At 33.2% G+C, this 144179-nt stretch overlaps 6 protein-coding genes and 2 long non-coding RNA genes across 18 annotated transcripts in view; 3 read left to right on the forward strand and 5 right to left on the reverse strand.

Annotated features, from left to right (window-relative positions):
- Positions 1-4581, reverse strand: part of LOC145577390 (uncharacterized) — an 8106-nt gene extending 3525 nt beyond the window's left edge. For 4 of the 8 annotated variants that reach the window (XR_014098782.1, XR_014098783.1, XR_014098778.1 and 1 more), the window contains exons 1-3: positions 4157-4581; positions 3083-3155; positions 1873-2729 (exon numbers count right to left, since the gene is read on the reverse strand). This is a non-coding gene — a long non-coding RNA (uncharacterized LOC145577390). The remainder of the gene's footprint in view (positions 1-1872; positions 2730-3082; positions 3156-4156) is intronic. The other 4 variants (XR_014098785.1, XR_014098784.1, XR_014098781.1 and 1 more) reach the window with 3 other exon arrangements.
- A 1648-nt stretch (positions 4582-6229) lies between these two features.
- On the forward strand, positions 6230-15258 carry LOC145579389 (mitochondrial arginine transporter BAC1-like). The gene is made up of 8 exons (XM_081636634.1): positions 6230-6476; positions 8156-8245; positions 12879-12980; positions 13150-13254; positions 13322-13420; positions 13501-13689; positions 13807-13905; positions 14545-15258. Exons 1-8 carry the CDS (start codon positions 6363-6365, stop codon positions 14677-14679), a joined length of 933 nt encoding a protein of 310 aa, XP_081492760.1. The 5' UTR covers positions 6230-6362; the 3' UTR covers positions 14680-15258.
- Positions 15259-26939: 11681 nt separating this feature from the next.
- LOC145579391 (uncharacterized) lies at positions 26940-28650 on the reverse strand. Its single transcript, XR_014099141.1, has 2 exons — positions 28230-28650; positions 26940-27469 (listed from the first exon to the last, which is right to left on the reverse strand). It is a non-coding gene; the product is annotated as an uncharacterized LOC145579391 (long non-coding RNA).
- A 15154-nt stretch (positions 28651-43804) lies between these two features.
- LOC145579392 (peroxisomal ATPase PEX6-like) lies at positions 43805-70249 on the reverse strand. Of its 2 annotated transcripts, XM_081636635.1 has the most exons (16): positions 69900-70249; positions 68881-69516; positions 68544-68787; positions 67022-67163; positions 66382-66565; positions 63224-63412; positions 60910-61173; positions 58833-58904; positions 49961-50047; positions 49752-49874; positions 49566-49676; positions 49428-49466; positions 49183-49304; positions 48946-49090; positions 48732-48812; positions 43805-44250 (listed from the first exon to the last, which is right to left on the reverse strand). In XM_081636635.1, the coding sequence occupies exons 1-16, from the start codon at positions 70176-70178 to the stop codon at positions 44161-44163; spliced, it is 2808 nt and encodes a 935-aa protein (XP_081492761.1). In that variant the 5' UTR covers positions 70179-70249; the 3' UTR covers positions 43805-44160. The 2 variants fall into 2 exon arrangements, with proteins under 2 accessions (XP_081492761.1, XP_081492762.1); XM_081636636.1 differs by lacking the exon at positions 58833-58904.
- A 5292-nt stretch (positions 70250-75541) lies between these two features.
- LOC145579393 (membrane-bound O-acyltransferase gup1-like) lies at positions 75542-86684 on the reverse strand. 2 transcript variants are annotated; one of them, XM_081636639.1, is made up of 19 exons: positions 86492-86684; positions 86335-86390; positions 85613-85794; positions 85486-85534; positions 84465-84568; positions 84325-84359; positions 81643-81713; positions 80457-80516; positions 80210-80323; positions 79166-79290; positions 79037-79088; positions 78063-78125; positions 77816-77925; positions 77635-77727; positions 77444-77525; positions 76808-76885; positions 76257-76332; positions 76120-76169; positions 75542-76038 (listed from the first exon to the last, which is right to left on the reverse strand). In XM_081636639.1, exons 1-19 carry the CDS (start codon positions 86592-86594, stop codon positions 75997-75999), a joined length of 1545 nt encoding a protein of 514 aa, XP_081492765.1. In that variant the 5' UTR covers positions 86595-86684; the 3' UTR covers positions 75542-75996. The 2 variants fall into 2 exon arrangements, with proteins under 2 accessions (XP_081492765.1, XP_081492764.1); XM_081636638.1 differs by having other exon boundaries at positions 84302-84366; positions 86492-86682.
- Positions 86685-103034: 16350 nt separating this feature from the next.
- On the forward strand, positions 103035-105799 carry LOC145577391 (uncharacterized). The gene is made up of 2 exons (XM_081634804.1): positions 103035-103513; positions 103752-105799. The coding sequence occupies exons 1-2, from the start codon at positions 103454-103456 to the stop codon at positions 104949-104951; spliced, it is 1260 nt and encodes a 419-aa protein (XP_081490930.1). The 5' UTR covers positions 103035-103453; the 3' UTR covers positions 104952-105799.
- A 17010-nt stretch (positions 105800-122809) lies between these two features.
- On the forward strand, positions 122810-130652 carry LOC145577392 (uncharacterized). Of its 2 annotated transcripts, none has more exons than XM_081634805.1 (10): positions 122810-122990; positions 123105-123174; positions 124801-124868; positions 125573-125634; positions 125930-126011; positions 126142-126375; positions 127030-127158; positions 127245-127306; positions 128038-128152; positions 130332-130652. In XM_081634805.1, exons 1-10 carry the CDS (start codon positions 122940-122942, stop codon positions 130353-130355), a joined length of 897 nt encoding a protein of 298 aa, XP_081490931.1. In that variant the 5' UTR covers positions 122810-122939; the 3' UTR covers positions 130356-130652. The 2 variants fall into 2 exon arrangements, with proteins under 2 accessions (XP_081490931.1, XP_081490932.1); XM_081634806.1 differs by having other exon boundaries at positions 122813-122990; positions 130326-130652.
- Positions 130653-141808: 11156 nt separating this feature from the next.
- Positions 141809-143529, reverse strand: LOC145578210 (uncharacterized). The gene is made up of 3 exons (XM_081635570.1): positions 143104-143529; positions 142217-143038; positions 141809-142129 (listed from the first exon to the last, which is right to left on the reverse strand). Exons 1-3 carry the CDS (start codon positions 143527-143529, stop codon positions 141809-141811), a joined length of 1569 nt encoding a protein of 522 aa, XP_081491696.1.
- Between the last annotated feature and the right edge of the window lie 650 nt (positions 143530-144179).

The following is a 144179-nucleotide window of genomic DNA, read 5'->3' on the forward strand; positions in this document are numbered from 1 at the left end:
TTCCTCCCACTCTTGCTCCCTAAAGTGACTGTATTTTCAAGAACCTTTTTTTTGAAGCCATATTTTCAAGAACCTAGAGTATGAAATTGATAATCGACTGAAAATTGGACAATCTTAAAAACTAAATCATATTACAAAGCCTAAACCTAATATTGACGACAACTAAATTAACAACATACTCTTAGTTGTAAACTTAAGTAATTCAATTCTCCACATTAAATTAGAAGAATCCCAAATACAGAAAAAAAAAATTATCAATAAACTGTATTATGAAATTGATATTCTGTAAGAAATTTAAAAAAAAAAACAATTTTAATTCTAAACCCTCCTTTTCACCACTAAAACCTTTATTCTTGCCATACTTTTGCCAAGCCAAACCCAATCACAGACAAAGAACACCACTAATAAATATATTGGACTAAAGATTTTCAATACATTCAAGTTAAGATTTTCAATACAAATATCGCATATCCTACTCCTTTATTGATCAATCAAATAACAAATAAAATACCTAAAACTCCAATCAAAATTATTATATTAAACAACAATGAAAACCCAAAAATAAATATAGCGATCCTATGAAATGAAGAGGATAGTATAAAGAAAATGTATCAAACTTACATTACTTTGCCACATTCATTCCATTTCACAAAATGCCACAAACTAAACAATTCAATAGTCAACCTTACCCAGAACATTGAATTAAGAATTAAACATCTAATTCTCCATACCAAATCCACTAAATAATCTGTTAAATGTTAAAAGATCTGAATCTAACAAAAAAGCACAAATCTAGAAACTTTGTCAACTTCAAAGCAACAACAACAAAAACCCCAAATCAATCTAAATCAAATCAAGCAACAAATCAATCCCAACTTAGAAATCTAGCATCAAGAAGTTTTTAATTGTACTTCAAAAAGCTAGAATCAAGAAATTTGTAATAGTACTTTAAAAAGCAAGTGTTGCATCCAAACTTTTAGCTAATGGTTGAATTATGTCAACCTAGGTACGTAGTTCATGTGTTGGTAAAGGTTTTACTTTTATATTGAGTGGTAATTATCTACCTAGCTTGCTCTTGTTAAGCACAGCTTGAATAAATCCTTTCCCCACTTAATCCCTGTCCAAAAATGGACTGTGAACAATGAGATGAATAACTTATAGTCGTTCTTTGTTATATTGACAAGACAAAAAAGAAAGACTTGCTGATTATCAGTCTATTTAGTTATCTGTTTTACTAATAGGACAAAAGGCAAGACACACAGGTGTTGTTGAATTGTTGATCATCAGTATTGTGTGAGACCATATTCGACTGCTTTTATGTGTTACAAGACTCACAACAGAAACTAATAAACTGAACAAAGAGCTAAAGTGAAATGAAACAGAAATTTCTCTAGTCCTGTTCATCAATATCAAACATAAAGAATCAAACTTTGCCATCTAACTCTCAGCAATTCAAAAAACCCAACAACCTGAACCTAAAATTTGTCCATCTCAACATCTTCAAATCATCGAATTATTTCTATCATGTTAAATAATGAGTTCTGATTAAAACAAAATTGACAGAGGAGGCTTAGATCAGCATAGCTTATTGCTGCCAAACCAAATGGCAAATTACCCAAAACAAGAAATGCCTTCAAAAACCAAACTGAAAATTGATTACTCTCAAAAGATTATTTTATCATCACAAGTAGATCTCTGATCATTCATCTATAAATTTAATCATAAAAACAATTATCAAAAATCAAAATTCGAACTCAATTACATTCCAAAATCCGGAACAAAATACCTATTTCATCATTTCACGAGCAAGTAAAATACATAAAAATTGAAGAAATTGAAAGAACAAGTGAATAAGAAGATCGTACTTCGTACCTACAAGAGAATTATCGAGAAGATTGTTCATCTTTCAAGTTTGGACTCAAAGCCGGGTTTCGAGTTCGTCAAATTTTCATCTGGGTGATCAACAATTCACGGATATTTTGAAAATTGATGTCGATTTGGAGGTTATTTATTTTAAAATTTAACGATAATTCCACAGATATTTGACTAATAGACAATTAAATTAGCGAAAACCCCAAAAGTGTAGAATTGACATTTGATGATTATTATATAATTAATAGCATACCTCATAAACAACTTCAATGGAAGAGAGAAAGCTAAGAGGCCACTTCAACAGAGAATTGAAGGAGTCGACATTGAAGGAATGGAAGGGTAAGGGTTGCTGGTGGTAGAATTAAGTGAAGAATTGAGATTGAGGAGAGAGAGAGACTGATGAAGAATTGGATACGTGGAGTGCAAGCAGCAAGTGTTTAAAAATTAAGGGTAGAACAGGAAGACCACTGTTTATTTTCAACAGTGTTTACATTACTGTTCATAAGGGCGGTACTGTTCATAAGCACAGTAGCTATTGTTGTCATATTTAATAAAACGAGTTGTAAAGATTAGAAAACCATAATCTTCATAGCATATGATTTAAATGCTCAGATTATATTATAGTTATGAAAACACGAAATTTTCTTACTGAGTAAAACTCATGCTTAGGGCTTGACAGGACAAATTTCTCATCGTACGCATTCTAGCTCTTCTCTACGACTCTATTACATTTAGAGTCTCAGACTGAGATCTTCTTCATTTGCTAGACGTCCTAAGATCATAAGTCTTTCTCTAAAGGGTGGTGTTGTCTCTGCTGAAAAGCCCTTGACTTTCTTAGTCTCGTCCTGTATCAATATCTGATTCAAGAAATAAATTGTACAGTTTATTACTACAGTTATACAAATAAACTACCTCAAAGCAAAGGATGACAACAATTGAAATCAACTACTCATAACCAATGTTTATCTACTCATTCTTATTAAATTTTTTCTAAATTTAAATTTTAAATTTTATATTAAAGATCACTTCTAAAGAAAAAATTCCAGAACTAAGCAGCAGCAAAAGGTATCATGAAAGAAAAAGAATATACTCCGGAATAACCTACAAAATTTTCTTCTACAGATCATTACGATTAATCAAAGTTCATTTAGAATCATTAGACTAAAGAACAAAATTAAAAGAACAAATGTATTGTATGAGTAAAATCAACCTTCAGTGATTAGGCATCCAGGACCATAGATACCACTCATACCAGTTGGGTGGAATTGCAAGAATTCAAGATCCTGCAAAACAGCAATTAAGCTTAAGTTTTGAACTTCAAAACCACCAAAAAAAAATATACTAATGAGCTGAAATTTCGGTTTTAAGCTTGTGATGTTTTTTGTTGTCCATAGTCATTCTCCCTCCTACCTTCCTATTTATTTTCTGGAATCCTGTATTCCTGTTTTAATTTCCATCCAAAACTCCAGATTTTCATGATTTTTTTTTTTAAAAAAAACTTTAGGCCAAAATATTATAATCTTACCCCTTATTCATAGAAACCCAAGCTCTAATTTCACCCACATCACTTATCTAATTACACTGGGTTTTAGTTCCCCTCAACTTCCTGATAAATCAAGCAATTAAATTAAAACTAAAAGAACCAAGCTAAATTAATGTGCTTAGGTTTTTTTTTTTTTTTTTTTTTTTTTTTTTTTTTTTTTTTTTTTTTTTTTTTTACCAGAAAAAAAAAACCAAGCACACTAATTCAACTTGACAGCATAAATTTCCACATAATCCCATTAGCTTGATTCACATAGCTCAATTTCCAAATAACAGCCTTCCATTAAACCGAATTCCACCAGATTTTCAATTCAAATAAAAAAAAAAACCTATTCTAGACATACAACACAACCTTTCATTCTTTCAATTCCAAAATTCAATTCTACGCAAACTCAATTCAAATACAAAATAATCTGAATATTAACCTATCTTTTCAATGGAAATATAAAAAATAAAAAAAATAAAAAAATCAGCTCATCAATTAAAGCCAAAATCAAATAACTCACGTAAAAACTAAACCTAGTACTATATAAAACTGACAACAGTGGTTAAGTCTATATCCTATTTAAATTTTCTTTCGTATGATAATTTCCCCAATTCACTAAAACCCTAATTAAAGTAGAATAACGAAAATAAAATCGAATTGAAAGCATGTTGAGGTAAAATAAAAAAAAAAAATTGATGTACGAAACCCTAGCTTGTGAAATTGAAATTTGATAATTGATTAAAACGGACAAATTACCTCAGAATTTCATAATCCTGTCTGATGGGGGAGATGAAGCTCAGAAGACGCTTTGATGAAGAATTGAGAGTATACTTGAATGGAGGTACATGAAGTAGTTAAATAACTTTTTACAGAGTTGGGAATTCCTAAATTAGAAGGCTTCTTAATTGGACAAATAATTATGTAAACATTGAATTGAAGAAGACGCAGTGTTGAAAGTGAAGCTTAATTTTGGATACAACTTAATTTCAGAGGAGAGAGAAAGTGAATCAGAAGGAGAAGAGAAATTAGATGATTGAATCTAACTCAATAAGATTTGATGGAGGAGAAAGCTCAGCTTGCGCTTCAATGGAATAAAGAGAACTGATCTCAAACAACGTCAGATATGAATTAATAAGGAAAAGGCAAAATAAGAGGATGAGAGGAAAACTAGGAAAAGCAAAACAATAATACCAAAGAACTTGATTATTTCTTCAAGGAAAAAGCAAATTAAGAGGAAGAGAAATAGAGGCTGTAAATGAGAACACAACAGCCCACCGAAAAGAAAAGGCCCACAATAACAGCCCAACTGAAAACAAAGCAAAACATAAGTCCAATGGCAAAAGAGGAATCGCACTATTCATCAGCAAATACTATTCATAAGGAACAGTACCTGGAGTTCGCATGTTTATTAAAAGGGTATTTGATATATATATATATATATATATATATATATATATATATATATATATATATATATATATATATATATATATATATATATATATATATATATATATTCAATTACATAACAGTTATAATGAAATACAATAAAATGTTCATACTCAAAAAGGTAAATGTTCAGTGTCAAAACAAAAAATGTTCAGTTACATATCACTTATCAAAAAAAATTTAAGCTCGAACAAATATATATATTGTTTCAATACAAATTATTACTTATTATTATTTGCCAACCTATCCCCTACATCAGTGTCAAAAAATGCAATTTCATGTTTATGGAACAATTACAAAAAACTCCTTGTTATGAAAATGAACATCTTATGATACACAAATGAACATTTACCAATACATAAATGAATATTTTATAAAAATTTGCAGAAAATTCGTAAATGAAAAGGAGCGAGGGCGGAACACGTGCGGAGGGTGGAGGGGTGCAGGCAGTGTTCCCTGTCGTGGGGTGTACGTAAAAATTTGTAGATTTGGGCTTATAATATATCGTTGGAAAACTATTTTCAAGCCCTATCCAAATACACAATTATTGAACCCAGATTATGGACTAAAATAAATTCGTTTGGACGATTTTTAAAAAAGGACACGAAATGAATGATTTTAAGGACACGAAATGAATTATTTTTATTTAAAACATTTAAAAGAAAGGCTAGAAAAGGGAAACTCACGAGACTCTTCAACATTTCACCTTACTCGATAATCAAATACATGAAAGGTATTCATCACCGGATTTGGTTTTTAGGGAGACACAATCAGATGTGTACCGGAACACACAATCCTTAAATTAGAGGGTCAAACATCAAATGAGCCATGGACCTATGGTTTATACGAAGATGTCTTAAAATTTGATATCTTTGTCCATAAAATCCAAGCAACATTGGGTAACTATCAAATAACAAATTTATACTACCTCTGTTTTTTTTAAGAGTCCCATTAGTAAATTTGGCACTATTCATTTGATCTAATTTGATAAATATTTATGATTTATACATAAGAAAAAAAATACATGCTTATAGGTTCATGTTAGAATCGTCTCAATCAATGAATAGATTATTAATATTCAATTGTAATGATATAATTGATCAAAGTTTTGCATCGGTATGCGTGTCATATCACTATGAGGCAACTAATAAAAAATAAAGGGAATAGGGATGTCAATGTGGCGGGTTTGATACGGAGGATGATACCTCCACAGTCACACCTATAGCCGTCTAAAGATCTTATACCCATCTCCGCCCTACCATCCATGACGGGTACAATTTCCACTGTTCATGAGTAAAACCGTTAACGGGTTTTGCCCATTTCTGCCTTAAAATATGCAAATTTTACCCTAGGCTATAATTTGTGTTGCAAAATAAGAAAACGAAAAAGCTGTGATTTCAAATCTCCTTTTCTACAGCGTCATCTCGTTTCCTGCTACTCTTCTTTGAGAACCTCAATCAAAGCTTAACTTTACTATAGGCATCAATTACTATGGCAACGTAGAGAGAGAAAGATGGTAGAAGGCTCGGCATCTTCGGCAGATGGGTCCAAGTACAAGGAGTACTTGGCGGGCTTGGTCGCCGGCGTCGCCACCGTCATCATCGGCCACCCCTTTGACACTGTCAAGGTCTAATCTTTCTTGCTTCTTCTACTTCTACTTTTGCATTCCTCAATTTTATTGAATTTTGCAAATTTCCCACCAAATTTATACAATTTTGGCACTATACCCATGTTTTTGTTTCTTTAAATTTGTTGGGGATGTCACAGATTGTTGAGCTCATTGATAATATGGTGTATTAATTGTTAACCGAGCAAATTGTAAAAAAAAGAGCTTAAATATTGCTGATAATTCTCTGAGTGCTAATGATGGGCAAAATTGATGTCTGATTTTGGAATCTTTGATGTTGGAATGAGTTCATGAGTTGGGGTTTGTTTATGGAAGATTAATTTTCTTGTGATTTGACTTAAAGTGCCGGGGTTTTGTTTCGGATGTATGTTACCATTGTTGGTTCTATACAATGTTATTAAGTTTTGAGCATAATTTGGTGGCCATGTCCGGTAGACAACTTCTTGATAATGTATGGTATAAAAGTTTGTACTCGTTTTATGCTCGTCTTAGAGTGCTTGTATTGGTTACAAGAAGAAGCTTGCTTTTCATCAGAATGCTATGTGATAGCATCTTTAAAGCATTGCAATGGATGCAGAATTGCACTTGTAGAAAATTTAGACAAGAGCAAAGAAATTGTAATTCGTATCTACAGTGTACTAGGCTGCTTGTAACTTGTTGCGTTTCAGGTTATCCCGCAATATAACATGTTTTGGAAGAGTTAGTATCTATGTCATTTTATTCTTCTTTTATGAGGAATACTTAATTATTCTTATTAACAAAAACTTCACGGCATTTACAATAAAATTACCCCTACAATATATTTTGAGTCCAATTATTTTAAACAAAACAATTGATTAGATTCATACTTGAGCTTATCAACAACAATTATAGGACATCCTACAGTACCATTATCACATATCATTTTTCATGATTGCATCTTTAATCAAGGTTAGATATTTGAGAAGCGTTGGGATTAAGATTTCTCAATGTTTCCCTTCAATTTAGGTCATTATTATTTATCAACCTGATACTTGGAAAATAATTGATGTAAAAGATCGTACAATGTATGTGTGTTAGGACAATTATTCTGAGTAGCACAAGTTAGCTTGACTCTGTGATGTCAGGATCCCAGCCTTTTTCTTCGATCATGAATAACTATCATGTTAGTTAATGGCCTAAGTTAAGCATATTTATTTTTGGGACACTATATATTAATTTATCATATTGATGCTCACTACTTCTAGTTGTGAGTGAATCAAAGAATGATAATCATTTTTGGTAAATGTGATTTTTACTGCTCAGATTCTTTCATCTGATTCAAAAAACCTATATGTGATCTTTAGATACTGAAATACACTTGGCAGTAGCATGCAGCCATGGACTTGATTATACCAATACAGATTGACTTTGTAGAATTAATAGAATTATTCTAAGTATTTTAGTAAATTTATCCTCAATCTTCTTAGTTTTGAGGTTGAGAACCTTGAGATGCAGTTTAAAAACAAATATAGATTTTCACTTGGTTGAATCTGGAATCATTGTTTAAGATCTTACCAATTACGAAATATTTTTTTTTAACATCCATGAAATGGACTATAGTGCATGAAGGAGATTTTATCCTAAAAGCTATCTTATTATGTTTAAGTAGATGCTTTCTTCGCAGGCCTGGCTCATATGTGGTATTTTCTTGCTGACAGGTGAAGTTACAAAAACACAATACTGAAGTACATGGTGTCAAGTATAGAAATGGATTGCATTGTGCTGCTAGGATATTACAGAATGAAGGGGTATGGATCTCTGTTCCCCAGCTTTAAGGTTAGGAATCCCATGTTTTAAGAAGGCTAAGCAATCATAATATTCATCATGGCTCTTGATTAATTTTTTAGAAAAATTAATCAGATTAACCCCGAATTAAAGGGTCTATTATATCAAAACCATCCCAAACTAAAAAATTAGTTATAAACCATCGCGTGCTGTATCAAAATTCACATGCCTGTTTTAATACTGAAGTTTTTATCCTCCACTTTTTCTCTAAAGCTAGGCTCCACACTTGCCCGCTCAAATTTTCTGTACTTTTTTTTTAACTCTCCTCCATTTACTAACGTCGAATTTACTCTGGGATGAGAGAAGTATTATGCAACATTTCCGCTTCTGAATCTGGGCTGCATTTTAAGAAGTTTTAGCTAAGTGTATGTGCTTACTTTGCGAATTAGCTGGAACCCGCTTTTATTTGACCATCTCATATACCGTTACATAGTGTTCAGAGGAAGTGCATATTGATATTCTTTTTGACAAAAATGTTTCAGATAAATTACATATTAATTACTATTCCAAAATGAATTTTCATTTCTAGCTACTTAATGCATTCATACATCACTTCATAACAGGCGAGACCAAGGCAAACTTTTTCTTTTGTGTACTGTGTGGTACAAGGTCATAAATCATTAGAATGGTAAAAAGTGAAAAAATATGCATGAATTATTCATTGGAAATATCTAGGACTATAATCAATCTACCAACTGTAATGGACTACAGAATAAATTGACAATAGACTACAATGTGACTGACCTATTTAGAAACAGAACCGAACCACTCCTAACCTGGACATGACCCGAACTGTTTTCACCTGAAACATATTTAATTCAAACAACCCGTTTGCCACTACTACTTTCCAGTAGAGAAATGATGCAACTTATTGGAACTATTTAGATGATTCAAATCTTGAAAAAAAAAAAAAAAAACAAGTTTTACTTGCCAAATCTATGTTGGTTTTCATTTGTGGGTGAGTAGATTGATCAGTTAGGAATAATCTTATTAAATTTTCAGTGACAGGATGCTGATGGTGATTGCTGATCTATCAGCCCTTAACTCTATTTTAAGAAACAATCTACAATAGTTAAGTTTACACTGTTACACCACATTCTCCTGTTCCAATAACTTATTTTAGTGTTGGCATACGAATTTCTTCTGCATGGCATTTCTACTCCGTCTAAGTAGTTTTGCTGCTGATTGGAACTTGGAAGAAGCAGCTACTGTGATTAGTCGCGGATTCAGAAATTTTTGCATATGGGTCCAGATCTTCGAGCATTAGACAACTAGCTAGCTAAATGATATTGATAAACATAAATAAATCAAATATTGTCTTAACTCCCAGTTACTACCATATTCTGTGGACGGAACTAGGATTTTGAAAATTGGAGTACATGTTTCTAACTAAAGGATCAATAAAGAATGTAGTAATTTATTGTGTATCAATCCATCCATGTGAATTAATAGTGTTAGTTTAGATGAACTACTACGAGGGGGGGGGGGGTGAATAGTAGTAGGTTCCAATTAGGTAAACTTTTGCGAAATTTAAAGACAGAACATAAAAGGAACTTAAAAAACACATCAAGATTTTACGAGGAAACCTTCTAGGGCCCAATTGGAAGTAAAACCTCGACCCTTCTCGGGATTTTCAAACAAAACTCCACTATAATAGGGCAACTCCTAGTCACAATCTATTAACATAGACCTTTCTCACAATTTTCACCACGGACACTTGCTACCTGATAGGACCCTATCCTACCCAATTTAAGTCCCACTTAGGTTTACTCAGCACTCGCGGAGTGCCTACACTCGGCTCACTCTCACAGCTCCCACTCGAATTTTAGAGACTTTTAAACTCCTAAGCACATACGAATTTTAGAGAATTCAAACTCCTAACTCAAATGTGAATTGTCAAGAATTCACAAACACCCCAAAACCAATTACAACACAAAGACTCACTCTAATATATAAATGGAAAGCTACACATGAAACCCGAAATCAAAATGATAAAGCTCTTTTGGCAAACTTACTTAAGCACTAAGTGGTTTTCACGCTTAAAACTCTCACTTTGCTTCGACGTATCACTTCTATATTTATAGAAGTTCCTCAGTACGGTTGAGTACGGTTTTTGGTAAACTGATAACCCAAACAAAAATTCGAACTTATCATTTTAAAACTGAACTTAAAACAAACTTAATCTCATGTTTTTAGAAAACCTTTTCCAACCAAATTCGTTTTATTAAAAGATAAAGTTTTATGAAAAAGATAAAACCAAGTAAACAAGATTTTAAAAGATAAAATCACATAAAATACTTTTTCATAAACTTAAACTTATCTTTTACGAATTACTTAGTTTGCCAAGCTCTATTCGATTTCTAATAAGTCTCATGCATATCAACCAGATATATATTTACATCAACCTAGAAAACAAACTTATCTTTAATACAACCTAAGTTATGAAGTTAATCTTTTTCGGTTGATATCTCGAGCTTTGTATTGATCCTTGATTGTTGAGTTTGTGTTCCAGCATTACACCGGACCACCGGAACCAGGTCATTACAACCCGTGGAACCAGGTCATTACAACCTACAACCCGTTGATAAGTTCCTGTTAGGTAACTTCTTGTAGTTCCATCCAGCTATGTTCACAGAACTTCTTTCTGGAACTCTTCTTCTGACTTTGACTTGTCATCCCGGATCTTCTAAAATTCCTCTGTTTCAGTTCCTACTTCAACTCCCAGAGTTTACTTCTCATGCAAACATCATAACACTAGAAAATCCTTATTAAACGTAAGTTTGCTCAATTATAGACATCATCATCAAAACCTCATAAGGGTCAACTAATAGCAACATTACTGATAGATTCAATTCCCATACCAGTATATTACCTATATAAAGGTCACACCAAAACTTTTCTAAAGATAGCTTGAGTTTAATTGATTTTTGTTTTCCTAAATGAATATCATTGTAATGCAAAAAAAAATCTACCAAATACTGCAATTTGAGAGTAGTTGTATTTCGTGCAAGTACTGAAAATATGGTGAAGAGATTATAGAAATGCCCAAAAATAATTAATAATGTTTTAAATATTCTAAATTAAAAAGGAAATTAAAAGATTTGAACCCTAAACATAGCACTAGAACCATCCGCCACTTTCACCCGCAACTCAACATTCATTTGGATTGATAGTGGTTCTAAAATAAAATTTAGGAAAATTTGTCAAGTATAAGCAAATTATTGCTCGGTCTTTCCAAAATAAGCAAACCTTTCGATTAACCCAGAGTAAGTTGACCTTTATGGGGTATATTCTCAAAATAAGTCATGACCGGTTTGTTTTAAGTGTAACAGATTGTTTGGGTTGCTTATGCCACATGTCATTGTGTGGTTGGTCATATTTTGATTAATTTTTGAAATTTTGTAAAAAAAAATAATTAAAAAAAAAACACTTTTTCAAGATTAAAAAAAAAATCCCTAATTTTTAGATACCCCCACTACTACAGTCTACAGCCAGCACCCCTCCCCGCCCTTGCCCTATTGGCCACCGTCGATACCACCTAGAGCATCGAAATACCCCACCTCCCATCCCCACCATTGATATCACCATCCCTCCTACCTCCACCCTCAAAATCCTCACCGAATCCACTATCCCTTGCCTTCCCCACCACCAAAAATCGCATCACATCCCCACAATCAAAGTCGCAAATCTGCATAAGAATAACGAGGTGGGTGTTGGGTATCGAGGTGGGTTTGGTTGGGTTTTAAGGTCGATATGGTAATATTATGGTGGTAAGGGTGGGGAATCGAGGTATGTGGTGGTTTTCGAAAGGGGTTCTGTAAAATGGAGTTTCGAGGTGGGGTGGTTCAGGTGGGTTTCGAGCTTTTTGCGTGGGTTAGGATGGGTCGCTGGCGCTCAAGGAGGGGAACAAAGGGGTCAGGGACTGGGGAGGCCAGAGGGGGAGGTGGTTTGTTTGGTGGTTGGCGGGGATGGGGGTGGAGCGCTGGTATGTGGTGGGGTTTTTTTTTTTTTTTTAAATACAATTTAATTAATTATCAATTATAAAATAAGAAAAAAAATTAATTAGAATTAGGAAAAAAGTTACCTGTTTGGTAGGTTGTAGGTCATCTTGACTTATTTAAAGAAAATACCCCCATAAAGGTCAATTTACTCTGGGTTAATCAAAAAGTTTGCTTATTTTGGGAAGACCAAGCAAAGGTTTGCTTATTTTTGACAAATTTTCCTAAAATTTATAACAAGTATTTCTATTCTTTCACAAAAACAAGAAAGAAAAAGGGTTGGCACTATTGGCAGAGTTTGATCCCGCGCACTTATAAAAGTATTAAATTCCTTCACTTTGGTTTTAGAGTTTAGACCACTGTACTGGAAACATACACATTCAATCATTGTATGTGTGATTGTTAATAAAAGTTTTTTTTTTCCTCCCGAATTACAGATTTTTCCCAAAATCCAGTATGGTTTTAGTTGAACCCACTGAGCCCATACTGGATCTGCCACTGACTTTGATTGCTTGTCTCTTTTGCCTGACCAGTATGCGATTAGTGTGTGCAATATCCCCCTTTTTTTTTAACTAGTTTGTCGTGTTCATTTCAATAGGTAAGGGGTCTTTATCGAGGTGCTACCTCCTCTTTTATAGGGATGGGTTTTGAAAGTTCACTTCTGTTTGGCATATACTCGCAAACAAAGCAATCTCTCCAGGTAAAATTCCTTTCCCTGCAGCTCATGAAAATCACATTTCTTGTCCATCAGAGATCTATTTCCAAAATTTATAGACTTGAAATGTATTGTTGCTGTATGGAATCTGCTCCATATAGACTAAATGTGAATTTTTCCCTCGATGGTGACTGTTTGTCTGTAATGGTTTAAGGGCAAGCTGCAAAGTTCTGGACCTGATTCCCTAGTCATTATTCCATCAGCTGCCTATTCTGGGGCTATAATCAGCTTTGTACTCTGTCCGACGGAGCTAGTGAAGGTAAGGAAATATGCTGTTTTGAATATATTGCTCTAGGCTCTTCCAAGTTGACTCTGAGCTTCTCCAGTGTAGGATGCAAATTCAAGGAACTGATTCTTTGATTCCCAAGGGCAGCACATATACCGGTCCTGTTGATTGTGCCCTTAAGACTATAAGAACTGACGGGGTGACGAATCTCTTTTGCTATGTATGAGGTACATGAAAAGACCGACTGGTTATTGAAGAGCTGATGTCTTAGATGTGCAGGTAACAGGCATTTTCCGTGGAGGGACGGCAACCTTTCTAAGAGAATCTTTGGGAAATGCTGTTTTCTTTAGTGTTTATGAGAATGTCCGGCATTCTATGCATTTGAAACTCAAAGATTGTTCTGGAGAATATAAAGGCTTGGCTGAGATAGGGGTTGGGATCATCAGTGGTGGCCTAGGTGGTGTTGCTGTAAGTGTTCATAGTTTACAGGATTAAACCCTTTGTTTTTTTGTTTTTTTTTTAAAAAAAATTCTCTGCCATTCATTTTACTTCATTTCCTGAACTGTTTTGGCTGAAAATTTTCAGTTTTGGTCTGCTGTTTTGCCCCTGGATATGGCAAAAACCATGATTCAGACCAACCCAGATCCAAACTACTCAAGAAATCCTTTTCAAGTGTTGAAGCTGGTATAAATTCTCTCTTTGATTTTTCTTTTGGAAAATTTGCAAATTGCAGCCATTTAAAGTTTGTATTTTGCAAATTGCAGCCATTTAAAAAAAAAATTGCAAATTGCAGCCCAAAAGTTCGTATAAATTGTAAATTGCAGCCCAATTTAACTTTTTCATCGGTTTTACATGTCGAAAAATCTTCGCTAAATATTTTAGGAGCCATTCTAGTTCTTAAGGGACCGAATTGAGCTCGGAATTAGCAAAAAATTAACCTAAGTGTCTCATTTTTACAGTTTTCCATAAATCGATTCATTTTTTTTTACGCAAAACGAGGCACTAACATTATTTTTTTGCTAATTCCGAGCTTAAATGGGGCCCCTAAGGGCTAAAATGACCCCTAAAACATTTACCGAAGATTTTTCGACATGTAAACTGATGAAAATGTTGAATCGGGCTGCAATTTACAATTTATACAAACTTTTGGGCTGCAATTTGCAATTTTCTTTTTAAATGGCTGCAATTTGCAAAATAAGAACTTTAAATGGCTGTAATTTGCAAATTTTCCTTTTCTTTTTTGCATGAAATCAAGTTCAGTTTGGACTAGCAGAAACTCTGTGTGTAACTTGGTGGTTCAGCTAACATACTGTATATCTGTAGGTTTACAAACAAGCTGGGCTAAGAGGATGCTATGCTGGCTTGGGTCCAACTGTAGCGCGGGCATTCCCAGCCAATGCGGCAGCAATTGTCACCTGGGAATTTGCCATGAAAATTTTAGGCATCAGACATGAATAGTTATCTTTCTACAGAGATTCATTTGCAGTGAATGGAAGCAGTGTGATTTGACGGGAGGTCTGGAGTAAGGCGCATTGAATTGTTTGCCATAAAATTCAAGTATCCATGGTCTTTGAACTCTTAAAGGGCTTACTTTGTGCTTGTTTGGTTCACATGAGAAATTCCCATGGGAATTTATACTTCAAGAGAAATTACTTCCCTTCTGCAATACCTAGGCAAAGACATGTTTGGTTGGACTAAAGGAATTCCCCGTTCCCGTGAATTTCTATCGACCAAGGGGGTTTAGGTAATTAATCACCCATGTTTTGTGGGAAGCCAAATTTCTATTTTTAGTACTAACCAAACAACTACCCTAAACTGTTTACATAAATTTCTACTTCCCCATTTTTTGTTTTATTTTGGTTAACCAAACAAGCACTTGGCGATTACTCATAGGCAATAGACAGTTAGGAAACCATTTTGATTACCTGATGAAGTATTGTTTGATTTGGGATAATTCTGAGTCATTCTAGAGTGTACTTTGTATTCCATCAATGATATTAGTATGTTATAAATTCTGATACTCTCTGTTTTAACTTAGTAATTAGTCTTATTTTAGCAAATATATTGCCTCAATCTAAACATTTTTTTTTTTTTTGATTAATTACTCCATATTTAATTTGTTTATTCGATTTTATTAGAAAACGCTGTCAAAGGCCAGAATATAGGAGCTTATCAGTACAGCAACCTTAGGGGAGGAGCTACCTTCAAGGAAGAAGTTCCTTATAGGCAACCTGAAATAACAGATTACAATTACCAAACTTACAAGGGAGCACGCTATAAACCAATGAAAGTGAAGCATAACTTCCTTCTGAACTTTGCGAGCCAGATATTCTGGTCTCATAACAACAGCTTTTCATACTGCTTAATTCCTCTTCCTCTGCGTGGTTCTGCAACATCCTATTAATGACAGTTGCAACTTGCAAGCAACGCACCACTGCATTCCTTTTTAAACAACACTTTTCAACTGGAAAGATATCCAACTGTCAAACCTCATCGCCTCAGACCCTCTATAGCGAGTATCAATCCAACCATTGATGTGCAAAAGACATATGGAACGTGCAGCTTGGCTTTAGCATTTATCGGAACTTCTGTAAAAACGGCAAGAAGCAGCTGAATTGGTGTTCACTATTCAGAGGAAGCCAACCTATGCCACAGACCCAAGCAGCCAAGCGCACCATATGACCTAGTAACTTGGGTCTTAAAGAAAGTAAGAAACTGGTTACCATGCTTCATTGTGTAGCCTTTGACATCAGGGCTAGAGTCAACAATGGCCTGGCTTGCTTGCCTGATAGTGTCCGACTTAAAAAAGTACAGGTTTAAACAGCCTAAAAACTTATTTCTAGACAAAATTCCGAGTCCGGTCTAAAAAAAGCCGAGTAATGGTTTGGATAGCACGGGATTTTATACTTAGGTCCGATCTGACCTGATTATTGATCAACCGGAATTTCATTAGTCTTGGACTATGCAACCGGGTGCTTATTAATTTTGGACTATTCAGGCCCATGTTGAAGGAAATATTTAACTAGCTTATATACCCAAAATAAGCCCAAACCATTTTATAAGCTTCTATACTCCTGGCCCAAATTGTTTTAAACTGTAACGAATCAATTGATCTAATCAACCCTTTTGTCACCTACTCACCTCTAGAGAGGGGCAGGACTTCTTACTTGCAAAACTTTTGGATTAGGTATGGAGAAAGTCCTAATACATCATCGTTAGACGCAAGCAAATACAGAAAAATGATAATTTTGTAAATAATGACATATTGAGAGCACTACTGAGAGGTAATATAGTACTACTAAATATTTTCAGTATTACTAATATATGCTTCCAGTAGTATAAAAGACACTCTTAGTACTACATTAAAAAACATCTCAATAGCACTATTAGGACTTTCAGTAGTGTTAAAAGTTATGCAATTTTGCTTGTGCTTAATGGTGATGTATTAGATATGTCGTCATGTATGTTGACTGTGCTATTCAAGGGCAACTTTTAAGTTGTATTATTTTTTATGGAGTACTTGGTTAAAATTTCTGGGTGGTCGATGCCGAAGCTCCGGCATTGATTTTCACGTTTTAAGGCCTGTTCTGATTAACTGAACTGAACTGAAGTGAAGTTATTGGAGCTGAACTAAACTGAACTGAATAATTACTGAACTGAACTTATTGGAGCTGAAGTGAACTGAACTGAATAATTACTGAACTGAACTTATTGGAGCTGAACTGAACTTATTGGAGCTGAACTGAATTGAATTTATATACTGAATAATTATCATGTTGATTTATTTTAATGGTTTTTTTTTTTTTTTTTTTTTTTTTTTTGGATCATAATGGACTAAACATTGTTATTGTAATATAAGTTAAACATCTAGGAGAACTTGTGAAATAAGCCTTACCAAAACAGCTCACTTCAATTAATTATACTCGTACTTCATCTTTATTATTCGTATTAACTTTTTTTTTTTTTTTTTTTTTTTTTTTTTGAGGAACTCAAGAGAAGAGAGAGTGCTGTCAAAAGAGAGCTCCCGTTGGAAAAGTAAGCAAAATTGAAAATACTTGTCAACTTTGATAAACTTTATGTCAATAATTCCCATTCTAAAACACATTTACACTTAAAAAAAATATTTTTAAAAGACTTTTGAGATTCAAATCGAGTCTTATCATTCTAAGAAAAGCGCACTATAATGAAACTTACAATTTTGGGGTTAGGTTGCTTACAATGAATTATCTGAAGGTTTTGTGTAAAACGAATTTACGTGAGTCCGGTTTATAATGCACATATTCATCCCCTACTCACTATTACTGTCTAGTTCCCTGTCAACGGCCGGCGACCCTCCCTTTCCCATCCCGGCGCCGGTGACCCTCCCCCACCTAAGTAAGGTACTTGCAACATCTTTATTCTAGAACGACTCTCATCCAGCTTATAAACACATCGCCCATCAAACATGTTGCACTTTTTTCCAACTTTTTTGGAAAAGTATTGTGTAGAACGGACTCACGTGAGTCCAAACAGAAAAAAAAAAAAAAAAAAATTGTCAGAAATTAGATAATAATGGTCAGATATTAGATTATAAATATCAGATATTAGATTAAAACTATTAGAAATTAAATAATAATGGTCAGATATTAGATCTCTTTTATTTGATAACAGGTTATATTGGTCAGGTGTTAGATTTCTTTTGTTTGATAATAAGTTATATTGGTCAAGTATTAGATTTTTTTTGTTTGATAATATGTTAGGTATTAGATTCTTTTTGTTTGATAATAGATTATATTGGTCAGGGGAAAGGGAGATCGAGGGTGGTCTTTGATGGTGGTTTCCGTTTAGGGTGGCTGCCATTATCGATTGTTATAAAAGTCCGGTGATGAGTCTATTTTATATATATTTTTTATTCCCTGTCCCACGGTCATATTTGTGCTTATTTGGGCTCTGCGAAGCTATTTTTATTTTTAATATACGTTTTCTAATGTTTTTGTGGAGTTGGTGTTATTTTGTAGGAATTTGCAGAATTATGTTGATTTCCAAGCTTATTAAACCACTACGAAAACATTGTTTGATCGTATTTTATGGCCATATATTTAAAGCCCAAAATAGAGCTATAGGAACTTGATTCGGTGATTAAAAACTCGTCCAGTAAAGTTATTATGGATCAAGTAATGGATATGCAAGTTGGGTCAAAGCTAGAAGCCCAATCTCAAGTTCAAGCCCAAGAGCAAGCTACAACCTTACTAGAGTTACTACTATACCGGGCCTGATCGGGCGAGAGTAAACTTGGGTTGTTGATTTACTTATGTCGGTTATGCGTTTTTGGGGGACTTCATATATAAATCCCATTAGTAGTAGAATTTTGGGGGGGAGGTTAGTTTTGATTATTTTTCATTAGTTTTAGTTTTGCTTTTCTTTATTAGTAACGAGTACTCCGTATTCTTTTAACTTAGTTCTCATTCTAGCAAGCTTTCATCATTAGTTTGTTAATTAATTTTACTTGTTGACTTTTTCTAATTTCTCTTGTTTTAATTTTGAGTAGTAGTAGTACTAGCTTTCTAGAATTGCACTTTTATGATTTTAAGATTCCATTAGTTTTATTTCGCTTTTCGTGTTTGTTTTCTTCGTCAATTTTGTTTCGTTCATTAATATAAGTTTATTATTATTTTCTTTAATTTCTTGTTCTTGCTTTTAATTATGCTTTATTTAATTGCTTTGATTAGTTTAGTTTTAATTATGTGCGACTAGTTTAATTCTTGGGTTCTTGGGGATCCATGATTAATATGAAGGGATGATTTATTATTGTCGATTGTTAATGTTTTGGGTTAATTTCCTATTAATTATTATAATGCTATTTAATTAGATTAGCGCTGGTTTAATTGTATGAGTTATGCAATATTGATTCGAGATTCGAGAGATGAGAATTGATATTTAGGCTTAATTTCAATAGGCAGGTTAATTTATAAATGGTTAGGTCAAGATTCGAGAGATGCGATTTAATACCGGTAAATTAATACTGTGATTATAATTTATAATCTGGTTAATTTATGCATTGATAATTGATTGTTGTCTTTCATCCCGAATATTATTTATTGGTGAACCTATGACCTTAGGCTTTTTATTATAATTTATTCCCTTAGTTTAATTATTGTCGTAGTATTATTCTCACAATCTCATTTGTTTCTTGATAATTTAGATTATAATAATTTATTAGGAATAAAAGAACATTGTTTTCCCGGTGCATTCGACCCTACTTTCCTATCTATTTTAGTTAGTGGTTTTAGGAAATACTTTTGATCAGGTGATACGACTTTAGCCTGTCATCCAGCCACCATTAAAGGCAGCCACCATTAAAGACAGCTGGAATTGGTGAAGGCGGCGGAAACGGAGGGGGAACGGAGATCGAGGGTGGTCGTTGATGGAGTTGGATGGGGATGAGGTGTTGGCAGAACAGAGGGGGAAGGGAGATCGAGAGTGGTGCAGCAGCAGCAGCAGTGGCCGCAGCAATCGCCGCTGTACCGCCACCACAAAAGGCGGCAACAGCAGTAGTCGCCGCAACTACCGTGGCAACCAATGGCAGCAGCAGCAAGCATCAGCAGCATTGCGTGGCTGCAGCAACCGCCACCACCAGAGTCAGTAGCAGGAACAGCGGGTGATGAAATGGATAGGGAGGGGAAGGGAAGGGAAGTAGGCCGGAGGTCGCAGGGGTCGTCGCGTGCCTGAGGTGGCAGGCTGCCCCTTGCTGGGGTAGGGGGTTAGGGTTTCAATTTTTTTTTTGAAAGATTTAATTTATTTTTTTTTAATTTGATTTTTTTTTTAAAGAAAAAAATTTCGGACCTATCACGTGTTGACACTGTCTGTTAACCTCCTACACCAGGTTGGATGACTGGTTGGGGGTGATAAAAATTAATAGGGTGCAAAGTTGGGAGTGATAGTGAATAAACTGAAGTTGGGATTAATATCGACGGATTCGATGGAGCAAAGTTGGGATTAATGGTGGCAATTTTTCCTAATTAATATTGAATAATAATAATAATAATTTAATAACAATAACAAATAATTAATATTTAATAATTATAATTAATATTTAATAATAATAATAATAATTGATTTTTTATATTAAAAATTATATTTAAAGAATAATTACTAATATTGAAAGATAATAATAATAATAATAATAATAATAATAATAATAACAATAATAATAATAAGTAATTAATATTCAATAAAAAATAGAATAATAATAATAATTAATATTTAATAATATTATTTAATGATTATAATAATAATAATTCAATAATAATAATGTTGATAATAATAATAGTAATAATAATAATAGACTAATAATAAATAATAGTACTAGTAATAATGCAACAGTACTAGCAGCAGTAGCAGTAGTAGTAGTAGTAGTAGTAAATGCGGTAATAATAATAATAACAATAATATAGTAATAATAATAACAATAATAATATAATAATAATAATAATAATGAAATCTTCTCTGCTCTGCTGGCTTTGCTCTGCTGACTTCTGCTCTGCTCTGTCCTGCCTAGAAGCTCAAAAGAACAGGGCCTTAGGCTCTTTCTCTTAATTAACAATGTAGATATTTAATTAATTAGTTATTTTAGCTTAGAATCTCTCAAAGTCAAGCATTGTAGAAGATAATTTCAAGCTTTATATATTCCCTCAATTTCAACATTTCTCCTTAACTTTGAAGCTTCAAGTAATAATCTATTACTTTCTTCTCTTCTTAATTTTCTATTTTTATATGGCTTTGTTAATCTAAATTTTCTCTTAATCCTTGTTAATTGTTCTTGCATGTTCAGTGTTAGAATGTTACTCTTATCCATGATTTGTGAGTAGTTATTTAGCTAGGGGTTGGGTGAAAACCCAACTAAGCCATGGGTTGATTAATTTGGATTTATTCATGTTGTTCTACTTTGGGTTGATAGTATTTTGTGCTTGAATTGATTGTTGCATGTGTATTTTGGTGGCCACTTTATGCTCATGTGTCCACTCTCTTACTCACATTGAAAGATGGGGTTTGGTAGTGAGTCCCTTCTTGTGCAATTGGATTATGCCTCTTCATGACTATGGATGCTTTTGTTTCAATGAATAGGGTGCTTTAGTGTGATAATTTAGGTGAGAAATCCCAATTATTTGTGACTTAAGCTTTCTCGAAATGATTGAAAGACAAATTCGAGTTAGAAATCCACTTCCTATCATTGAGACTTTGTTACTTATCATGTTAGTTGTTTTGTCTAGAAAATGCTTAGTGTTATGGTTTTGAAAGAAGACAACATTGAGTTCCCATTCTATCACCCATGTATGTCCATGATTTATCATTGTTATTGATTATTTGGTTTGGTTGGTGTTGGAACCCCATTTATCCCTAGCACTTTTTTTCCCTTGTCATTTCTTTAGTCTAAACCAACGTTGCACGGAACGTGGAACGTTTTGGAACGTGGTACGGGGACGGGAACGCGGAACGTGAGGTCTAAAGTTCCTGGAACGTTGGGCTATTTTTGGGGAACTATTTTAGGTAGATTATTTCAGCATGAATGTACGATGTTTGGTATTCGACTATTCAATAGTACAAGTTACAATACTAAAGCATAGACTACTCCGTAAACTCTTAAAAAAAGTAGTACCACTTGCTGTCAAAAAATAAAATAAAATAAAATAAAGTAGTACCACTACTACCATTACATAACATTAAACAATTAAAAATAACAAGAAAAGATAATAAGGTGGTTTCAAAAAAAAAGAAAAGATTATAAGGTAGGGTCCATAACTTTTTAACAGTGCATGTGACTTTTCAGCTACATCTTCTTCCTTCTACCCTTTCTTATCTTCTTCCATTAATGTAAATCTTAAAAGCTCTGATTAAACCTGAAATTTTAGACAAAATACAGTTGCTAGTCCTTGCTACTCAAGAAAATTGAAGGTTCTTGCACCCACAAATGGGTACTCCATCAACGACGTTCCAAATCGCGCACCACAACGAACCGGGACGAGTCCGTACCGCGTTTTGGGACATACGACCCAGTACGGGGAACGCGCTGCCGTCCCGCGTTCCGTGCAACGTTGGTCTAAACTAGTTAGTCCATAAACTTCCAATCCTTGATTCGGTCTAACTTATTATAATTAACAATTGTCGGTGATTCCCCTTAGTCCCTATGAAAAATGACCCTTACTTACCATTATGCTTAGGTTATTGGTTAGTTATAATTAGGTATTTTGACTCTAGGGTGTTTGCCCAACGATCAAATATCCCTTCTGTCACTATTCGTGGATGCAATCTCTGTTCATGTCTTCCTCTCATGTTTCATGTCTTCTTAACTATGTATGTATTGATATATTTGTGTTAATGTATGTGCTTCAAGCTGTCTGTGATCATGAGTTAGTCCCCTGGTTCAAAAGAATCACACTCTCATGATTGATATCTCTGTGCATGTCTTCCTGTCATGTTTTTGAGCATGGTTCTTTTTGACAGATTGAAATGAGTGGCACCTTCTTGAATGGATCCACGTTTAAGCTTTTCATCTGTTGATACGGTTAGCAGCCATATCAATATGTTGAACTTGTCCCCACTATTGAGCCTCCTATATGTTGATGATGACCTTCACCATTTTGTTGGTTGAATGATGCCTGCTGACTGTTGTTGATGTGCTGATCGTGTTGTTGGTTGCCTGTTGCTTGCTGACTTTTGTTGATTTCTTGACCCTGCGGGTGGTTGCCTGGTTGCTCTTCTTGTGTTGTATCCATTGCATCATGAGAAGGAATTTGGTTTAGATCAAAATCAAGGCTATTTAGGATATTTTGTGATTCGTATCCATCTTCATATGGATCATATGCAGAGTTGAGATCGTATTGAAAAATATAATGCATATCATCAACAACAAAATCAGCAACATCTTCATCCATTGCTTGATTTAAATCGAAAGTGAACTCTGAAGCCATAATTTTGAGAGCCAATGACGTTTTTAGGGGTTTAAATATTTTTAAGAGTTGCATGTGTTAAGGTTTGATGTAATTTCATCTGAAATGATTTTTAGTGTAATTATATTGGATACTGTAATTATTTTTATCCATATTATCAATCTGTGTAGTGTAATTCTATTGGATGCTGTAATTATTTTTTGTGATGTGATTGATTAAATAAAAATCACATGGATTACTAATATGTAGTCATTGATTTTCATTGGCTATTTAATAAAGCCAAAAAAACCCAAAGGTTTTCTTTTGAAAACCGGCTGTAATAATTGCAAAATACTTTGTCTCTCTCTTTTTCTCTTTTTTCTTTTATCTATTTATTTATTTATTTATATTTTTGAAATGATTAGGTTTAAATTTCCATTGTACTTCCTTAATTTCTCCTTAATTTTTATGATTTTTTTTTTTATTTTTTATTTTTATTTTTTTTTATATCAAAAGTGACAAACATTCGAAGACGGAGAGAGTATTTTGTATTATGTCAATTATGGTATATGTAATGTGCTGATTAGTGTTTACGAAAAGTCATATATACAAATGAAAAAGGTGGTTGAGACTTTGTTTCATACAAGTACAATGAAGTGATTACCCTTTTAGTACTAATAATATTGATGAGTATCCACGATCATAAAAGTGATAAAACATATATACTTCTTCTGTCTCTTATGATTACACTTTGTTTTTAAGTCTTCTCGCATGCCTTATACCATTAGTATATCTAATTATATTTGTAGTTTTTTTTTTTTTTCCTCAAGTTGATTTATAAATAGGGTTTTTTTTTTTTTTTTGTCAAAAACTACCTTATACAACCTAAAATTTGTGAGAAACTATTTAATAAAAAAATTGTTATAAGAAACTACCTTATACAACCTAAAATTTGTAAGAAACTACCTTATAAAAGATAAAATGTTGTAGTATACTACCTTAGACCGAAATTCCACCGTTGACTTAATTTTAGGATGTTGATCTGATCCACCTTAGAACACCCCCAAAACCAGCGTGAGGGTTGGTTTTCAAGGTGGTAAGGTTATTTTCGGGGTGGTTGGAGGATATTCCGAGTTGGTGAGGGTAGATTAGTGCTTCGGGGTGGTGGTTTTTAGAGTTGGGTGGTGGTTTTTAGGGTTAGAGGTGGTGGTTTTGGGGTTGAAAGGTGGATTAGATGTGGTGGAGACGATTTCAAGCAAGTTATGTTAGTTTTGGGAATGAAAGCGGTGGTTTTGGGAGTGTTTTGAGGTCGATCAACGGTGAAAATTCGGTATAGGTAGTATTTTACAACATTTTACCTTTTCTTAGGTAGTTTTTTACAACATTTTTTATTAGGTAGTTTATTACAACATTTTTTTTAGGAAATTTTGCAAAAAACCACCTTTTATAAGCAATTTTTTGCAATAAACCACCTTATATTTTTTTTTTTTGCAAAACCACACCTTAATCAAATTTTTTTTTGCAAAACCATACGTTTATGCCGGAAAATGGGGTCAAACCCTATTTTACGGCGTTGACTACCCCAACCCCACCCACGAAACCTCCCCCCCCCCCCCCCCCCCGAGCCCAATTCACGAAATTACCCCCTCCTTCGCTCCACCCACGAAACCGCCTCCCCTCCTCATCCCCACCAACGAAATCAAATTCCCTTCTTTCCACCACCTCGCGAAATCTGGATTTAGGGTGGTTTGAGTGTTAATTTAGGGTTGGGGAGTGCGGCTAGGGGTGCCGGCTTGTTGACAGTGGAGGGGAGAAGGGTGGCTAGGGTTATAGAGGAGGGTTTAGGGTGGTCAAAGTCGTAAAAGGGGTGTGTTTAGGGTGGCCAATGCCGTTAAAGGGGTGTGTTTAGGGTGGTCAATGCCGTGAAAATGGAGTCAAACCTCATTTTCCGGCATAAAGGTATTGATTTGCAAAAAAAAATTGATTAAGGTGTGTCATTGCAAAAAAAAAAAATTATAAGGTGGTTTTTTGCAAAAAATTGCTAATAAAAGGTGATTTTTTGCAAAATTTTCTTTTTTTTATTAGGTCATTTCTCGCCAAATATGAGTTTTATTAGGTAGTTTTAATTTTGACAAAAAGCCCTTATAAATGTATCTTGAGGTAGCTACAAAATTCTTCGAAGTATATGGTATCAATTTGATATATTCAGTATGATGTTAATTTGAATCTATTAACCTATATAATCTATACTAAAAGCAAATCCTTCCATAACACTTGTCATTACCTTGTGAAAATTTTCCCGCCTTTTTCACTTTTTTTTTTTTTTTTTTTTTTTTTTTTTTTTTTTGCAAAATCTTTAAGTAAACTATATATACTAATCATATTCTATATATACCTAAATAAAATATTGCTGAATACATTTTAAATACCTTATATTTTTGTAATATTACTGTCAAAAATATTTAACAACCGTGCATTGTACGGGATTTTAACCTAGTTTAGTTAAAGTTGAAAAACTTTACCTCAAAAAGGAGGTAGTAAAAAATAAATATTTATAAATTATGTTTAATTTCTATTTGTAAAAAAATTATCTGGTCAATGAGTAATTTAGAACTTCAAAACAACAATTTCTCTCTCTCTCTCAAAAAAAGAACTTCAAAACAATATTAATACAATTCAAATACTCCGTACACATTGAGTACCAAAATCATACCTATTATACGTTCTATATGTTATGGCATGTATAATAAATATGGTGCCCAAATTAACCTACCCAATTTCGAAGAATTCGAACCAATCTAAATTGTGAGTGGATCATGAGCCAAAATTGTGCAAATTGGTACTCCGCATGTCTGATCAATCTGTCATAGCCTGATTATCCGATTCTAAGTAAGTAATTATCTTGATGAAAAAGGGAAAAAAAAAAAAAAAAACCTTGAAAAAATAAGGATCATGCAAACAAGTGTCCTGGACGTTAGATAACTAATTAATATATTATTTAAAATAGTACTGGTATTATGTTCGGAATGCATGAAAAAATAACGCTTCGATCGGTATAATTTATGTTAATTTTATTTTTATATTTTTATATTTAGTTCTCCTATCTAACGCCTCTAGGCGCTCGTTAGGTTTTCCCTTAAAAACAACCTGGTTAAGACTTGGGATCATTCCTATATCGTTACTTCATGCATGGTTCTCCACCCATCACGCCTTGTGAATCGACCCTAACCAACTAACCAATCTAGACCAACCATCCTCTTGCTTTAAATTAAAGGTTGGACTTGGTCCCCATCTACCAACTTAAGCTAGGCCAGACTGGCCAGCTTGTGAAACGACCTAGTCCATTTACCTCTATTCAATATCCAGTTATCCACACATACAACAAAGATGAAGTAATTAGTTTTACATATTGTTATTCTAAATTGACCACTAATATTATAAACCAATAATATGATGATTACATATTAGTAAGTGACAATATAATAATTTCAAGTAATATAGTTTGCTCCAAATTAAAATCACAACCTCTAATTTTAGCATCTTTTTCTTGCCTTTATTGTGACATGATTATTAGTTTTGAAATTAGTATGATTTATAATTACATATATATATTTAATCATGTCCCTTTCTTCATATGTTATTCATAGCAAACAAACTATTTCGATAGATTCCTATATTATCTTTTGTTGTGTTCTAAGCTAATTAATTAAATATATATATATATGTAATTATAAATCATACTAATTTCCAAATTAACAAAAAAAGAAATAACTCTCCATAATACTACATTGATTAATTAGGGGGAAATAAAACTTGTACATGAAATGACCTTAATTAGGATGAAGCATATTGATTATGCATGGAAATTAGTCACGTACAAAAACATAAGAATTTCACACAATATTAATAAAAAAAAGAAAACATGAATAATCTTCTTGTCTAAAATTAAAAAAAAAATTAAAAAAAAAAAACCGTGAATAATCTTTACTGGAAATTATTTAGGGTAGGACAAAGATCACACATCAGAGGAATGGGGTTTGACAGAAGATAGAGAGCATTCAAAAGAATGATTATTAATCACTATTAGAGAAAAAACCATTGATTATGCCATTGATTGGAGGCCTAATCTATGGTTTAATCTATAATAATCACAATCATCCCCTTGATGATCCGCTGCGAGTCAGGCCGGTTTCTCGATCGATCTCTCTTGCCCTCTTTAGCCTTAGACTGCTGAGGGTTCTCCTGAAACATCGTAGGAGTTCTTCCGTCTCCTTTCGTTGTGTCCGGCTAGTCTCCTCCGGCAACTCCTTTTCGTGTCGTCGAACTCTGATAGGTCATGGAACCTAGCTAACACCAATACACTAATTAGAATATGTCAAGTTTATAATGCTAGTGAAGAATTGAAATTAATGTTATTGTACATGTAAATAATTTAACAAGCTATTGGTTAGAATGAACTTGATAATCATACATGTAGTAAATGTCATCTCTAAACCTTACTAATGCATTGAATTGAAGTAGGCAATGTTTAAGAATGTACAAAGGACTTCTATGTCATGTTTTTATACTAATATAATTTACTATCCCAATTCCCAAGTAATTTAATGAAATAGGTATCAATTGTTATTGTTGTAAATTTGAAATTTGAATTTGAAAGTTAAAATTAATCTAATACTGTGCAGAGTATAACCATTCTTGATAAAATGAAAAGACAGTTGTGTTACAGAGATGAGTGACTAAGCCTCGCTCTGGGAGTCACCTTTGAAGAGTAAATGTCAACAATTATACATTTATTGGAATTGATGTTGAGAGGAGGCCAATGGTCAAATTTTGATGAAATGTTGTAAGAAGTTTCCCAAACAAAAATGGCATTATATTATGCTATTAAGGAAATGATACTAGCTAGAAAGACTTGTATAATTCAGTTATATGTTTGTGATATGCGTGGTAAACATATTAAAAAAAACCCTGTAAGCCTGTAAGGTATACCTTGCACCTAGATGATGTAGCAACAATTAATCAAGGAGTTAAAGATCAAAATAAAAGGATCGACTCCTTGATGGTTGTTGCTAGTCGCCTAGGAGCACATATCCGTAGGTGTACCTAAAAATTTGCTCACACACACAGAGACATAGCGTAGAAGTATTTCTGGGTGTGAAGGAGGAGTGTTGTTACGCACTTGCTGCATTGTTGACAAAATCGTTGATGACTCGTGTTCACGATGACAACCGGAGCCTTGGCGTGGAACTCACATACCTTGTGACGGCGATGATAGCGCTTCGCCTCGGTCAAGTCAGCCGTGCAATTGTCTGCTTGGCAATAGACAATATTAGCTAGGGATCCACCCCTTAGATCATCATCGTTACTATATCCTTCCATATTTTTTTCCTTACAAAAATGCAAAACAAGCAAGAGTGAAGAGAGTTGTAGTGTTAGTGGTAGCTATAAATATAATGTTGAGTAGGAAAAAGATCAAGTTAAAAAGCAAGATAGCTTTGATTTAAGGCTTTTAATTATATATAAAGGCAACATACTTAGCTATCTAACTTGAGAAAAAGGAATAAAAATGAGATTATATGGTGAAACAAGGACAACAATGTCCGAGGACCACATTCTCCATTATTTTTGCACCTTTCATTATTAGTTGTTTAATGTTATAGATTAGCTGGAAATCTCTTTTATTTAATTTGGGTGCAAGTTGTTGGTATAGAAAATACTTGGTCAATAACAGCGACTCGACACTATTTAAAAATGCTTATTAACTCAATCAAGGACAACATAAAACAACACGATCCATGTATTTTTATTATTTCTAATACGTCGAGACTTTTTAACTTTATTTTTCATCATTTTGTTCGGAGAATAAGGCTTATTATTGATCCTGATGCAGTTAAATATATATATAATGTATTTATTTTATTAAAAAAAAATTTCTCTCATCTTAGTTCACTATTTATTAGCCCCACCCTCACATCGATCTATCAATTATCGACCATGATAATTATTCGCAATCTCTTAAATGAATTATATTAAAATTATTATCACAAATCAATTTAAAATAAGTACTAATAAGTAACTTTTAAGAAGCAATTCAAGTAAATAACTTTATTTATATACTATTTTGACATTGAACAAAAAATGAATTTTGTTATTGCTAACATAAATATCTAAAAATGATTCACTATCATTATTTATTAATTGTCGGTATTACCTAAGTCATTACTAATTTTTTTCTAGTCATTATTGTTAAAAATGGTAGGTAGGTAATAGTGCAACAATTTCTACTGTACAATTGTGACAGGTAATGTACCACTAAAATTTAACCAAATTTATCTCCGTATATATTAGCTTGACCCTTTTTAGTAAAAAACGTTGTTTTCTCACCTTCACTTTCGCATCTAATTGGCTTAGCCAAGATTTTTCTTATCACTCTCTCCATCACTCACTTTGGATATGTCTAAATTGAATATATTTGGCTAGTGTCACATAAAATTTCTAGCATTATAATTAATATACCAAGACTAAAATTCGCTTGATTTACTAATGATTTAACATTTGTATTGATGGATTATGATTTAGCACATTAATTATTTGAGCATGGACAATAATCTTGTCAAAACTGTCACGGGCTAGGGAAGAGACAATTTGCTCAAGGCATATCATTTTAGTCACCGTTCAATTTATTAACGAGTACTCGCACTCTGTCCCTTTAAGATTATTCAAACGAATTGTTTCACTATATTTAGATTTGATTAAGGGAATGTATTCAGTGGTTTTACGATTTATTTGTTCTTTTTCTATCCTTTATATTTTTCTCTTTTCTTCAACAAGGGTATAGAATAAATTCATTGAGAAAAATGAGACAAACCTAGGGCGATAGAGGGAGTACTAATGTACTGTGGCATTTTTAGATGAGCAAGATTGATCTTTTAGTGGTGTCACATAAGAAAAAGAAAATGTGCACAAATAATCAAATAAAGAGTAAGGCATCAAATTTGACTTAGGTTTTCAACTTTAAGAGTCTATGGACAATGCCTTATTTATTAGTCCGGATTAGCTTAATCGTACCTATACTTCCTCCGTTTTAATATACATGCATGACCTGTTTTATGTAGACTCTTACTTACTAATGCATTTCTTTAGTCATTATTGTATTATTTATTAACTCAAAAAGTAAAAATTATAAAAAGTTATAAAAAAAATAAATGTCGAGGCAAATATAATGTATTCATAAAACCAATTTTTCTCAACAAATCACTAAAGCTGATCAAAATAGATTAGTAAAAATTGTGTAAAAATTCAAATAAATCAGCAAATAGAAACCGCTAACATTGAAGTATACCAACCATGTTCCCTCGATGGTATCTTGTAATTGTAACTAATTATGACTAGTTTTACAAAACTACAAATTAATACTGATCCGATATATATTTTTTTTGACACAGGACTAAAACCGATATTAGAGTAAGGTTCTTTGCATAAAGAGGCCAAACGACTTTGTTCTTGATCGACTTCGTCCATTGGTTTATGTACTTCAAATTGTAAACGAGTTAAATCTACCTAAAAACAAAAGTTATATGCACAATTGATTCTCATGTTCATGAAAGTCACAAAACATAAAGATCATTATACATCCAACTAGACTTCTTAATTCAATTGTAGACTCTTGGGTTTTATGTAATAATACAACGTCTATGATGCTAAAGGTGTCAAAACTGTCCCAACCGATCCAATTCAATTTGATCCGAAAAACCTGTTTTAAAGTTTGACTTATATGGACACAATAATTTATAATGTGACTCAACTTTGTAATAGACCCGACGACTGGACTTCACCAAACCCGACCAGGTACCCAAATCGACACCTATAATGATGCACATGAGAATTCATCACCTTCTTGTAATCATTATTTACCCAAAAAAAAACCCAACAAATTTCTCCTTTCTATACTAGTAATTAGCAATTGCAAACAAATGATTTTCCCTTTTAAGAATCTTTCAAAGTGGTTGTATGATGAGGAAACTAGCTGCAAAAATACCCATGATAGAATTCCTAATAAATTTAAACTTGTTACTGGTCTACAACCACAATTAGAGTATGAAAAATTCACCTATTAGACATGATAACAATCAACTACTTTTGGCAAAGTGCAAAAAGATTGTTTAACATGAGTGTGAAAAAGAAATTAATTATATCCTTTCAATTAAAAAAAAAAAAAAAGAAATTAATTCATCCGATTTGTTTCTTTTGTTTGTCCCATGCATTTGCCATTTATATATAAAGCTTTCAAAGGACACATTTATGCATTATTATCAACAGCTATATAATAATAAAAAATAGTTAATACTGAAACAACACATCTATATGAATAATTGAATATAACTAGATTTCGTGTAAATATATTTTTCTTTTTTTTTCTTTTTTCTTTTTTTTGACAAGTGCAAATATATTTTTCTTATAGAATATATATCGTTGAATTCTAATAGTTAAAATTCTCCCTATTCAATTGAAATATTTTAGATAAGCTAATTAGGCCCCGTTCTCTTCACCTTATTTTTGCCGAACTGAAATTATTTTTACTGAAACAAAAATATATTTGCTGAACTTAAATTATTTTTACTGAACTTAAATTAATTTTACTGAACTGAAATTATTTTTGCTGAACTAAAATTATTTTTACTGATTTTCTATTATAATTCTTCTTTAAGATAACTGAATTTTACTAAACTGAACTTATTTTTACTGAACTGAAATTATTTTTTACTGAACTGAAATTAATTTTACTGAACTGAACTTATTTTACTTAATATTTTTTTTTAAGGTGAAGTGAACAGGGCCTAAAAGAATGATAGAAGTAATAGCAAACAATGATAAGTATATATATATATATATATATATATATACAAAAAACAAATCCAAAATGAAAGTCTCCAAAACAATTGAAGGAACACCAGGCCATGACTATTCCTATAAGTTTACCTTAATTTTTACAACATCATCAATAATATTATTGAGGAAGCTATCATGAGAACCAATTCGAACTTTAATTTCTTGTCATTATGAGAATCTTCTAGTAGGACAATTAGAGAGCATGATAATGACTTGTAGAATACAATGAATCTTCATTGTACAAAATAAATCTTTAATCAAAGGGGATTCTGGCTAATTGGTTTCATTCTAAATTCAATTGATATTACTACCTCTATTACATATTATTATGTGCAATTTTTGAATATTTTATATCTCACAAATAATACCGAAAATTTGCACATAATATATAACGGAGGTAGTAGATAAAGTACACCGCTAATTAAACTAATGTATCAGTCAATAGTCATTTCCTTCTTCTTCTTTATGTGGGACATTTTGTCCTATGTGTGGACTCTCTTATTCAGTGTATAAAATCGGTAAGAAATGAAACATTTTTGTCAAAAGAATGTTGATAAAAGCACAAGTCATTATTAGTCCATTGATGGAGCAGGTTCAATATTAGCTCGTAGTATTAGAATTTATTAGGTTAGAATAATGTATCATCCAAATTAATCAATAGTATAAGTAGTTTGTGTACCATGAATGTCACAAATTGATTATGGGTGTACGTCTTCCAATTTAACTTATTATTGACTAATAATTTGAATTGATGTTAACTCATGCATCAGAACTTATTGAACTTATTTAACTCATTTTGTTTGAATATATTTTTGTAAATTGTGTTAATTATTAGAACAAGTATGTTTTCCCTAAAAGAAACCAAAGACTTCTTTTCTAGCTTTCATAAATTAAACTATGCAACTTAATGAAAAAAACAAAATTTGTAATAGAACAAAAACATAGGAACTTCCTTCGAAACTACGTTAAAATTATATACTCAGGTCACGCATTGCACGGGCTACATAACTAGAATCAATTTACATCACTAGTTGGACTATATATGACGATCTAATGGATGTCATAGACTAGTGTACGTTATTGCTAGTGGTGCATTAGTTCTTTTGTCTCCTTTGTTCTTTGTTGGATTCGACGATTTGCAAGTTTACACCACATTTCATCCCCCCTTTAAATTATACCCAATGATTTTGATTTTTGAGAAACTTCATGACTAATACAAATACACCATTTGTGTGTCATAAGAAAGTGGATTAAAATCACGTGGACTCGTTTCCTATAAAAAATATTCACGTGGAATCGTTGTCCTATTTTGTCTAGTTTTAGGGCCACCATAATTTTCTTATCTTTGTTTTCTTTTCAACAATAGTCACTTTCGATTGCTTATTTCCTTGTCAAAAGTCATTTAGAAATATTGATAAATACAAATTGTAACAAAGAAATTGACCAAAGATACTAGAAATTTGGGACTCCACTGATCGCAATATCAGTTTGTCACATCAATGTTCTTGGTCTTTTTTGCGCCAAGTAGTTCATGTAATCTCATAAATATAGGCCCCGTTTCATAACTATTCCGTATTATACACGTAGCATTTCTATTTTTGAGAATAAAAGTTAAAATTTGTGCTTATATTATTGGTTATATATATCTAAAGGTCTATGTTATATTGGCCCTTAAATCAATTTCCTACATATATATATATATATAATGGAGTAACATTTTTTTTTTTTTTTTAATTTTTATTTTGAGATGTTATCAATTAAGTTCATCCTTTATTAGTTTCGTTAAACTAAAGACTTACAAATTGAATCAATTTGAAAACAAACCATGATCAAACACGATATAAAGGAAATCAGACTAAAATTTTAAAAACCGTGATCAACATGATGATAAATCTTTAGTTAAAGTCCAAGTGTATAATATTAAGTATAAATTCTCTGTTGATATGAATAAATTGTAGCACTTTTGGTTGTATATGTGTAACTCAATAAAAGACAATTATTATACAGTAATGAGTATTGATTCCAAATTTAGATCACCTCCTTTAAAGTTAACCGATTTATTAAACTAGATAATTGATACTCCTATGATCAATATCTAAAAGCAATTTGAAAGATTTGATTAAGACTAAAGAGAGAAATCAATTGTTAACAATATAATGACCAAATCTTTGTTATAATCTATGGTTGACTCTTATGATGATTGATATATATGCTTCAATGTCAAGATCCTTATTTTTAGGGTTTAGTTTCTGGAGGGAATTTTTTATAAAGAGAGGTAGCAAATTATTCTCTCTAAAAGTCCCTCTCCAACATGTGTAACATACAGATGCAAATCTATTTAAATTTGAGACACAAGATTTTAAAAAAGCTTAACTATAGTTTGTCAACTTGTTACACTACTGCACTGTAATTTCATATATTATGATGATACTCCCTCCGTGTTTTTTTAAGTGATACACTTTTCTTAAACGGTCGTTTTTTTTAAGTGACACACTTCCTCTTTTAGAAATTCCTTACATTTTAATAATATATCTTCACCCCACTATCTCTTACTTTATCATTTTTCACTCCTTTCATGGTCCCCACTTCCTCTCACATTCTTTTACTTTATCATTTCTCACTCCTCCAACCTACCCCACTAACATCTTATTTTATTAAAGTCAATAAAATCTCCTAAAACTACGTGTCGGTCAAAGTGTGTCACTTAAAAAAACACGGAGGAAGTATAGGACTAGGTCAAGTAGGAAAAGTTGGAAGATTAATTAGTTCATTTATTTGTAAGATTAATATAAATAAATAATTAAATATACCTGTATATAATGACACTACATATTATATATTTTTTATAAATATATTCTAGAAAATGAAGGATTCTTTTAGATATTTTGAACCAGACCAATTGTCTTCCATCTAAATGACTTTATTATTATTATTTATTAAATTTCGGATGATTTTCACAGAAATTAAAAATTAATTCCTACTCTACATCGTTTTAAAAACTTATTCCCTGAAAAGTGTCCACGTAGGATCAGTATTAGTTTAGATTTTTTTTGTTTTTTTTTTTGGGGGGGGGGGGGGGGGGGTAAGTGTAAAACCGCAATTGTTGGTAGCGGATGTATTTGAAGAACCATATTGCTGTTGGCGGATCATTCTGCGGTTTTTTGAAGATGGGGTTTTTTGGGTCCGATCGCAAATAGTTCTTGAGGTTGAATGCTAAGATATTCTCCTGAAATTAAAACAGGAAATAAAAAAAAAATACATGGGAATTATAATTTTATGATATTACCCTGAAAATAGTGAGATTATATCAAAATAAACTACACTGAATTCATAATTGTATGCAATTACCTAAAAAACAGTGAGATTATATCAAAACAACATTACCCAAAATTCATAATTGTATGAAATTACTCAGAAAATCAAAAAAAAATTACAATTAGAAACTGGTGTTTTAGAGAGAGTAAGAAGAGAGAGATGATCTAAGAAGAAAAAAAGGAGGTTGAGGAAGTAGCTATGAACGGCAATAACTCAATTGGTCTGGCAAGAAATTGTTTGCATTTTGCGACTGCACCATTGTTGATTTGTTGACTCTCAGTGAGAACCAAGGAGAGAGAAAATGGGAAGACAGGGAAGACGTGGTAACTGATAAAGTGTTAGTTGCGGTTTTAAAAAAACCAAAGCTAAAATCCGATCCTACGTGGATACTATTTAGGAAATAACTTTTTAAAATGATGCAAAGTAGGAATTAATTTTGATTTAAACAATTTGTAGGGAAATCTTTCCAAAACTTTTTACTTTCTAAGTACTCTCTTTACTTTCAACATATTTGTGCTTTGAACTTGTAAAGGCTTAGCGTATTTCTTCTTTATTAGTTTTTTGGTTGGTAAGAGTAAGAGAGGTTAGCAAATTATTTAGGATCCCCACACACCTAAATTGTTTAGAAATCAAAACCTCAACCACAAGGTTAAAATATAATGATCTTATCAATATATGATCAAACTTGATTAGCTTGGTGTAACTTTTTAGTGTTATTAGTGGTCATGTACAATACTTTCTCTATTTTTTTTTAGCTGACATCGTTAGACTTTTTTACTATTTACAAACTACACTATAGATACGATAAAATATAGTCATTTGAGATCTTGTTTGAATCGTCTATATGTATACTTTATTACTCCCTCCGTCCCAAATTACTCGCAACGTTTTGACTTTAAGCACTATTCACACATCTCAGTTTGACCATCTTTTTTAGCTATTATATAAAAGTCAATGTAGTCATGTAAGATATTGTTGGCTCTATTTTAATGTATAGTTTCTTAATATAAGCTTTTTATAGCTTTGATAAATGTATAACAAAAGATATCGACGGTCAAACATATGCATCGGCAAGCGTGTCTAGTTAAAATGTTGCAAGTAAACTGGGACAGAGGGAGTAATATCCACTTTTTATAATTTTACAATATTGATAATTGAAGTTATTAAGCGTTAAAAACATGTGTTGGCAAGCGTGATAATGGAAAGGTGTCAACTAAAAAAAAACAAAGGAAGTATATATTAGTAAATGCACAAAATGCTAAATTGCGAACATATACATGCATCTTATGAGGTTTTTTTACACTGTAAGGAAAATTCCAAAATAGACATGGTAAGTAGAAGTTTTTGTTGGATTGAAAATAGCAAGACCTTCTTCTTTTGAGTTGCTCTTATCTGCTCTGTTGAAATTTGCTCTGCTATGCTTAGCTGACTAAATTTGCCCTACTTGCTATGCTCTGCTCTATTAAAATATGTTTTGCTTGCCTAGAAGCTCAGAAAACAGGGCCTAAGTCATACTTCGTTTCTCTTAAAATATTTTTCATGAATTACAGTTCTCCGTACTAGATAATTTATAGTAATATAGTTGTATTACTCCGTTTAAAAACTTACTTCTGAATTCTGACTTAATGAGACTAAACAGTGGATAGATAACATTGGAATTTTGAGCCTTGCACGTGGAACAGTTACTAAAATTAATATTTGTACATCTATTATTATTATTATTATTATTATTATTATTATTATTACTTCGTATTATTATTATTATTATTATTATTATTATTAATATTATCAAATCAGGTAGCTTAATTAGGAAATGTCGTCAAAGTTTAATGCATGGGCCAATTGATGTTACACAAAAGTTGGCATCTCTCACAGTCTTAAAAAGCCACCTAATAATAATAAATCTTGGCCAATCGATTTGATGTTTAGTGGGGAGCCTAAGCCTAAACTATCAATCATATATCCAATAATCCGTTGCTTGGTCTATACTTTCCATATTATGCAAAGATGAACCCATTATTTTAGGAGCCAACATAGGTAATTATATGGCCCCTCTAACTTTCTTACATCTTATAAATTATCCTTCAATCTATTTAAAATCGATATTTTAACACTACGGTCTTTTCTGAATACTATATTGTGTCGGTATGGTACCTGCACATACAATTTTATCCTTAAATATAAAACCTTTAACATGATAGCAAGAGCTAGCCAATATGTTAGGAGTATGTATTACTTTAATATTTTCGTTGAATTGGTTTTCTAGCAATTTTATTAGTCGATTCTGTATTATTGTTTGTGCAAGTAGAGCAATACATGTACACTATTGTAACTTTCACTTAGGGCCTGTTCTCATTGACTGAACTGAGTTGAATTGAACTGAATTAAACTTATTAGAGCTGAACTGAACTGAACTAAGCTGCAATGAATTTTATGAGAGAAGGAAATTAGGAACTGAACTGAGAACTTATTAGAGCTGAATTAAATTGAAATAAACTGAATTGAACTGAAAATAATCTAATGAGAATAGGGCCTTAGTTTGGAGTTGAAATTTGTAGGTACTGAGATTGTAGTTTTGAATTCTATTAGGGTTGGTTAATTAATTATTATTGTGAAAGTAGGTGGCATTTGACTTATCATTAAATGATAATCTTCCTTCTCTAAAAAAAGTGTAATACTTTTACATATTAAAGCTAAGCAATCATGTTATTAATAGAAGATAATATAATAAAATGGATAATTCAATAAAATAATCATTGAGTACTATGTAAGAAAGGGAAAGTTTTCAAAATAATTGTATAGGTTAGAGGATAGAGTGGTCCTTCAAACGTAAACTAAATGCTAGTACTAGTTTTTACTAAAAATGCATGAAAAGTAACCTACTATAGATTCTCACAATTCCTAGCACCATTGCTAGTTTTTGATTTTTTTTTTCTTTAATGAAAATCATAATGCAGACGTATATATTATCTTAAATAATTTGTTTCATTTTAATTTTGGCTTGCTTGTGTTGTGTTCATTTCAATGAGTTATCGTTCGGATCATAAAGTTGAAAAAGTTGCTATGGATTGGCAATTAGCAAAATGTTAGAGATTAAAAAAAAAAACTTATGTAGTGAAGATTTGATTAATTAGCAAATATCATAAAACAACTGAAATATTTAAAACACAATCACCTGAATTAAATTTGGTTTAGTGTACAGAGAAGGATGTATCTACAACGGTCGTTCAAAATATGACTCCTAAACAATATTTCAAACGATTACTATACAATTTTTAGTACAAAGAACCATAAAGATGACTGGCTAAAAATCGATCCCAGCATCCCATAAAATCAAGAAAAAAGCTCTAATTAGCCGATATATCTTTCATTCTCAATTCAATTTGGATTATTATAAAAATGATTCCCATATCTTTAGTGAGAGAGGGGGTGATTCCCATATCTTATTGATTATAAGATTTAAGTCACATTCCATGAACCTCTTTGTATGCTACTTCTTTTATTTCTATTAATTTCATCTTGTATTTTGTAATTCGCTAAATATCAATGTGTGGTTCCTGCAGGCGGATGCACGATCCTCATGGTGCATCCCTTCCAAAAAAATAAAAAAATAAAGCGGAAAGAACATTGTATAGAAATGTAAAGAATATTTAATTAAAGTGAAAAGAACATGTTACAGAATTGTAAAGAACAAAATATGTTGTTAAATAATGTTCTTTATCTCCATATTTTTTAATTGTCAGTATAATGTACTTTTATTTGTGACATAATATTAATTGTTTATTTTGAAATGTTCTTTGAATTTTGTATTTAGATTATGGTGGTTGAATAAAAATAATGTTCATTACATTATATTATCATGTTCTTTATTAATATTACGGATGTTCTTTATTAGATATATATAAAGAACATAAAGTTGGATGTGTTTTTTTTTACAAAATAGCTATATATTCTTTACAGAACAATTATATGTTCATTACAAAATAACTATATGTGATGTTCTTTATAAAAATAGCTATATGTTTTTTACAAAACAACTAAATGTTTTTTACTCAACAACTATATGTTCATTCCGCCTTTTTTTTAAAAAAAAAATAAGTAAAAATAAAAACCGGATGCACGAAGCATCGTGCATCTGCCTCCAGGAAAAAAATTTCATATTTTAACAGAGATGCTTATGAGTTACTAAAATATACTTATCATGTGCTTATACAAATGATTAAAGTGTGTTTGGATCGGAAAAAAAGGGAGGGAAAGGAAGAGAAAGAAAATAGAAGGATTGATATATTTTTCATTTGAATAACAAATGAGAGATGAAGAGAATTGGAGGAGAGAAATGAAGGGATTAAATTGTATGAAATAGTTCTCAATGTCCAACAATTGAGAAATTTAAAAGAAAAACTCAGTATTATTCTCTCCCCTCCCTTTCCCTTCTCTCCTCTTCTCCTCCCTCCCTTTCTTTTCTTTTCCTTCACTTTTCAATACACAAACAAACTGTAATGGATACTAATTTTACATATTTCAGAAATCATGTATGTTATTAATATCGAATAATATAGTTAAATAACGGTAATTAATGAATTTTATCAATTACTATATACTTTGTAAGGAAGGTAAATTTTCTTAAAGATGTTTGTTGTTTATGATATGTACTCATGCTAATGCACGTGATCATTGAAACACCTACACTATAATTGTAAGGATTAATGGGGTTTTGGAGGTTTGCAATTTAAAGTTGGGAAATTATTATTATGATTATTATTATTATTATTATTATTAACCTACAAAGTCAATCAATTTATAAGAAATTAGTAGGTAGCCGAGATACAATGTGGGCCACACTCCTCTAGCTATAGCGAATCCAATCCTTGTGAAGATGTGAGCAACTGCACGAGAACCAATACCATGAGTCCTAGCGAACGCCTGATGCCTTTTTAGCAACATAACAACATCCTTCTCTAATTCCCCCAATGAAGAAAAGGAGAAAGGAAGAAACTCATAGCCAATAGTCCTGCAACGCGTCCCATACTTGTCCCACTGCACTTCTGCTGAGCCACAACTGACACAACACGACTAGGAACGAAGTCAGACAACCCTGATTGTGTCAAAGGAGAAGACCCCGTCAAGTCAACACATACATCAAGACCTCTGTCCTAGGAATAAAGCAACACATCTGTTGTCGAAAAGCCCCATCGTTTCCTCCAGTCAACCCAACGTTAACCTCCTTTCGAGCAATAAACCTCGACTGGAAACAAATATCAACAAGGGTATCGCGAAGAACAAATATTAACAAAAACCTACATAGTCAATCGATTTACACATCCGCTGGTCGAACAACATTATTATTATTATTATTTTGGTGTTTAGAGAGCCACAGGGACGGGATGATAATCGATCACAGGATCAATCTCCTAGAACAGAGGAGGAAAGCTCTAACCACTTGAGCTATCTCTCCCGCTATTATCACATAATAAGATTCTACTCCGTACTTAACAACCACATAATTGAACAATGCATTATATTTTATAATAATGTAATGCTTTAAATTATGCTTCATCCTGTTATGTTTATGCTAAAGATTGCTCTCCACTATCTCACCATTTCTATTAGATTTGTACCCTAAAAGAAAACAATATGTACGTTTCTCAATAATTTATAAATTTGCATAGATAAAAATGTACCCTAATCATAATTAGTCATTATCGATTACTTTTATAATTAAAAGATTGCCTCCCATTATCTCAAAACCTGTTACATCCCAACAATCTTTATAAATATATGATGCCATAAAGGTACTTAGGCTTCATTATCATATATTTTTCTTACTTAAGATAACTTCCCATTATCTTAGATACTTATAATTTAGACATCTATCTGTTATTTTATTTTATAATGTCTTCTTTTTTGTTAAAGGGATTTCTTTTGGGGAACTCATTATTATATAGTCGGTTTATCAAATCATGGTATATATTGGTTAAACAAGAAGCAAAATAAGGGTCTATTCTGATTTACTAAAGTGAAATGAATTGTTTATGAGAGAAGGAAATTAGGAGCTAAACTGAACTGAATTGAACTGAATCTGAAGAGAATAGGCCTTAAGTTACCAAAAAAAAAAATAAAAAAAAAAATAGTGCTTCCAATGATCAACTAAAGAGGTTATTCTATGTAAAACACATCTAATAAACAAAATTAGAGAACAGTAATGTGTAGTACTGTAAATTTTGATGGCAGTGTTCTAACTTTACACTAGAGTTGGCAATCATCTGATATGACATGAAAAGACAACCACGACATGAACATGGATTTACTAAAAAAAACACAAAGTCGACACAATACAGCACGAAATCAATCGGAACACCGCTCATTTTAATAAATTTGTCAAATTATATTATGCAATCATCCTACATTTTATTTTTTACATAGTTCTTGATAGGCTTTATGAAAAACACGAAATGAACACGAGATTGAATACCAAACACGACACGACTTTTGCCCGCTATACTTTACACCATGAATTGTAGATTCATTAAAAGAGTGTATTTAGGGCCTGTTTTCATTGATTGAAATGAGCTGAACTGAACTGAACTGAACTGAACTTATTAGAGCTGAAGTGAACTGAATTAAAATGAATATTTTATAAGAGAAGAAAATTAGGAGCTGAAATGAACTGAACTGAACTTATTAGAGCTGAACTGAACTGATTAGAGCTGAACTGAACTAACTGAAATGAAAATAATCGTATGAGAACAGACCCTTATTATATGGTTGTTTGGGTAAGATGCCCATTTAGGCATTTACTAGTCTAATTGACTGATCGTGTGTTTTTTTTTTGGCAGTAGTACGTGGACCGTGTTTTATTAATGTGTTAAAGTATATGTTCTTTGTTCTATATTCTCCAATATGAAATATTAGGTCACGTGTAACTTTTATGACTAAGTTTTATTGGAATTATAAATTTTAGAAATGTAGTATTGGAAGATCTATGTGATGATAATCTTATGAAATTAATTACTGATGGAAACAAATTTAGGGTTTGTTTTCTTCAGATTATTTTTAGTTCAATTCAATTTAGTTAAGTTCAGTTTTAGTAAGTTCAATTCATTTCATTTCAGCTCAGTTCTTAATTTCCTTCTCTTATAAAATATTATGTTCAATTCAGTTTAGTTTATCTCATTTCAGTAAATCAGAACAGGCCCTAGTAACGATATTTTTATATTTCTCGTGGTATTTTGAAACTAAATTGACAAGTTATACTATATAGTGAGCAAAATTAATTAATGATCACCTCTACTACATTGCTAATTAGAATATATAAAGTACAAATTTCAAACAAATAAAATGTAAGGAGACAAAATTGAGAGCCAATAGTGTCCGAAATAATTCTTCAATGTAGGGCTGTTTAGAGTACGGTCTGGACCGCACCAAATCGCAGTTTTGCGGTTTGGTGCGGTTTGCGATTACGGTGCGGTTTTCGAAAATGACTAAATCGCATTTTTGTGGTTTGGTGCGGTTTTCGAAAATGACCAAATCGCACTTTTGCGGTTTGGTGCGGTTTTCAAAACATTTTAGACCAAACCGCAAACCGTTATACCAGTTTTATACTATTTCTATTAAAAATAATACTCCTCCCGTTTTTAAATACTTGCTCAATTTCTCCATGTGCGGAGTTTTAAGAGAAATTGGAAAAAATAATAAAATATGAAGGTAGTGGGGTGGGGAAAAAATAAAAAATTGTAAAAAGTAAAAGTAGTTGAAAGAATTAGAGGAGAGAGAATATAAAATTAATAAAATATGATTTATATTAGGTCCACTAGGTGAGAGAAATAAATTAAATATTATAAAAGATTTCTAAATAAGAAAATGGAGCAAATATTTAAAAATGGCCGAAAAAGGAAAGTGGGACAAGTATTTAAAACGGAGGGAGTATAAAATAGCTTAAAAATATGATGTAATTTTTTACTATTAGTTAATTAAATATTAAATGAAGAGTTTAATATTTAAATTATATATTAACAATCACAAAATAAATTGAAAAGATTTTTTAATAAAAAAATTTGTAATTTAAAAAAAAATGTGGCTAAACCGCAAACCACACCGCACCAAACCGCAAATTATGGTGCGGTTTAGTTATAAGTGCGGTTTGAAAAAAGTGCAAACGTCAATTTTGCGGTTAAATGTAATTTGGTATCCAAACCGCACTGCAAACACCCCTACTTCAATGTGTAATGTGTAGTTCCAAACTTGGACATTACTTACACAAGCAAGTTGCAGAAGCAAGTGCAAGATCAAGAAGGTTGAGCCGCCGCCAAGGCAGCAAGGTAGTCAAGCCAAATGTCTGCTGATAAGGCTTTATCGACAAACCTTAGGTCTTGCACTTGTAAGCATTGTGTAATAGAATGTCCTTGACGCTCAAGAAAAAAGGAAAGAAAAGAAACAAAGAGAGAGTAAGAGAGAGCATATAACAAGAGAAAAGGAAGACCAAAAAACTATATTCTTCATATTTCTCCCAAACAAAACAATGTTTAAGAAAAATGCATTCGACCTGATTGTTATTCCTATACATATGCTCTAGTATATGGAATCACACTCAAATACACATTATTTGTACTTCATGTTGAAAAGAATAAAACAGCCTACAAAAGAATGAAATAGTCCTCAACATAACATTAAGAGAGCAAGAAAGGGAGAAAATCAGAAGGGGGGAAGTGCATGCTCTTAATGGCTATCCGCAAGATGTAACATCATCCTTGATCATTAACCCCCAAAGAAGGTTGAAACATCCTTGTTTTTAGGCTAAATGCCTGAGCACTTTCCCAAATTTACCAAGTTGTCAGTTTGAACCTCCTCCAAATTGATCCCGCAGCATCTCGTACTTCCGAAGCTCTGCTAGGGAGAGAGATGGAGGTAATTCTGCTAAGACCTGCCAAAGTAATGAAAGGCCATACAAACAGACAGCAGACTCAGTTTAATCAATTAGCTCAGAATGACATACAAAGATGTTCAATGAAAATCTAATTTTCACCTTCCCCTTCTCCTCAATAATATCCTTCGGGCTATATAAAAACAATAAGTGGCAAAACTTACAACTTAAAAAGGCAAGAGAGCAAAAGAGAAAACTCACAAACCTACCACATACATGCAATACTAGAATCTAATAAAATGGTCTTGATTTTCTTTTCAAAAACTAAGGCCATAATTAAGGTTAGCAGTAAGATTGACATTCAGAGAAGAGGTAGCTCAAAAATACAAGAGGAGGGGGGGGGGGGGGGGGGGGGGGGGGGTTAGATTTGAGATGAGTTTGGGATATGGTTGTAATGTATCCATCCCTAATAGTTTATTTGCTCATAAAATCTTTTAATTACTACTTTGTAAATCATTATTCTATAGCATTTCAGTGTCAACTATTGGAGAGGAAAAAGAGTAGAGATATCAAGGAACGTTCATGTTTTTCCTCGTCCAACATGATCTGGAAACATTAAGAAATCATTCTGCTCAAACTATAAGCAATGTTGACAAAGAAAGTACGTATGTAATATTTATTACATAATAAAATTCTGCAAGTCTTCAAGCAAATGGCACATGATATGAAATGTGATGAAATAGCAATTTTTATAAAATAAAATAAATATAATATGATAAGAAAACAAATTCATATAGTACGAGAATAAGAAATGAAAATTTTGGGACCAGAAATCTATGTCAAGGCAAAAGGGAAAAAGTACTTCAAAGTTCAATCTCACAATGCATCAAAAAGAGATTTCAAGAAATGCCTTCATGAGCAGAGCCCAAAAGGGAAGCTAGATACACCACTCGCTTCAACAAAGTAACCCAAAGAAGACTCCCAGCCATGGAAAATCATACTTCCCCCTGATTTTTTTAAAATTACTTCACTGTTACCTTTTTTATTTTTCACAAAACTCACTTTCACCATTAAATATATTATTGATCAAAGTTTTTTTGTTGGCAAACAATCAAGTGGAACCAAAAAAAAAAAATTGGGAGTATCATTCTTCTCCGAGCAACCACACCATGGAAACAAAAAGCAACCTGCTGTGGAATCTAATGCCTTTTTTATCTTCTGAAATTTCTTATACTGCTGTAAAAGATCCTGAAGAGTAAAATGGGATGCCCAATGCCAAAGAATCATCGGCATGTGACATACAAAGTCAAATGATTCCATGTCTCCTCAGTAGCAAGACATATAGAACACGTGAGGGGATATAGGCTAGTGTGGTTTTCAAGAATGCAAAATCACAAGGTTAAGTTAACCCAACCAAGAATTTCAGCAACTCAGACAAAAGTTTTAACCCCAGCCTTCTCTGCAGTACCATATATATATGTTCATTTAACTACTGAAAAGGATTGAGATTTGGCTATTAAGGTACATGTAGAATAAATGACAGGTAAAAGATCCTGAACATTCAGTCAGCCAAACTCTCTAAGCACTGAGTCTAACAAAGAAACGATTGCAATGATTTTTAACTAGTAGGTCCCAAACTCCCTATCATGAGGGTTCCCGCCAAATTAAAAATTACAAGAAAAATATCACCAATACTCACTCAAATAAAATAAGTGGAGTATGAAGTCAAGTGCACAACCTATAGGGAGAGGAAATGATACTAAAAGGCTGCTCCCCAACACAAGCACCCTCCAACATAAATATAATTCTCTCCATTATGTACCTTGCATACGACCAAGAGAGTAAAAAGCGATATATGTGAAACAAATTTCCAGGGACTAGTATGTAGAACCTGAAACCTGAACACATCCTAGGCATTTTATTGAAGACCATAGCACCATACCTACTCAATAATTCCAAATCACTCTATGCCCAGAAGAAAATGCCAAAACCACTTCCCCACATATAAAGATGTTTAGGAACCAATGAGATTGAACATGGATAGTAACCAACCCATCCTTTAATCAGGGAGAAATGGCAAATTAAATGGAGGTAGAATCAATGAAGATTATGGAACAGTATAATCTTCAATAACCAATAAATCAGTGTGAAATATTAAGTTAACTTAACACAATAACTGAACAGATAGTGACCAAAACCTAATTGATGAGTGGTCAAAAAGTGAACGCCTACACACGTGAACACACTTTACATAAGCCCGAGAACATTTGCATGGTTGATAGAGCATACCTCTAGTCTTCTAATTAAGGATTAAGGAAGAAGTTGGTATGTACTCCCTCCGTCCCATAATATAGTTCCTATTTTCCTATTTTGGAGATTTAAAATGTTGTTCCTGTTTCAATTTTTGGATGGTATATAAAGACCATTATACCCTCACTTTTTTAACTTTATTCATTGTACTTCTAATTTACCCTTGAATTTTGCACATATCTTGTACTTTTTTCCACTTTATCTCTCTAACTTTTGTCTATGATTGTACTTTTCACTTTTATGAATGTATTTCATACACTTTCTCCTCCTATTTCATAAATACCGTGAAAAAACACAAACATGAACTATATTATGGGACAGAGGGAGTATAAAAATTAAAGCTTTGTATTTTTATCTTTGTGGGGATTTGGTTTGTTTGAAGAAAATAACCTACAAAAATGAGCAAGGACTAAACTCCAATATCCCCCCCTACACGATTCAATAGAACAAAGGATTTGACACGCAAAGAATTCTGAGCAACGGATTTGTACGCATGTCTTACATTCATGTTAGGTGGATTTCTCCTTAAACCTTTCATGATATTAGTAAAACACATTAGCACACTAAACTTTCTCAAATCAAGATGTGTTCTCACAATTTGTAGTTTATTGCCCACCATTTTCCAGGACATGAACAATTTAGAGGTCCCAAGCATAAGGACACTCATAGGATATTAGTTGTAACATCCAGTCATCCACGTTCACATAGATAAGTTTATCAACTTTGTACTGGCTTAGACCATTTCAATAGGTTATAAATACGTCACTCTATCAATAAGAATAGTAGTAGTATGCAAAATTGAGTCTGTTATGTGATTTGGTTTGACCCTGTGAATTTAGACATTCCTAAGATGGAAATCAATTACTCCATAATAGGCTTTAGACTCATTCCATATGCTAACTATAGCACTAATTTTCTACAAAGGCTTGAATCATGTTGGGGGAATGCAGGAATTAAGTCTTCATTCTTTGATAGAATTCCTAGTTTATTTTGCTTCAAAAGAAACAATTGCCCCATATAGACAACATACAAAGCTTTTAGTCTTTTACCCACATTACATATGTCAATTTCAACTTCCTTGTAACCCTTGATTAAAATAGTAAAAAGTACGCTGCTCTCAAAAAAAAAGTAAAAAGTAGGCTCTACCAATCATGCACGCATACTCCTAATCTACCCCATGTATGTTACTTTTTTACAAAAAAAAAAAAAAAAAAAAAAAAAATCATGCACGTAAACGGCCATGGGTGGGCTCGGGCGTGTGGTTCAGTGCATTGGTGGGTGTTTACTTATGCTATTATAATATCTTAGACTAACTTGTTCGCTAATGAACTTTATATCGTGTCATGATTTTCACTGATTCTTGCCTCCATTTAATTAGCCATTACTCCCTAATTAGAAATTACAAGTTGGGTTGATTATCTACCGTATTGGATCTCATTAGTTCCTCTCTATATATGACAGCAGAAAACAGAAAATTTTATCACTCTTTCTTAGAAAATACAAAACACATTTTTTGTTTTGGTCAATGATCACAATGTTCTTCATGTATCTCTTTGTACTACGCCAACGAGGTAGAGGTTGTGTATCCTTAGAAGTTAATTGCTAAAAAGCCGAGGGGCAATTATAATTTTCAAAAGAAAAATAAACTTGGAGGTTTATCAAACATGAAGGACTTTTATTCCAACACATCCTCCTAAAACATGCTGCCATTCCCTGAGTTTGTGGTTCCATTCATCAACCTACCTCACCAAAATGTCCAAAAGTCCCATCTTCCAAACATTTTGGGTCCCAGGTTAGCTTTGGAGGTGGTATGGCAGATTTTTCTCGATAGGGTACTCTGTTTTCCAGCAGCTACCACCTTCCCCGAAATGTTATGTGGTGACAGGTGGACGAGGCAGTCCTACTCTTCAAACTTGAAGAGAATATCTAATGTTTGTAAGTGGACACTGGTTTTTAAAAGCAGCTTCTTGTTAGTTGTTACAGCCATTTGATAGCCTAGCCCTTAAGCGATTCAATATAAAACATGCAAGTGGTACTTTAGATGTCATATCCCCCATTTTAAAAAAAAATAATAAAAAAATAAAAATAAAAATAAAAAAATTCAAGATCAAATAACAAAGCCTTTGTTAAGTCAAAGCAGAGTTAGGAGCATAGTTTTTGAACTTCAATGCAGCTATCTAAAATATCTTTATTTCCATTATGAAAACTTATACTGTGGACGTATCTCCTACCTTAATGAAATCCTCATATTCCACAGCAATGGAGTCCATTTGGCTATTGTCACTGGTTGGATCTGAAGCTGAACTTAAGACCTGCAAAGAGAAGAATAAGAAATTGATAGCAATCTAAGCATCTACCCTGAACCCACTCAGAAGGCTAGAACAAGCCACATTGTAAAGTTTCCAAAAAACAGTCCACCAGAGTAAACTACAACGCATCATCTACCTGCCGTTTTGCAGCATGAAACCAAGCATCTGCACACAAGGCATACATATCTGCACCAGTAAAATTTGGCGGGCATCTTTTTGCAATTGAGTAAAGAGAGACATCTTCATGCAGTTGAAACTTCCGGGTGAGTGCTGTAAGGACTCTGCATGATGGAATAATGGAATATTCAGTGATAAACTGATAATGCAAGAAAAATAATGATAACAATACGAGTAAAAAATATGGCCCACTAACCGCTCTCTATAAGATGGATCAGAATTAACCCCAACAAAGAGAAGCTTGTCAAATCGGCCAGGCCTCAGGAGTGCTGGGTCAATAAGATCAGGACGATTGCTTGCCCCAATTACAAACAAGTCCTTGTGAAACAGAATGCAAAGGGAAATAATAACATTAGACTTGGAGCATAACAAAGAAAAGACTTTACAACTTGAGAATTGAAAAAACATAGATAGTCATGATATGTAAGATGTGAAAGGAACCTGGGTGGAATCACTGAGGCCATCAATCTCAGCTAGCATCTAGCACAAACAAACATATTTTGTAATTAATGTCGTGTCAAACTAAGAGCTAATCAGCATTAGCTACAACTTACAATCGAACTTTGTCCAATTCCTCACCTGAGAAACAACTCTGTCCATAACTCCCCCAGAATCACCGGAAGCACCTCGAGCTGGGGCAAGTGAATCAAGTTCATCGAAAAAAATGACACATGGGCGTGCTGACCTAGCCTGCCACACGATCAAGTTCACTTATTGATTCAAACAAGCAACATAAAACAGAGGTACAAGGTTACAGCACTTCACCTTTTGAAATATGTCTCGCACATTTTTCTCAGACTCCCCTATGTACATATTGATTAATTCAGGTCCTTTTACACTTAGGAAATTTAGAGAGCATTCTGTCGCTACAGCTTTTGCCAACAGAGTCTGAGTTTAGTCGTGAAAACACAATCAAAAGATATAAACTATATGCTCATGATTTCATGAAGAAAAAACAAAATTTAAGCATTTACCTTTCCAGTGCCTGGAGGACCATAAAGAAGAACCCCAGAACGTTTACGCAACCCATATGAAAACAAATCCTTGTGTAAGAGAGGTAGCTATAAACAAATAATGCAAGTTAGCAAACTTCCAACCAAGAACAACGTCAAGCAAACCAATAACAGTGAATGCTCTAAGGCTCATGACACCTAGTAAGCAATGAGACCAAAAATGCTGAAGCCAAAGCCTAAAACACCATATGAGCTTTGCATAAATTCTTAAATTTGCCACCCCTTGAATTTAAAGTTAAGACCATAATTATGCCAAATGCTGCCCAGCACCTACAAATTCAAGGTTTTCAAGCACACACAGTAGTAGCAAATTGTCCACCACAACAACTGCATCACAGAAATACTTAACACCAGGAGAAGTATCCAAATGTTTAGCACCAAATCAACAATTAGAACTAGAAAACCAATGAACACGATAAACAAAAATGTAATAAGACCATCAAGACACGACTAAGGGTGCATATTATTCACCTAATTTTCACTTATCAGAACTTAGAACATTATCACATAACGAATCTGAACTTAAGAGAACTTATCAGATCTTATTATAAATCAAGGGGCGTTTGGTATAGTAATTTTAGATGTAGGAAACGGATTCAAATAAGTGTTTCCATTCTAGCTGTTTGGTATGAGTTAAAGTAACAAATGCCGTTTCGCAGGGTAACAAAATCTCCCAATTTGTTACCCTTGGCAAACTACTGAAAACAAAATATGTTTCCTTACTCAATCACAATCTACTCAAATTATTTTCATTCCATTAGGATACCAAACATATAGTAAAGGTTACATACTTACATTTATCATTATCCTTTCCCCTATTTATTCAAATTCTTTCCATTCCACCCACGGTGTTTATACCAAACACACCCTTAGTTCTAATAGACCTTTGGTAGCCCTTATAAACCCATATCAACTTATTTTTCCTAAACATATCTTATTTGACCTTATTAACCCTTGTCTCGACATAACATAGTCTAATTTTTTTACCAGAAATAAGTGCCAATAAAGTGAACCAAACAGGGCCTATAATAAACCTCTAGAAAAATGCAAAAGCCTTCATGAAGAAGGATCACAACAAAAATTGAGAAATATCTTCCAAACCAACTCAACCCTAAAAAAAATTTTAAACTATCATCAAGCCAGAAATTTGTAGACTCTAATTCCCAATGATTATAAAAACACATACAAGCACACCATTGCAACAGTTATAACACTATAACCAATAGTCACACTCCATCCAGCCAACCCAACTAGAGCAAACAAAACAATCTAGAGTCAGCCACACATAAAATAATATTGACAACATTGACATAATTGTAGTATTTCCATTCTAATTTAGTACTCATAAATTAAAGCTAGGCACAAAATCATAACATAAGTAGCCCGCAATCGATAATTATAGAGTATAGACTCTAATATGTAATTATGTACCCTTGGATCTAATATAGGAAAAAATAAAGCAAGAGCATGGAAGCATGGCTAAAAAGCTTTTAAAATTTAGATATATAATAATAAGGAAATTTTGAATTTTAACACCACAAAAAAAAAAAACACAAAAATGGTTTTCAACACTACAAAAAAAAAAAAAAAAAAAAAATAAAATAAAATAAAATAAAATAAAAAATAAAAAAAAAAAACTTTTATTTTAACACCACTAAAAGTTCACAAAATTAGCTTTTACCACCACTTACCAGGTTTCTAGACAGAATCCGTTAGTGGGGTCTATTATGCCACATGTTGGCATATAATTGGTTAAAAAAAAAAAAAACCCCAACGGCTAACCCCAGCCACCACAACCCCACCACCGACCACCTCTGCCCCCACCTCCGACACCCCCTATCCCAGCCCCAGAGACCGGAAATTCCTCCCCCTCCCTTTCCCCCACCCTAAACCCGGCAACCTCCCCCAAATGGCCACCAAAAAAGGCCAGCCGATTTACGAACGCCCCACAAACGGCCACCAAAAACGCCACTAACGGTCTTGACCGACTTTGGGTCGAAACCGACCACCCAAGCCTTAGATCGGCCGATTTCGACCATTAGTGGTCGTTTTTGGTGGCGAATTTTAGGGAGTTCATCACCTCCGGCCGATTTCGAGGGAGTTCGTGGGAGAAAAGGGGATTTTCCGGTGGCTGGCCGGGAACGAGCGCGCATTGCCGGTGGTAGGGTTGTGGTGGTGGCGCACTGCCGGCGGTGGGGCTGGGGTGGTTCGGTTAGTTTTAGGGTTTTTGGTTTTTTTTTTTTAATTTTTAATTTTTCTTTTTTTTTATACTAATAATATAGCGACACGTGGCATAATGGACCTCACTTAACGAATATTTTGACTGGTAAGTGGTAGTAATATCCAATTTTGTGAACTTTTTGTGGTGTTAAAATAAAAGTGTTTTTTTTTTTTTTTTTTTTTTTTTTTTTTTTTTTTTTTTGTAGTGTTAAAAACCATTTTTGTGTTTTTTTGTGGTGTTAAAATTCAAAATTTCCTAATAATAAAGTAGCAATGGAAAGCTATAAAAGTACATCAATCAAGCCCCAAGGGTCAATTAGACCACAAGTGATTGTTATTCTTCTTTTTTCACTATTTTTGCTGACTTCTAAATTAATACTCACTCAACTCAACCCCAATGACTTCAACTACACATGCATACGCACCATAATAACAATAATCATACTCATTACAAACATACCCGTCTGTTACACCCATTTTTTTAATCTGGCCAGCTCATACTCTTTAATAAAAGTAGGCCTATACCATTAGCAAAATCAAACCCAACAAGTCACAGACTTCATAGTCCATTGTTCAATTCTGGGGCCAGAAAGCAACTGGAAAAAGTGAAGTTATTTTCAACTATTATAAACAATCCAAAGGCAATTTTTCGGAGGAGAAAATATGGAAATTACAAAAGAATAGTGGAAATAGTTATTCACTTATAATAAAAGCAGGGAGAATAAATAACCATCAAACTACTTTGTCTAAGTAGTATAAGTAGAAGAAGGCAACAAACAGCAAAGAATATCAATCAAAATATCAAACATAGATATAAGATATAAGTACTAGTTGCTCTTAGTCTTTAGCCTCTAGGCTAGATTACATTAGTCTTAGCTTACAATTTCCACATATTAAGATCTCTGATCTTCTTCTCCATTTGTAATGAGAATGACGAAGTTAACCTTACTTCTGTCATGAAGTCTAACAATTACCCTGAACATATTATACAATGTTTGTGTGTGCTTCTTAGAGTTGAATGTATAAAATCTCTTGTTTGGTTCAACTTTTTTATTGCTTCTTTTCCTTTAACTGCTTATTGGTAATTCCATTAAGATTACTTGTAGATAAAGACAATAACCCCATGCGATAGGGTGTCAATAGCTTTTTGGCAATTTCTTGCCCCAACGCCGTCAAAGCAAGCCAATACAAACTAAAATCAACCACATGCAAAAACGATTTAGTAATGACAATATACACTATTAGTGATTCTTTAAAAACTTTTTGAAAAATTAACAAGAATAATCCAAACTTATAGCGTTCTTCTCATTTTAATCCCAACTATCTTTTAACTTGGATTAATCCCATTTATAGGGCTGAGCAAAACTAAAATCCAAGATCCGATCCGCATCCGATCCGAAAATTATTGATATCCTATCCAACTCTTGGATTTCAGATATCCGAAAAAAAAAAAAAAACATTAATTTCATTATTTCTTACGGAGTACAGTACAAAATAGTGAAATACACCAAACCCTATATTCTTTTTCTTTAACCTACCCCACCCTACCTCTCTTTCTCAAATCTCAATTTCTCATTCTCTCTCCTGTCACTTTCTCTCTCCTCTCTAACTTCCTCTCCAACTTTCTCTCTCCTCAATAACTTTCTCTCTCCACTTATCATCTCAAAATTTCAATTTGCAATCTCATACCCTCATATCTCCTTCACCGGCACCGACCACCAACTCACCTAGCTTACTGGGCTCTCTTAGTGTATCATATCTCCTCCAACAGCTCATGCTAACCTACCTCCACCGGCCGGCTCAACCTTTACGGGTCACCAAACCCACTGTCATCGCTGAGTTTGTATCAACCATTGGAACACTTTTATACTTTCTTTCAATTATTTTCTTCATTTTGTTTTAAAAGATTCTTTATGTATGTAATTAGTCATACATTATTGTGGGTTATTTGATAATTGATTATGATTTTATGGGATTTAATTGTTCAAAAAATCAATTTTTCCATTAATGTTAAAAGGTACTCCGATCCAAAATTTCGAATATCTGAAAATTTTCGTATCAGATATGGATATCAAATAATTGATTTTTTGGATATTCGATCCGTGCTCAGCCTTACCCATTTATGCAAGGACCCTTCTCAAAACAAATAAAATGACTTGCAACTAGTTACTCTTCCTCTCCATCCCATTCTCCTTCCTCTGTCCACCTTACATGACCACCCCTACTCCACCTTAGCCACCAACCACCATACCCATCACCCAACTTCTCTCACCTCTTCTACTACCTCTCAATTAAGTCATTTCAAGCTAAAGTTCATCACCACCTCTTAACTTCTCCCTCCTAATGTGCTTATATCAGTGAGGTCAACCCCAACAATACACCACCACCATCCCAAATTCCACCACCAAAACCCATCAATTTTTTTGCTCCAGTAGTTTGGCATTCCCAAAGGGTTTTTTTTTTTTTTTTTTTTTTCTTGATCATTTTATTCGATGTATAATTTTTTTTGCATATTTTTACCATAACTATACATAATTCTTCTTTTATACATTTAAGGAAATTTTGACTTTTGTTACCACTAAAATACACCACTTTGATTTCTGCTACCCATTAAAAAATTTATTTTATTTTAGTACCATCCAAAACCAAAAAATAAAGGTTTTGCTACTGTTAACATATTATGTTACTATTTCCGTTTTGAGGGGCACACTCAATTAACTTCCTTACATTGTCTTCCTCTCTCTCCCAGAATTAGTCATAAACATGGTTTGAAAATGCGGTTTCGGTCGCGATCGCGGAAACGGTCACAGTGATTCGGTAACGGAATTGATGCATTGATCGCGGACCGCATCGCGGTTGTCACGCAAGAATTTTTTTAAAATTTAAGTTTTGATGTTTTTTTCTCGTAATTTTTAAAAATCTTACTCATGCTTATTTCGTAATTGTATCTTGTATAGTTGTATGCTCTTTAAGACTTCAAGTATTATAAAATTGAAAAAGGGGGGTTAATTAAAAAAAAAAGGTTAATTGAAAAGGTGGAAATAAGGGGTGGGGAATGGGGACTAGTGGTCACGTGAGATATGAAAAAAGAAGAGGGGAATAGAAAAGATGGTGGGGTCATGTGGTCAGGTAGAAAATTCAGTAAGTAAAAATTAAAGTGGTAACTTCCAGCTGTCATGAAGTCATACCCAACTACCCTATTAATTGCTTTTTTTACAAAAACCTTTTTATTCAAAACCGTGGATACCGAGAAACTGATCGGTTTTCATGGAGAAGCATAAACCCTCGCCGAAGAGTGGTCAACAAGCTTAAATTTTGGATTTATTTCTTCGAATTCAGCCGGTAACGCTTGATGCGGCCGAGTTCCTTTAAAAAACGGCCGTATCGGCCGTTATCGCGGGGTTTTGAAAAGCGGCGCGCTGAATCGGTAAATATCGAAACGACAACTTGGAAATCCGTTACGTCTCGCCCGATTCGCGACGTAACGGTCGAGTTTTCGAACCATGGTCATAAACCCCCACCCCTTCATACAACCCAGCAACTCCATCAAACCCCTACCTCTTCTGCAGCAACCCCCACCCATAATCATCCGCACTCCCACCAGCGAAATGCATTCGACCTTCTTATCATCATCAGCATTATCTTCTTTAACATCACCTTTAAGATAATTTTGATTAATTACAAATCCTAATACTTTATTCTTCACATATCCTCCAATCTCATTAGCTTCTTCCACTATAGAAATCCAAAAATTATTTTCTTTTTCCTCCATATTTTCCAAATACACTACCCCTGATTTTGCAAATTACAATTGTCCTAGTGCTTAGTTAAAAATCTTCAGAGTATTTTTAAAAAAGAGAAATGATTCAATAGAAAATATGGTAAAATTCGAGGTAAGAAGCATATTATGCAGCATTAAATCCTGGAGTTAAGCAAAAACTTCCCCAAATAACCAAATAGATGAAGATATCATCTCCCTTTGAATTTTGCTAACAACCCCATCATCTAATTCTTCATCAAAAACCAATCCCTTGATTTTCAAACCTGATTTTGAAACTCTTTAATTATATACAAAGTCAAACAACACAAATTATTAATGTGATTATCTTTCATATGCTCTTCGAGATCCCAAATCACTCTTTCCTTTCGCTTTATTTTCAGCATTCTTAGAAAAGGAGGAAGCTCAATGTTGCTCGCTCTTTGAGCAATGCAATCCCATCACGGCTTCTCTCACGGGCCAATTTGGTGCTTCGGGTCGAATACCCAAAATAGAAGTATAGAACATCCACCTGAGAATCCGAGTGTCAAAACGATGTCGTAGTTGAAGAGGATGACCATTGGTAGGCGGGCAAATTGAGCTTTTCTTCTGGAGAAGAGGTGGGGATTACAGGGTTTATGACTATGACTAAATTCGAGGAAAGAGAAGAAAAAAAATGTAAGGAAGTCAATTATGGGCCCCACAAAACGGAAATAGTAACGCAATATGTTACTTGATAGCAAAACCTATATTTTTTTGTTCTAAATGGTAGTAAAATAAAATAAAATAATGGGTATGAAAAGTAAAAGTGGTGTATTTTAGTGGTAGCAAAAGTCAAAATTTCCTACATTTAATGTTGTTTCAATTACACAATTCTATAGTACTAAGAATTTTGTGAGAAACTTTAGTGAGTAATTGTGTAAAATTGGTTTTCTTGACATTTGGATTTTGTGATTTTTATTAATAAAGGAATGCAATCCTTAATCCACTGCGGAACACGCCAAAATATGAAAATTCCCCATCTATGGAGTTAAGAAGATCTAATCCTTGAAATCTTGCTTCATATGCCCGCAAAATTGTTAAGAAGGCTCAAATGTGTCTCCAAAAGCTGAATTTCCTAACATCAGACCCCCAAATTCGCTATATCTCATCTTTTTTTTCTGTACTCTGCCACTAATCCACTCTTAACCATTGCCATGCTCTCTTAGCGTTGTTTCAATCACACAATTCTGTAGTGCTAAGAATTTTTGTGGGAAAGTTTAGTGGGTAATTGTGTAAAATTGGTGTTCTTGACAGTTGGATTTTGTGATTTTTTTTAATAGAGGAATGCAATCCTTAATCCACTACGGAATACGCCAAAATATGAAAATTCCCCATTTAGGGAGTTAACAGAAGATCTAATCCTTGAAATCTTGCTTCATATCCCCGCAAAATTGTTAGGAAGGCTCAAATGTGTCTCCAAAAGCTGAATTTTCTAACCTCAGACCCCAAATTCTCTATATCTCATCTTGTTTTTCTGATCTCTGCAACTAATCCACTCTTAACCATTGCTATGCTATCTTAGCACAGATCAAATGTAGATGTTATGCCGATATCATTGAGGAGACAATTTGACAATGCCGACACTTTAGAGGGTTGTTACTTTTTCATATTGTATCATGTAATGGCCTTGAATAAGAGGAGGCCAGTGAAGTAGTATGGTCGATGGGAAGTTGATGAGATGAGATGGACGGCAATTGTGACAGCAGTGGGCAGTGACGGCAGTGGTTATTGTGAACAAATGCAGTGGGGATATCAGGGAGGAAGTATAGATAAATTTTTTAAAAGGGCAATTTAAAAAAAAAAAAAAAAAAAAAAAAAAAAAAAAAAAAAAAAAAACTAGATATTCAAACTTGACTAACCAGCCTTTTTGACCTGTTTAACAGGTTAACAATATAAGAAAATTATTTTGAGAAGGGCCCTTACATAGGTTTATTTTGAATTAAAATATAGTTGGCATTAAAATGAGAATAACCCCAATAGTTGGGATTGTTCTTATTAATTTTTTCAAAAAAAATTCAGATACTTTTAAGTTAAGATTAGGCAACCAAATCATTCGCCATGACACTCAAATTCTAATAAACGTATCACACTCTACAAGTAATAAGAAAGACAATAATGAGACACAAACTGTATGGAGTATTGAAACAGTTAGATAGAGATATTGGACATCGAAATGCAATATATACCCCCCCCCCCCCAACCCCAGTTTTCAAAAACCTAAAAGCATCCTGGTTCTGTGGCATGAAATCCCAATAAGGTAGGCAAATGCATCCACTTATTCTCCTGCCAAATTGGGCACATATACCATGTACATTTCCAGATAATGCCATGTCAATATAGGTTTGAAGGGAGTAGGGATTGGGTCTAAGTATCCAAGTCATATTTATCAGCTGATGGCCTGATATTACTTGCCAAAATAATTTAAATAAAAGTGAAGTAATTATTATGTCTTTGATCAAAAAACACTTCTTATTTTGGTTATGGAACTTTTTTAAGGAAAATTTGTGAACAGCTACTTATAACTCGTCCACCATTGGAAAAACTTAACTACCTAATAAGTTTGTTTATTTTTCCAACATTTAAACTTTATGCTTTTTCTTAGAGTAAAAACTACTTATTAGATGGTTTTTAAGTTTTTTTTTTTTTTTTCCCCCAAAAGTGGATAGTTTTTAGGTAGTTATCTGAAAATTTTCCATTCCAAATTCAATATAATTTTTTTTTTAAAAAAAAACGCATTCTTCAAGAACCAAACCAATCAATACAGCAGTTTCAGAGTGATGGAAAAGTAATATTGGCATATACAAACAAACTAACCTGAACAGTATCCAGAATTGCTTTCTTCACATCTTCAAGCCCACCAACATCTTCCCATTTAATATTCGGAACCTGTGAAAGAATGATAGTCAAACAAAGTTGTTCTTTGTTGTAAAGACGGAACCAAAAGCTAATTACCATGAACAATGAGTACTTTTCTACTATAAGTAGAATACACAGAAGTTATATCAAGGATATGTGTGGAAGGTTCCACTTGCAAACTGCTAAGCATTAGAAGGCTATAAGAAGAAAACTCCCCTAATATTATTGTTACACTTTCAACTTTGATATGTGTTAATTTCTTCAATTACTTTAAAATAAAAACAATGTCCACATGGTAGCTGCTGCTATCAGCCAGGCACTACATGGATGTCAAACCTAGGTAACCACCTTGAGTAGTCAGGACTCACATAGTGGCTTGTTTTTGATAGATCCACCGTTATATTTTATTTAAATGGCAGTTAAAAGATAAAGAGTACAACTTGAAGTAATGGAAGCAATAGTTAATAATGTTACGAAAGTAATACAGTTTTGTGTGTGTGTGTGTGTGTCTTTACACACACACACACTCACAATAAGATAGGTAGAGTATAAATTGATAGAGATAAAATAAAAGAGAAGAGCACAAGATAACAAGAGTATACTGCAGGTTGCTGAAAGTTAACGTACACAACATAATTAATGCCCAAATGAGGATGGGATAGCACAACTAGACTATTGGCACATAAGGGTGCCAAGCCCCAACTGACCCTTGATCAATCCGGAGTCAAACACTTGGACCATGACAATAAGGCACCCTTGTTAGAAAATTGCTACACTAATCCTCAAAGATTGGACCATGACAACTGCTTGATCCTTTCTCTCAACTCTTGTCAAACGACTCAAATCTACCTTATACTCTAGTCTCTTAATAAGCACATTTGGGTACCTTAAGACGCCCAACTCAATTATATCTTCTCTCTCGCATCTTGTCCCAAACAAAATGCCAATCCCACCGCATATTAAGTCACTTCATTCTTAATGACATTTGTTCATGGTACCTAATATGGTGGGGAATATCCTCATCAACAGTACCAACTTGAGATTCTGACTTTTGGCTTTGGCTAGTCCTATCAGTAGGCTGCATCCATGTGAATGCCTAAGCCTTAAGGTAAATGACACCCGAATTAGGAGATGGGAAAAGGTAATTTAGAAAGGAGATCCAAGAAGAATCCAAAGGTGAAAGCAATAACTAATCGAAGAAGAAGGATTGCAATGAAAGACATAACTGCATAAGGGATTACTTCTTCCACCAACACCACCACTACATCATCACTATTTCTACTCTCTTTCAAGTTGCAAATATGACTATTACCTTTTGACTAAAATAAATTCCATTATTACTATTAGCTTCAATACCTCTAAATCTTTTTGTTTTAATTCTATAACAGATTAAAAAAAAAAAAAAAAAAAAAAGAAGACAAGACTGAATTTTTCTTTGTTTTGTGGGTCCTCTAAAAAGTCTCTCTAGAGTTCTTTATCTGCTTGGGGGTAAGGTTGCATACATTAGAACCTTCTGAGATCTTTGCCTTGGTAGGAAAAATATTAGTTGTTATTGGTTTATGGTAAAACTGTCTGTTTACTGTGCATTTTTACATGTACCATCACCCAAGTTAAAAATATAAGGCTGTGATATAAATAATACGTAGTATATGGTTTCAAACTGTACAGAAGTGAAGCTAATCCTTCCAGCAACATAAATAAATATTTCCTGAATTGCTCCACAGTACTCCATGCTCTATTTCCACCACTCATACATTAATACAATCTAACCATCTAGGATGGACAAAACCAACATAACTAAAAAAACCGAGCTTATAGAATCCCAAATTTAATGTAGCGCCAACACTAAAGTAGCATCAAGTACTTGTTGGTACTGACATGGATGCCCCTCCAACGTTGGGATATGCATGCAAGCTATACCCAAAAAAAGGTTTAACTATATGGTCATAAGCTCATAACATAAGAAATAGCTACAGTACACATTAGCAAAAAAAAAAAGTTATCGACAAATATAGTCATTAATGCAAACAGGTACCTTCGGCGCGCCTAATGCAGATGCATTCCTCTTTTTCGAGCGCTCTAACGCTTTTGACAAGTCTTCTTTCCCTGAATTCTGATTATTATTCTCTCCAACAGGTTTAGATAGCAATTTATTCTCAACTGTCTTCTCAGGATCACTTAGGAAAAGATCTTTGGGGATCACGCTGGCTCCAGCATCAGCAATTAGTGAACGTAAATCCCTGGGTGTATAACCTGATGTCTGAGCAACTAAATCCTTCACAACATGCTCTAAGCCACCCTGCAGCAGCCAATACAGTCAACATATTAATTCAACAGCTTTAACAGACAACAATTGAACACAATAGCATCATTTATAGAATGTCAAACCAGAGAGTAAGCCAAAAATAAGTTATGTTGCTAATAACATCCTATGTAATAGATAAGTGCCTAATTAACAGTCTTCATGACATCCCTCCTATATATCACAGTACTGAGTTTCAGAAGAGATTATCACGATTGATAATTTTCAGGTGCAACTGCCAACAAAAGATTTGTCCCTTAATGACTGTATTATGTGGTACAAGGATACATGAGTTTGATCCTCGCCCTTTCTTCACTGAAAAGTGGCAGCTGTTTGTTGACATAGACCTTTTTGATTTAAAATGGGAATTTTGAACTTATCAAGTTAATGTATGTCAACTTTGATCTTGGAAGAACTTCAGAATGTACTATAAGCTATGTTCTCTTAGCCTGAAATAAGGTGTTTTGGTATGATTTTTTTTTTTAGGTCTAAAATGTCTAATTAAAAACTTCTAGTCTAGTATGGTCTGATCTTATCACTATGTTTGACTAAATTCTGACCACATTTGTTAGCTAATAAATAGTGCTTTTTTTTTTAATCACACCATTTGATATAGGCATAAGATTCAAGAAAAAGAGTAAAGGTTGGGAATGTCAAATTTGACTATGTGATACAAACAAATAAGAGAGGAAAATTGGGTTAATTGTGGTAGTTAATTTGTTAGCAAATGTGAACAAGGGTAGTTAGGGTATTTTGTGTGTGAACACAAGCAAAAAGTGAATGAAGTATTTTGAAATTGTGAAATTGTGCAATTAATATGCAGCTTTCCAAAAAAATAAATGGTGCAATTAAAAAAATAAATAAATAAATAAGTAATAAAAATTGAAAGAAAAAACATTATGAACTAGGGTCTTGTTAGATCTATCTTAATGTTTATTCTATTTTCTACGTATCTAATTTTCATAATTTCTTAATAAGAAATTCCAGATATTTGACAATAACCAATTGCAGATATGATCTGTTCTGGTGTGATGAGTAGATGAGATGTGGTCTAGTTATAATAACAAGTAAAAAGTTCTTTCAAGGCGCAATAAAGCGATAAAGATCCTGCTGCCCCTTTGCCACGATTCAGTGCACCTCTTTAAGTGAGACGCATTGCACAGATGCGCCTCATGCGTGCATCGTGACTCGTGAGCCTCTGGTGTGCCTCATGTGTGCCTTGTGCGCCTCTGATGTGCCTCATGTGCCTCTTTATATGCGCCTTGCCTATTGTGAAAAAAGCTCTACCCTAATCACCTAGCGCCTCAACGACTAGGCACACCTTAAGCACACTTTTAATACACTGCTTGAGATAAGGTGAAGGAGCATTTCTATGGCTACATTTAAGTGCTTTGGTTGGAGCATAATAATCACATCTTTAGTAATAAGGCTAATGGGGTGGTGTCATAGGATTGTGTTTCTTTTAGCTTCTTTGTAGTCTATAGTGAAAGACTTAAAGGTGTTTTATCTAATACTTTGTTGTCAGCCGTCTAGTGTGATTATCGCACTTTCTCATTATTAGTCCTCCATTTGACTTTGTACTCGTAATGTTTACCTTCATCTCTATAGAAAATCTTTCTATCTAATAAATTATTTAAAAAAGCCCTCCACCAATACCACCATTTAGCCTTTGAAGATGTTGAGTTTTCCTTGATTGAGGTGTATGGAATCAGATGACCTCAGAAAGAATAAGAGATCCATAGCCTCAGAAGTTTCTCACTTTCCATTCCCCCTAACCCTTTTATCATACATTCACCTTCCACGTTTTATATCTTTTTCTTTAATGAGATCTCTGCAGGTTTACTCCTCCCAAATTTAAGTCAAATTAAAGTCAAAAGGAGGTGAGAAAGTGAACCATGCAAAGGGGTGAGAGGACAGAGAGAAATCTGACATCTGCATGTATGCGACAAAATTAACAGCTAAGAGATGAACCTTTACTAGTTATACGTTGAATCTATCTTATGAAGAGCAGAGATAATGAAAAAAAAATTATGAACATCAAACATACATCAGCAGAGATTTCAGGAATGCTTTGCAATGATTTGGTTAGCATTTTAGCTCTTTCTTCTTCAGTCAAAGGCTCCAGATTAAGCTCATGGCTAAAGCAGCGTCTTACAGTAGGTGGCAGGCCTTCCGTACTCTCAGTTACTGCAATCAACAAAACCCGGGGTCGCCTTATTCTTTCAGCACTCTGCAACTGCAGCATCAGCAAGTTACAAACAGATCACAAAACAGACATACTTCACAAAGCAGAAGAAACACTGACACATAACATGGCAAGCTTGGTTACGTATGGGACTAATCCGATTCAGGTAAAACTCAGAAGCCTATAGAACTGGCCCAGGGCAAAGACAAGAGTAGTTGAGAGCCAAAGTTGGTCCATGAAGAACAAGATCAGATCAAACCAGCCTGATGGCGAATTGGCTTAGGCTTGTAATAAATGTCCCCAATCCATTTTCATTAAATATACATTTAGTTACACCAAATACAGTGTACAACAACACGCCATGGTTTCAGATGTCATCAATTGAAGGAAAGGCATAGCAGGGACTATATAAGACTTATTTACACTTGGATAGTTGTATAACAGTGGAAATAGAAGAGAATAAAGTAAACAGCTTCAATTTTAAATTCATTGGTAATAGGAAGTACTTCTAGTTGATGGCTGTGAAGTAATTTACTATAAGCTGATGACATCAGGACAATTCAGGTTCACTATATTCAATCTGAATGCAAGGAAACATTTGCAGAAAGTAGAATTAGGAAAATCAGCAATGTTAAGGGAGGAAAGTCATATCTAAAAGCACCGGAGAAAGAATGCAGAAGACTCGCATGTCTAGTAATTAATGATGTGTGGTCTATGATTTTTTGGCTCTTAATGTGGGATAAACAGAGCAACAGCAATTGATGAGAGATTGTGGAGGATTGGCATCTAATGAAAGTCAGATGGAGTGTTAAAAGACTGAATGGAATCACTGTATCTCATATTCTGATTTCTTTACAGCAGAGAAATTTGATTGATTGCTCAACCTTGGCAGGGTTCTGAAGATAATTTTAGCACAGGCATTGTGAGGTATCTAGAAAGAGATAAACATGAGAGTGTTTCACTGTTTCAGCAAAGAAAAAGGTCTGTTGAAAGCATATTGATGTATATTGCAGAGGTTATGTTGTAGTTAAGAAAATAATCAGAAAACGACACATGTACCTTGAATGAAAACCTGGGCCTCTATAATAGATTCATGTAGTATTTTGATATATTTCTAAGGGATATCAGTGTGTTGATTTCAAAAAGTAATATTCTCGGTTTGCACATGTGATGGTATAACCTGGGCTTTGCATTTGATGTGGATAATCCTGCAGCTTTTGTATCCTAGGCATTGCATAGTTGCATACTACGGTACTAACCTAGCAACCCTTCCTAAAAGCGGTAAAAGGTGGGCAAAAGCAATCCCCTTATGCAGTAAAGGCTACAGTCTCCTATAGCAATGCAATAATTAGGTTATGCATCTTCTAGGAGGCCAATTCAAGCTAAATATGCAAGGTGCAATCAGATATATGGATTTACTTTCCATTCTTAAGCTAAGAAAAAGAAACGAAAAAAAGCCAGGGGGTGTTTGGCCAAGCTTCTAGAGCTGTTTCTCTGAGTTACCAATAGAAGCTAGGCCAAACAGGAGTAAAATGAGAGAAGCAGAATACCAAAACCATTTCTCACAGCTCTAGAAACAAAATCTCCAGATTGAAGCTTCTCAAACTGTTTCTCAGGGAGTTGTGGAATTCATAAGAAGTTTTTTACACACAGACCATATTAACCCCAATTAAAAAAAAAAAAAAAAAAAACAGAATGGCCCCAAATAATAAACAACTAGATATGTCTCTCAGTCTCTCCTCATATACAAATCTGTGCTTTCTCTCTCCTCCATGGCGAACCACCATGAGACCATCATTAATATGCTTCTGGCCACGTTCCAAAAAAAAAAATATTTGCTTCTGGCCACCTTTCATCTTCTCCAATAGACATTCTAATATCATAAAGCAGCAATCTTGGTCTTTTGGAAACTCATATTTGCAATTCACATACAGAAGAAAACTTTGATCATATTTTATTAGAATTTCCCACAAATTTATTGTTTCTGACAAAATATGACGATCAAATTTCGGTTTGATGATGAAGATTAGATTATCAATTGAATTTTTATTTTATATAGCTACTGTTTTATGCTTGGTGTTGGTTTCATCATTTAAAATAAAAGAGTCACGTTGGGTAGTTCGGTACATACGGAAACTGATAGGAAGGCTAGATACAAAGAGTGGAAGAAAGAGGATGATGAGAAAAAAAAAAGGGGGGGGGGGGGGGGGGGGGGGGGGGGGGGAAGGAAAAGACAGTCAACTCTTGGAATCTGAATTCCATGGTAAAATCAATCTTCTGCGCTACTTTTTTAATCCGATGGTCCACAATACTTCTCTCCTTCTAAATTAAATGGTCCATAATACTTCTCTCCCTCTAAATTAATTTGTAGAGTAAATAATGGCCAAACAGAGTAAAGTTGTTTCTGTTTCTATGAAGTACTTCTACAATTAGGTGGCCACACATATCTGTTTCTTAAAAGTGTTTCTAAAGAAATAGTTTCTACAAAACTACTTCTAGGAAAGAGAAGTTTTGTAGAAGCATGGCCAGACAAACCCTTAAGCATTTTGGCATCACATGTTCAATGCCTAATTAGATGGGCTGTTGGGAATCTTGGGCAGCAAGTCAGTTGCTCAACTAAAAAATTAAATTTGAAAAAAATGAGGCAAAAAAGGGGTTCTTCTCTGACAAAAGTTCTTAACACCTTATTCTTCTGCTCCAAGAAACAATTTTGTTGTGATTTAGACAAATCTTCCAGATCCAACAATACATTGCATTGATTAAAATTGGAGTGGAAATTCTATAAAGCAAGAAAGTATTATATTAATCCTTTTCTTCCTTTTGACACATAGGCTATTTGGATTAATCGCAATCAAATTTTATGGTTTCACTAAATTTTTACTGGGCCAAAAACTGAGGGCCAGTGATTCTCAATTTCTAGAGCTGAAAAGGAAATTGATCACAAACTTCCTTCTACATCAGCAACTCATATATAATACAATAAACAGAAATCTTCCCCGATCAGAGAAACTTTTACTTACTGGGCCACAGTTCAATTTCTCCTCTAAAGGTACATCCTCAACCTTGACAACCGGCTGTGTGAATTTCCTTATAACAGACGCCACCTCAGAAATAATACCAATGTGATCAGATTGCGAACCCTCATTGGATGCCCAATTGCGGAGGACATCAAAATGCTGCAGTAACAATATAGCTGGAGAGTATCTGCAAAAAGATCCAAATTTTGCAAAAATTAACTCAAGACATCAGATGTATCCCTGCTCTCCCATATAAAACAACCTCAAGCCGATAATATGGGGAAATGAAATATAAATCTTCAAGCCTTTATCACAGAAAATAGATATAAAAAAAAAAAAGAGCTTGTGTCATGAAACGCTAAGAAAAGTGAAGGATCAAAATTCAACTCATTTACTTAACTTTTTCAATTTATACATGGATATAAATTAGACGTTGCAAAAGCCATTTGGAAAGTATTTACCAACTTTTAATCAGAGAATACATAGTAAATTCTAATGAAATGAACTTACAAATTCATATCTACGCTATGGCACCTAGTTTATATTTTGGTTGCACAAACCGGCAGAAATACTAGTCAATAACAATGTAACAGAAGATAACAAAGTAGACTGATTCATGCCACAGTTTCAACCTTAGGAATACCTATGAGCTGTACTGAAGGCCTGAGTTAGTAATGAAGACGCTTTTTTCTCAGACCCTTCCATCAAAGCATTACAGCTGTACTCTACCACATGCAGACCAAGTCGGCTAGCAACATATTTGACAACAGTCTTCTTTCCAGATCCTGCAATTGCAACAGAATAAGCTCCCAGCACTATTTTGTAACATGGTCCTAGGTGGATTGAAATTCCATCACAAATCTGGTCCATCTACATCAATATACTTGATAATATCAAATATTCACTTGCATATCAAACACAGAACTACTGCTTCCTCAAACTAAAATAATATATTAATTTATTTACTGCAACAAGGGCCATACTTTTTAAAGAAAGAGAAAAAATAATTTTACTGAAAAAAAATTTGTTGAAAATAGATCACTGCCAATTGGTACAGAAAGTCATGAAATATGCATTCATTGACGTCTAACATCTCCTTGAGCAGTGATCTCACAATAGGGATTGATGAATATGCCACTGTATGACTCCATGCTATAGTCCTTTAAGAATCATGTCAAATATAAAGTATTATAGATTTTACTGTATAAATTTGCTTTGGTATTGCAAAGTGACCTATAATGGTAAAATGATTTTGTGAGATGCAAATTAATATTCCATTGGTACAGTAAAACAATTTATATATTGGACCAGGAGTAAACTAAAACAGCTTATAATTTTATTGTATATGATGTTAAAATTAACAGATTGGAAGCAAGTAGTTACAATTATTTGTACGATCAAGCATTAACTAAAGGAACGACATGATTTTGTCATAATTTCTCAACTTCATAAGATGTATAAGATATACTTCCTTTACTTTTATTTAGATTAAACATTTCGATTTTCAATTATTAATATTTTCAATCATCAATATGTAATAATTATAAGAAAATTTGATATTTGAAAAGTACAAATTGAAACGAACCTAATAAGACCTCACATTTCCTTACTAATACCCAGAAAAAAATATATCAAAATAAACAATGGTGTGTGAATAGTGTAAATTACGAATAGTTTATCTAAAAAGAAACAGAAGTAAATCCTCTTGATACATAATGAACTTGATAACAATATTGTGCATTGACTGGAATTTATTTTATTGACATAAAACCTGAATCAATTTCTCAATTGCTCAAAATCAATTATCATACACATTCCCTTCTCGAACTCAAAGACCACAGCTTTGTTTATCGCATTTCTATCTCCCCAACAATCCATTTTTTTCACCTTAGATTAGTGCCATGAAAGTCTTAATCAAAGCATTGTAGCATCGTGACCCAAAATTCTATGTTTTATGAGGTCTTTGAGCGGAGGTTACCTTAGGAATGGGTGCAAACATAAGGGTAGTTTAAAATAAATATTTTTTAAGAAAGGCCTATAACACAGGGTCATATGATAGAAGATCCCATTTTTTATTGGGTTGGGGAAGGGGGGGATAAAAATGCAACTATATTGATGATTGCATACATACAATAGAATTTTATGAGATAAAGAAGATGATAGACCTGCCAAACCATGCAGTAGGACAGAGACACTGAATTTGGATGAAAGTACAGATGGACATAGAGATGGAGTAAGGATGCAACCCAGGGCCTTTATAGTATTTTTCTGTAAAGGAGCTATTCCAGCAGGCTCAGCGATCAACATATCTGGGGGGAAAGCAGCAGCAGCACTTCCACCAAGAACAAGAGCTGTGTGTTTACGGTTAACACGAAGAATAGGTTTCTCTGGAGGATCCAAGGCAACAACCTATGACATAAAGATCCAACTCAGTGTTACTTTTGACTCTGTCGCATCTTCAATTTACTTGAACTAGAGGCCTCAATAAAGACAGGAGTTCACCTTGAAATAAATAATATCACCTCCATCATTCTTCTTTCTCAGGCTACAACTGACACACAGGATCGAATTGCAACTCCAGTCAATTTTTATACTGAACACATCATCTTTAGCAAGATATCTATCAATATTAAAATATTCTTGTAATGCCAAATCAATCATTTCTTGACGATCCACAGCTTCAATGGGAGACTTTCCTCTAAGAGATTCAATGGTACCACACTCGGGTATCTTCAAAAATGATATTCTTAAATGTGATGCATATCGTGGCACATGGGGCCAAGGCTCCAGCCTCAAATTGACAAAACAATTCTCGAGCCCTAATCCACTTTTCTCTACACACTCATCAACATCAAATATAGTTGCTAGAGACTCCTTTCCATTGCGAAGAAGAGATGTCAAGCACGACGTATGAAGGTCCACATTAAACGCCAGGAGAGGAGAGAGATAGGCAACATTCTTTCTCAAAGGCTGGAGGTAGCCTTGTTGGAAAGTCAAAGATGGTAATATAAGCATTGTCTCAGAGGCACAAGTGCCTTCTCCGGCATCAGGCAAAACTTCATCCTCGGAAAGAGGGGGATCTAGAACTACAACTTGGCCAATTCTTGAAGCATTGGTCTCAATATTCTTGATAATCACCTATTTTTAACCAAAAACACATTGGTACATAACCAACAACCAACCTTAATAATTCACAATTACAGCAAAAGCTTAATGACTAGGCTAGAACACATCCATCCATCTACACATTTCATTCCAAATTCTTTCATGTGTTAGTTTTACTAGTGAGCTTACTAGCATTTTCGACGCGCTACCAAACCAATCATTCAAGGGGTTATTCAAAAGTCCAATGCATAACTCAAAAATAAAACTTTCCCACAATTTGCAATCAACTCTTCAAATAGCAATCTAGGAATTTCTATAATTCACCAATATAATAATAATAAATTAAAACCATAACAATTTTCAATAAAATATAAAAAAAATTAACCCCAGAAATCAAAACTAAGAGGAATATATACCAGAGAGCCTGAAGTGATGGCAAGACGTTTAAGGTCAGCAAGAGAGAGACCAACAAGGGAAGAATCATCAAGAGAAGCAATTCTGGGTGGAATTCCATTTTTATCCTTGTGAAACCGAAGAATTCCAGCTTGTAGCTGAAGAGATGGAGGGGAAGCGAGGGCATTATCGTCAACCTTGGCATCTCCTGCGCTACTGGTTGCGGAGGTGGGGTTTTGAAGGACGGAGTTGAGAAGGGCTTTGGTGGAAGCAAGCACCAATGGCTTCCTTCTTTCCACCATTAGAGATGATTTGTTAGTGTGGTTGAATTTTTATTTTTCTGGTTTTGTCAACAACACTGGTTTTGTACAGAGTGAGATTGGGAAGTTGGGAATAGTTGGTTTGGTGGTGCGTGGTGCGGACTGGGGTCAAATTGTCAAATAGTATGGTTTGAGCCATGATCGCGGATTAATGACCCCATAAAGGATATTCAAGTCGTAGAGGGTGTGTTTCGCTAGGTAAGCTACAAATAATGCAACAGAACAATGTGAAATTATTCTAAACCTAACATATTAAAAACAAAAAACATGTCATGATTGATCATCCTTGAAACTGGCACAATTATTGAATTTACTAATTTTGTAATGTCCACCTATAAAATTGTAAGAACTAAACATGCATCAATCTCATCACTAGACGACAATTGTATGCACTCCTTCACCCTAATTTGTTGATCAATTTAATCTCTTGAAAGTGAATTGTATTAGATCAAGGGATATCCACTTATGCAACAAAAACAATGGGTAAGTTCTTAACCCTACACTACGCACCTATTCATCCCACATCCTTAAAAATTGTAAAATCGCATCACTAAATTAAGTGTCCTTGAAAATTGCATCATTACCACAACCCAAGGTTACATTAATTTTATAATGTCCACTTATGAAATAAAAATTGTACATGTATCAATCTCATCTACGACGACGGATATATGCACTCATTCAACCTAATTTTTTCATCTCTTGCAAGTAAATTGTATTGATTCCAAAAAAAAAAAAAAAAAAAAAAAAAAAAAAAAAAAAAAAAAGCTATCCAATTACGCTACAAAAACTAAGTGATTTTAACCCTACACTATGTACCTTTCATCCCCATCCTTCAAATTGTAAAAAAAAAGTTATAAAATTACTTAGGAAAAGACTACACATACCATGGTTGTATTTGAATCCTTAAATTTGAAATAGAAATTGTTTTTTCATTTTCAATATAGCATTGTTTTATCATTTTTTATTGTAAAAAATAATTTATTTATTTTTATTGTTTATATTTTCCGCCTGATATTTGCTAAAAAAAACAAAATAATTTTTTGTTAATCTTTTTCATCGTTGTTCAGCATTACTAACTTTTTTTTTAAGACTTTCAGTATTACTAACTGATTGGGAACAACTAAGAATTTATTGTACTACTTCATTTTTGCCATTTTCTCCAACCTTCTCATCTATTCCCTTGCCATTCGCTCCTTCATTAGCAAGCACTCGAAATTGATATTTTCGGAATTTTCAGCAATTTTGATTTGAATTTAAGTATTAAACTTTTTTTAACTACTCTTGCATTGTGATACTAGGAGTAAATTAAAGTATACTAGATTAGTGCTCGAGCGATGCATGATAGTAATAAATTTTTTTCCCATGATTAATTTGTGATATAATATAAAAATGAGGCAACTCAGGTGGAATAACAGAAATGCAATGCATACCAACAAAAAAAATGAAATAATACGGCCAAAATTATTAAAACTGCAATTGAGAAAAAAAAAATTATTTTTGATTAGTTGTGCTGGAAATATTTTAAAATAGTGTACATTATATTATATTAATGATGCATGCTTTACCCATAAAACTATACAACGTAGATGTTGTATGACTTTTTATAAATAAATTAATTTAGTCCCAAAAAAAATACTATACAATGTACTTCTAAAAAATAAGCTAAGGGCTCGTTTGGCATTGTTGTGATTTTCTTTTTTTGGTTTTTTGTTTTTAAAAACCATATGATAAATGTCCTATAATAAATCAAAAATTAGTCAAATTTATTAAAATCATGATAATTTTGAAAACTGACAATAGAAAAGAGGAAACACCTTTTTCCTGTTTTCTGTTTTTGGTTTTTTGTTTTCAAAAAAACAGAAAACTAAAAACTAAAAACGATGTCAAACAAGCCTTAAGTAGAAAAATTTGTTTAAAAAAAAAACTTAAAGCTAACACTTATTGGTGGAAATTTTTTTAATAATAGCTTGACATATGTCCAAAATGATCGATGTAAGCATGACCTGCTTTAGTAATAGTTAATAAAATTTTTGAAGGAAAAAAATGTTATATGTTAGTAAAATTATTACAGAAATATTTAACGAATGCTGCAAAAAAAAAAAAAAAATAACAGAAAAATCATTCAATTATTATTATTTTATAAGACTTCAAATCAATACCATGAATAGAATTTTTTTTTTTCCATTGAACTCCACTATTGTACAACTATACTTCATAATGGTAATTTAACAGTTAATATTGTATTTTTGGCCCTCATTATTTTAAACTCTTCAAGTCTCCATCATATTTCAACCTTCTAAATTATAGTTTATTCTCCCTTAATTACAAGGTTTCAAAATCTTGTGATTTTAAGTAAATAGAATACGAAATAAAAAGGAATATAATTATTATAAAGATAATATATAAGATTAGGATAATATATTATTATAGTTGTATGATCCAAATATTCCAAATATAAAAGATTTTTGCTAAAAAGGGAGGGGGGGTTTTGGAGGGAAAAAAGTGCACCAAAAAGTGACACATGTCATTTCCGGTGTCTATTTTAGTATTATTTTATGTTATTGACTCCCTCTGTTTCTTTTTTAAATGCATCACTTTGACTTTCGCACTATACACATACCATGTTGACTTAATTTTTTCACCTCTATAAAATAAATAAATGTTATTATATTATATATCATTAGATTAGTCATAAAGTCTAGTTTCATAATATTATTTTGTTACAATTTTTACTAATAGACAATTAAAGATATTTTTAAAAAAAAAAAAAAAAGGTATGCTTTTTGTTCATTTAATTTCCTATTTAGATTTGACGGAAAAGAAAATTAAAAAGGGTCCGATTATTTTTTCTCCGGCTAACCATTAAAGGCAACTTCACTGCGATGTCGCTGTGTCCAACTCCGCAGCCGACTTTTTTCTTTTTTTTTTTTCCAGTTTTTGAGGGGTTAGTGTTTCGTTGGGGTAGAGGCAGTTTTGCAGAGTATGGACTATAAAAATATAGGGAAGGGAGAGATGTTAGGGAATAAGGGGTTTTTTTCTTCGGGGAATACCCAGTCAATCAGCCTGATTGCCAAACATTGTAAATCAGGTGGCATTTGGGTAATTTTTTGCAACTTTAAAAAAAAAAACAAAAAAAACAGATTTTAGGATTTCAGATCTACTCTATCACGATTGCAAGTTCGTAGCAACCACCACCGCTCGAAGTCCATCACAGCCACCACAATCTGTCTTCACGTCGATCAACCACGGAGGCTTTCCTCTTCTTGTTCATTTTTTCTCAACCGTAATGACCCGGCCCAACGCCGCGAAGATAAAACGACACCCTAGTAGCAAAGAGTGTAAATTTAGGGCCATACTAACCCTTTAGGGAAAGCACCTTCTTCGCGACGACATCTTCATCTCAACGACAATGGTATTGCTCATGGGGAGGAAGGAGAGGAATACTTTAAACAACCATTGATGATGTACTGATGTGAGAAGAGAAGAAGATTTCAATTACTTATTTGTCCCCATTTTTATTACTAAAATTATCAATATACCCCCTGATTTACAAAGTTGGTAAATCAGCCTGATTGACTTGGATTTCCTCTTTTTCTTCTTTAATAATATTATTTTAAAAGCAAACCAATTTAAAGTGACATATAGTTTTTAACCAGTTCAATAGGTTATCCAAATATGGAGACTACTATGAGAAATAGCAATGTAAAATTTCAAATCGAAACCGTTTAACTGCCCGAAATCGACCGACCCAAATGAGAATCGAATAGATTAAAAACCGATTATTTGAAACCGAAAATCGACCCGTATCGTATTTTTCCTGAAATCAAATCGATCCGAATAATGTTAAACCGTATAAGAATTGAAACCTCTAACGAACCGAACCAGTTCTAAACCGAACTGAAATCAAATCAAACCGAATAAGAACCGAACCGTTTCTAACCCGAAATATTTCCAACACGAATCCGTTTAAACCGGGGTAGAAAACATTTACACCGAACCATTTACAAACCGCAACCCGTTTTATCGAACTGTGTACAAACCAAACCGTTTATAAAACGAACCGCTTACAAATCGAACCATTTATTTATAAACTAAACCGTCTCTCTTCATTAATGATGCTGACTAGGACATCATTATCTCTAGTAAGTAATTTGTATTTATTGGTAACGTAATATATTTGTTGTCACAACCGTAACGTAACATATTTTTTTGGTAACGTAGTAGTACAGCGTCAATAAAATTCCCAGCAAGAAATCCTGCCTATTTGTACCAAATGGCTCCAAACACCCGAATTCCCCCCACCCCCAAAATTTTCCCTCCCAGTCTTTTTCTTTTTTTTTTTTTTTTTTTTTTTTTTTGGTTATGGTGACTTGAATTTTTTTAAGTGGTGTTGTATACTTGGCCCACATACTACTAATGTATGTGTAGCTTCACTCAATAACTTATCCTTGAAAATTACATCATTATTAGAGCAACTCGCACTATTGTAATGTTCTAATTGAGAGCTTAACAAGTATTAATCTCATTAAAAAAAAAAAAAAAAAGTATTAATTTCATTGGCAGACACAAGTTATATGCACCCCTTTGCCCTAATCCATTCATCAATTTTGTCCCATTAAAAGTAGATCATATTAATTCTAAAGTAAATGTACATCATGTAATGCTTTATAATATATTTTTTAAACTTATATAGGAAACATAAATCCAAATAAAAGATTGGTTGCTGAGACAATATTGGTAATGAATTACTCAATACCCCCGTGGTATACTAATATATAATCTCTCTCTAATCACCTACCTTGAGTCCTTGACTAACTAATACTTCCTCTATCCCCAATTATTTGTTCCAAACCAAAAATTTACTTTATTAACGCTTGGACAAAAAATTGTACACATGGGTTGACACAAATATCAATGAGGAGAGAGATAAAGAGTGCAAGTGGAAAAACATGTCAAAAGTAAAATGGAGCAATCTTTTAAGGAAATTTAAAAAAGGCAAGTGGAGCAAACAATTAGGGACGGAGGGAGTAACAAACTAACAATTACCAAAAAAAAATTTACTTTGAAAATGTACATTGAGTTTACCCCTACATCAATTACATAATACAAATACTTTTACATATTAGTAATTAAATATGGTCAAAGTTAATATAGAGATAGTGTTGAAAAGAAATAACATTAATCAAGTAACCATGCACTTGTGAGGATCGAACTGTAGGATAGTGACCTAAAATGGTTGTGATATTGAATGGCTTGATGGTTGAAGAATATCATAGAAAAGTATGGATTTGGGACTGAGTATCAAATTTGTGCGCAAACAATAAACCTGACATTGAAAAGCATAGTTTGAACCATTGACTCTTAATTGCTTGTGTAGTTTACTTCATTTGACATAAGAAATCTTAGAGGGGTTTTAATCTGCATATATACTATACAAACCGCCAAATTTTACAGGGATTTAATAATTTGCATCGATCAGGCTGATATGAAACATGGTGTCAGCTTTACCACAAAAATTGTACACAAAATTTGCTTTCGAAGATCTTTAGGATGAATGTCTTCAACCATAAGTCATTAACACATCGATTCTTGACTTTCAATTGCTGCAATATTCTTTCCTTCTTAATTTCTTGAGATTCAAGACCATAATGTCACAGCTTTCAAGCCTCAAGCGGTCAAGTACATGATATGATATTAGAAGCTCAACTGATATGATCGCTCAAGAGAATGTATTCATGTCAGAAGTTCCCATAGAAACATTGACAGCTAAAATAGTAATGTGATTTCCAGTGTCAACTCAAGATGATTTTTGTCTAGCATCACGAATATGAAACATAAGCTGTACAAGAATAGGGGTCCAGTTAGTAAAATTTGCTGAATCTCTTACCAAAGAACTAATCAACTCATTTACTCAACATACCTTTGTTCCTAGATAGAAGGTGAAAAATATGCCAGCGAGTACAGGAAGCCCTGTGGAAAGTTGAAAAAAAAAAGTTGCATAAACATTCCTTAGGCTGAGTGACAATAACCATAACAAGGATAATCCAATTCTAATACCTTCTTTATGAAGAAAACCAGAAATCAAGAAATTGATTCCCGACGGTCCAACAACAAAGCCGACAAGATTAGCAATCTGCACGAAGAATCAAGCACAGCCATGAGTTCTTTACAATAAAAACTAAATTTTTGCCGCACCATGTTCATCTAGCTAAAAGTTATTTAATGAAATAAAGCAGGAACATAAATTGTAAATTCATTTTCCACATATGATTTTCACTTAATATTGCTCCACCAGTAGGCTCGTCCAGGCTATAGTTCAATAATATTTCTTAAAAGTTGCAAGCAATAAAGCAAGTAAATGTTACTTAGAAAGATTATAGAGAATTAATTTTCAAACTCCCACCACCAGAAAATTGCTAGACAAATTTTATTAGTCATTTAAATTAGAAAGGTCAGGCAGCAGATAGATCCTACAAAAGCCATCAAATACACTAAAAATTACAATGGACAAAACAAAAGTTACGAAATTCAAAAGTAAAAAAAAAAAAAATTATCAGCAGGATAGTAAGGGCTTGATGTTTCGATTGCATGAGTCATGAGAGATATACCATGAGACAAGTAATTGTTACGGCCCCAGAAATTGCACTCAGTTCCTCAAAGAAAAACTTCCAGAAAGTACTCTCCACCTGAAAATATGACCAGATGGAAACTCTTACTACTTAAAAGTAAATAAACATAGTAACAAATCAGATGAAAGATACTGATAACAAACTAAGCAAATAACATGTCATTATATTCCCACCGCATGCCTTATAATTATGTATCCCATTATCAAGACCTTAGAAGGTACTATGACTCCTCTCCTTTATGGAGCAGTGATGTTTAAGAAAAACTGGAGTTAGGTTCCAGTCCACACTGCAATTCCAAAAGGTAGACTGGTAGAGTTCAGAAATAATTATGTTATGGCAATTTAGTATTTAAGGTTAATCCTAGTAACAGTTCTTGATTTATACCAATGCCAATACCTAGCATGATAAAGAAACCTTCATATTGGTTGCAAATAACTACTACAACAACAAAGCCTTAGTCCCAAAATGATTTGGGATAGGCTAACACGAATCATCATAAGGAACCTTCTAATATAGAAAAAGGGACATAAGGTTGCAAAATAATTGATTTCAATAAATTAATTCAGCACCAAAATAAGACAGTGAAGAAACATATACTTGACAAGAGAACAAAACCTTAAAAGCCTTAGCTGCTGATTTCAATAATATTTCTGGAATAAAGAAGATACATGTCAACCATGCCCAAGTTAGAAGTTTCCTGCAGCCAAGTCAAAAGTTCAGGAATTATAAAGCAAAGTTACAATAAATGAGTTACTGTACTAATAAATTATAATGACTTAGGTAGGCAAACTGAACAAAGCAATTACCATTCCAAATCATGCCAGATAGCAACAAAGGTGAATATAACCCACACATTCAGCAACTTTGTCTGCGCACCACCCAGAGGGATGTAAAGGTACCTAGCTTCCACACCAATCATATATAACTATTTAGTCATTTTATATTAGTATAGAGATAAACATCAAAACAAAACTATAGAAACCATACCTCACAAGCCACTTATTGAAGGATGCATGCCAACTTTTCCAAAAGCTCTCCAAATTGTGGCAATTGTTGATGCATTTAGGCATATTTTCAGGACCTTCAATGCCATTAAGCTGTAAGACCAATTTCAAGGACTTTAACTCGGAAAAAATGCCGCCAAAAAAAACAGAAAAAACTTTTGTTGTTTTAAATGCAAGTGAATAATACAGTACCTAAAATCCAAATTAAACAATATAGTAATTTTGCATACCAATGACCAGAACCGGAAGAACCGCCAAATGAGAAGAAACTTCAACCACATGAAATTTAGAACCTGTCATTAAGGAAAAACATAACATAAAGAACTGAGACCAAACTTTTGAGCAAAGTCATTATAAATTTTAAGCAGTCTACAGGAACACAGACACATAAAATAAGCCAAGAATATGCAGTAGTTTTCTTCTTCTTCTTCCTGAATGCCTTAATCTCATAAGTGGGGTCGGCTACATGAACCAACATGAGGACTTCCCAAGAGGTCACCCATCCTAGTACTACTATCAATCATTGTGGATCATGTCAAGCGATGTGACAAAGTTTTACACTGGTTGTCACTAGCCTACTGTAACCCTCCTCCGTTATCCAGACTTGGGACTAGCAGTGGGAAACCCAATGGCAGAGTTCAAGAATTTGCAGTAGTAAAATACAAATTTTAAAATGATACAAGCACCATCAAATGATCTTTCTCTCTCCTCCTACCCCCCCAACCGTCCGATCCCTAGAATCACACATGCAATGTACATTCTTCTTAAGGCCACATATCAAGAAAGAATCTTGGGAAAACAGCAATCTAGCATCTCAATGGAAATTTTCAGATCTTTGTGAATATAGTTTCAAGTGGGGGTGAGGGGGAGCTTACCTATCAATAATAGATTCTCAACAGCACATAAATGAACAAATTCAAAGAAGAAAAGACATGAATATGAATTCATGACAGTTGCAAACTCATAGATACAGATATATAGAATATAATATTAAACATGCTACTGTAGGATAGTAGGACGGCCTTTTCTGCTACTTGGGTGCATATATCATAGTTCAAATTAGCTAATTTGACGAATCCAGTCCTATCAGAAACAAATGTCAGCCATAGAGGTAACCCTACCACTGGCCCAATATAATAAGTCCATATTAAAAACCAACTAGCTCAATTCAAAAATGAATGCCATACAACTAAGCAGCTCTTACCCCATACCCGATGATAAAGACATCCAAAGCCGATAGCTGTTTCCACAAGCCACTGATGAATGAAACAACATTTGAAATTAGATTATGTTGGGGAATACTATCATTGTTTAATATATAAGCATATCTCACCTTATTGCAAAGGCGTTGTAATAAAGGAAATGGGTTATTAGCTCAACAAGGCAAAGAGAAAAGCACCATCTTAACCCATAAAGAGCCACATCTTTGGGCAAATATGTATTTTGTGGCTGATCTATCTGCAAGGGACAAGTAAATTTTAGCATATTTTCTTTATTTTAACCTGAGAGATTAGGCTGCAAGACAGTTAAACAATCAAAGTTGGCTATTAGATTTAGAACTGAGAAAGCAGAGGCAGTCATGAGGGACAGGAATGAATTCTTCCTTTGGATGATGGGCTAGGAGTGGGGAAGGCAGACCAAAGCAATCTAATAAATTATCAAAATAGACTTTACTTAGCTAAGTTTCTATATAGCCACCGAATTCAGTAGGAATGTGAATGATAAAAATTACGCCTATTCATAGCTATCAACACTTGAATCAACCAAGAAACTGCTTGCCAGTCAGATCTTATCACAGGAGCCACTCGTAATAATTTCTAAACATCTAAAAGCGGGTGAAGGGCTAAAATTTTATTTTTGAATGTACAGGAAGATGTATCTAAAGTATGGATCATATCTATGCTAGAATTATATGATATAAAAAGGTTTCACAACTTAGAGTAAGCCTGTTGTCACTTATTCTTCGTAAATTTAGATAAATATATGAACCAGATGAATCATCAACCAGCCCAACCCAAACCACTTTTGATCGGTTTACTAAGTTGCAACGCAAGAAATTAAGGATGTTGCATACACTAAATGCTTGTTTGGTTGCACTCAATTGACATGGGCAATGAAAGTATAGGAAGTGCTTGAGTCCCTTCTTGTTAGGTTGGCATATAATTACAATAATGGAGGAATTGCAACTTCCTTGGATTTTGGAATTTCCACATAAAAATATACAGGGGAAATAATTTACCATGAAATTTCCATTTCAACCAAACAAGCACTAGGAGTTACTAAGTAGTTCTTTACAGTCAAATATCCTGATAGAAAAGGCGATGGACAGAAGAAAGTTGCAAAGTACAGAAGTTCAAAGAATGCATAAATGATATACCTGTGACGCAAATGCATTGAAACTAATAATAGGTCCAGCAATATAAAGTGGAGCATATAACAGGTAACACAGGTATATGCTGTATGAGTATTTTTCCTCCTCTAAGCTCCTCTCCTACAACAAATCAAGCAAAATATCATCTTTATTAATCATCACAAGTAGGTCAGGCAAGTATGTCAATATGTATTTTCCTGTACTTTTTCCAAAGTTTGGAGAAGGGAATTCGTATCTAAGGGAATACAGTTACCTGTAAGGATAAGTAGCATGTTCTTCCTGATTTACAAATTGAGCAACGCTGAATATGCTTCTACATACGCAAAAAAATAAATATTTGGTCATGTGAATGAAAACCTAAAAACAAAACCCGTGTAAACAAGTCGAAATTCCAAGCTTCTTCTCACAGAAGCCAGAAGCCATGATAGTTTTGACAAAAGCAACAGACATGAAAGAAGACAAAAAAGACATAGACAACATGAATGCATATCGCGGCCTCCTGGAAAGGCATTTCATCTTCTACCTTAAAAATGAGTGACACAACCTCTTATCGTCAACAGAAAATTTCCAACCCTTTCTTATCTTTAGGAATTATGCATTTATGCCAATATTAAGTCGCATAAATAAGAATCCACAGGGAGTCAAAAGGAGAAATTCATCAATTACTTAACAAAAAACAAAAGCAATATCAATAAGAGATATTCTGACAACACAAATAAGATGCCCATAGAGTCTCAAATACAAATTCCTATAATTCACTGCATCTAGATGCATGTTAAGAATCATCACATGCAATAAAGGCCATAATTGATATATTCTACCTCTGGCTTTGACTTAGCATACAGTCAGCATAATGGCAGATAATTATTAAACACTGTCACTTGATTTAATCACTTGGAGATCTGCAGCTTCCTGGTTATATACCCTCTATTATATATTGTGGTCAAAATTGTGCAACTTTGCAGCACTGGTGTTATTAGGGAGATATAAACTATACACAATTTCAGGAGTCAAACTGCAACAACCAAACAGAATAATGGGATGATAATAAGGGGAAAGCACTTTGGAGAACAGACATACACAGAAACCAGCAAAGAAAAGTTAGATTATCTCAAAAAGCCATCAATAATGAGATATCATTCTCGGTGGACTTTGTTTAAAATAAATTTTAAAATCCCTATAAGCTAGCTTCTATGTTGTGTAGTTGTACCCAACAAAACCCACTTTCCAGTTCAAATCCTTGATATTGCATATAGATCTTTAAATAATGGTATTCCATTCAACTGATAAGTGGTATTAAAAATGACTTAGTCAGCTAGCTTTAGCAAAGAAAAACTATATATCTTGGGTAAGACTGTAGGAAGACAACAAGACCGCAAACACAAGTGCAGAGAGAGACCAAGGCCACAATTTAATTAGAGCACAAAATATACAACTACCTCTTGATCAAAGCGAGAATCTTTTTGTGCCCAGTGGTAATCACATCCAAAGCTTATCATGCGCAGGGCAACTGCAAATAAACGGATTCACGATGAAAGGGTGGATCCAGAAAGATAGTAATATGTAAATATATAATTAGTGTGGCACCATAATAGCACAATATCAGTCAGACAGGCAAATTAAGGAATGAAGAGCTAAGTGCCTGTCACAATCTTCAGATACTGTTAGTGTCACAATCAGCTCAATGAAAATACCAGAGTCATGCAACACCATGGATAGCAAATCATTGACAAATTACATCTGTGTGACCTCAGCCTAAATGGTCTAAACATTGGTCCAAATAAAGCATCCCAAATTCCCCTAAGAAGTAGGCTTATCGTACTCTAATAGTCTCAGGAAGCAATCCATTTTCTGAAAACCCAACTAAATTTCATTGCAAACAAAGGCCTACAACATTAACCAAGAACAATCCACAACATCATTTTAATATAACATACTTCCTCAAATCTCAAAAGTACCAAAATAATTCCAACTTTAAACTGTTTGCAATAATTTAAGACATCTTTCATAAGCAATACACTGTAATGGACCCAAACACTTCAGACCCAGACATTGTGAAAGTTTAATTGGACCTTGATGATGAAATTGATGTATTCAAGCGAGACTTAGAATTGTATTATGACTATGGACAAGGATGTTTTGTTTAGGGCTTTAGGCGGTGTGACTACTCTACTACCCTTCCTTTTAATTCTGCAAAAAAATCAAATTGGACATTGGTCATGTAATATCGTTTTTTGCACATTACATATATAAATATAGACGTTGATACATGTTAAAAGGAAATGTAAGTAAAGAATCCATATTATTATTGGACCCTAGACCCTACCCATACGGCCATACCCTTCCCACCAGGTAAGGGTCTTATAATTTAAGATCTTAAAGTCCAAGTGCGGTTTGGGTATAGATCAAAGGCTAGGGTCTAGGTATTACTAGACCCTACCCACTTGAGTAATAATAATCATGGAGATACAAATGATAGATACTATGGTGGAATGTGCATATTTTGGAGCCTCCATAAAGGCATCTAGCTTGACATGCTAGCTTTTTAGTTAAGTCTAAGGCACTTCACCTTATTTTTGCTCAACTGAAATAATTTTTACTGAACTGATTTTTTAAGGTGAAAAGACCAGGGCCTAGAGGGCCTGGTTCTGTACACCCGGGTAATTTACTCATTAATTTTTGCTCATTCAATAAATGAGCAGAATATTTTTGCTCATTTATTAAATGAGCAAAAATTAATGAGCAAATTACCCGGGTGTACAGTACACTTGGGTGTATACAACAAATTCTATAACGCCTAATATTGTTTGTTCATATCACTGAATTACTACTAGCCTACTAACTCCATCCCACAAATAAGCTAACGTCTATTTTAGCACAGAAATCAAGGAAGGTGAAAATTGTAGAGGATATAACAAGAGGGAGACTTAATTAAAGAAAATTATAATAATACATAGAGAAAAAATTAACTAAATAAGACGTTAACTTAGTCAAGGGTCATCCCAAAATGGAAGGTATTAACTCACTTGTGGAATAGAAGAAGCAACATTAAACCACAGGAATGATAAGTTGTTCTGTGCAGAGGAGCTGAAGCAGATTGTAGAAAGCTTATGCTACTAGCAGAAAATTAGGAAAAGCTCAAACAATATGTATTTCAGCTGCAGCATATGGAAAGGCTTAGCACAAAGGATGGGTAATTTTGACAGTGAAAGTACAAAGAGGCCAACATAGGAGAACCTTGGCCAGAGCAATATGAAGCCAAGAGCAAATACAGAACATGAATGTGGAAAGGAACACCAGAAAAAGCAGTGGCCTGAACCAGAATATCTCCAAGGAAATCGCAGAATCCAAGCAGTGCTGTATATCCGGTAGTCTATGACTCTCTGTGTCAGCTTAGAAAACAGACATAAAGGTAGTTCCGAAGGCAATTGATCATGAAGATGAAAGGGACTACTATTATTCAAAGATAGTGCCTCTGTAGTTAAAGTTTTCGCAAAGGAGGTTACAAGTGTCCCTTCAAAAGTATAAGCAGCACAGGCCACAGGAGATCATTAGTTAAAATTCTGATTGGTGAGTATGGTGACTATCAAATAAATATTCAAATATTTTTTTTGAAAATTTTAAATAAACAAGTTGATCAAAATTTAAGATTTTATAGAATAATTCAGTCTGCCCATCTTTGAATATTTGTAGTGCTTTCTTTCACAATTTTAACATTCAGCAAAATAATTTCTTGGACGTTTTCATATACTTGTATAATATATATCACCAAATTGGGTAATTAGATTATCTAGGGTAGGAAATGTCATCCTCAACCTAACCCTTTTGTAGATGAGTACTGCTAGTCATTTATGTCTACCCATTTACTCCGTATAATATATGTTCAAATTGCCATCCTAAACCTGCTAACCATGTTCTGGTCAGATAGTAGTGGAGTGTCAACTTTTGCCAGCTTTACCTACTCTCCGGATCAAACAACACATCTATCGCACAAGTTCTAAGAGTATAACGGATAGTACATACACAAATAGAATTTTAAACATAAACCAGCAAAAAAAAGTATTCAATACCATGAAAAAGACAGAGCAGTGACGATACCAAAGTTAAAGCAAATGTGCCACCTGAATGTACCCCGGAAATTGTCCAGATATGCCCACTGATGCCTACACAGAAAGAGAGAAAACATAGCTAATCAACCAAATTACAGCATAATGATCCTGAGCAAGGAACGTGAAAAAGGAAGCCTGTATGATAAACTCACCCCAAGATGGAGAAAGAATATCCTTCATAAACGCGATTACAAATTAGGAAAAACACATTGAAGGTCCACAACGCATATGGAAAGTACTTTGTCCTTGCAAAAATCTGCAACAGACAAAAGAAAAGGAAGATGGGATTTTACACTAAAACATGCAGTAAATATATTTTTCCTCCGCCTTTTTATTTTTTTTTGGGCAACGTTTCTATTTTCACACTTGTTAATGCATAACATCAACCATTAATATGTTTAATAATCAATAAGTGAAAGGAAATACATATAATATAGTTTTCAATACAAAAATAAAAGCCTTTATTATGACTAGAGCTAGGTGCAATCAAGCGTATTTTTTGCTAGATTTTCAAATGAGTAAATAATAGGTGTACCAGGGTGCATGTAAAAATTTTCACACAGCAAAAGGGAATAAAGAGACAGAACTAAGAACAGGATAGTTTTCAAATGAAATCATTAAAGATTTAAAAAGATTTTGAAAATTTACAAAAATATAAGGACAAGAATGCAATCTGATACTACCAATAATTACATCCTATATGACAAAGATCTATACTGATAAGTGTTTACAGCATAGAGAATAGACCCTAGTAACCAGACATTACCTTGGTTGACACACCTACATAGATCCTTGGTTAAAAATAAATAAATTAATTAATTAAAAAAAAAAAAAAAAAAAAATCTAAGGTGCTGTGTGATCAGCTACTGGCACTACAATTGTATAACAATCTACGAAATTCTTCATATGATACATGTCCTCCAGCAAAAATTACTGAACTACTTGAGGAATGCTCAAGGGAACAAGATTCCATACTCCCTTAATATACCATAAGAATACTGAGCAATAGCACAACCAAATATTATCTAATTCGTGATCCAACCATTTCAACCAATATCAGTAGGAGAATTTCAAGTCCAAAAGAACAGTATCCTTCTGACACTAAAAATTTAAAAGGTTCCCTCCCAAAAATGTCCACCCTGCAAAATGAATTGAATAAGCTTAGGAGCATACCTTGACAAGAAGAAAATTGAGTGAAGCGATTGACAGGATGAAAAGGACACTGCAAGACAGATGAAAAGAGACAATTACAACATCATCACAGATTGGAACTTTTGGATGCAGAGGCTAAGGGGCATACCAAGCTCCGTGTAGATAAATTAAGTAAATCAAAGATATCATAAGCCAGACTAAAGACATCCCATTAGCTCTTAGTTGACAGGTTTTCCTCAAACTTGTGGCTAAAACGGTGAACGCTCCAAAAACAGCCGAAAGAATTGGAATGTTTCCACGGAAGTTTCTCCATTGGCCATCCGAAACATCCTAACAAAATGAAACGAAGGATTTATTAATATCTAAGAGTAAGGGCAAACAAAATTACTTAATTCAACAGCTTCATAGCACAAACCGCAACTGCTAATGGAAACATTTGATGTCAAATATGCATTTCACAACAGTGTACCAAATAGTGTCAATTCCTATTCTCTAAACCCAAGTTCTTCATTTGCTCTTTATCTTTGCTTTTCTCATTCTGATTAAAATTTCATAGCAATATAGCTAATGAGTTAATGACTCGATTTCGCGAGCTTTAAATTCAAAATTCCAGATAACCCATATTGTCGATGAAGTAATGAATATGATATCAACATTATAACATACCATCCTTCTATAACCACAATCAGTACTACATAAACAGTTCAAAAGCGAATTAATGTGTTCAAAATTACATCACAAAAGTTCATTTGTAACCTAATCTTTCTTGATCAATCACTCATAAGTTCAAATCATTGCCAATCACATTACACAAATAACCTAATTCAAAATTGGAATTCAAAATTTAAGGGAAATTCTTAAATTACTTACATTGAGTCGATTCGCAAGCCACCCAGGTCGAAGACCCCAAAGCTGTTGATAGTGATCTGCAAAACAAAACCCAGAAAAAATTGGTGAATTTTAGCGCCTAAAAATTAGGGTAATACAGAAATTTAAGAGCAATTTGAAAATGTGAAAGAGGGAGAACCGTGGGAAATTTGAAGAGAGCGGTTGATGATGAAGATGTAGAAACAAATTGCATAAATTATGATGAATCCAAATTCCTTCTGCTTCCATGAGTTCATCGCCATTGATTGATCTTAGTCAAAGCAAGATGAGTTCAAAGTTTCAAACTTCAGTCTACCGTTAATATACTTCGTATAGAGTAAAGGAGTTGTTTGTGGAAACTCTGTATTTTTATTTTATTTTTTTTAAAAGCAAAATTTGCAAATTACAACAATTTAAAGTTAATATTTTGCAAATTGTAGTCATTTAAAAAAAATTACAAATTGCAGCCCAAAAATTCTTATAAATTCAACTTTTTTTATCGGTTTACGTGTCGAAAAATATTCGGTTCAGGTTTTAAGGAGCCATTTTAGCCTTTAAGCGCCCGAATTGAACTCGAAATTAGCAAAAAAAATAACGTAAGTGCCTCGTTTTTACAGCAAAAAATAGTTGCCGACAAATCGATTCATTTTTGTTACGCAAAACGAGGCACTTACGTTATTTTTTTTGCTTATTGCGAGCTCAATTCGGACCCTTAAGGCCTAAATAGCCTCTAAAATCTTAACCAAATATTTTCTGACACATAAATCGATAAAAAAGTTAAATCAAGCTGCAATTTATAAGAACTTTTGGGCTGCAATTTGCAATTTTTTTTAAATGACTGTAATTTGCAAAATACAAACTTTAAATGGCTGCAATTGGCAAATTTTCCAAAAAAATTACTATAGAGGAATGAAACGTGGGATAGTCACGTCTACAACATTATAACGTACTCTGTAGTATTTAAAATACAACCTAAAGCTGGAAGGGGTTTTGAATCAACTCGGCTTTGTTGTTCTAAATTACTCTTTGATTGGCCATCAATCGGTAGCTCGATTACCTTCTAGATAAATATATATAACTTCTATTTGTCAGCTTTGATTTGCGATCGATTCCTTACAATAAGTAATATCATGTACACACTCCGAGTTAAGGTAATAATTAGGGACTAAAGTTTTATACTTTTCACCTTTTGGGACCTGAACTTTTTTCTTTCACCGTTTGGGACCTGTGGTTAAATTTCAAACCATTTAACCCATCTGAAAAATTTACTAACCAACTTGAGCAAAATAACATCCTGAACATCAGCTTTAGATTTTTTTTAAGAAAAAAAAAATTTACTTCAAAAATTAGCCTTCTATGTTCCAGTTTTTTTTCCTAAAACTAAAATAGCATACTACAATCCAAAATTCCAAAACAAAAACAACAGCATCCAGCTTCCAACATCCAAAAACAGCAGCAAGCCTTCTTCATATCATCCCCAAATACAAGCACCTAAAAGATCCACCTTACATAGCTGATAGCAGCACCTTGCATTGGCCTACAACTATGAGTAATTCCCTATTTCTCTTCTTGATAAACATAGAATGTATCTCATAGGGTTAAATTTGTCTTTTCAACTAATAAAACTAGAATAAAAATGTAATTTTCTATTTTTCATTTTCTTTTGCACAATTTACTGTACTTTCTGGTTGTACTATTGAAGCAGCTTCTCTCCTCCATTGAAGCACCTTTCTCTCTACCATTGAAGCAGCTTTTGAGGTTAAATTAAAAAACGAATAACACCTGCCATCTAGGGTTAACAATGCCCTTTATTTCTCCACTTTTTCTTAAGGGTTTCGTATAATTTAGCGGCAAAGCCGCCGAAAACTGCCAGAAATGGATGTCGGGATGGTGGATTGGGGTTGGTCTATGCCGTGGTGTTGGGTTGTTGTCTGAAATCTTGGTAAATATTTCACCATTGTCACGTTGAGAAGCCATGGGAAGCTAGAAGTAGGAGAGAAGGGAAGGAGAGAGAAGGGTGAGTCAGCACCCAAAAAATAAATAAAATATTGATAAAGTTGTTTTTATTTACATTTCTTGCCATTTGAGAAACATTAAATGTTTCTCTAAGAAGAGAAACTGGGGCTCACCCTACAACTGTCACAACAATATCTCCAACATTAGCATTCCTCTTCATTAGATGGTGAGCATTATCTATTCAGCCATTATAATCCTTCAAACACAATTCTAAAGTAAGATTTAATTTAAAGAATAACATCGAAATTTCACAATTTTTTCAGAAATTTATTTTCAGAATAACATCAAATTTTCATTATTTCTTCTTAAATTTCATTATCAGAATATAATCAAAATTCCAGAATTTTTTGTCATTTTCGAGTGGATACATTAAAATTCCAAAAGTTATGTTCTATTTCTCATTAGTTAGTATGGTTCGGTAACTAAAACCGTGCATCGATGTATGATCATTTGATTTAGTTTGGAATGGTTAAGTAGTTGATCATCCAATCATTGAACTATATAATTGAAATTAAATATGAGAATGTAGTAAACTAGCTTTTCAACCTTTCGTTGCAAAACTATATGGTTGGTAATTCTACTAGTGGTGTGGATGCTATCTTGTCAAACTATATAATTGATAATTCTACTAGTATTGTGTCATCTAGCAAGACGAGAATTGCAGAGCATAAATTGACTGGGCATACATTGACCCCAAACTGAAATTCACCATTCTAAAATACATGAACAAACAAATAAATTCAACACTATAGCAACACTAATCATTAATTTTAGCAACATAATTCATGAATACCCATAATTTTTTTTTTAATTTTTTTTTTTTTTTACAAAACATCCCTAAACCCAGCGACAATTTATGAGAATATGAGATAAAACAAAATTGAAGTAAAAAATTTGTACAAGATTCATAGACAACTTACTTGTGTTAGCATGCTTAACACACCGCTAATAATCTGTACCAAAATCAGCTTCAAAGCTTTAATTTTTCTTCAAAGTGAGGTTGATGATGAACAGGAGTACTCTAATGAATAATGAGAGTTGAAAAGGTTTTTTTTTTTTTTTTTTTGGGTAAACACGGCTTACTCTATTTTTTGGAGAAACCAGTAAAAATTCTATTTTGCAAATAAATTAAAACCTAAAACAATTAGTAGGTCCCAACGCTTAACCATAGTTAATTTATTTGTTTGAAATTCTTTTTTAGGTCCCAAACAGTGAAAAAATAAAGTTCAGGTCCCAAAAGGTAAAAAGTATAAAACTTTAGGCCCTAATTATTACCTGAACTCTACACACTCCCCCTCCATAAGAATCTGAACTTAATAAAGCTTGGACCATTACCTAGTTGTCGAGTTGCACGACTTGCACCCGCAGCTTTTATAAACACATTCGTTTTGCTATCTCAAGACCATACTGTACAGAGAAAACCTCAATTTTAACAAAGGAACATGCACCGATATTAATAGAGTAAGCGTAACTAAACTTCCTTGTAAGATTTGCTTGTAATGTCATCACCAAGTACTAGCCAAAGCCCGTCAAACCGGTCTAATAACAAAAATTGCTTAATATCCACATGCATCTCATGCGTTCGATCAAAAGCAACAACATTCCTCAACTCTAAATCCATCATACATACAACAACTGCAAAGTATGTTGGCCAAATCTCAAGAGACATACCATTATGAACATATTGTTTGATGTTCCTAATCACCCATTGTTGTAGTGTCAACTCTTGGCTTGGTAGCACTGGCTTTATAAAAACCTCATTTCAATCAAAGGTTAGCCCAATTCATAACTAATACTTAATTGCTTACATTAACTTAAAGTTATTTTTAAATAATTGTAACATAAAAGTCTATTATATATAACCTTAGTCCTTGGCAATTATGTAACAGTTAAGTATTACAAAGTACTTTGTATGTGTTTTTTTAATGTTGCTATCTTTTTGTCATATATAATTTCTTTTGTAACATGTTTTTCTCTATTAATTGATGATATTAACTTTGACTATTGATCTTATCTTAATCATGAAATTTAGTTTAGAATAAGTAAGCTTAATCATATAAGTAACAAGTCTAGGGAAAGTGAATTGATTTTCCCTAATTTTCAATTGATTTTTATTTATGAGGTATAATGTTAAGAGGTAACTTTTTTTTTAAAAAAAAAAAATTATAGTTTTAAACAATTGATTTCATGGTCAGTCTTACTCAACAAGTTGTTTCTTGAGAGATAGAATTCTTGATTTTTTTAGTTTAATAATTTGAGTTTTTGATCAAGTGAACGCCTTAAGAGTAATTGAGAACGCTCTCAGAAAGGAATTAAGGACAATCATCTCATCAAGATACATTGCACATTTTGAATTGTATTGATTTTAATAGAACTTCGTCACTAGTGTTTTGACAATTTGTAGTTTCTATTGCTCATATCCAACCACAATTTGTAGTTTCTATTGCTCATATCCAACATAATTAGTACAACGAGACAATATTAAAGATATGATATCTCCTTGTGGACTATTAGTCTTGATTTGAATGTCTTTGCTTATGATAGTGACCTAGGTAATTTAAAGAGACATCTCATTTCTTTGAAGAGTTAGTGCATTCCAAGCATGTAATCATTTTATTATAAAGGTTAGAAATATCAAGGTTATGTATTCTAGCTACGTGAAATAATTACTTATGTAAATTTGAAATATTCAAAATGGAGATATCTAAGTGAAATTTAAAGTTGTAAGTCAAAGTTTATTTGCTTTATGCTTTATAATCTTTTAAACCGTATTTTTAAGTCAACTTTGAATTAAAAGCATGTTTGCTACATCCTTTATAATCTTTCCGATTATATATTTAAGTCAAACATGGTGCTTAAACAATGAATGTCATGCGAATGAATTACCACTCCAAAAAAAATAAGTTTTTTTTTTTTAAAAAAAAAAAAAAATCACCATTATCATATCCTTCAACCAAAGGCTCTCCAAACTACTAATTAAACTAATGTATGTTAACTTAGGTTTCAAAGTCTAATACTAGTTCATACAAACATTGTAATTACAAACAATTAGCCTTTTAAAATTGGATCATTCCAGTGAGGAGAAGAGCATAGGGTTATTAGATTTTTCATTAATAATTCAAATTCCTGATTATTATTTTAAAGAATAAATTCACTATCTTTGAATCAAAGTTACAATCTTCATAGCAAACTTTGATCACCAATTTTTTTGAACTTATACTATTAATTAGGCAGGCGTTATCCCATATACATGACTTTACAAGCATTATAACTTTAAAAACAACCATTTAAACTTAGTCATGTATGTTTAATGGTTAACCACACGCGCACCTTTCGTAAATTGTTTGAATTACTTCAAAGCGAGATCAAACAATCAAGAATTTATCGTCCATCCACCGCCGGAGTCCAACCAACCATATAGTATACACAAGTAATCAAGTATATGAGCATCTAGTGCTTAGCTTGGCCACCAAACTAGTAATAGTGAAGAAGATCGAGATGGGACAAAGGACCTCTTGTCTGGTCATTTGGGCCCTTTTTTCACATTCTTTTTCTCGAACGTGGTCACTCTTTTGATGGGTATAGTAGTTGTACTCATTGGGTTTTGATTCCTTTGGTCCCCAAATTTTGACATCTCTATCTCTCGTTTTCATATCTTCTCTTTGCACTAATAATATAGTACCAGTAATCTTCACTCGTTATTAAATTACTAGGTAACAAATTGTAATTTGGTTTATGTGGGAAAACGTACACGGTGTGTAAATTGAAAGGTCCATAATAAAGTAACAAAAGTATGCTAAAAGCCTAAAACGGAAGATTTTAAATTTACTACTCAAAAACATATAAAGAAAAATTATTATACTGTAATTTTCTTGCACCATACTTGGGCTTTGTTTGAGATCAATGAGAGTATGAGACCAACGTCCTAATTGTCGTTTGTTTTACTGAGTGATAAATTGATCTGAAATGTTATTTGATTGATTGAAGCATAGGAATTTGTGGAGTATATATATATATATATATATATATAGTAAGGTCTTGTTCACTTCACCTTAATTCTGTTGAACTGAAACTATTTTTATTTATTAAACTGGTCAAAACTTAAATTGTTTTTACAGAGCTGAAATTAATTTACTGATTCTCTTTTATATATGTTATTTGAATTTACTAATTTTTACTGATTAAAACTTATTTTTAATGAACTAATTTTATTTTTACTGAACTGAAATTATTTTTTACGGAGTACTTAATATTATTATTTTATGGGGAAGAGAACAAAGTCTAATTTCAATTATGTAAGTATAATTTTCCACAAAAAGTTGAGTTTCCTATGATCAACCAGAATCATGAGATGGACACTTTCCATTAAAAAATAACTTTTTACATGTACTTAAATAAATAAATTTAAGGATTTCATAAATTATACTCCGTAACTTCTTAATTATGAATTACATACTCCATATTGTATGATGAATTTTCTTTCAATTCAATTGTTTGGTTTATCAAATAAAATTTTACGTAAACATGTACTCCCTCCGTCTTTTTATTAAAGTCTCATTTCTCTTTATTATGTGAGTAATAAATATTAGAAATGGAACTAATAAAAGGACGAAGGGAGTACTAATTTACAAGAAATATCCCCCACAATGAAAAAATAAAAGCAATAATAAGACAACATTTTTTGTAATAATAGAATTATTATGAGCGTAAAAAGTTCTACTTCTACTTACCTAATCTCCAATACCCTATATATTGTTAATAATGTGATAAATGAAACTTAAATTTCCATAATATGTTGACTAATAAATTACATTTATTTTCTGAAAAAAAGACTAGAAATTTCCACACCCACTTAAATTAAGTTAGAATCCGAATTAAGCAAAGCGAGGGACCACTAATACACACCACATTCATCAAATAGCAAGCCTTGAAATTGGTAGTATTGGGTAAGCATTCTTCCGTTGCTGTCAAGTACGGTTTGTGTTGTCCTTACTCTTTATGGTGGAGGGTGGTGGTCGGTGGTCCATTAATGATCAATCCCATGATTCTTACAATTTTTGACTCATGATTGATTGAATTTGGAAATTATTTCCTCATGTTCAAACTTAGGTCTTTACCTATTAATATAATTTATTATCAAAAATTACTAAAAAATAGTACTTGATGTTGTGATGTTGTAGTATTTTAATAGAGTAATTAGTTTATATACTACTTATCGGAACTGATCTTGCTCTTTTTTAGGGGTTGCTAAACGCAACTTAGGTTTACTTTATTTGTTTGCTCTAGTCTTGTTGTGAAAATTGCAATGACACTCATCTGTATGTTTCCATTATTCTTATGCACGCTAACATCTCTAACGTGTAACTAAACAAGAAAAACTTATGTGAATTAAAGTAGAAAAATGAATGAAAAATGGAAAAAAAAATTATGAATTGGATGGATTAATGTGATTAGGTCATTTAAAAAGAGTACTTTCATGTAGAGTAGATTATATCGAAGGTTAAAAAGAACGATGATATAGATGAAAATCATTATAGGTTAATGAGAATATTATCTTCAAAATTGACTTATTAATTAATCATCAACTAATAACTTTATAAGCTAGTTCAAAATACATCAACAGCTCTTATATAAATGTATAATCGGTGAATATAAATAGTTTTTCACGTTCTTTTGATTTGCAATTAAGATGATGTGTGTAGCATTTTCAAAGCTTTATCATCAACATTCAATGATTCGACACAAAAAGTCACACCTAAAAATCCCACTCAAAGAGAGCAACAACCCAAATGAAAGGTCAAAGAATCAAAGATTAAATTTTATGCATAAAAAAAAAAAAAAAAGTCACAATTTGATCGTAGTATGTACGATGTCCGGATACATAGTTACCTCATGTCTAAACAAATAAAACGGACGAGGTATCTTAATGGATAAAAAAAAGGACAAGGGTCTTTTTAAGGTGGACAATACATATATATAGAATGAAAATTTAATTTTTAAATAAAATGTGATATTGCTTTTTAAACTTAACATTTCATAAAATTCCCATAAAAAAATACTATTCCGTTTTAACAGCATTATTTTTGAAATATTTTTTTTTATTTGGTAAGGTTAGAATATGGATAATCAACAAAAAGTACGTACTTAGGCTTAATTCTTCTCACCTTATAAGATTATTACATTACTTATCTTTTTACTACTCGGTTAGAACCCGTGCTATGCACAATTTGTATAAAATCTATTTTTAATTTGTACATTTTAAAAATAAATTGCTATTATACATGAATATAAATAAGAATTACAAACATTTTGTAATTTAAAATATTTTATTTTCATCAAAATTATGATATAGTATCTGTTCAACATCGTCTAATTCATAGTTCAATGTTGAAGGTCATTTATTAGTGTGGTATTTAAATTGTTTTAATTTCCTACGATAAATTGATAGGTTTTAGTTCTAAGGTAGAAGGAGTAATATTTAAATTTCAAAAATGTTAAATATGATAGCTCAAAAAAAAAAAAAAAAAAAAAAAAAAAAAAAAAAAAAAGAAGATGCCATCATCATTGCATTTAGGCGAGAAATTTTTTATTAAGAGAGCAACACGTGGACAATGATGACGTCAGCATCTTCTATTTTAGTAATTTATTAACATTACTGACATCATCAACTCTCAAATTATTCTATGTGTCATTCTAATACTACCTCCGATTTTTTTTAGTTGCAACTTTGGAATATTTTATATCTCTCAAATAATACCCCAAAGTTACAACTAAAAAAAAAAGTATTAAAAATTTTCCCTCCATTTTCTATGCGTGATGCCATCGTTTATTTTATTTTTGTAACCCTACACTATACATTTTTCTAACAAAAAAATTACCCCTCTTTTTATACACAAATGATAAAGCTTTAGTTTATGCATAATAATAAAAATTAATTAAATTGTGCAATGCACGAGTCTAATCTAGCAGTTATCTGAAAACGATTATTATATATTTAGCACATTAAAATTCGAGTTATACTTAAATTACATTATATAATCTTGATTAAATTTGATAATGACTTGCCAAGTTATGCTCATGACTTGCAAAGTTATGCTCAATTGAAGCATAGAAGCAATGATAATGGGTTATCGAGCATTGACATTTTAATAAATTGTAATCAATATATAATATATAGTTGATGATGATTATGGTAATAATGTAAACTACTTGATCATAAAATTGATATAAATTGAACAAGTATAACCTTCGATTGGCCTAAAGATCAAGGCGATCCAAATGACCCATTTACATAATTTAAATGTATTGAAAAGTGATAGTCATGAGTAATATTGAAGAGGATCCCTAGTCAAAGCAATTGTAGGACTATAATGAACAACCCTAATTAACAAAATAAATTAGTATAAAATCATGATCCATATAATCAAGGTCTATTATGTTGGAAATGCCAAATGCATGATAATCGAGATTTGAATCTTTAACAGTATATGTGCAAGATCTTTGCAAATAACTAGGCAAATCATATTATTTTTATTCAAACTAATTAGTAAAACAAAAAGACCAAACAAAACCCAAAGAATAAGAAAGTTTTAGTAATTAGTGAAATCAACTGCAAAGGAATAAGAATAATGATGATATAGTTGGAAGAAGGTGAAGATCCCTTGAAATACTACAAAATCCAATTGTTCCCTAAACCCCATTTAACTTTAACTTTAATTTTAATTATTTTTTAACCCTTAGAAATAATAAAATTTACTGAGCTACCCACATGACTCTACTATACATACATACACACTTATAGAATATAGTACTCATAATATAATGTTAGTTAGCTTTAATATAACATAATCATTATTAATTATCTTAGTTAACTTTAATTTGTGTTTAATAATATAATGTTAAATTAGTCTGACAGGAATAACGGTTGTCAGTTCCAAACCATAAGGAAGAGGAGGGAGGTGGTGGAACCGTGGAAGTAGTGAAAAAGATAAGAAATGAGAATGAATTAATTGAAGAAATAATAACGGCAAAATTTTTTAAAAAAAAAACATGGATGAACGAACCCTCGAGAATAAAGGCGTGGTGTTTGTGGGGGGGTCCTTAGATTGAGATAATAGATAGATCACATAGATGTATGACTCCTCCCCACATGCTCCCTCTTGTCGCTTTCTTTTGGAGTTTTCAATGGTTCTTTCTTGGTGCATTTTATGCTTATGGCTATTGCTTTGTTTCTTTTAAATAGCAAACCTTAAAAAACTGATCCGACTTGAATTTAAATTGTTCTTGAAATTGATTATACCTTAAAATGAATTACTATTTGTAGTAGAACCTTGGCTTGTTGGCAATTTTGGCATCATTTATGACACGTATTGCATCTATACGTAAATTGTCATTAATCTTAGTCATTACACCCAAGCTACCATTAATGTTGTTATTGAAGACTGATTTTGCCTATATGATGTGTATGATTTACTTCAACAATTCATAGTATTTAATTTATGCTATCATATTATCACTTTTTTAATTACATGATATAATCTAATTCTAATATGTAGTTAGATATGGTAGACCTACACACTCACTATTAGCATGATCCACAAGGCTTGACTTGACCCGAAAATTCTACTGTTACACCTACTTGACCTTAAAATTGCAATAAGGACCTCTCCGTTTTGATCAACTCTATATGATAATAGTGACGATCGAGTTGATAATACCAATAATCAATGCACACTTTGGAGACTAGGGATATTAAATAAGTAAATTAAAATTGAAAGAGTATACACGGATATAATACCATTTTCTACAATTAAAAAGTTGGATGGTTGTTAGACATTGGTTAAAACTTTAAAATGATTTCCAATAATGATTTAATGGTTGATAGTTCATCTAGTGTACTAGTTTGTAGTATAGTCGTCATCCGCCATGAAAGCTATCTCGCAACTTCGCAAGTATGTGTCACTTTATTCATATACTCAATTACTCAAGTATATGCCTTAGCTTCTTATATTTCTTTTCTTTATTTATTATATATAAGTGAGATTATCATCTCAACTTTATACAAGCTTTAATGTGTGTAGTTTATTAAAACTTTCACATGCATGAATATTTTTTTTTGAAAGAACACATGCATGAATATTATGATAATATATACAAGTACAAGCTTCAATGTATTGTATGTGTAGCTTTTTAAATGAAATATTGCAAGATTCACATGCATGAATATTATGATAATATATAAGATTTCACTTAATAAAATATTTTATGCGTTATTAAATTATATTATCTAAGATATAAAATACAAATGTTGCGTACCGAAAATTGTTGATGGATCAACTCTATGATGACAATCAAAATTAAACTTTGAAATACAAAAATGAACTAAAGGTATATATGTAAACCTTAAACTTTAGATCTTTTGCTAATACTCCCCCATCTCAATATATGGTGTTTATTTCTATTTTCATGGTCAAATTCAAAAACTTTGACCTGGCCAACATTATTCTCATTAATTTATTAAAAAAAAAAAAGGCATGTTCGGCAAAATATAGTTGTGGTAGTATATGTTAGTTGTGCAAGTAACTTTAAGCTTTCAATGACCTGTTAGCTACGGAGATGGATAATCAAAGTATTGGTGTTCGATAAGTAATTGTTGGCTAGTTGTTATATGTAAAAAAAATATTATTTTCCCCTAAAAGTACAGATTAAAATTTCAACAACTACCATTAATTTTCAAAAGCTACCTCAACCATTACATTTTCATTTGTTAAATGCTCAAAGTTTTATTAAGTAATGATTTGACCAAGTCAAACCACTAAAAGCTACTCAAAAGCTAGTGTCAAATACACCCATAGTCAGATATTTTATATTTGTCTCATTGTGTAGTTTATAGTATCAAATTTTTACAGTATTATTTAATAATTACTAATGAAGCGTAAAGAGATCAATAGAAGTTTGTTGGCAACCCAAAAAAAAAAAAAATATTGTTATTAATTAAGATCTGGTTTATCATAGGAAGATATTGTTTAGCGTTAGGTTGCTAGTTGTTAGTTGTTGGCTGGTTTGACGGGATATTTGTTTTTTGTTTTTTTTTTTTTTTCGGTTTCACTGTTTGACTTTTTAATAATTTTTCACTTATAAGTAACTTATGTGCCTTAAACCAAAAGCTACTCCAAGCATGCAGTTTTTTCATTTTGACTTAAAAGTCGCTGAAAAGGCATTTATCAAAAAAAATTTGTGAAAGTTTAATCAAATGAATAAACCAAAAGCCAATTTAAAATCAAGTGAAAAGTCATTTAACAAACAAGGTCAAAATCTAAATTTGCATCATAAGATTCACTTGTCTAGGAAGGTTAATTAGGGTAATCAACTTTCAATTTGGTAGAATGTGGAATTTCATCATATATATGTTTTTACCAATGAAACAAACTTATTTAATATTCACTTCCTTGAAAATTCAATTTCACATGTTATCTATGTATCAACCAAACAAACACTTTATATTTATATGTAATGGACGACATTTTGCATAAAAGTTGGAGGTCAATGATTTAAGGCTATCAATAACTACTGGAGTAACTTGGTATGAGAAAACAACCACATCACCACCAAAAGACAAGTCATTTACTATATCTTACGTGAGAATTATAATGCGCCGAATTATTTGTACAACTTCGTATTTAATAACTGAAAATAGATGATAGCTTTAATACTGTATCTTATCCGATCCAACAATATATTCTTGTTCATTTGTAATTGTGAACTTATTTGGGACTCTTCAGGACAATTAGCAAAAATAGTCATCAAATATTCCATTTTACATTTTTTTTTTTAATTGTAACACCTAGAAAAGTAGAAAAGGAGATCAATGTCCATTTTATGCTTGTAATTAGCAAGTTGTAACATGCATATATGATACAATGAAACATATGTACAATTTCATTTTTTTTTGTTTATGTGAAATTCCTGTAATTCCTCTAACTGAGCAAATAAATAACTAAATAAATAAATAAATAAATTTGCGTATCATACAATTAGTTGCATAGAGGAGGTGAGATTGTGAGAGTGTATGTACCAAAAAAAAAAAAAAAAAAAGTGTAAATACAAGTCTTTTATTTATTTATTTTATATTTTACTGATAGGAGAAATAAAGCAAATTTGTTTATCTATAAGAGTCATAAACCCGATCGCATATTGAGACAAAAAGGTACAGAGTAAAAAAAAAAAAAAAGAGAAATATAATTAGACTTCGCACCAAATCAAACAAAAGAAAGAATTTCATGGAACAATTTTAACTAATAAATTAAAATTTTACGAAACAAAGGAAGTATGTAATTATTAAAAGGGTAATGTTGTACAAGCATTTAATATACTTTCTTTTTTAGTATTAAGTTGGGAATTTATCGATAATTTACGAGTAAACCGATGTAATAAATGTTAATTTAATGTCTATTCTTTTCACTTTTAGCTTTTTATATACAACCCTTAATACTGCATATAGCTTTTTTCTTACAAAAATCCCGAAGATATAATGATATGGGATTAAAGGAGGTATGTTTAATTAAAATAAAAAATTCCCCATGAATATATGATAATGCAGCAGCGCCGTGTCGAGCCCCTATTTTAAGTGGGAATGGGTGGATGATCCCCAAATATATGCAATCACGATAATAAACCACTAAATATATACATATATACCTAAGCTAGCTAACTTGGCCTAGTACTATTTTTCCTTTTAATTTACCAATAATTGATTAGTGGTCTAGTGGAGTTGCAGCTATACAAAGCTATTTATTTGCATTGGCTAAATTACGTTGTTGGACCTCTTGTCTTCTTGCTAGTACATTTTATTGGATGGTTTTGTATTGTGTAATGTGTATCAAGTTTCAAGCCCCCTCTTTAATTTATCTTCACTGCTACTCCAAGTTGCTAACTATTAACATTTAACTTATCCATTACTAAAAAAAAAAAATCTAATATTCCCCCCCCCCCCCCCCCAAAAAAAAAAAACAGATGATTTATAATCCAAAATTTCAAGAGTAATGATAAAGTAAGACTGTATATAATTGGAAGTGAAAAAAGAATATAAGAAATTAAAGATAGCTAGACTATTTGGATGGAGGGAGCTATAAAAGTAATTTTATGTTTTTTGATGGAAGAAGATTACTGAAAAGCAATTGGGGTTATGGATTAGGAGAAATAAAAACGTGATTTTAAGTTGTCGTTGATAATTAATTTTAAAATGAAGTGCGAATACAAATTAAACAAGGAAAAACCAACTTGAAAAGCAAACTAAGGGATAGAGAATTAGAGATAGTATTTTATGACACCAACACAAGTTCAACAATGAATTTATCCAACTTTTCTAACAATGTACTTTGTAAGAGTATAATTTATATAGAAATTGGTCATAAAGGCAAAATATCATATATTCATATGAGACAATCTCATATGAACTTGTTATGGGATAACCACGACTTTTTAAGCTAAGTCTTTTTATCTATTTAATTGCACTGTTATAAGTCGATATGATTAGTGGTATGGTGTGATGAGTCTCATAACCTACTCACAAGCTACTCTGAGGGTCTTTTCACATTTACTAAATTGATTGGAGCTGAAATGAATATAGTTGAAATAAATATTTTATGAGAGAAGCAAATTAGGAGCTGAAATGAACTGAACTAATTGGAACTGAACTAATTGAAACTGAACTGAACTGAACTAATTGGAGCTGAACTGAACTGAATAGAGTTGAAATGAATATTTTATGTGAGAAGGAAACTAGGAGCTGAACTGAACTGAACTAAACTGAACTAATTGGAGCTAAACTGAACTGAAAATAAGCTGAAATGAACAGGCCCAGACTCTATTAATGCAAAAATGATTCGGAACTTAAATGAATTGAGAAAGCATAAAGCTCATGATTAAGCTTAAAAATATACGGATTACATAACTAGACAATACAAGAGTCATCCATTAAAATTCTTTATACTTAACAAAATTTAGAAATTTGAATATGATAATTCATAAGACAAACTTCCTTGGCATAGCTTGTGACTTAGGCTCTACTTGATTCATCTGATTATGTTTGAAATAATTTTTTTTTTGAAAGAATGTCTGAAATAATTTTATCTGAACTTATTTTATTTTATCGATAATTACACGTGTGTTTAATTTATTTTACTTGATTTATTAGATTTTTTTTAAACTTAGCTTATTTCTTTTGAATTTTCTATAATACCGAGAGGGCATGTTCACTTCAACTTAATTTCAGTTCAGCTCAAATCGGTTCAATTCAGTTCAGTTCAGCTCAGCTTCTAATTTCCTTCTCTTATAAAAATATTCATTTCAGCTCTATTCATTTCAGTTTAGTTCAACTCCAATTATTTCAGTTCATTCCAATTCAGTAAATATGAACAGGTCCTAAAATAGAACAAAAAAACAAACTAAGTAACGAGTCAAGTCAAGCCAAGCTACTATTAAAAAAAAATAAAAAAAATAAAAAAAAAATAGTCAAGCCAAGCTATGTAGAAAAAAGAGAAATTGTTTGCATGGAGAGACAAAAGTAACTAATGTGATATAAAAAATAAAAAAAATAAAAAAATTATAACCTTCTCTTATTTTTTAGTGAGATGGTCTCATAATAACGTATTTTTAACTGAATTATGATTACTCATTTAAATTAAGTCTCCATGGAAGTTTAATGTTTGATTAAGAAGTGACTTTCACTTTTCATGAAGGTTAACGTGTGAGAGAGCCCTGTGAGGTCTCAATAACGATAAATTGATGCGATTAGTAATTTGAAAGCCTAATATAACTTGCTCTCGAACTACTTTGGCTATATTTTAGGCTTCTAGCAAAGCATGATTCACTGAAACAAACTAAGCCCCTATTCTTTTGAGTTGTTGTGCTCTGCTATGCTGAAATCTGCTCTACTCCGCTAACCCCTGCTTTAATCTGCCAGAAGATCAAAATAATAGGGCCTAAGCTTGCATAAATAAAGCACATGACTAAGCTTGAAATGTATTGCGTAAAAAATGTATGGTAGGTTAAGTAAGCATAAATGCATAATACTTTTTTTTTTATATAATTATTATTGGTAAGGAAAAGGACGTTACCGGCCGGAACCTCTCACAGTATAATACTTATTAATAATGGGGTTAAATTAGCATAATACTCATGACTCATATTTTACTTGAAATAAATAATGATCCGAGCCAAGCTTGATGTAATGCCTAACCTTGGCAAGCTTGAGCGCAAATTAGTGAAAACAACACTGAGATAGGCCTTGTTTTTTTGAGCTACTCTGCTATGCTGAAATCTACTCTACTAAATTTGTCTTGCTGTGTTGAATTCTGCCCTGCTCTATTCTACAACGTGTAGAAGGCTTATCCTGCTCTGCTCTGCCTAGAAGCTCAAAAAAATAGGTTCATAGTAAAGTAAAATTGTATGATAAATCATGCTCAAGAGCGAAGGTCAATATGAGCTCATTAACACCCCTAAACACGAGCACGAGACGCAGACACCTGTCGTACCCAAGACAAGTACAGTACAAACAAATTGAAATTGAAATTGTTCCATAGATTATTAACAAACGGTGAGAGGGAAAGAGAGAGAAAAATAGGATTAAGAAAAGTGAAAGTGGGATTTGCTGTCTAGTAATATGCATCGTGGATTGGGCCTCTAGGGATTCCCTCAATCTATTCCCCCTCCTTATTCTATTACCTAAAGGAATGTTACGTAGTGATGCCTCTCTTCTTTCTCGAACCTTGTCAGATTCATCTCTTTTTTATTTCTTGCTTTTTCTTCTCTGTCTTCTTCTTCCATTTTTCACTACTAATTTAAATCATCCAACCCTTAACCCTGAACCATCACGTGAATATATTTCATTTCATCTTATTTATTTTCTTATATATTAAAATCAACGTACTACATAAAAATAAAATCAAATCCTAGTGCGTGTCGACACTAATTAAGTAATTACGGGCGGTATTTAGCAATTTACTTAAATAATTAATTAAATCTTTTGCTACTAAGAGTAGTATTTAAATCAATCTCCCACATTCCATACTACCTGTTCTTTGTCCGTTTACTTGAGTGAAAGAAAATGCTGGGAAACTGTGAGAAAATGGTGCTCATCTCTTCAACTACTAATGAATGGACACAGGTTTTTTTTCTTTCTCTTTCTATCATTTTCTTTCTCTCTCTTAGGTTCGTCGAATAATACACATGCATTACATACCCACTATTATTTTTGATTGGGACCCCATTTGTTTTTTGTTTTCTAGCTTTTGGAAGAGTATCTTATAAAACTTCTTATGTGGGTATTATTAATTTCAGCCCTAACAAAAAAAATTTATTAATCTCCCTTTTTTTGGTTTTTGTTTTGTGCATTTATCTTACAGATAGATGATCCGAAAGGTAGCAGCTTCAACAACAACATGGCATCAGTAGCAGCAGCCGCCGCGACAATAGGTACTGATAGAATGGATCAGAAAGTCGCAGTGATTGCACAAGATCAGCACCTCCAGCAACAGCAGCAGCAGCAGCAGCAGCAAAAACAGCAACAGCAAAATCAGGAGGCATTAAGATGCCCGCGTTGTGACTCGACAAATACAAAGTTCTGCTACTACAACAACTACAGCTTAACACAACCCCGGCATTTCTGCAAGGCGTGTAAGCGGTACTGGACTAGAGGAGGTACTCTAAGGAATGTTCCAGTTGGTGGTGGTTGCAGAAAGAACAAAAGAGTTAAACGACCGCCTAACAACAATAATACTTGTTCTTCAAATACTTCTATTACTAATAACAATACTTGTCTTGAAGCTTCTGTTAATTCAGCTTCATCTGCTGGTGGTTGTGGTGGTGGTGGCGGTGCAGGTACTGGTTTAAGCTCCCTCTCATCTGGGGGTCCTCAGATTCATGATCTGATATCTTCGGGTTCGAATCATCATCACCAATCTTTGTTGTATGGGTTAACCAACAGTTCTGACATTAATTTCCCTTTTTCAAGGTATGATCTTCAAAACCCACCTCAAATGAATGGTGTTGGTGTTGGTGTTGGATTAGGGTTTTCATCTGGGTTGGTTCATAATATGAATAGTATGAACATTCATAATAATACCCATCAAACTCAAAATACCAAGCAAATTTTCCAAGATTTGATCTCATCAAACCCATTATTTTCCAACTATAATAACACATCAACTTCCACTACTTCCACCACAACACCATCCACTATATCTTCCCTTTTAGCTTCTAGCCTTCATCAAATGAAGGGAGCTAATAATAACAATAATAATTTTCAGACATTATTGCCCTCCTATGAAGATGATCTCAACATGAAGGGAAATGGGCAAAATGGTCATAATGGTAGTGGAATGTTTACTAAAGAGGTTAAGATGGAGTTTGATAGGCAACAACAAAATAGGTCATCAATTGATCATCATAATCAATGGAGTCATGCTCATAACATGATTGATCATCACTCACAACCTTCGATGGCGTCGCCGTCGTCGGATCAATCTAATATTATGTGGGGTAATGCAGGAGCTTGGCTTAATCCTTCAGACAATCATGGTTCTTCTGTTCCATCTTTGATCTAAGCTAAGAACTCTTTTTTCATCATCATCTCCCTCTTTGTTCAAAAAAAAAAAAAAAAAAAAAAGTTGGTAAGGTCTTTTATTTTTTATTTTTTTTTTTATAGAAAGTTAAGGTGTTTTTTATGGGATTGGTCTAGTACTTGGTGAATTTTTATACCACACACAAGGGGAAACTTAATGGTATACGGGAGTATGTAATTCGGTTTGGATTGGATTGGATTGGATCGGCGTGTTCATGTCAGCAGCAGGAGTAAGTGTTACAACCTCTATAGGGGCTTTGCATTGGTTGAGCACTAATACTCGTACGTTTGCGCTGAGAGGAACCTCGGATCCGATATCACCTTCCGAAGACGGTGATGACATGGATGCAATGCAATGCTTGTCATCAACAACAGCAACTGCACATTGGGGAATAGAGAGCTAGAGATCCACTACAACTGGTACTATGGGAGAGGGTATACTTGGATGGATGCAATCAATCAACTTTCATAAGGTTAATTCCCAAATTAATTTAAATGTGATGAGTTTGGGTTTTCTTCTTTTGGTATTATTATGTATATATAAATGCATCATGACATTGTTCTACTACATTTCCATTGTACTTTGTTTAACTTAAAAATGAGTTAATTTAGTTTTGTTGTTAATTAGAGGGGTTGGGGTATATGTTAGAGGTCCTCAATTAGACCTTTAGAATGAGGAACTGATACATTTTTCTTTTATTTTTTATTGCAACTTTTATTTTATTTTTTTTACTTATTTTGGTGTTTATTTTTTTTCTTGTGGGGAAAGGTTTGGTATAATGGTATAGTAAAAGAGGGAAATTGATTATTCAATGTGGTTGTTTTGAATTATTGAACTTAATTATGTCCTTGTGATTCCTTTTTATTTTTGTTTATTATTATTGTTTTTTTTATTATCCTGGTAATTAATTTAGAATGACTAATTTTCTCAAGATAATGGCATAATTAAGCACCTAAACTTGAAACAATGTATATATGATCCTAATTTAATTCCTAATAACTCTACTAAATAAGTGTATTAAATTATATTTCCTCTGTTGGTTCCATTATTGAATTGATCAACTTGTGAATAGCCTAATCTGTAAAAAGAACTCTTATATATGGTGTCTGATGCATTTTAGCTAGCCTCCTAGGATCTTTGCTTAATCTGTAAAGCAGGTAGTTGAATAAGAGGGGAAAAAAAGCCAATTCATGAGAGGATTCTTGCATTTTTTTAGCTACAATCTAATATCTAAATTTACCTTGACATGCAATTTGTACTTGTGTATGATTGACAATTAGTACATTGGATGAAATATCAATATAACAACATGTATCAGGATTCGTTTGGCATTACTGTGGTTTTTTGTTTTTTGGTTTTTTGTTTTTCAAAACCATATGATACATGTCATATAACGAGTAAAAAATTATTCAAATTTATTAAACTCATGGTAATTTTGAAAACTAACAAATAGAAAAGTGGAAACACCTTTTTCTTGTTTCCTGGTCTTAGTTTTTTATTTTCAAAAAAATAGAAAACTGAAAACATAAAACGATGCCAAACAATTGGGCTAGCGCAGCCAAGATTATCCAAAGGAAAATTAGCTAAAATTTTTGTCTAGCTATATTGTGTCATTTTTATTGGCAAACAACAAAATTTTCCTGCCAAAATTGTTTTTTCTTTTTTTGTTTTCCAAAAATAATAGTGAGTCAATAAAATTGCCAAAAATGAAATCTATCAAGTACACTTTTGATGTTTGATTGATTTTTTATTTTAATAAATGATGGTATTAGAGATGAATTTGTATCAACTAAAATCTCATGCAAAGTCCTTCGTAATTTGTTAATGGAACTTAATATTCCAATTTATATATGAGTATATTCTTTATAATTATTTTAGTGCTCAATGACAAATATATATGACAAATTGACAATGAGTGTTAAGAATGATAATGGAAATAATATTAACATACATACTTGGCCAATAGAAATTTATAATATTAACATACATACGTCCTTAGAAATAATATTAACATACATACGTCCAATAGTAATGATAGTGACATGTTCATCAATAGGTTTTTTTTTTTTTTTTTTTTTTTTTTTTTTTTTTTTTTTTTTTTTTTTTTTTTTTTAGTGAACAAATGAAATTGTAGGAAATGAAATTGTTAGGAAATGAAAAAAAAAAAAAAAGAACAAATGAAATTGTAGGAAATGAAATTGTTAGGAAATGAAAAAAAAAATAGTAGGAAATGAAATTGTTAATCGTTATCATCACTCCAATTAGCAATCACGCACTATGACCATTCAATGAGAAAAAGAGGATGTAATCTTCTACTTGAGACAAAATCATTGAACAAATTAAAGTTTCATAAGTCAATTTTAACTTTTAATTGAATTACGATGTATTCACATATATAGTATCATTCCAATACAAAAACCCTATTCACCAGTGAAATATCCAACAATTTAAGCACAAAGTACAAAAGGAGGATGTACTAGCTTATGCATCATGCATCCACCTTCAAAACTAATGGGGATGCATTAACTTCGCACCATCCTTTCATTTTAGCATGCAAAATTACTCCCATCCAATCAATATAGTGTAGATAACATAAATTAGGCTTAATTATCTTCAATCTTTTTTTTTTCTTACCAAAGTTAATTAATTTACTCCATTAAATTTACTTAGAATAATATAACATTTTTGTGTAAGTTTAACATAATACTCCGTACAAACTTATTACTACTCCCGTTAAATATTAGTTGTAACTTTAAGGTATTATTTTAGAGACATAAAATATTCCAAAATTGCAACTAATATTCAGCGGAGATAGTAGTAAATTAATAGAAGTACAAACCCCTATATAGAGATAGATAGGAAGAGAGTGATACATTAACAAATGATATCCACATAAAATAGGCGATACACACATCTACAAAATAGTGTTTCCTCATTACTGATGTTGAGTGTTTTCCAATAGCTTAGATCTCCAAATTGAAGTACGGGCCTGTTCTAATTGACTGAGTTGAGTTGAGCTGAACTGAACTGAACTGAACTGAACTGAACTGAACTTATTGGAGTTGAACTGAACTGAACTGAACTAAATATTTTATGAGAGAAGGAAATTAAAAACCGAACTGAATAGAATTGAACTGAATTAAACTTATTGAAACTGAACTAAACTGAAAATAATCTGAAACGAACAGACCCTACGTACTCTGATTTTATTGGTTATGATTAGGGGTCGTGGTTGTAAATTACTCTTACACTAGAGTAAACATGTATGTGTCTATGCACGGAGTGTATCCAATTTACAAACAAACGGAATCTTATATTAAAAAAAGAAGAGTTCGTTATAAGTAGTTATAATTTTTGGAAAAAGATGCTAATAATGGAAAGAAAAGAGAATAAATAAACATTTATTATACCGATTTACTCGATAAATTCCCAACTTAATACTATAAAAGGAAGTATGTTAAATGTTATATGCAGTTCTAAGGGTTGCATATAGCATTACCCATAATTTTTTAATTCATTCAAGCTGATTAATTAAAATTTGGAGTGCTATTGGTGAAAGTTGAGAAAATGACTCCTAAACTGATATACAGTAGATTTGTGACACACACCAGCGTTACTTCATAGCTACAGACATCTGGCATAATCAGACACGAGTATACGATTAGAGTGTCTACTCCGTATTATACAAAATGTGTTACTTTAATAGAATCATATTAGCCGGGCTCATCTAGAATAACTTCGTATTTACTTGGTTGGACTAAGAGGGTACTCGTATTAAATAATATATATTGTCTTAAAATTAGAGATGTTAAAATATTTTACTGATAGTAAGATATTTATCAGTGAGGGGATGAATGTAGGAAGCAAGTAGTAGAATGGTAGGAAAACTCTTTCTTTTGTTTTCCAACCTCAGTTCACAATACGTGAACTTTCATTTATATAGCCAAAATAATTGAATAAAATAATATACATTATTGTACTTTATACAAATTATTGTACTTAGTAAAGTCTTCATTGACTTTAATTACCACATGTGAACTTCAATTCAATCATGTTTGCATGTTTCTCAACACTCCCCCTTTGAACGTTCACATGGAATGGGGTACAAGTTGCCTCGTTAAAAACCTAGTTAGGTAAAACCCTGTGGGATAAAAACCATAGCTAGGGAAAAAGAGTACAACTATATTGTATTATATGTTTTGGTGTACTGCCTCGTTAAAAACCTTGTCAGGAAAAACCCAGTGGGATAAAAACCTGATCGAAGGGAAAAAGAGTGCAATACATATAATACTCCTCCTGATCTCAGCATAGTTCACGAAGATGTCGCATTCCAATTTTGTGAACTAACTGCTCAAATTTCTTCGAAGGAAGTGATTTGGTGAACAGGTCAGCAAGATTTTCACAAGACTGAATTTGCTGGATATTTATTTCCTCGTCCTTTTGCAGATCATGTGTGAAGAACAGTTTTGGGGCAATATGTTTCGTTTTATCTCCCTTAATATATCCTTCAGTTACTTGAGCGATACATGCTGTATTGTCTTGAAAGATGATGGTTGGGTCTTCTGTTATTGCGTTCATTCCACACTCCTTTTGGATATTACTGATCATCGACCTTAGCCATACACATTCCCGTCCTGCTTCGTAGAGGGCTATCAACTCTGCATGATTTGATGATGTCGCAGTCAATGTCTACTTTGTTGATTTCCAAGATATTGCAGTGCCTCCATAAGTAAACACATATCCATTTTGTGACTTGGCATTTTGAGGATCTGATAAGTATCCAGCGTCTGCATACCCAATTAGAGCAGATTCTTGTTTTGGTTGGTAATATAAACCAAGGTCTTGTGTCCCTCGTAGGAACCGGAGTAAGTGTCGAACTCCCTTCCAATGCCTATATGTTGGTGCATTGCTGTGCCTGGCTAACAAATTCACGGAGAAAGCTATGTCGGGTCTAGTATTGTTAGCTAAGTACATTAAGGCTCCAATTTCACTTAAGTATGGTAATTTTGGACCCAGAATCTCTTCATTTTCTTCTCGGGGTCTGAATGGATCATTTTTCATATTCAAAGAACGAACAACCATTGGGAAGTTGGTTGGAGTTGCTTTGTCCATGAAGAATCGTTTCAAAACTCTTTCTGTATAATTTGATTGATGGACAAAAATACCATGACTCAAGTGCTCAATTTGCAGTCCAAGGCAAAATTTAGTTTTCCCAAGGTCTTTCATCTCAAATTCTTTTATCAAGTATTTTGCAGTTTTCTCGAGTTCATTTGGGGTTCCGATGATATTTAAATCATCAACATAAACTGCATTGATAGCGAATCCCGATTGTGATCGCTTTATGAAAACACAGGGACTAACTTGGTTGTTTTTGAATCCTTCTCTCATAAGGTATTCACTCAGACGGTTGTACCACATCCTTCCAGATTGTTTCAATCCATAAAGTGACCTTTTTAGTTTTATGGAAAGCAGTTGTCTAGGCTTGTGGTTTTCTGGTAGTTTTAGTCCATCGGGGACTTTCATGTAAATGTCCGTATCAAGTGACCCATACAAATACGCAGTCACTACATCCATTAATCGCATTTGCAGTCCTTTTGTGACTGTCAAACTTACCAGAAATCTTAATGTAGTTGCATCAACCACTGGAGAATATGTTTCTTCATAATCAATCCCTGGAATTTGAGAAAATCCTTGGGCTACAAGTCTTGCCTTGTATCTAACTATTTCATTTTTCTCATTACGTTTTCTCACAAATACCCATTTGTATCCAACAGGTTTTACACCAGCCGGTGTAAGGGTTATTTTTCCAAAAATTTCTCGTTTTTCAAGTGACTTTAACTCAACCAGCATTGCCTCCTTCCACTTTGGCCAATCACTCCTACGTCGACATTCTTCTACAGTTCTTGGTTCAACATCATTTTCATCAGACACAATGTCAATTGCGATGGAATTTGCAAATATTTCATTAACGATAACATCTTTCCTATTCCACTGAGTCTTTGTAGAGACGTAATTCATTGAAATTTCATTGTTATCGATGTTTTGAACATCTTGTTCATTCCCCGTAGGGTTGTCTTCTTGTTCGTCCCCTTTTGGATTATCATCATTTTCTTTACTTTCATCCACATTTGATCTTTCTTGACCTTCTGACGTTGGAACATCATTAGTCTCATTTTCTATTCCATCCAATCTTTTCAATTTTCTTGGCTTAGATCTTTTGAACCAAGTGGTCTTCCATGCTTTCTGCGTGCCTGAGATTCATTTTCTATGGTCTTATTACCAGTTGGGATTTCAATACGTGCAGGGGCATTTTCTGCTGGTATATGTGATTTTGTCACCTTCTTTGTGTCTACAAATGTATCAGGCAATTGATTTGCAACACTTTGTAAATGAACAATTTTCTTGACTTCTTGTTCACACATATTTGTTCGTGGGTCTAACATCAACAGTTGTGTTGCATTCCAAATAAGTTCAATTTCTTTCTTACGTGGGTCCACTTTCTCTCCCCCTAAGGCTGGGAATACTGTTTCATTAAAGTGGCAATCCGCAAATCTAGCCGTAAATAAGTCACCAGTCAATGGTTCAAGATATTTAATTATAGAGGGGGATTCAAACCCGACATAAATTCCCAGCCTTCTTTGTGGACCCATTTTTGTTCGTTGGGGTGGAGCAATGGGATCATATACAGCACAACCAAAGATTTTTAGATGTGAGATACTTGGTTCTCGACCACAAACAAGTTGTAGTGGTGAGAATTTATGATAAGTTGTAGGTCTCAATCTAATTAGCGCTGCTGCATGTATTATAGCATGTCCCCAAGCAGATGATGGCAATCTTGACCTCATTAATAATGGTCTTGCAATCAATTGTAATCTCTTAATTAGTGATTCAGCTAGACCATTTTGTGTATGAACATGAGCTACTGGGTGTTCGACATCAATTCCAATTGACATACAATAATCATTAAATGTTTGGGATGTAAATTCCCCAGCATTGTCAAGTCTTATTCTCTTTATTGTATGATATGGGAATTGTGCTCTTAATTTGATGATTTGGGCAAGTAATTTTGCAAAGGCAACATTTCTACTTGAAAGTAGACTAACATGTGACCATCGTGTAGAAGCATCAATTAAAACCATGAAATATCGAAATGGTCCACATGCTGGATTAATTGGCCCACATATATCTCCTTGAATTCTTTCCAAGAATTTTGGAGATTCAGTAGCAATTTTGTTCATGGATGGCCTTATTATTAATTTGCCAAGTGAACATGCAGAGCATGTTAATTCATCTGATCGGGGAATTTTGACATTTCTTATTGAATGTCCAACTGAATGTGCTATTATTCTTTGCATCATCCCAGTTGCTGGATGTCCCAAACGATCATGCCATAAAATAATCAAATGTTTGTCATCTAACTTCTGGTTAGATACCATATTGATTTCTACGGGTCGTATGTTTATACGATATAACCCCGAAACGTATGCTGGCAATTTCTCATATATATGTTTCTTGCCATGTTTTTCTGCCGTGAGGCATATATACTCTTTTTGATCTGTCGTCATTGTTTCTAGATGATAGCCATTTTGGCGTACATCTTTAAAGCTTATGAGATTTCTTCGAGATTTACTCGAATATAAAGCATTATTGATTATTAATTTTGTTCCATTTGGAAGCATTATACAAGCCTTTCCAGATCCTTCAATTAATTTAGCTGACCCGGAAATAGTGTTCACATTTGCTTGAAACAACTTTAGTTGTGAAAAATAATTTCTATCCTTTAAGATAGTGTGCGTTGTTCCACTGTCCAAAAGGCATTGATATTCGGAACTAACTTCAGGTAGATCCATATCTTCATAAAATAAATTTGAGATTAGTTTAGAATAATATTATACAATCTTTCTTTGATTATAGAGATTAAAAGTACATGACTAGAAATTTAAAATACAGAGAACTAAGAAAATACATTAAAACATAGCATATGCTACATTAGTAGATGAGAAACCTAAGCATTGTTGTTTTCTCCAAGAATGAAATCATTTCCAATTTCAGCATTATCCATGAAATAATCGGATACATCAAGGCTGGGACAAGGAGCATTTTCCTCATTAACATAATTTGCTTCTGCATTTTTCTCTTTGCCCTTTACAGAAGCCTGGTAAAGATCTACCAAATGTTTGGCCGTACGACAAGTACGTCCCCAATGTCCTGTCATGCCACATCTGTAACATGTGTCTTTTCCTTTCGAAGGAGTTTGTTTGTGGCTTCCAGATGACTGCCCCTTCTGTTTTTCAAAATTTTTGAAATTATTGTTTCTTTGAAAATTGTTTCTACCACGACCACGGCCGCGTCCGCGATAATTTCCACGGCCTCTTCCACGGCCATTGTAATTTCCACGTCCACCTCTTCTTGTAGCATTTGACTCGGGTGGATAGGAATTTGTTGCATTTGCCTCATGATGAGTGGCCAAAGACCCAGTTGGTCTCAGGTTATGATTTTTCAACAAAAGTTCACTATTTTGTTCTGCAACAAGCAATACACTCATTAATTCATTGAACTTTTTAAAACCTCTTTCACGATACTGTTCTTGCAACAGTATGTTGCTTGCATGAAAGGTAGTGAGTGTTTTTTCAATCATCTGTTCATCCGAAACTGGATGATCACAGTATCTCAATATAGACACTATCTCATGTATGGTTGAATTATAATCAATTACAGATTTGAAATCCTGGAACCGTAAATTTGTCCAATCAAATAATGCCTTAGGAAAGAGCACCCTTTTGTGGTGTCCAAATCTTTCATTAAGGCAATCCCATAATTCTTTGGGATCTTCAACCATCATGTACTCAGTTTTAAGGCCTTCATGTAAATGATGCCTTAACAACACTAAGGCTTTTGCCTTATCTTGTTCAGTAATAGGTTTTGCAACAGTCATTGCAGAAGTGGTAGTATTAGTTGTTTGACCAGAGGGACTTTTATTTTCTTTAACAGTGTGCTCCAAGCCTTGAGCTTTCAAATTCATCATTGCATCCACTTTCCATTCCAGAAATTTCTTTCCAGATAAATCTAAGATGCTGAACTGTCTTTTCATAAGGTCTCCCATTTTAGCTACAACAAATTACGTGATAATTAGTTTATAATAACAAATTATATGTACAACTCACATGTTTAGTTCTTCCATATTTATAATTAAGTTAATAAGACACGTGATAATTAAATTTAATATAATAATAAACCATAAATAATATAGTCTTTTCTCCCCCTTGGTTTATTATTGTGAGTAATTATATGATTAGACAAAAATTAATCATGTTAGTTGCAAAAAAAAAACAAAACGACAACAATAACAGTAGTAACAATAATTATAATGATAACGGTAATATTATACAATGATGATTAATAACAACAAACAAACATAATAAAACAAAAACAAGCTTTTAATATACTAAAACGACAAAATAAGTGAGCTTTACTTATACATAATGACAAAAACTAATATTGCTACTAATAGAACTACAAGCGCCGTAATTAGAAGGAAATATTGTTTTATCTTCCTTAAATCTTCTTCAAAGGTGAAGTTGTGGGTGTTTTGGGTGTTCTGGTTGCCGTCGTCGGGGAACATATCGGAGAAGAAGGGGGTGATAAAATTTTTTAGGTGATTTTTGGATAAAAAGTGGGAAGGGATAAGGGATTTGTGGTGAAATTGGGGGAAAAATCCGCCTTTTATAGAGGTAGGTTTATCCGTTACTGTTCTGTACAACTGTAAATATATCATATAATAGTCTAATGTACTGACATAAAATTATGATCCATATGTATATATACTTATAATTGTAAAAGGTTATCACACTGGGAATGCAAGCCATAGTGGTCCGAGAGCCCTAATATCTATAAAAGATCATGGGTTCGAAAACGGAAAGAAACACAAAAAGTATGTAAAAGTAAGAAAAATAATAAGTATAAAAGGTTGCATCTTTTTGTTAATCTTAATAATATGCATGCAAAGTTACTACTTAGCAATTATAATAACTAAGATCAAAATTTACGTAAAATGAGTATGTAATATCAACATGGATCAAACAAAGAAACATCAACATGAATAAAACAAAAGATGATAGTAATGAATTCACAAGTAAGAGAACTTTCACCGTTGTTTTTGAGGTATATATAATACAGTAAATGTTTGAGTTTCTGGTATAGAGGATCCCGAATGTGGGCAACTATAGAGCATACTCCTCGAAACATTTAGAAGTAGATAGTATTATTTGTTATAAATTTTTAGAAGTAGGTATAAATATACCTGACTGGAAACTGGTGCTGATAACGTGTTAAAATATTTTACTGATAGTAAGATATTTATCAGTGAGGGGATGAAGGTAGGAAGCAAGTAGTAGAATGGTAGGAAAACTCTTTCTTTTGTTTTCCACCTCAGTTCACAATACGTGAACTTTCATTTATATAGCCAAAATAATTGAATAAAATAATATACATTATTGTACTTTATACAAATTATTGTACTTAGTAAAGTCTTCATTGACTTTAATTACCACATGTGAAATTCAATTCAATCATGTTTGCATGTTTCTCAACAAGAGACTCGGCAGACATATTTTTATTTCCATATTTCTTTTTTTGGACTTTAACACCCTATTTTAGGAAATGAGGAGGACAAGAGCGTTAAACGAAAGAATATAAGGTCTTGTTTAGTTCATCTTATTTTTACTTATTTTAGAAAAAATAAGTTTAGTTTAGATCAGAAAAAAAAAGTTAAGATCATATCAGAAAAAATAAGTTCAGATCATATTATCGTTTTATGTGCAGTTTTTTATCGCTAAATATCTTTAATTTCGTAATGAAAAAAAATCTGAAAATCACATATTAATAAAATACATATTATTACGAATCTAACAAAATCCCACTTGATATATTTTTTCCGTATAGATTATTGTATATTTAAGGTCAAAGTTTGGTCAAATCTGACATTCAGATCAGATCATATCATATCATATCAGACCAGACCAGATCAAATAAGTTCAGATAAGTAAATATAAGGCGAACTAAACAGGGCCTAAGTGTGTGAAAAATGCATGGTGGTTGGTGCGGTGCTGTGGCTAGCATGCTGTTGTCTAAACATAGAAGTGAATTGCTTTGTCTTTTTATACTACACTTACTTTGTTTTTGTGTATATTGGTATGTATATTATACACCAGTACACCACGTACATACCACTATACCAGTATATGCTACTCGTATATCTTTGAAATGAAATAGGTAGAAATTAAAATATGGACCCTATTTTCTTGTAAAAGCTGGTGAATTAAAAGCTCCATTATTTATTCCAACTTATTGCTTTGTACTTGGAGCACATTTGCATGCCTGACAAAACTGCTGACATTAATTTTATTTGTGCTTTCATTTTAACTTATTACTGTGTTTATTTCAAGTTCTCCTCATGCTCACTACTGCTTTGGAATCATCAACTCTGTGATTAGTTGCTTATTTATATTCCTTCATTTTTATTTTTTTTGAAGAAAATATTTATAAGAAGAAAATAATTAAGTTTTCAATAATCAGTAAATAGCAATAATAACACTTGATGTGGTACAAGACTCAATTTTTATAGGTCAAAAGTCACCTAAAAGATGGGAAGCATCACAATAAATGATGTTCCTTGATTTTTTATTCTGTAAATATGACAACTAAAATGAGATGAAGGAAACGTGACTCAATACTCAAATTTAATACTTGTATGAATTTTTCTTTTTTTAAAATATGTGCATCTTCAATGTTCCTTACATATGATGTATCCATTATATGAGACAATGTAAACTATATTAAAATTAAGATAATACTGCAATTCCTAGACTCAAGCTAACTAATTAACCGAATTTGAATCATAGACTCTTAATAATATCACTGACACTCAGGCCCGTTTCTGAGATTTCGGAGGCCTAGGGGCGGATGAAAAATTGGGGCCCTAGTTAGCTAACTATTGAATTTAATAAGAGAAAAATTGGGTATGCAAAAAAATAAAATAAAATACGCGATATTTTATTTGAAGTTAAGAAATTTTATTGGTACAATAACGCTTATACAAAATGTTTCCTTCTAGCATTTCTAGATGCAAAGTCATTAATAATAGTTTCTACATCAATATGCTCTAACATAGTTCTCTCGATACATAAAGTAGCTAAACCATTCAACCTTTCTTGAGACATTGATGATCTCAAATAGGTTTTCAATAATTTCAACTTTGAAAACACAATAAAACACAATAAATAACACAATAAAAGTTAAAGAATGATATCACCGAATCTCGCAAGATGCTAGTAGTATAGCCGAAAAGTCCAAAAGACCAAAAGTCGTCAAATAACAATGAGCAACACCTACAATAACAAAAAAATCCATAATTAAAATCTATCAATCAACAATTTGACAAAATTTGATACTGATAAGTGATAATTCATAAATCATAAATTTATAGTTAAAAATTTATCAATTGACAATTTGATAATTCATAATCAATAATCAAATATCATATTCATGATTCAAGAAAACTGATACATTGAGAATTAACTGGAAAAATTAATTCGTATAGCATCTTATTTAATATTTCAGAAATACTAATGTAAAATTGAATAATTCATAAATTAAAATAAATTAATTGCTGGAAAAAAGTTAAATTTAAGAACTTACCAATACTCGTATGATTTCTGATTTCATCTTCGATCATCGACGCCAAACTCCATAATTATGGTGAAAATATAATAAATACAAATAGAAAAAAGTGATTAAGAAAATTGATATGTGCAGAACAATTGAAAGAGTATAATGTATAGGAAAAATCTTAGATTTTAATCCCGTTGAAAATTGATTGCAAAGATGAACGTTTATGGGGGAAATCTGTTTAGAATTAATTTGGGAAGGAAGATGAAAAATCAGAAAAATATAGGTAATGATACAAATAATTGATTTCATGAATGAAAATTGAAGATTATACGGTTGTATTTGGTTAGATTATAGGAATTAATTTGGCAAATTCAACTTCCCAAAGATGAAGGGGCTATTTTCTAGGAGGAATTAATTTGAGGGGATTAATAAGGGAATAATTTGCTTGATTAACTGACTCTTACTTCGTTATTCTCAGTATAATTTATTTTTTCTTTTTTTTTTTTTTTAAAAAAAATATACGAATATGGATTTAAAATTTTGGGGCCCTGGGCGGGTGCCCCGGCTGCCCCGGCCCAGATACGGCCCTGCTGACACTAGCTAGTACTCCAGTAATTTAAGTTGGATTTTGGACTCTTCTTTTAACAAAAATACTCGAAAATTTCGAGAAGTATGCCAAGTTGTGACACGTGAAAATAGTTTAGTGAAATGTACGAGTATGACGAATCCAAGTAACAGTAGTACTGTACATGAATATTCTTGTAATTCCGACCAAACAATAAATTATAAAACAAATCCAGAGATTTTTTGATTTTCGACAGCAGTAGACACTCACTAGTCAACTGAATAGCAGAGCTAAGGTCGTCAAAAGCTGACACGACACGATAATTCGACACGAAATAAGCGGGTTTGGGTCAAGAATTCTCAACCCGTTTACATAATTGGGTCGACACGGACACGACACGAAAGTAAACGGGTTAGGTTTGGGTTGAAATTTTCAACCCGAAACCGACACGCATAACCCGATTATATAAATGGGTTGAACGACAACCTGTCAACCCGAAGCCGACACGCTTAATCTATTAATTGAGTAGTAAAAAAAACTGAAAATTTTTATTCAAAACTTGTAATTTTGTAAATTACCTTGACACCATTTATACATTTTGGTAATTTTTTAGCGGTTAATTTGGCGAAAAAATTATAATTTTCATCTTTTGTAAATTAAATCTAATTTTGCGGTTAATTTGAAACAATTCTTATGTATGGTTATATAGTTAAAACTACTAACTTTAAACCCTTGTGGTATATATTGTTAAAATTACTAACTTAAAATTGTTGTAGTATCTTTAATAAACTAATGATGTCATTTTTTTTTAATTGAATATTAATTAGTTTATTACATGCTATTTGGGTAAAAGGTTACACGGGTAACCCGTTTAATAAGCGGGTTAGTTTTGGGTCAAGGGTTTTCAACCCGTTTAATAAACGGGTTAGGTTTGGGTCAAGGGATTTTCAACCCGTTTAATATCGACACGAACACGAACCCGACACGACACGACCCATTTGACAGCCCTAAGTAGAGCTAGCTTACAGCGACTCAGCAAGTAGTTACATAATCGATTCTGTATGATATCAAAATGTCTTACTTCGTATGTGTGTTCTTTTATTTTACTTCTTGGTGTTAGGCCGTATAATATATGTAATAGGCTATTGGTGAAAATTTTACAGTAGTCTTTTGAAAAATGACTACCATAAGTTTAACTATGTGGCGGAAGGCAATTGGATGTAGTTATCTACATCAGCTTTGACTTTTCTATGCTTAATTTAATTAAAATCATTTTCTGATTTCTAAAATTCATTTTTTTTTTCAAAAATTAATATTCTAATTCCTGAAATTCAATTTTTAATTTCATAATTAATTTCAGAAAATCAAGATAAAATGAAAAATCAAAATCAAAAAAAATTAAGTTATAAAACTGCTCATGGATGTTCTTCATAGTTTTGAGTTTTCTTCCAATTTCCGCCGGAAATAATCATCTCTTTGAGTTCCATCCGATTTCCGAAGAAACCATATTTTGAATGACATGGATAACGATTATAAGGTCGTTTGTGTTACACTGTTATCGACTTTTGTTGTCATTGTTTGGGAATAAATATTGTTTATAGCTCTAATCGGAATAGTTGGGGTTTACCTTGTGTTGTTGAGCGCAAAATAACAATGTTGTTCATTGGATATTTTGCGCTCCTGCTGGCTTCAATTTTAGTGATGTGCATTGTCTTCGTGGGTTTTGATCTTGCCTTTGAGAAATTAAATGGATTAACCTGCCTTTACCCAATTTGTCGAGCGTTCAATTGGAGACATCTATGACAGCGTTTTATATCTTCTAGATCAAAAATGGGATTGTTCATGAGATTTTTGAAGACAAATACCTTATAATCGAAAATTGGAAAAAATGAAATGATACAACACGAATTGATGAACGACATGGATAGATCCAACCTAACATTGAATCGTTGAACAAATTGCTGAATAAAAGTAATAAATTTTCGAAAAGTTTTGATTTTAGATGAAGAACAACGAAGAACATTCATGAACGGTTTTTAAGTTTTTTTAATTTTTATTTTCTGAAATTAATTATGTGATTAAAAATGAATTTCAAAAATTAGAATAATTCATTTTCGAAAAAAAAATGAATTTCAGAAATTAGAAAAATGAATTTTGATTAAATTAGGCATTGAAAAGTCAAAAGATGACATATATACCTACATCCAATCACATATTGCCACATACTTAAACTTGTGGTAGTCGTTTTTCAAATGACTACTGTAAAATCATCTGGCTATTGGGGTGTAAATGAGCCGATACGTTCATGAATTACTCACGAACAATTTTGGTAAAAACTAGATCAAAACTCGTTTGTTAAACTAACAACCAAGCTTAAACAAAATTTTTAATCTCGTCAAATAGATGAACAAAGCCCGAACAATATCATGTTCGACTTGATAATGTTCATGATTCATGAACAGCTTGATAATGTTAAAACTGGGCTCATTTATTAAATCAAGCCCGATTTAAACCTATTTAAGCTCGAATTTATACTCGAAATGCAAACGAGTGTGTTCTTGAACAGTACAAAACTCCAACAAGCTAAATTCTTAATGAGCCAAGCTTGAACGTGATTTTTAAAAGCTCGTTCAAGCTCGAGATAGTTAAAACACAAATAATTCTTATCAAGCTTAACTCGAACGGAGTGAAACTTGGTTCGATTCGGATCGTTTGCAGTCCTAGTAGGTTAATTGTGTAATGTATAGTTTTGGGCTATGTGTTGATAAGCCCGATTTAGTTTGTATGTATATATTCTTCTCTACAGTAATACAAATCTAACCAAGGAAAATTAATTCCTGAAATGGTATCAGAGCCATAAATCGGTTGAAAATGAACATAAAATTATTCAAAGTGATCCTATACAAAGTAAAATACTAAACAAATATAATATACACTATATATATATAGGAGCCAATAATCTGATGATGAGGACAACACATTTTTATAATGAACAAGCATGGATTAAAAATACCACCACCTTTAATGAAAAAATGTTAAGCTGTAAACTATTTTAAATTAAATGATCTTATACAGAATTAACTAGCAAAGTTTTTTTGAGGCAATAATTAGCTAATAAAATAAAAGAGGTTTATTTCACAAATTTTTAAATGAACACTAAAGGGCTTTTTTTTTTTAAAAAAAAATAAATAAAATTGAACATAATTAAATATATTTGTGAACAACGAACATACCTAGTTTGGTTTATGAACTTAAATTTAAATGATCGAAAATCCAAATCTAAAAGAATGATCTATTGTTTGTTGTCTTTTGAAAAATGACAACCATAAATAATGAACAATTAAGATTTAATGATTTTAAAATTATAGTAATAATTTAAAATTATTTAAACTTATAATATTATTTTAATATTAGTATTTTAAAATTATGATATTAATTTAATTATTTCCTGATAAAAGTTAATTTAATTTAATTGTTAGAATTTTTTTTTATAACTAATAACTGAATTTCATAAATTAACGTGAAAGAAATTTAAATTTAGAATATTTAGTTTTCAAAGATTTAAAATGAATCTTAATTAACTTTAACATTTAGAAAAAGTTCAAAAATATTAAATCACAACCGTCCAATTTTAAAAATTATGGACTACTGTTGAATTTTCTTAAATAAAAAAAATTACATAATGAACATTTGAATTGTGAATATTAGAATTTTTTTTGAATATTTACCTCACTTAGAACCTGTTCTCTTCAGCTTAATTTCATTTCAGTGTTCAGTTCAGCTCAGCTTAGTTCAGTAAATCAGAACAGACCCTTAATTTCTTTTGTTGTATCCGTACAAAAATAAAAAAAGGTAAATCTAAAATAGATAGAAAAGACCATCGTACTATTTTTTTTTGGGGGAAGCTATTGTCTTTGTTCTTTTTTGTTTGTTACGTTTTGAGTTTTTGTGGTCAACTTTTAAAACCTTTGACTATCAAAACTAACATAAGCATCAAACTATATAATGTAAGGTCTTGTTAGATCTGATTTAAAATGTATTTTAAACTATTAACTTTCATACAAGTAATATTTACTACTCATATATCCTCTATGTGTTTTAATAAGTGTTACACTTACCAAATGTGATCGTGTTTTAAATTTTTAATAAGTGTTATACTTTTTTTTTTTTTTTTTTTTTTGGCAAATACGGAGTACATTTTAATATTATACAATACTTTTTATTTTTTTCTTTAATGATCGTCACCCAAACTCGCTACTTATTTTTTAATTTTTTTTTCCACTCATATTCATTGCTTAAACACATGAAGGAAGCAGTATAATTGTATGTTTACGTGATAAAAAAAAGGAAAAATACACTTATTAACCCAAATTTGTCCAATTTACTTTGAATAATCCCAACTAACGATTATTTTGCAATAATCCCAACTTTCACTTCCGTTTTCTTCTAACAATCCCGAAAACGGAGAATAAAATTGGACAATGTTGAGATTTACAAAGTGTAAATAATACTGATGTGTAACATGAGGTGTAAACAAATGCTTTGTTGTACACTTGTACCTAAGTAAAGAAAAGAATAATGGTAAACAAAATGTGGTGTTCAAATATAGTCCACATAAAACATACGTACTACTCCATAGAATAGTCATCTTCTTCAATTTTCCATAATATCCATTAACAAATTAACATTAATACCAGCAAATTAAACCCTGCAATTTCTTACATTTTCACTCAGATATGGCTAAAGTTCTTGACTCCCATTTCTTAGCTATCACTGCCATTATCACTGTAATCCTCTTACATTAATTTGTTCACTTTTATTTTGCTCTGATTTTTCTTTAGAATTTAACCCCTTTTATTATTATTTTTTTTTTCTGGGTATTTCTTGTATTGTTTCTGCAGGTGTGTTATCAATTCGTATTCTTTGTTGTTACAGCGCTTCTCAAGTTTGATAAAGTCACCGACTTTGCTGGTACTCTTTTTTACGCCCATAATTCTGTAATTCTTGATTTTTAATGAATTAATTTCAAATGTCAATTATTGGTTGAGTTGTATTTGTGGAACCTGACAATTAGGGAAAAAGAAGAACAAGAGAGTTTTTGTTATTGCTACATTGTGAAAATGTTTATTAGTACAATTTACAACATGATATGTTTGGATTGTTTTCAACTATTTTCAACAATTTACTCTATTTACAATAGTACTCTTACGGTTAGAGCTGTCAAAAACTGACCCGACCCGAAAACTCGACCTCAACCAGGAATGATCTGAACCCAACTTGTACCCGAACAATGGGGTGAAACTAGTGACTTGTATCCGACCAACCTGACCCGATGTTAACCGACAACCAATTTGATCCAATACTTTATGACCTTGAACTTGGACCTGCGCCCGACCTCATAGTAACCGTCAACCGATTTAATCCGACCCGAACCCGAACTAGTACCCGACTCAATTTATGCCTGTACCCGAGTCATGGAAGGTTAAATAAGATTTTATATACCTTTAGTTCAGCTTATATACTGGTACAATTCTGTAAACCCTCAATCCGGTTCACCTTATATACATTTTGTTCTCTGATCAATTACTCCTCTATAGGTTTAATAAAATTTTGATAATGCTTGATCAAATTATGGAAGACGTAATTATATAGGTTCAACTTGACCACATCGATATTTATTAGAATTGAACTTGAACCAAAACCCGACTCTACACTAACCGGAACCCAAATGTACCACTTATTAACCCACCCAAACCCGACTCAACACAACCCGAACCTGAAATTGAACTCGACCTGAATTTGACTCAAATCGAAACCGACCTATACCCGAAAAGGTGAATGACCCGGAATAACCTGAACTGAAATTGACCCAACCCAAACCTGAACTTGATGTGAAGATAGATTGACCTGACATAACCTGCTCCTGATTTGACCCAACCTGAACCCGACTTGAATACCCGAATTGACAGCTCTACTTACAGTCTATAGATTAATAATTAACCATCCTGAATTTAAGAAGAAACAATAGCAAACTAACAAATGAGCAAATTTTATTATACAACAACCGGTTGCACTTAGCAATGAACAATCGATTATCATAAATGCTCTTTTGCACAACATTTGAACAAATGAGCAAATGTTTTTAGCTCATTAAAGTTAATTTTGTCTTACTTGCACAAAATGAGCAAATTTGTCATGTGATGGGGTTTTGAGAGCAGAACTTGCTCATTAGTGCAAGTGAGCATAACCAATTTGAAACTGATTTGCTCATTTGTACGAATGAGAAATCTAGGCAATCGGTGTGTGTTGATGGTAAATGTTGCTTCCATCTTCAATGTGATTAACCATTTCAACAAAACTTTGGAACAAGCCATTAGAACATTCTTTTGATGTCATTTAAAATTGCTCTAACATTATGGTTTTGAAAAAGAAGTTGTAGCAGAACAACCCATAAATATTAATATCATCCCTTTTTTAAATTGTGAGGATTTCTTAATTTTTTTTTTCTTTTCTAGAAAACTTACTTAGAAGTTAGAAGGCGCTATGTCAATTATTCTTCGTTGCCTTCCATGTAACTGATTTTATTGCTTGTCTCAGGGAGCACAAATTTTATCATACTTGCTGTATTGACTATAGTCATCAAAGCTTCATGGAATTTTAGACAGGTACTTGTTACTATTCCATAATTCAAATGTTGCTCTGACTATGCAGCTCATATGAATGTCTATTTAATCTTTCTCATATGGTGCTTTCTTTATCGTTCTTTCTGTTTCTTACAATTCTGGTCTTTTGACTTTGATTCTCATAGAAAGGTAAAAAGCTGTCTTTTTAACCATGTGCCAGTGGTATTAGTATTTGGGTTATTGGTGTTTATGCTGTTTGTTGTTCTTATTGCACAAATATATAATTTTTTGCTCAAATCTATTGCTAATCAGAATCCAATCAAGCTCTTGTATGATCTACTGCCAACAGTTTTATATATGTACAATGAATTTACTAGGTTACGGATGCCTTATCTGAGATGCCGTAACATGCATCACAATCTCACATCCAACATGGGGGTGGAACAAAGCACCTTAATTTGCAAAAGGCTAATCTAAATAATAAAGAACCCAAAGAGCTCCAGGAGATACTTATTCAAAAGTGTACTGTCTCATTAGGTCTATGATGACTGTAAGCTTTTGTTTAATCCTGTATCCCAAGAAGAGAATGACAAGGTCCATGATTCCATAAATTGGCAATTGAAGCTGGGAACCATTTCCCCTCATAGGGTGTTTAGCGTTTTATTAAACCTTGTCAGAGTGTCAAAAATAATGTACTACGTATTAGTTTTTGATATTTCTGATATGCAGATTCATCTGTTATCCAGGTAATTCTGACTTTGCTCGTGGTCATATGGGGTCTACGTCTGGGGTTATTTCTTTTGATGAGGTATGAACTGATCTTTGATCTTAGTTTGTATTCGGTATAGTATGCATTTGGTTATATGCGTGAACTTGTGCCCCTTGGTTCAGGCCTGGTTTTCTGTGCCTATTTGTGCATTTTGTAGCTTTTGTTTTCAGTGTCTTTCCTATGTTAGTACAACCTGATCCAAGCAAGTTTCACTTGCATTTGACAATTGCACTGTATCTATGTCCAGTGCTCCCTCCTAAATGAAATCAAGTTCAGTTGGTTATAGAACAATGGATATGGTTCTTACATTTGACTTACTGGAGCTTCTTATCAGGATATTGCAGTGGGGGGAGGACCATCGATTTGATGAAATGCGTGCAAATTTGGGAAAACTGGCAGTATTTTGGATCTTTCAGGTTGTTGCAATGATTTAATTTATTTCTGATTTTTACCATTGGGATTCCTTATTTCCTTAGTTTATCTTCATTTTCTTTATCATTTGAGAATGTTCAATCACATAATAAATCTATTATCAAATGATGACAGGCTGTGTGGGTATGGACTGTGACCTTACCTGTGACAATTGTCAATGCAAGTGACAAGGATCCATCAATTGGAGCAGCGGATATAATTGGGTGGATTATGTGGTCCATAGGTTTTTCTATTGAAGCTACCGCTGATCAGCAGAAACTTTCATTCAAAAACTCACCAAGTAATAGAGGGAAATGGTGCAATGTTGGAGTTTGGAAGTATTCTCGTCATCCAAACTACTTTGGAGAGGTTAGTATTGCTTATAATCATGTACAGAGGACTAATCAAATTATATGCAATATTGATCCTTCTAAAACACTGGAAGCATTATGAGAACACCCCCCTCCCCCTCCTCTGTTTTTGACCTGTTTGAATTACTTATAAGAGTTGCTTGTGGCTGCGAATCCTGTTATGATTATTTGAACATAATAAGCTTGACGGTGCACTACTTTTAAATCAACATTAATCACCACAAAGAGTTGCTAGTGAGTATAAGCTAATCTGTGTCTAGGATACTGCATGTCCTGTGAGCTCCATCAGTTGCATAATCAAACAGATCATTCCTTTACCCCTTAGAAATTTCTGTGATCAATTCATTCAGCTGCACCATCTTAAATGTAATATATAGAAATTTTTTTAAGGAACATCACCTGTTATCAAATTCAAAGGTACCAACAGCTGTTAAACCTCATAATATGTACTAAGTACTCGTATATTTGGAATATTTTTGTGTTTATTTAGAGGACATATTTGTTAGCTGTACGTTTTGCTAGATTAACCAATTTCATTTATCTTCTCCTTACTTTTTTCCCTAAATAAATATTTTTCAAGCTATTTCTTTGAGCTGAGTATGTTGCTCTGCTTATGTCTTTCTTTTTCAACAAATCTACTTCAATCTGGCAGATATTTCTCTGGTGGGGAATTTTTATCAGCTCGATACCAGTTCTAGTAGGTGCTGAGTGGCTTGTTATCATTGGGCCAGTGTTCCTCACGCTGCTGCTACTTTTTGTCAGTGGATTACCATTGCTTGAGGTAAGGTTTAAGCATTGTTGTCACTTGTTAGTCATAATATTGTTTTAGTAAAACCATTTGGTAAATGTTCTACCTGTGTCCAACAGGCTTCAGCAGATAAGAAATTTGGCAGTGTGGATGAATACAGACAATACAAGAAAGTTACTAGGTCAGTAATTTCATCTTCAGTATCTTCTCCAGGCACTGATAAATAGGCTTGGACAATCTAGCTACATTGCATTTTTGTCAATGTTACCACTGAGATCGCTTCCAAAATTTTGACTTCTTCGAATGAATTTTTTTTATTTATTTAAGCAGACCAATTTAGTCAAATTTTTTCCCAGGCAGATTTTAGTTCATGTCCTAGAGCATCATTACCTTAACAAGTTGTTTGGAGTAAGGTTATAAATTAAGGAAATAGTGATGAAGTTTTGTGTCCCTGTCCTTTGAATATTAGGAGATGCAGATATGAATTAAAATTAATGCAATTGAAGCCTTGAAGGAAAAGGAATTTGAAGTGTTTTATATAAAACTGCATTGTACATACATTTACTTGAGATGACCCATTCAAAGTTTACATATAGATTTTGATGCCTTTTTCTTTTTAATTAACTACTTTATACATTAAAAAAAAAATAAAATTGTTTGGACTCTAAACTAGTGGCTTTGTGGAGATTGGAATTCCTTCTTCACTTGTCAAAAGAAATTACTAGAAGATTTACTTTACTATAATTTTGTAGCTAAGCACTGGAAATCTTGAAAAATAAATACTAGTAAAGCAAAGTTGACTTAAGCTGAAAATCGCATTATAGCAAGCGACCTTTGTTGGATTTGTTACTGAATACAAGTTGAAACATAAGAAACAGTGATTACTGACTAGTTGGGATCCTGTTTTTTCAGCCCACTTGTCCCTTTGCCACCAGCAGTATATGGAAATCTGCCTTTGTGGTTCAAGAAGATTTTCCTCTTTGAATTTCCCATATACAGCAAGAGTTTTCCTCAAGAAGGATATATGGTAAGGTCTTACTTGATATGAAATGTACATGACTTTGCTGTATATTGTATTTACTACACGCCTTTTCCCTTTTATCTTGATGTCGAGTTGGGTCATGTGTTAGCCTTGGTAGTTAAATTGGATCCCTTGGTCATGTTCTTTTTGTATTGGTCCAATAAACTGATTGCGTTATTCATTTCACTAAGCAACTACCAAGTCGAAGTGTGAATAATATTAGTTAATTCTTGTTTACATCTTTCATAAAAATTCTCTTCATATTTGCCCTTTTTGTGCTTTACCTAGGTTGTCTCTACTCTTCCTAAAAAAAAAAAAAAAAAAAAAAAGTTGTCTCTACTATTTAAAAAATAACGTTTTCTTGTTAATTACCAGAAAAATGTTTTCTCTATCCAAAATAAGCCTTTTGAAGGATGTGGTGATGTTCAGAAAATTCTTTGTAGAATGCATGATATTGAGAAAGTTATATAAAATAGTAGATTTTTTTGACAAGCATATAATGATTGAATAATTACTATTTTTGCTTGCTGTGTTTCATCCATGCCAAACACAAATTCACACTACACCCTTGATGAACACTCGTAACCAAATAGAGTGCTAGAATAAACCTCTCAGTACTTCTGTGGAGGATAGTCATAATAGAAGAGGTGAAACTGCATAAAATACTACTTCCGTTAACGGTTATTTGCAACAAAGGGGGGTAGCACGGACTCCAAGGCAAAAGTTTTTAAACATGATTATTGAAATATAAGGGTAGTACTTAAGTATTAATCCAATTAAAAAAAAAAAATACACAAAACAAAACCACTAAACCAGAACCCAAAATCACCATTACTACCGAAAACCACCACCACCAAACCCGCAGAAACCACCACCACCGAAACCCACGAATCGATCGAAAACCACCTCCATAACCCACTGAAAACCACCAAAACCCACAGAAAACCACCACCAAAACCCACCGAAAACCACCACCAAAACCTACCGAAAACAACCACCAAAACCATGAAAGCCCCAATCAAATCACCACCACCACCACCACGAGTTGAATTAATACCAATTAAACCACCGCCTAGAACACCAACACTCACCCACAAACCACCAACAGCCACCCATGAACCACCAACAGCCACCCACGAACCAGAAAAACCACCCACAACCTACAAAACCACTAGATTTACTGAAGCCACCCACAAACCACCAACAACCACCCACGAACCAAATGAGAAATGAAGGAGATGAGAGATGAAGAAGGAAGAAGATGATGAAGTGAGGGATGAAGATGGAGGAGAGAGATGGTGGATTGGTGGGGGAGATGAAGATGAATCAGATTTTTTGTGGGGGAAAAGCTAAGATAATTAAGTTAGATTAGGATTATAATAAGTTGTAATTATGTATAGTGTATGTGTTAATAATTTTTAAATGAGGGTATTTTGGACATTTTATCAGAAAAAAGTTACTATATTAGGAAAAAAATAATTTTGTTGCAAATAATAGTTAACACCCTTTTTTGGTAAATGTTGCAAATAACTGTTAACGGAGGTAGTAAATGAAATCCTGAATAAGGAAATAGTTTTTGAAACAGATATAGCTAGTTTACATCAAGTTATTTATTCTATTCCAGAGTAGCGTATAGTAGCTTCTGGCAATCGTGGCATCCAATAATGAACGTTTTTACTGATAAGCAAAAGTCCTGAGCATTTACAGATTTTTTTTTTAAAAATTCTTACTGCAGAGAGTACATGATGGTTACAATATCAAATCTAATTTCTGTTTCAGTGACAACAAAGCAAATAGATTGTGGTTTCATAAGACAAAACATCTATGTTCAGATTTGTATACCGTTCGAGAGTCGAGACCTTTTCCTTAGTGTTTTAAGATTATTTAAAACAGATCCACTAAAGGTTTTCTAAGGCTAGAGGTGATGTCAGATACATGCAGGTACCTGGGTGTGTCAAACATGAGTACCCAAGACCCGGTAACATAGGTTAATCAAGACATGCTACAAATATATGGTTAAAATATTATTGTTTTAACTGTCTCTTGATAGTTCATCTTGATTCAATCATAGTTAGTTCTGTTGTCGTAAATAGATTAATGACTGCATTTTCTGCTGCTCTTTTGCAACTGTCATACAGTGTTACTCATCCCTCTGTAAACATTCTGATGTCTGTGCAAGGTGTAGGTCAAACCCATGAAAAAAGAATGAAGAGAAGATGGAGGCAAGCCGGAGTATACTGTTGATATTTGAAGAATCCCGCAATGGTTGAAAATATTTTCTTCATCCTTAACACTGTATCTCTCTGTCTTATCTGTTTTACTTCTAGCTATCTTGTACAGAACCATTGTTCACATTAATTTCACGTAGATGGTTAGAATACCGAGAAATCCTGATTTCGTCGATGATGTTTGCTTGCGCAAAAACCTGTGTGTGTAAGATTGGTTTTACTGCAACATATCGTTGCAATCAGCTGGTTATGGGATTCAGTATATTGTTGACGGGTCACTTATATCTGTTGAGGGGTGAGGTCTCAACCGATACCAGCTGCTTAAATCAATGGTTTTACTCGATCTCAGATGTAGCGTTTTACCCACCCCTCATATCTTGAAAATGGAAACATTGCATAAGATAGTGAGCAAAGGAGCATATAATTGACAGGACTAATACGCAGAAACTTCGATTTTATTGTCATTATTTCCTGCTACATAGCCTGATAGAGTGATAGCCATTTGTTCCAGGTTAAGCCACAGTTTCTTTGCAAAAAACTCAATGACGACTAAATTTTGGGAGTTACTAACCAAGATTGAGTAAAAGTCTCACCCAAAAATTGAGCAGTCATTGAATGATGTATATTGATCTTTGTTAGTTTAGATGAACTACTACGAGAGGGGGGTGAATAGTAGTAAGTTTCAATTAGGTGAACTTTTGCGGAATTTAAAGACATAAAATAAAAGGAACTTAAAGAATACAGCAAGATTTTACGAGGAAACCTTCCAGGGCCTAACTGGAAGTAAAACCTCGACCCTTCTCGGGATTTGCAAAACAAACTCTATTATAATAGGCAACTCTCCTAGTACAACCTATTATTACAAATCTTTCTCACAAGTTTCACCACGGACACTTGCTACCTGATAGGACCTTATCTTACCCAACCTAAGTCCCACTTAGGTTCACTCAGCACTCCCGGAGTGCCTACACTCGACTTCCCACCCGAAGCCCACTCACTGTGCTCTCACAGCTACCACTCGAATTTTAGAGACTTCCAAACTCCTAAACACATACGAATTTTAGAGAATTCAAACTCCTAACTCAAATGTGAATTGTCTAGAATTCACAAACACCCCAAAACCAATTACAACACAAAGACTCACTCTAATATATAAATGGAAAGATACACATGAAATCCGAAATCAAAATGATAAAGCTTAAACCTTTTGGCAAACTTACTCTTAAGCACTAAGTGGTTTTCACGCTTAAAACTCTCACCTTGCTTCATTGTATCACTTCTATATTTATAGAAGTTCCTCAGCTAACAAAGTAAGGTTTCCAGAAAATGATAAGTTAAACAGAAATTCATTTTTATCATTTAAAATCGAAACTAAACAGATTTAATCTCGTTTTTAAGAAAACCTTTTTCTGTAAAATTCGTTTTGTTAAAAGATAAAGTTAATGAAAAAGATAAAACCAATTAAACCAGATTTTAAAAGATAAAATCAAATGAAATACTTTTTCATAAATCTAAACTTATCTTTTACAAATTACTTAGCTTGCCAAGCTTTATCCGATTTCTAATAAGTTTCATGTATAACAACCACATATATATTTACATCAACCTAGAAAACAAACTTATCTTTAATACAACCTAAGTTATGAAGTCCGTCTTTTTCGGTTGATATCTCGAGCTCTGCATTGGTCCTTGATTGTTGAGGTTGTGCTCTAGTATTACACCGGAACCATGTCGTGACAACCCGTTGATAAGTTCCTGTTAGGGGACTCCTTGTAGTTCCATCCAGGTGAATTCAGAGAACTACTTTCTGGAACTTTTCTTCTGACTTTACTTGTTATCCTGGATCTCCTAAAGTTCCTCTGTTTCAGTTCCTACTTCAACTCCCAGAGTTTACTTAACCTGCAAACATCACAACACTAGAAAATCCTTATTAGATGAAAGTTTGCTCAATTATAGACATCAGCATCAAAACCTCATAAGGGTCAACAATTTCCCCCTTTTTGATGATGACAAACTTCTGGGATAACAGAGTAAAGCAGAAGGTTAGTTTTTTCATTTTCCATATATTTTTTTATAGACTAAAGAAAATATTAAACAAACTCATATTGAAAGAAGACAAAAACAGAAATAAACAGAAGGAAAACAAACAAAAAGAAATGGAGATAACAACCTTGTTACTTACTCAACTGGAACTTGAACAACTTTTTCTTCCGAGTTTGCTCCTGCTTTTCCTCCTTCTAGCATTATTAAAAACCTGACTTTTCAAAGGTGTATTCATCTAATCACAGCCCCACAAGCAATTCATCGAGTGTGGGAAACTGGAAGCAGCGCTGGCTAGTTCTCCTAAGCCAACACTTTCACACAAATCATCCTGCATTTTCTTAACAAGCAATGCATTCACACATAGACAAAGTTCCAGGATATATAAACATAACAAAAACCAACCATCCAGAACAGTTTTAAAATATTACAGACCAAGTTCCAAAATATTCAAAACCAAACTAAGTTCAAAAACATCCAAAGAAAACATAACATTGTTCCATAAACCAGAAGAGCAAAATAGGCAAGGAATTTGGCTAGGGATGCAGGTTATGAGGGCTGATCAGAATCTTCTCAAGATTGACTCTGTTGTCTTCTTCCATCTTCTTTAGCCTGACCTCCATGGTTGAGATAGTCTTCTGAAGTTCCTTCCCTTGATTCATAATGCTTCTCTCCATGGTCCTTATCTTTCCTGTCGTCTCTAGGAGCTATCCTTCACCTGCAAGAGTCTGTTAGACAGATCATTGATTAACTCATCGGCTCTATCTTCCCTGTCACTAAGTTCCAGAGGCTCATTGACACTTGTCTTGATCTGAGTTCCAACTGAGATTCTTCTACTCTTCCTGACAGGCCCTCTCTGTTGGGAACTCTCCCCCTTTGCCTTAGCCTTCTTCCCTTCATATTTTGCACATTTTCCTCTCACAACCTCAAGGCTTAGTCCCCTTAGAGTATCCTCATTAATCACATTTTCTCCTTTCTCCCTTATCCTCCCATAAAAATCAACAAGTTTCACACCTAAATCTTCAAATACAAAAAGGCAGAATAGCAGCATATCCTACTTTGATTTCTCTTTCAATGTAATTTTCCAGGTGTTGCATCATCAGGGCAGGGAAATTGATTTTAATTTTCTTAGACATGTAGAAGATCAAGGCCATGTCTAAGTAGCAGAGTTCATTTTTCTTTTGTGTTCTGGGAATTAAGGATTTTTTAACAAGGTTAAACAACAGTTTGTGTAATGGAGACAATTCATTGTGATTCATGATACTTACTCCCCTTTTCCCTCCTAGATAGGTAATTACTTCAGTTTTAGTATGACCTTCCACTACTAAAAATTAAGGTTTTTGCGACCGCCGCTTACGGTCGCAGAAAATAGCAAAAACGGTCATAAAGGGGTGGTCGTTATTTACTTGGTCGCAAAAAAAAAATATTACGACTGTTTGACGGTCGCAGATTTATTGAGACCGTTTTTATTAATTTCAACGACCGCAACGGAAACGGTCGTAAATATAAACAATTGCGTCCGGTAAAAGAAGCGGTCGCAATTTTAGAAATTAGCGACCGCTTTTGGCCGTCGCTAAAAGTTAAAAAAAAAAAAATTCGCCCCATCCCTGCTCTTCACAACCACGCCCCCCACCGCTTCTCACACCCAAGCCAACTCCACCCACTGCCCCTTCCCAGCCAACCACCTTTACCCACCACACTGCACACCTCGAAAACACCACCCAATCACCTCGAAAATCCCAACCAGCCACCACGAAAACCCCAACCAGCCACCACAAAAACCCCAGCCACCACATATATAAAGTAACGAAAAATTCAAACATAAAAATCAAACTAAATTAACCAAATTGAAATTAACGAAAATGAAACCCAAAAATAACAAAAACCAAACAAACCAGCAAAAATCAACCCAAAACACAGATAAAATCAAACCCAAAAAAAAAAACCAAAAAATCCAAACAAAAAAAAATAAAAAACAGACAAAATTCGAATGAATAAAACATGGTAATTCGAATTAATAAAAGTAATAAACCACAAAATTGAAAATAAAACAATTATCAAACCAAAATCAACAAAAAAATCAAACCGAAATAAAATTAACAATAATCAACCCAAAATTCGAAACGAAAATCAAACATACTTAGTAATATTAACAAAAATCAAACAAAAAAAATCGCCCAAAAATTCAACCCAATAATTATACCCAAAAAAAATAAACCCACAACAATTAAACCAACAAATTCGAACAAAAAATCCAACAAAACGAAATAAAACCATCATAAATCGAAAAAAACATAAATTAAACCCACCTTTATCAATATTTTTTCCTCTAATGGTTCATATAGTCGAATTCGACCACCAAAACTCCAGATCTGGAATTTTTATTGTCGAATTTGACCATTAACACCATAATTCGCTTGTTGCTCGTTGAATAAGGATTCTTTATTGCCTAGATGGAGGGAGGAGCAGAAGAGAATAAAGGAAAGAGATCGGGGAGAAGAGGAAAGAGAAGGGGAAATAGGTCGGGGAAAGAAGAAGAGGAAAGAGAGAGAGGGAAAGAGGAGAGAGGCGTGAGAAGAGAGAGAAATGAAAATGAGAGGAGCGGCTGTTACTTGTTAGGGTTAGGGTGTCTTCGATTTTATACTACCTTTTTTTTAAAAAAAAAAAAAAATCCTTTTGCGACCGGTATTGGCGGTTGTAATTTTGCGACCGAATCTCAAACGGTCGCAATTCTAGCCTTTTGCGACCGCTACTAACGGTCGCAACAACATTTATTTTATTTTGAATTATTTTTGACATGTATTTTATTTTTGATAATTATTTAAATACCTTTGCGACCGTTTTATAACCCAAAAACGGTCGCAGAACGGTCGCAAATCTGCGACCGCTTTAAAAACGGTCGTAAATCTGCGAGCGCTTGAAAAACGGTCGCAAATTTCATATTTTACGACCGTTTTCATGCTGGTCGTAGAAAAACAGTCACAAATTGGCCGAATTTTAGTAGTGTTCCATTTTTACAGTCACAGCCCCTTTCATGTAAGTCTCAAAACCCTCACATGGAACTTGTAGCAGAGTTCCAAGTCTGTTCGCATCAAATTCTACATCAACACCATTAATTTTGCTATAACATACTCCCTCTTCAAGCACACATTCTTTGCAAAATTCATCCATAGCAAGAGGATAGAGATAATTTTTTGCTTTAATTGAAAACATAAATCCCTACCCTTGAAACTTAATTAGATCTAGAAATTCAGAAAAATTCACTTTCCTACACCATGCATCATCAATTCTATATCCTACCACATACTTTTCAGCTTGTTTTCCCAAAATTTTCTAATCTTCTTCCCCCCTAGAGTCGTCCTTGTCTTTGAGATCTTCCCCCTTAGACATAGCGTCGATTTCCTCCATTTGTTCCTCGAGAGTCTTTTCGCCTTTCTCTGCTTTTCTTCTCTTCCACGCCGTAAGTCGATCAAGAATAGTGGGTAGACTCGTAGTTGAAGAGGTTTCGGTTTCTTCAAGCGGTTTTGGCTTTGTGTTTTTAACCTCTGAGGTGAGTGAGGGTGGAATTTCGTGAATTTCCATTGCAATAGGTTGTAAGGTGGTTGGATCTAGAGTTTTGGTGGGTGAATCTTCGGCTTGGTTCTTAGGGTTTTGATTTTCGACTTCCATGGTTAGGGTAATGGTTTAGCTGTAGAATTTTTGTGGTTGAGAGAGGTTGAGAGTTTAAATTGATTTGACTGTGAGTTAGTGGAGTCGTGGTTGGGTGAGTATTTATAGGAGAGGTAATTTATGTGAAGCGATGTATTGAAGGTGAAAGGTTAGTTTTAGGAACAATGTATTTATCTAATTTTGAAATAGTTATCTGGACGGATTTCAAATTCAAAGTATACCTTCTCATGTTTCATTTAAGATAATATTTTTATTTTTCAAAGATAATTTTTGAAAAAGAATTTTTAAAACAAATTTACCTGGAACATGTTACATACATGTCTACATTAACTTGAAAATTATATACAGTCTAATAAGTGTTAATTGCACTGACCTCCAAGAAGTTACCAACGGTGACATTCCCGCTATGTTTATCACACCAAATTTGTGATAGACGATTTATTTCTTCTTATTGGTCTTGTAATTGACAATGCCATATCTAGGAACTTCAGTTGTAATCAATTCAGCTTGATCATCCCAAGTTCCAGTCTCATTTTGTCAAAGCGTTCTCTACTCAATGGCTTAGTTAGAATATCAGCAATTTGATTCTCAGTTGAACAAAATTCTAACTTAATATTTCCTTTTTCCACATTGTCTTTTAGAAAATGATGTCTAATGTGGATATGCTTAATTTTAGAGTGTTGTATTGGATCTTTTGATACATAGATAGCAATTGTATTATCACAATAAATTGGAACACATTCAAATTCTAAACCAAAATCACGTATTTGTTGTTTTATCCACAACATTTGTGAGCAACATGCAGCAACAGCTACATATTCAGCTTCTGCTGTGGACAGAGCAACTGTATTTTGCTTCTTGGAACCCCAAGAAACTAAGCATGGTCTAAGGAATTGAGTCATACCTGACGTGCTCTATCTGTTAACTAAATCACTTGCATAGTCCGCATCAGTGTATCCTACCAAATCAATTGACTCATTTAAGTCATTAGTTCCTTTTAGATACCTTAGTATCCTCTTGACTGCTTTAAGATGAGATTCCTTTGGATTTGCTTGGAATCTTGCAGATAGTCCTACACTGAACGATATGTCAGGTCTACTAGCAGTTAAATATAGTAAGGAACCTATCATACCTCGATACATCTTCTGATCTATGCAAGTTTCAACCGAGTCTTCATCCAGCCTGATGTTAGTTCCCATGGTGTTCTAATCACCTTGGAACTTTCCATCTGGTACTTCTTCACGAGTTCCTTCACATATTTTTGCTGGTGAATCATTATCCCTCTCTCGGTTTGCTTAATTTGCAGATCAAGAAAGAAATTCAGCTCACCCATCATACTCATTTCGAACTCTCCACTCATAAGGTCAGCAAAATACTTACACAAAGTTTCGTTAGTTGCACCAAAAATAATATCATCAACATAAATTTGCACAACTAGAATGTCAGTTCCTTTAGATTTCAAAAACAGTGTTTTGTTAATTTTTCTACGTTTAAAATCATTATCCAACATGAACTTGGACAACCTCTCGTACCATGCTCTTGGTGCTTGTTTAAGCCCATAAAGAGCTTTATCAAGTTTATAAACATGATTCGAGAATTCTGGATTTTCAAATCCAGGGGGTTGTTCGACATAGACGTCCTCTTGTAAGAGATCATTCAAGAATGCACATTTGACATCCATCTGGAACAATTTAAAACCCATGAAAGCTGCAAAAGCAATAAGAATACGTATAGCTTCTAACCTAGCAACCGGTGCAAACGTCTCATCAAAGTCTATGCCTTCTTGTTGATTGTACCCCTTGACAACCAACCTAGCCTTGTTTCTTACAATGATTCCATATTCATAAAGCTTATTCCTATACACCTATTTTAGACCTATGACTTTTTGATCTGGTCTAGGAACTAAGTGCCAGACTTTGTTTCTCTCGAATTCACTCATTTCGGCTTGCATTGCCATTATCTAGTCTGCATCTTGCAAGGCTTCATCATAGTTCTTTGGTTCCATTGTAGAGAGGAATGAGAAGAATGCACAGAAGTTTCTCAGCTGGGAACGAGTCTAAGTTCCTTTTATTATATCACATATGATCATGTCCACTGGGTGAGATTTTTGATGTTTCCAACGTTTAGGGGTAAAGTCTTTTATTGGATACAGCTTCTCAAGTTCAGTGCTGTTGTTTTCTCCCTCCTGATTCAGTGGTTCTGGATCCTCAGGCTCTGGATGTTCCTCATGAGGAACTTCTGTTTCAGCTACTGTTTGGTTTTCAGCTACAAGATTTTTGTTTTGCCGCTTCATGGATGTTGATGATTCTTCATCTGGGTCATATCTTCTTTCTAACCCTATTTCAAAATCATCATCGTCCTGCACATCAATCACATAATCAGTTTCATCAAAAATTATATGTACAGATTCTTCAACACACATTGTCCTTTTATTATAAACTCTGTAAGCTTTACTATTTGAGGCATATCCTAAGAAAATTGTCTCCTTACTTCTTTCATCAAATTTTCCCAAGTTCCTCTTTCCATTGTTGTGTACAAAGCACCTGCAACCAAATGATCTAAAGTATGAAATATTTGGTTTTCTTCCTTTTATCATCTCATAAGGTGTCTTATTGGTTATTGCTTGAATAGAGACTCTATTTAATATATAACATGCCGTGTTTACTGCTTCAGCCCAGAAGTTCCTAGGCAGTCCACTGGAAATCAGCATAGTTCTTGCCATATCTTTTAGGCTCCTATTTTTTCGTTCAACCACTCCATTTTGTTGTGGAGTCCTGGGGGCAGAGAAATTATGATCCATTCCATATTCCTTGCTGAACTCATCAAACTTGGAGTTCTCAAACTCAGTTCCATGATCTGATCTCAGATGAACTAGTTGGAAACTTGTTCTTCTCTGTTCTTCCTTGAAAAAATCAACAAACTCATCAATCGTTTCATCTTTGCTTACAAGAAAGAAAACCCAGGTGAATCTAGAAAAATCATCTACAATAACCATTACATACCTTTTGCCACTTCTGCTTTGTATTCTCATAGGACCACATAAATCCATGTGTACAAGTTCCAATGGTTTTGTGGTACTTATCATATTCTTAGATTTAAAAGATATTCGAGTCTGCTTACCTTTAACACATGCACTACAGACTTTATCTTTTAAGAACTTGATGGATGGAAGTCCTTCCACAAGTCCTTTTGATCTAAGTTTATCAAGTAAAGAGAAACTAGCATGGCCAAAGAGTTTGTGTCATAATAGGGGATCATCCTCAATGACACTAAGACAGGTCAAGCTACTGCTTGGAATTTCATTTAGATCCACAACATATGTGTTCCCTTTTCGAGTTCCTTCAAGAATAATTCTGTTAGTGTCATTGTTGGTGATTCTACATAGATTAGAAGTAAAGCTAACCAAGTTACCTTTATCACATAATTGAGAAATACTTAACAAATTGTGTTTAAGACCCTCGACTAAAAAACATTTTCTATAGCATGGGAACTTGAACTTCCTATTTTTCCAATAACAATAATTTCACCTTTCTTGTTATCTCCAAAGGTCACAGTTCCTCCGTAGTAGGCATCCAGTGAGAGAAATTTAGATTTGTCTCCAGTCATATGCTTAGAACAACCTGTTATTTCGGATGATATACTACAAGAGGGGGGGGGGAGGGGTGAATTGTAGTATGTTCCCAGTGCCTACTTTTCGCGGAATATAAAACTGATTGCTGTTAGGAACTTAGACAATGCAAAGCGGATTTTATGAGGAAACCTTTCAGGGCCCAACTGGAAGTAAAACCTCGACCCTCCAAGGGATTTCAACACAACTAATTCACTATAATAGGGCGAAACACCTAGTTACATCCTATTATACACGGACCTTTCTCACAAGTTCCACCAAGGACACTTGCTACTCGATAGGACCCTATCCTACCCAACCTAAGCCCCACACTTAGATTCACTCAACACTCTCGAAGTGCCTACACTCGGGCTTCACACTAGAAGCTCAATCGGCTTCACCCTAGAAGCTCACACATTGCACTCTTACAATTATAATAACGAGAATCCTCACGAACTCTCACACCCCAATACATAAAACACTCAAAACCCTTTTTCCCAATTACAAGATCTCATTGAATAACTCTAAATACATATCAATGAATAAAGAGATAAAACTAATATGCTGGAGACTTAAGATATGTCTAGAACTTACTGGACGAACTGAAACCAAACCTGACTGCAACTTTGACCTGGAGGTTTGACTTAGCTTCGTGGTGAATGATGAAACCATTAAGCGCGACCACTAAGCTTCGTCAGCCTCCACTCTGAATGAATATATATGAGCATATTTATAGTACACCCAAATTATTCTTTTCGTAAAAGATAAGTTTTAACAAAAGATATGAATAAAAGATATTTTCCATAATTAAGTTTTCCAAAATATATCTTCTGTTAAGAATATATTCTGACATTAATAATAAGATATATTTACCATAAAATCAGATTTTATTTAAATCTTATATTTTCCAAACATACTAGCTTATCTTTTTCCAAAAGATATACTTACCATAAAATCAGATTTTATTTAAAACTTATTTGTCTAAAAATACTTTCCAAAAATAACTTATCTTTTTCCAAAAGGGATTTATTAGAAAATAAATATCTTTATTCTGTAAAACCAAATCCCTAAAAGATATGCACGTATTAAGTAAATATTTATATCATTAAACCGACCTTTAATGACGCGCAGACTTAAGTTCCGATTAGGTTCTGCAACTCTGACAGTCTCTGAGTTCCTGACAAGTCAGTAACTCTAATTTCATTGACTTTTTAGAGTTCACCTTGGTTTTATAGACTTGTTCTAGACTTACTTTTATGTCCAACATACTTACATGCATCCTAGAGCGATATACTTCGATTTCTCTGTCCTCATGCTGTTTATCTGAAACTCTTGTTCTGGAATCTTGTAGTCTTGATGTATTCTAGATCTTGGGTTTTGCCCCAGCATTACACCAGAACCAGGTCGTTACAACCCGTTGCGAAGTTCCTGTTATGGAACTCCTCATGTACCTATTAGGGAACATGCTCCGGCTTTCGTGGGAAATCCTGCCGAAAGTTCCTTCTGGATCTTGTTAGAGAATACCTTCAGGTTCCTTCGTGGTTTGGTTCTCATGGGAGAACCTGATTTAGGTTCATTCATTCTCTCTTGTTCCTCCTAAAGTCTTCTATGCTCCAACCCATTGACTTCACCTAAGTCAGGTTCCTGTCTTTACATAAACACTTAAGAGAAACATTAGATTGAAGCTTGTTTGTCATAAACAAACTTCAAGTGAGAGAATTAATTAAACTTAAAGCTTATGTAAATACTCCTACACATATACGACTTATGTATGCATAGTGTACTTACCTCATGAAGCTAACATATGCAAACACCTATTTACATAGTTACCTTCAGGCTTCTTTAGCCATCATCATACTTATCAACCATAACACTCATCATTGTTCTTGTTCCTTTATTGCTTATCCTATATTGCTTAATTTCCTGATATATATACCGGTCATTGCTCGGGTTCCTTGTATCTTGTTCCAATCATAACTTGTTCTTTCTATGCACAACTTAACAAACACGTTAGATAGATAATCATCATTAGTTTACAATCATCAAAACCTAATTACTCAACACAACCACTGTCGAGGTACCAAGTGTTGTTCCCCCTCACTGTAACCTACATGAAAACTAAGCGTTAGTTTCTAGAACCCAGGTTTCCTTGGGTTCCATTGTTTTGGCAGAAGAGTCAGATTTCTTCATCCAAACCCGTTGAGCATGGTCAGTATTCTTAAGAGTATCTTTAATTCTTTTAGGACATGCAGCTCGAAGATGTCCTGTAAGACCATAGAAGTGACATAACTTTTTACTGGGCAGATCTACATATTTCTTGTCTTTTCTAGACTTCTTTTTATATCCTAGTCCTTCCTTATGTTTGTTTGGGGCATTAGCTATCCAGGATGGAATTCCTTGATTGATAATTTCCTTACCTTTCCTAGTTCTTGCAAGTTCCTCCTCCAAAGTATAATTTTTCATTTTTACTTCTTCTGAATCTGATTTTATTTTCTTAAATTTTGGAAGTTGGTTTGCGAGAGGAACTTCAGAATCAGGAGAATCAATTCCAAGTTTCAGCTGAGCTAGCTTTACATTTAACATAATGTTATCATGCTTTAGTTTTTCAACTTGTTCTTTTAGAAGGACATTTTTATCATATAAATCGAAAAATCTAGTCTGAACATCAGTTTTCATATTATCAACCCATTCACTATGTTCTTTGTGGATTTTTAAAGCTTGATCAGTTTGGAACTTCGATCTATTTAGTTCAATACAGTCATTTTGAAGTTCTAGAATAATGTCCATAAGATTTCCTTTATTCAAAATTTTAAGTTGTCTATAGTCATACCATACCTCAGATTCAAGTTCCTTCAGATGAGCTTCATTGTCAGTTTTAGCCATCAAACATAAGTTGGCTGTTTCTTCCATGGGTTCTCCTTTTTCTTCATCTTCTGAGTCCGAATTTCGCCATGCAGCCATCATGGCTTTTCTGACATCTTCCTTGGAGAACGATGGCTTGTAGCACTTGTTTTGCTCCTTCCCTTTGTATTTGGGTTTCTCATCCTCCTTAGGCTGAGGACAGTCTCTGATAAGATGTTCCTTGGAACCACATTTGTAACAATTGATCTCCTTGGAACTAGATTGTCCTCGTCTGCTCCTGTCTCCTCTCTTACCCAACATCCTCCAGAACTTTTGGACAAGCATGGCTGTTTCAACATCATTGTCTTCTGAGTCGCTTGATTCATAAGCCTTTAGAGCAAGGCTTTTACTCTTGGAACTTTTAGTGTTTTCTCCAAGGTAAAGTTCATGAGTGAGAAAGGATCCATTGAGTTGTTCAAGGTTGAACTTAGTGAAATCCTTGGATTCCTGTAGAGCAGTCACCTTGGATCTCCACCTCTCATCTTGAGGAAGACTTTTGAGTACTTTCTTACCTGTTCATCAATGGGTATGGACCTGCCTAAAGATTCTAACTCATTGACAATGTTAGTAAATTTTGTGAACATATCCTGAATGGATTCCTTGTGTAGCATTTCAAATCTTTCATACTTTGACATCAGTAAGTCAATTTTGGAAAGTTTAACTTCATTCGTTCCTTCAGATGTTATTTGTAATAAATCCCAAATCTGCTTTGCGGACTTACAACCCATGATTCTATTGTGATCATGAGGTCCTAGTCCACAATGCAAGATTTTTACTGCTTGAGCATTTAGCTCAAATTTTTCATAATCTTCTTTTTCAAATTCAGACAGTGGTTTAGGGATTACCTCTTTGTTTTCATTGGTTTTTGTTACCTCGAAGTCACCAGATTCAATGACTCTCCATACTTGGTAGTTTTCAGCTTTGATGAAGATTTCCATTCTATTCTTCCAGTAGGAATAGAACTTGCCATTGAACATTAGGGGTCTTTGGGTCGAGTACCCTTCTTAAAGTTTCTTGTGTGCATTCATTTCTCCAGGAACTTACTCTACAAGGTTGCTTGTATTTCCATGAGAACTTGATACCAATTGTTAGTTTAGATGAACTACTACAAGAGGGGGGGTGAATAATAGTAGGTTCCAATTAGGTAAACTTTTGCGGAATTTAAAGACAGAACATAAAAGGAACTTAAAGAACACATCAATATTTTACGAGGAAACCTTCTAGGGCCTAACTGGAAGTAAAACCTCGACCTTTCTCTGGATTTGCAAAACAAACTCCACTATAATAGGCAACTCTCCTAGTATAACCTATTATTACAGATCTTTCTCACAAGTTCCACCACGGACACTTGCTACCTGATAGGACCCTATCCTACCCAACCTAAGTCCAACTTAAGTTCACTCAGCACTCCCGGAGTGCCTACAATCAGCTCCCCACCTGAAGCTCACTCACTGTGCTCTCACAGCTACCACTCGAATTTTAGAGACTTTCAAACTCCTAAACACATACGAATTTTAGAGAATTCAAACTCCTAACTCAAATGTGAATTGTCAAGAATTCACAAACACCCCAAAACTAATTACAACAC

Source organism: Chenopodium album, chromosome 14 (genome assembly GCF_948465745.1).
Source record: "Chenopodium album chromosome 14, dcCheAlbu1.1, whole genome shotgun sequence".
NCBI classification, from domain to species: Eukaryota; Viridiplantae; Streptophyta; class Magnoliopsida; order Caryophyllales; family Amaranthaceae; genus Chenopodium; species Chenopodium album.

What these genes read in the sequence shown, in the direction of transcription:
- LOC145579389 (XM_081636634.1), top strand. Translation starts at nt 6,363, where the DNA reads ATGGTAGAAGGCTCGGCATCTTCGGCAGATGGGTCCAAGTACAAGGAG. An exon ending in AAACAAAGCAATCTCTCCAG is followed by an intron (nt 12,981 to 13,149) that starts GTAAAATTCCTT and finishes TAATGGTTTAAG; the next exon opens with GGCAAGCTGCAAAGTTCTGG. An exon ending in GTCCGACGGAGCTAGTGAAG is followed by an intron (nt 13,255 to 13,321) that starts GTAAGGAAATAT and finishes GAGCTTCTCCAG; the next exon opens with TGTAGGATGCAAATTCAAGG.
- LOC145578210 (XM_081635570.1), bottom strand. Translation starts at nt 143,529, where the DNA reads ATGGAAATCTTCATCAAAGCTGAAAACTACCAAGTATGGAGAGTCATT. An exon ending in CCATACCCATTGATGAACAG is followed by an intron (nt 143,039 to 143,103) that starts GTAAGAAAGTAC and finishes ACTGCTCTACAG; the next exon opens with GAATCCAAGGATTTCACTAA. An exon ending in TTGATTCTCCTGATTCTGAA is followed by an intron (nt 142,130 to 142,216) that starts GTTCCTCTCGCA and finishes ACTTTGGAGGAG; the next exon opens with GAACTTGCAAGAACTAGGAA.
- LOC145579392 (XM_081636635.1), bottom strand. Translation starts at nt 70,178, where the DNA reads ATGGTGGAAAGAAGGAAGCCATTGGTGCTTGCTTCCACCAAAGCCCTT. An exon ending in TGCGAGACATATTTCAAAAG is followed by an intron (nt 49,677 to 49,751) that starts GTGAAGTGCTGT and finishes ATCGTGTGGCAG; the next exon opens with GCTAGGTCAGCACGCCCATG. An exon ending in TTCATGCTGCAAAACGGCAG is followed by an intron (nt 48,813 to 48,945) that starts GTAGATGATGCG and finishes TTCTCTTTGCAG; the next exon opens with GTCTTAAGTTCAGCTTCAGA.
- LOC145579393 (XM_081636638.1), bottom strand. Translation starts at nt 86,594, where the DNA reads ATGGCGATGAACTCATGGAAGCAGAAGGAATTTGGATTCATCATAATT. An exon ending in TATTCTTTCTCCATCTTGGG is followed by an intron (nt 84,367 to 84,464) that starts GTGAGTTTATCA and finishes CTTTCTGTGTAG; the next exon opens with GCATCAGTGGGCATATCTGG. An exon ending in TCAATGCATTTGCGTCACAG is followed by an intron (nt 79,291 to 80,209) that starts GTATATCATTTA and finishes TGTCCCTTGCAG; the next exon opens with ATAGATCAGCCACAAAATAC.
- LOC145577391 (XM_081634804.1), top strand. Translation starts at nt 103,454, where the DNA reads ATGCTGGGAAACTGTGAGAAAATGGTGCTCATCTCTTCAACTACTAAT. An exon ending in CTACTAATGAATGGACACAG is followed by an intron (nt 103,514 to 103,751) that starts GTTTTTTTTCTT and finishes TTTATCTTACAG; the next exon opens with ATAGATGATCCGAAAGGTAG.
- LOC145577392 (XM_081634805.1), top strand. Translation starts at nt 122,940, where the DNA reads ATGGCTAAAGTTCTTGACTCCCATTTCTTAGCTATCACTGCCATTATC. An exon ending in CAATACAAGAAAGTTACTAG is followed by an intron (nt 127,307 to 128,037) that starts GTCAGTAATTTC and finishes CTGTTTTTTCAG; the next exon opens with CCCACTTGTCCCTTTGCCAC. An exon ending in TTCCTCAAGAAGGATATATG is followed by an intron (nt 128,153 to 130,331) that starts GTAAGGTCTTAC and finishes TGCAAGGTGTAG; the next exon opens with GTCAAACCCATGAAAAAAGA.